Source organism: Eleginops maclovinus, chromosome 20, assembly GCF_036324505.1.
Source record: "Eleginops maclovinus isolate JMC-PN-2008 ecotype Puerto Natales chromosome 20, JC_Emac_rtc_rv5, whole genome shotgun sequence".
Lineage (NCBI taxonomy): Eukaryota > Metazoa > Chordata > Actinopteri > Perciformes > Eleginopidae > Eleginops > Eleginops maclovinus.
The window spans coordinates 19,912,077-20,056,255 of NC_086368.1; the positions used below are offsets into that span (position 1 = coordinate 19,912,077).

General features: G+C 42.3%; 5 protein-coding genes across 10 annotated transcripts; 1 reads left to right on the forward strand and 4 right to left on the reverse strand.

Annotated features, from left to right (window-relative positions):
* Positions 1 to 9,321: 9,321 nt before the first annotated feature.
* Positions 9,322 to 19,214, reverse strand: dyrk3 (dual specificity tyrosine phosphorylation regulated kinase 3). Of its 3 annotated transcripts, none has more exons than XM_063910879.1 (6): positions 18,405 to 19,214; positions 16,263 to 16,372; positions 13,233 to 13,438; positions 12,789 to 13,095; positions 12,190 to 12,606; positions 9,322 to 12,102 (listed from the first exon to the last, which is right to left on the reverse strand). In XM_063910879.1, exons 1-6 carry the CDS (start codon positions 18,445 to 18,447, stop codon positions 11,371 to 11,373), a joined length of 1,815 nt encoding a protein of 604 aa, XP_063766949.1. In that variant the 5' UTR covers positions 18,448 to 19,214; the 3' UTR covers positions 9,322 to 11,370. The 3 variants fall into 3 exon arrangements, with proteins under 3 accessions (XP_063766949.1, XP_063766948.1, XP_063766947.1); XM_063910878.1 differs by having other exon boundaries at positions 12,789 to 13,143; XM_063910877.1 differs by having other exon boundaries at positions 12,789 to 13,146.
* A 2,543-nt stretch (positions 19,215 to 21,757) lies between these two features.
* On the reverse strand, positions 21,758 to 49,728 carry rassf5 (Ras association domain family member 5). 2 transcript variants are annotated; one of them, XM_063910088.1, is made up of 6 exons: positions 48,792 to 49,728; positions 35,976 to 36,100; positions 26,807 to 26,920; positions 25,438 to 25,768; positions 24,682 to 24,797; positions 21,758 to 24,119 (listed from the first exon to the last, which is right to left on the reverse strand). In XM_063910088.1, the coding sequence occupies exons 1-6, from the start codon at positions 49,624 to 49,626 to the stop codon at positions 23,976 to 23,978; spliced, it is 1,665 nt and encodes a 554-aa protein (XP_063766158.1). In that variant the 5' UTR covers positions 49,627 to 49,728; the 3' UTR covers positions 21,758 to 23,975. The 2 variants fall into 2 exon arrangements, with proteins under 2 accessions (XP_063766158.1, XP_063766159.1); XM_063910089.1 differs by lacking the exon at positions 48,792 to 49,728 and adding an exon at positions 43,217 to 44,282.
* Positions 49,729 to 51,516: 1,788 nt separating this feature from the next.
* ikbke (inhibitor of nuclear factor kappa B kinase subunit epsilon) lies at positions 51,517 to 61,030 on the reverse strand. The gene is made up of 21 exons (XM_063910086.1): positions 60,707 to 61,030; positions 59,215 to 59,314; positions 58,872 to 59,009; positions 58,547 to 58,676; positions 58,290 to 58,471; positions 56,898 to 57,058; positions 56,391 to 56,501; positions 56,105 to 56,284; positions 55,380 to 55,576; positions 54,984 to 55,042; positions 54,762 to 54,853; positions 54,534 to 54,635; positions 54,178 to 54,235; positions 53,783 to 53,895; positions 53,418 to 53,494; positions 53,297 to 53,336; positions 53,108 to 53,209; positions 52,270 to 52,366; positions 52,054 to 52,145; positions 51,903 to 51,974; positions 51,517 to 51,802 (listed from the first exon to the last, which is right to left on the reverse strand). Exons 2-21 carry the CDS (start codon positions 59,311 to 59,313, stop codon positions 51,748 to 51,750), a joined length of 2,157 nt encoding a protein of 718 aa, XP_063766156.1. The 5' UTR covers position 59,314; positions 60,707 to 61,030; the 3' UTR covers positions 51,517 to 51,747.
* A 981-nt stretch (positions 61,031 to 62,011) lies between these two features.
* srgap2 (SLIT-ROBO Rho GTPase activating protein 2) lies at positions 62,012 to 113,629 on the reverse strand. Of its 3 annotated transcripts, none has more exons than XM_063910867.1 (23): positions 113,134 to 113,629; positions 86,446 to 86,638; positions 81,551 to 81,713; positions 78,388 to 78,450; positions 76,494 to 76,697; positions 75,960 to 76,088; positions 74,945 to 75,166; positions 74,327 to 74,428; positions 74,019 to 74,216; positions 73,840 to 73,924; positions 73,004 to 73,031; positions 72,662 to 72,692; positions 71,898 to 71,958; positions 71,191 to 71,268; positions 70,950 to 71,084; positions 70,746 to 70,851; positions 69,014 to 69,238; positions 67,755 to 67,834; positions 67,139 to 67,319; positions 66,641 to 66,778; positions 66,276 to 66,492; positions 65,112 to 65,222; positions 62,012 to 65,025 (listed from the first exon to the last, which is right to left on the reverse strand). In XM_063910867.1, the coding sequence occupies exons 1-23, from the start codon at positions 113,198 to 113,200 to the stop codon at positions 64,465 to 64,467; spliced, it is 3,378 nt and encodes a 1,125-aa protein (XP_063766937.1). In that variant the 5' UTR covers positions 113,201 to 113,629; the 3' UTR covers positions 62,012 to 64,464. The 3 variants fall into 3 exon arrangements, with proteins under 3 accessions (XP_063766937.1, XP_063766936.1, XP_063766938.1); XM_063910866.1 differs by having other exon boundaries at positions 67,139 to 67,337; XM_063910868.1 differs by lacking the exon at positions 113,134 to 113,629 and adding an exon at positions 87,645 to 87,811 and having other exon boundaries at positions 67,139 to 67,337.
* Positions 113,630 to 114,501: 872 nt separating this feature from the next.
* fam72a (family with sequence similarity 72 member A) lies at positions 114,502 to 118,750 on the forward strand. The gene is made up of 4 exons (XM_063911501.1): positions 114,502 to 115,059; positions 115,298 to 115,375; positions 116,124 to 116,248; positions 116,336 to 118,750. The coding sequence occupies exons 1-4, from the start codon at positions 114,908 to 114,910 to the stop codon at positions 116,428 to 116,430; spliced, it is 450 nt and encodes a 149-aa protein (XP_063767571.1). The 5' UTR covers positions 114,502 to 114,907; the 3' UTR covers positions 116,431 to 118,750.
* Positions 118,751 to 144,179: the final 25,429 nt, after the last annotated feature.

Here is a 144,179-nt window from a genome sequence, read left to right on the forward strand (position 1 = left end):
AAGGGAACATTCTGGGTGAGATGCAACAAGTGAAATGTGAATAGAAATCTAGGACACATTGAAAATGTATTTAAAACTTTAGTACGGAATCATGAGTTATGACCTGCTCATTCTTTTCTTTTCAAGGTGAGTGGGAAAACAAATTGTTGCCCTCACGTTTTAGTCACATGGATATTCCTGTCCTCCCTCTTGCCCCCAAAATAAGCAAGAGATCCCATGATGATAGGAGATGATAATTCAGCCTGCTTTTGTTGATAGCTCATATTCTGGTCTATACTCTTCTGTGAAGAATTCCGTAATTCCATCACCCTAACAAACAACCTTTCACCCACACTCTTTTACACTCCTCGTCTTGTCTATTTTCTCACATTTGCCCGTATAGACAGATCTGGTTCTCCTGACGCGTTGACGCGGGGCGCCAAGATGCTCCATTCCTCCTTCACAGAGAGAGTGTAGTTTTCAAGGCTTTGGCACAAGGCTGACCTCCCCACAGACACAACAGTGTCATGCTGCTTTTTCTCTCTTTGTGATTTACTCAAGGCCACTGACACAGTCTCAGAGAAAAGAATAAAAGTCATGCTCACACACTCGCACAAGCACTTGAATCTGTCTGTTCAGGCACCCGAGCTGACACAAACACAAGTCCTGCCTGAGGGCGGCCATGATGTCCAAGAATATCATGGGGCCTATAAGGGGCCTTTCATAAATATATTTATAATGAATAGTTACACTGTCAATATGAGTTTATTGTTGTGTGTGTGTGTGTGTGTGTGTGTGTGTGTGTGTGTGTGTGTGTGTGTGTGTGTGTGTGTGTGTGTGTGTGTGTGTGTGTGTGTGTGTGTGTGTGTGTGTGTGTGTGGGTGTGTGTGTGTGTGTAAAATGAGTTTACATAATGCTGCTGTGTTTGTCTTTGACAGTCATAAAGGTCACACTGGAGGTTTATTTTTATATATTCAGTTCAAGTCAGCTTCCTGTGTCTGTGAGAAGAGAACAGACAGCCTGTAATCACGGCTGTCTGTTCGCCTCTCTGTCCAATCCTTCATTTCTGATAAGGTTCCTGCCGTAATGTCATTTTTTAGCTGACTCTACTATTCATACTACAGCCAGCCACCAGTCAGCTTAGATAAGATCTTGTTTTTGTAGAAACACAAGGTGGCATTTCCGTTTTAATGAAACAAACAGGATATAAACTTTTAGTTTTGTCAATTATTAGGCAGATTGTGTTGTCTATGGACACCGTCAGGCCAAATGAGGTAACGGCTGCCAGCTGTAGCTTCATATTTATCAGTCAAATATAAGAATTTAATCAGTCTTCATGTTTTACTCTATGCACGAAAGTGTATTTCCAAATAAATCTAACCATTTCTTTAAAAAAGATACTAGGAGCGCCCTAGAAATACAAGAAATTGGCAGTCATGATCTTGCACGGAAGAAACGTCCAGAAGCACAGGGAGCATACTATGTATCCCCATGCTGTACAATGGGGGAATTTGATCAAAATGAAAGGTTAATATCCCCCAAAAATATTTATATATAATTATGCATTTTCCCTATATGCTTCAAGCGTTAGCTTCCCATCTTTTTTTTATCCGTGTCTGTCTGTCTCCCCCCTATTGCGAGGCCCTTGTAATCCAATAATCCATCTTAATCCAAACTGAGATTACGTGAGGTGAAAGAGCCACTTTGTGCATGAGATTATCCTCCAATTTAAATCACTCCTACACTTTATGATGGTGTATGCACACATGTGCACGTTTTTAAGTATGTGCGTGCACGTGTTAAATTATTTGCATGTTTGTATAGTTGGGGGCGGAGGGTGTTTAGTTGGCTGGTCTTTCTGTAATGAGCAGCTGTTCCTGCATCCCCCACTCAGTTCTTTATCCCTTCTCTCTGTTCTGTGTATTGGAAGAGGTCAGTGTAGTGCTCTTTAATCCTGCCGGTCTTATCCCCATCACCTTATACACTCAGCCTACTGCCCCACTGCCAGTGCATGTCTGATTGCCTTGCTTCAGCACAGACTCCACTCCTCTGCTTACCTGCCTTGAAACAACTGTAACACAGCCACACCTGACATTCCTCTAACATAACAGCACACTCACTCTGCTCCTACCAGTGTCCTATGATTAAAACCAGACAACCTATATAGGACCCTTTTAGATAACTCGCTTTAATCATCGTCCTCTCTTGTCTCGTCAGTCATCACAAAGCTGAGAGAAATCCGCTGTGAATTACTATTGGACGGACGGTCTTGTGTCCCTAGAGTCCCATGCGGTTGCACTATTTTTAAGCTGCCCAGCTGGCACTACCACCCTGCCACTCCCCCCCCTCCCCTCTGCAGCCACAGATGCACACTCCAACCTAGATGTGTATGCATGTGCAGGGCCGGTACGACGGTCCTCTGCCTCCACTATGCCCTTGTACGGTTGTCTGACCCACAGACCAGCATGTCCCAGTGGTGTAGATTTCCATTCCTGGAGCTCATTCCTCAAACATATATTTCCCTCAGCCAATATCATGTCCCGTCCAAGCCTCATGCCAGCTAGCTGTCCTACTCCTGACATACATATATACAGAATGTCCACGTGGATATGCAGCATTCACACACCTGTTCACTATGAGATGTGAACCTGTGCCATTTTCAAATAAGGGACACAAATACATGTCATTATGCCCCCTCAGTCTGTACTGCCTATACAGTATAGGAATAATACTGCGCTGCCTGCCTCACGTTTTAAGTGTACATTACATCAACTGACTGGATTAGTAACTTTAAGCCCTGAACCCTTGACCTCCGGACTTAACATAGAGGATGGACTACCACTGTTCAATCCGGCCGTCCTCCCACTGTTTGGTTTTTTGTTCATCTGTGTGTGTCTGTTTAAGTTTAAACACAATTTCGACTCTGACCTTGAATTGTGTGCACCATGCAACCCACATGGCCCTTCTGATCCATGAGTACACATCCATGACACCCAGGCACAAATGGGTATGTTAAACGTAAAGTTCAAATGTTTGGAAATAGTGTTTTACAAATGACTGAATCATCAGTCAGTGTATTTACCGTCAGTAGCTAGCAGTCAGGCACACCCCAAGTTTGGAGAAACAGACAGAAATCCTGTCATAGAAGCAAAGCCTATATATTGCTGAGGACAGGGGAAGCAGCAAAATGTATTTTAGCCACCTAAAATAAAGACCCACCTTAAAAAAAAGGAATATTAGTTTAAGTGTATAGACATTTTTTTCATACATTACCTTTCAGTCATACCATAGCACTTTCTGTCAGGGAAATTAAGCTATGCTCTCTTCAACACCTCGCAGTTTACAAAGTTGCTTGACTTCCGCTTCCTCAGTCATTTTTTTAGTTTGTGTTATCTTGTGACTTTAGTTAAGATTTGAGTAGGGATTTAACAGAAGATAATGTTAGGCTTTAATTTCCTCAGAGGCAGGCAATATGTTTTCCTGTTTTTCAGTTTGATGGCATCATCAGATATTCTGATGGCAGTTTCAAAATGTTTCTGCATGTAACCTTCTGATTAATATTGCAATGTTTTATAAAGCAGCCAGTTTCCCTCTCAACATGAAGCTCCAGGTCTTAATATAGCACAGTTCCTGTGTTCAGCCAGTAGTGAAACATAAACATTAATGCAGTGCAGAATGACTGAATTATTGATGCCCAGCTGATGGGCTGTGTTCAAACACTTCCTCAGTCTCCCTCAGAGTATGTGCAGTTGAAAAGGACAGATAAAGGAAAAGGGGAATCCACCATGCAAAGTAGGCTTTGTCTTCCCAAGGAAAATGTCCTCTCTTCTCTGCAGGTCAAAGTGTTTTCTGTCAGAAGCAGACGGAAACTGGCTCTCCACACTATGGAAATAGCTCTTAGGATGACAATTCACCCAGCAGCTGCTCTAAAGAAGAAAGAGCGATGGATGAGAAAAAGAGGGCATTTCATGAAGCCACCTCTCCACCCCCACACACAAACTATATGATAGATAGATAAATAAATATAGATAACCGCTTGTTACACTACTCGTGGTTGGTCCGGTCCTAAAAACACATACTATGTAGTATGGTACAACATTTAAATGGAGCTTCTGTCTTTTGTGACAAAGTAATGCAGTGTGTCAAACTCGATTTACTGTAATCGGCATTAAATTGATTTACAAGTATCCATTGGTGAAGAAGTATGAAAGCATTCAAAGTATTCAAAGAACAGATGACCTGACTGGAGCATACTAAATTGTTGTTCTTGTAAAGCAGAGCATGGACATTTCACAGAATTTGTTGTTCTCCTTGAATAAGACACCTATTGCATGTTGTACTTGGAAAACAGTTCCAGCAAGAGTATCAACAAGATGAAGCATGTGACAGAAACTGATGATGCGGTATTTCCCTACGCATCAGTGAGCTTGTGTCATATACACACACACACACACACACACACACACACACACACACACACACACACACACACAACATAAATGTGTTCTTTAAGCTTGTCCATTTTTTTCTTCAAGCATTTCCCCGGGATTACAAATGCCCCGAAACTGAGTGAATTATGTTTCAAGGTTCCTGAATGTCAGTATTGTCCTGGGCCCTGAGACTAACCATAAATATCACATTTACACAGCAACAGACAGGTTGTGACAACAGCGTACCGCCAGCAGGGCCCTGACCATCAGAACCTCTCTTGGTAGTGTGGGGGTGGACGTATACAGATAATAACATGTAGAGAAAAGAGTATCATAGAGTGAACTGCGCCTTTATAACGCCCTTTACTCCAAAGTTTTTGTTTTTCTGCACCACTGGGATGTAGCACAGTAGGATCTGTTGTTAATTGTATCTGATAGTTGGTGTGTTCACTCATCTGTTTTCATCTTGTTTTTGTATTGTTGCTGCTGTTGTGTTTTATTGTATGTAAATCATTTTATACAGGTTATTTTTAGAAAGTGCTCCACAAATTAATATAAACATTACGCATTAAGAAGGTCAAGATGGCTGGATGCAGTATAGTATGATGTTTATGCGTGCAAAAAAGCAGATATAGTCATTGGTTATTATGAAGTATACAATCCCAATAATACCTCTGAACTGCATGTTTTATGATAAATATATTCATCCGCATCCCTATTTTATAGGTGTAGTGAGTGAAAGAAGAGCAGACTGTGGAAAATAACCGCCGCAGAGATTTTAAGTAGGTGGGTTATCAGATATTGCGAAATAGAAGCTTTGATGTGTCCTTGGAGCTTCTTCCCAGAGTGTTGCTAAGCAGACCTGCTACCTTCAGGCTATAAGAGAGTTGGGGAGACACAACCATAAAAACAGATGAAACCTTATCACATACAAACACTCGGACATATAGAGAAGCAGACGGACAGACAGTGAGATTCATCTCTGTAGACAGGGGATGACTCATTTTCTATTCCAGGCCCAACTGTGACCCAGCCAGGTCATGTAAACAAGACTGAAAACCTAAATATGGGGGATTGCATATGCAGGCGAATACAGTAACCACTGACGTGCAGATTATGTTTCCACCAGTAAAATGAAGTTAAAGGTCCCAACTAAATGCAACAAAAAACCAGAGGCAGCGCTACTCACAGATCCTCCACGCTGTAGTCTGTGTGGAATGTAGATTACTGGGTTGGGTGGGCATTTGACCCTGGAGCACTACCCCACCTCTCCCAACGATCTGCATCTGTTCGGCCTGTGTAGACATGTGCTCAGCTGTGCATTTGTATGTACGACTAGTATGCTCTCAGCTCTGAGTGTGTCATTGTGTGCGTATGAGCAAGGAACAGTAGGCTGGATTCTGCTTTTGTGCATGTGGGGACATGTGTTGTCTCTCTTTCTGTGTGTGTTGGGGTGGGTTTGCAGGGTGGGGGGAGTAATGTGGCATTCTCCTGCTGCTGCCATCCCCAAGCCAAACGACACGCATAGCTCTGGTGTGTGTCTGCACTCTGTGACCCAGGACTGTGTGTGTTTATAGTTCTGTGTGAGAGACCTTTTTTGTCCCTTTCAATATCAAGCATGAAAAGTATTGTATAAATGGAGGAGGGAAGTAAAGAGGATCCTGCGTTGGATTGCTGTGGAGCGGTGAATCACTGTTCTGGTTGAAGTTTTGGGTCCAGACAGCACGATTTCCTCTGTTGGATCACGACAGCGCTCACAATGGCATCCAACAAACCACATAAAGAATGTTTTATAATGTGCAAATATGTGAATAAACAGAACACCATATAATAATAGGCAGTGGCAGCCCTCAGGGAAATCCTTCAAGGTTTGGTCATTCTGAAATGACTGCTAAATACAGGTTGGGTCTCCTGTCACATTAAATCTACTGGAAGAACAAAGGGAAGTACAAATTTAAAGTTTGCATTTTCTGTACTTTCAGAGCAAAATATACCTTAACACACCGTATCTAAAACTGAATCAGTAACAATTCTGCAAACTTAAGAATAAAGCTTCTGTTTTAGTTTGGTTCCATAAAAGAAGCTTGCACAAAACAAAACAAAAGGTAGACTTGCTTAAAAAAAAAAAGGTCAGTTAGTTACCAGCTGCGTAAGTGTCTGACTTGTTTAGACAATGTGCGCCTGTGTGTGTGTGTGTGTGTGTGTGTGTGTGTGTGTGTGTGTGAGAGAATTTTAATCATAGCATTTACTGTATATGTCTGTGTGTCACTTTGATAGCAACATGCAGTTGCAAAACTTTACAGGTGTGTTGTTAAGAAATTATTCAGTCTGAAGTTGGATTTTGTCCAAGCAAGCGGGACAGAAGTAGGGGGACAAGAAGTAGGGGGACAGGAAGCAGGGAAGAGGAAACTGCCCCCCCCCACTATATATCTTTGGCCCAATTTGGAGTTTTCAACAGGTGTAATCTCTTTAGTTTCACAGTTTATGGACCAATATTAAACTCACAATCAAAGCCAAAATAAGAAAAATGTACATCCAGCAGATTATCAAATATAAAAAGTATTTAATTGTAAGTTTGGTTTGCAGTAATTACATTTAATCATGTTTCCTTATTTACCTCTGTTGACTCTACTCACTAAAGCAAATCTGCATAGTTTTATCTGCAAGTATGTGAGAATAAAGATTGCCCCTCAAATTAAACGTGAAGAGATCAAGTGTATTAATAACAGTGGACTGCTAGTATGGATAGTAGTATGGATTTAATCCCATTGTATCACAGGTATCCACATGCCAACATCAACAAGGACATAGAGAGAAGTTTACACTTTGAGCCTCACGTGATGCAACAAGCAGGTCAGGATTTCTTAACCTTGGTGGTAATCAGAGAGCTGTCAACAGTCCACACTCACAACAAGAAATCCTGCTGCGGCTTCACATGGTCTGAAGGCTTAGGATCATCCTCACAGAAACGAGAGAGGGAATACAGCATCTAGCGTGTGTGATTCACAGAATAGAAGTCAGTGTGCCAAGGGGATGGGAGCTTCAGACCATATGCTCAGAAGGTGAGGGGATTGGAGTCTAATGGGATTGATCTAATCTGCTTTTACATTAATAGAAAGAGGAAGGAGGAAGAGAGAAACAATCATTTAGATTTCAATAACTTTCTGTTATGTTATGCAGTTAGTAAAATAAGTGTAACTGAAGAGGAGAATCACCATTGATCTCATCAAAACAGGGTTGTTTCTGTCTCCACTCTTACATTCTCTGTGTTTGTTCGTGCCATCTGATCACATAATCATTTGATTAATCCCTAACACCTTCCTGTTGATGGAAAGAATGAGCCACAACAAGACGGTAACAATACCCACGTCATTTTAGCCTGAAGCAACCTTGCTCCTTTTAAGATCAGCTGGCATTAGTTCAAACTTCTCCAAAACATACTCAGCCAGCCTCTCACCAAACACCAGCACGTCTTCTTCCGAAGGCGATGTTGCTCAACTGGTTCCTCCTCCTCCTCCTCCTCCTGTTACGCGTGTACCTGACTTTTTCCTACCTCAGGGCACCAGCCTGTAAGTGTAAACACGCATGAATCATCAGCGTTTCAGATGATCACTTTACCGTCATTACCAGGTAGTCGTCAATCTTATCCCACTCTTTCCTTCACAGAAGAACTTGTGATGGTGTTGTGCATCTGTTCTGTTAACCCTACAGATGGGACACAGGACAGACTGGGTGGTATGAGAGGCGGGAGCATCATAAGGAGGTGTAACACAGTTACACCCCACTTATAGATTCAAAATAACCTTGGAACAGGTTAACATGGCTGTAATTGTGAAAAATGTCCATACAATTTTCTCTAGGTCCAAGGTGATGTCTTTAAATCCGTTGTTATGAATGTCTTGTTTTGAAACCCGCATATTCAGTTTAACATGATATAAAACAGGAAAGAAAAGCAAGAAATCTCCATATTTCATTCTTAAAAGGTTTTCTTTCATTTTTTCATTACTTTAACAATAAAAGTATTATCAGAAAGGTTGGCATAAGCTTACTGCCAACTTATCATGACAGACTCCTTTCATGCGTCACAGCAGGGAAGAAGCAGCTGCAGCTATAAATTAACAATAGCAATTATTTTCAACACAAGCTCATTATCTCCCTGTAAACAAACCTGTGCATGTCATAAATTGTATTAGCTGCAGCTGTGTCTACCCTGCTCCGACAACACCAACCACAAACTGATGTTATGTCATATGTTATATTTCCCCATTTAGATGTTTTACATTCTTAAAAAGCAAATGCGGCCTTTGACCTAACCTAGACACACTCACAGTCTTCACTTATGTATATATATATATATATAAAACCCACTTTGTTCAGTTTATTCTGTGTTCTTCTTGACTTTCACAGTAGTGTGTAATAACAAGTGGGTGTCAGTATCACATGCTGCCTCTGAGTTGTGTCACAGGCCGCTGACTCAGAGTCCCCAGTGTTCAGTGAATCGGTAATCTAATCACAGACAGAAATCCAGCGTACTTTATGGTGATTCACTGTACCGACTGAACCGGGGGACATCTGGAGACACTCTTGTTTAAACAGCACAGGCCACAGGTGTCGCATAGCAATGAACAACACCGTAACTGCTGGTAACAAGAGCGTCAGGTTAGGTGACAAATGAGGAATGATCCCGACTGATGTCTCGTTTCATGTATTGTCACGTTATCTCAAATCAAAGGTTTCCTCAGAACTGAGCTTCAAGATCTTTTGAATTCTTATTTGGCCCTCTGTGTACAGCACATACTGGATTTGGCCAAACTTAAAGAAGGAATGTTTGTGTCACCCTTCATGGAATCTAGGTCGTTTTTATAATATAATATGCGTTTCCCATACCAGAAATCACCCCAGAGCAGCACAATTCAGTTAATAATCATTTTTATTTTCTTTAGAAAAAGAAACTATCACAACTTCATTTGGTTACTGTACAGTTTCTCTTCTCATAGTCACTCATTCTGATAACAGTTTGTGATTTCATGCTGGAACACCAAACACCCTCCTACTAACGCACACCACTAGTTACAACATGACAGTATACTTTCCTCTTTTTCCGCATTTTAAATCCTGTGATATTTTGGACTGAATAGCAAATAGAAATCACTTCTATAAAAAAAAAAATTTTAAAAACTGAGACAGAGACAGTAGAAATCTCTGACAGATTCACTGAGGAAACGAGGGACAAGAGAAGGAACTCTTTGAGCGGTGTGGTCCATACAACGTGCACCTGACAAACTGCATTTTGGAGAGCACCATGGTTCACTGTATGTGTGAGTTTAAGAGGTTCCCTGCCCTACATGAGACAAGAGAGAGAGAGAGAGAGAGAGAGAGAGAGAGAGTCAGTCGGTGGGGGGTGGGGAGAGTATCTAGGTCAGATTGCGGAGCATGCAGACCCCCTTTGCAGACACACTCATGTACACATTCTCTCGCTCTCTGAGGACATGCATGCATGTTCATCCACAGCTCGGACAGAACACTGTAAATCGAACACAGTTAATATAAGATTATGGGATGTATCAAGTATGTCTCCCTGAGAAACACTTCTTTCTTCAGTACCATAAAAACCCTCCGTCACTAGCCCGTCAACCCTTCTACACCTCGTCCTGAAATAAAAACATTTTGGCTCATATATATATATATATATATGTTTTTAAAACATACCGCTCTTCCTTTTTTTCTTGCAATTGAAAGCACCTCTTGTTCCAGTAGGATTAGTGCACCACTGCCAATGATCCCAGCAGCCAATAAGGGGGCATGGGCTTGTGACATTCAAACAACTTTTAACTTTCCACAGCCAACTTTCCACCCCGCAGGTGTATATGTGTAAGGACTTGCATCTCTCCTTCTCTATATATATATATATATATATATAAATATATATATACACACCGGTTTATTGGAGCCAGCCTCGCATGGCAGGCTCAGTTTGTGAAGTACCGAGTGTGATGGTGACACCTTTGTGACAGTTTGAGTTCGAGTGGAGCTACTGTCCTCCCCACCACCCCTCTTTACACGCAAATGGGGGGAGGAGGAGGAGGGGGGCTGTAAATAGGTTGTCCGACGGCCTCTCGACAACTCCCACATAAGCACCACGGAGCTAAAGCACACACTAACGTCACATATTGAGCTGACACTCAAGCACCAGGGACCGGGAAAAGTAGGAGGGAGCACAATTAGCAAAGACAAAGAAGTGAAGACTTATTGCTAAAAAATGACTTCCTAATTCTTCCCCACATAATGCCAGTCCCTCTTTACTGGTGTAAAGGCATTTATTGGATATTTAAGGGGGGATTTGTGACCGTGTGTGTGCAGGGGCTCGAACATTAGCACATGATTATGTTCTTCTGTTAAATCACGTTGGATCAAACACATCTTTGCTTGCTAATAACTCTAGTGTGATAAGAGTAATCTCTGTAGCCCTTTTCAAGTTTCACTCATATGAACGCTCTCCCAAGAAAGGGATGGCATCCTCTGAGAGTTAAGAAAGAGTGTGAAGTGAGGCAAGTGACAGTGCAGGTGTGCTTCAGTGTGTTTTTACTAAAAACACACCATCACGTGAGAACACACGCAGGTTAAAAACATTTGCTCATTAATGAAGTCGTCCACTCACACGAGGAAGTTTTTAAAAAGCGTTATCTAAAAATCAAACCTCATCAGGCTGTATAGAGCAATTCCACAGCCGCTCAAGAAAATCCTCTGTATAAAAACATCTGTGAGTGTTCCATTTATTGTCTCTCGCTCTGCTCAGCTAATATTAAAAACCAGGAACTGGGGTGTCGACACCTCTCAGTAGAAAACAAACAAAAGAACAACCAAACGAGTTTTAAAAACCTAGCCTCCATGTCCTCCGGTGCTCTGCCTCCTCCTGAGGAGTGCAGAGGTGGAGAAGAGAGGAGATTACAGCGCTCTCTCTCTAAGAGACAAGTTTGGGTAGGACCGTGCGAAGAGGTATGGTCTCTCCTGAGTCCCCCATCATGTGGCCCCGCAGTTTGTTATTGGCAGCTGTCGTGCCTAAGCCAGGCCCCCCTTTGGCCAGGATAGAAGGGAAAGAGGTGCTGTGGTGCTCGGGAAGCCGTTTCATTGTTGCCCCTTGGCTCTTCTCGGTCCCTGGAAGGGGCTTGGGTAGGCGGCGATACAGCCAAGGGTGTCTGAGGGCCTGGCTAGGAGTGAGCCGTGACGAGGGGTCCCAGTCCAAACACTTCTTTATGAAGTCAGTAAAGGTGGGGTCCTCGCAGCCCTTGAGCGCGGCACTCCACTCCTTGCTACCTGGGGGGCCTCTCATCTTACCGCGGCGAGAGCGAGACCCTGTGAGCACGGTGGCGCCTGTAGGCAGGGTGTTGGCTCCACAGTAACGAGGGTGGCCCTTGGAGTTGATGAAGTTCTTTGCCCGTTTGGCCTGCTCGACCACCTTCTGCGGGGGCATGCCCAGCAGCTCCATGACACAGGCCAGCTGGTCGCCTTCGTCCTCACCGGGGAACAGCGGGTAGCCGGTCAGCAGCTCAGCCAGGATGCAGCCGAAGCTCCACATGTCGATAGGAAGGCCGTAGCGCGACCCGAGGATCACCTCCGGAGCGCGGTAGAAACGAGACTGGATGTAGGTGTACACTCGCTGGTGTTCGAAACAGCTGGAACCAAAGTCAATCACCTGGAGGAGACAAGAGAGGAGAGGGTCAATGCAGTGAACCCGTTACCGCTCTACAGAGGCCGCACTCGAGTGTGCTGTGAGTCTCACCTTGATGCCGCTGCGGCCCTGCTGCTTCAGCAGGATGTTCTCCGGCTTGAGGTCACAGTGAATGATTCTATGCCGGTTCAGGGCCTCCAGGCACTGCAAAATGGAGTGTGCAAACTTCCTGACCAGCGGCAAACTGAAGCCCTGGAATTTGTTGCGCTTAATGAGCTCATACAGGTTCATGCTCAGCAGCTCGAAGGTCATGCAGATGTGGTTGCGGAAGGTGAAGTTTTCGAGCATGTGCACCACATTCATGGTGCCGTTGCGATCCTGCTTGCGCAGATGCTCCAGGATGCGGATCTCCTCCTGCGCCTGCCGGTGGAAGCGCTTTTCGTTGCGCACCATTTTCAGAGCCAGGTGCTGCTGCAGTTTGTGGTCGTACACCTTCGCCACCTGGCCGAAGCTTCCCTTACCGATGATCTGAGCAGAGCCCGAGAACGAAACAGTGTGATTATGACAGCCTAAACACTTGACACACTGAAGAAAACCAAACATCACAATATTTTGTAACAAATACAATTACCTACTTTATTGTAGGCTTTACCACTGATGCTGTCACCAAATATTATCATCAATAATCATCTGCAGGAAGATTTCAATACCTTGAGGAACTCGTAGCGGTATGCCAGGTGGTCATGGGCGACATTAATGTAGCCGCCCTGCTCATCGTCGTAGCCACAGTTGTTGTTGCCGCCAGCGACGGCAGGCCTCTTCTTGGCATTGGGTCCCACGAAGTAGATGTCTGGGTAGGAGTGGATCTCCGCCTGCTCCAGGGTGGTCAGCTGAGATCGGTACAGTCTCAGAGCCTGGTCGGGGGTGAGGGGGCCGCACAGCTTCCCGCTGTTCCCTCCTCCACTTCCGACGCCGTGCGTGCCGGAGGATTCACTGGAGCCCTTACTGGATTCAGTGCTGCGGCAAGCAAGCATGACAGAAACATGCTGTGAAGGGGGGTTCCTCCTGCTTGTGAATGTGTTTTCGGCAACTTTAGAATACTTCACTACAGTGTTTTTAAGTTATCGTGGCGTGTGCTTGTGTGCGTTTCTCACCTGTCTACACTGTGCTCCTTGGACAGGCTGGAGACCGGGGCGGGTTTACTGGGCGTCTGTCCCGTGGTCCCACTGTTCAGAGGGGCTGCTGTTGTTATGGCGTTGACCTTCCGATTGTTGGTGGAGTCTTCATACAGGTACTTGACCTTCAGCTGGCCACCTCGCACGCTGACCTGTTCCCTCATTACAGTCTTGTTACTGACAACCTGTGAGAGGAAGAAGACACAAACCATTGATAAAAAGGGTAGGAGCAGGGTGTAAAACGTGCATTATGTTTCCTATATATTGACTGACTGATTTGTTACACGGTTTAAATAAATACAAATAATCTAAAACTAAGAAATCAGAATTAGCTAGTGAGCAATAGAGGTTTCGTTTGATAAGATCCTTAATATCCACCGCTCACCACAGAGCAGTGAGTCATGTGCAGAGCTACAGAATGCAGCAGGTGAACCAGCGCAACTGGATTTAGATCCAGTCTGGCAACAAATTAAAATGCAGGCCCACCCCACCTGAACCCATGCAACATGCGTTCCCCTTTGTTTTGATTGCCAGCTGTTGGGTAAAAGGTATTGCTATCTTTCAGCTAGTGTTCTTATAATCATATAGGCTAAGTTGTTGGGGTTCAATATGCCGGCACGACACACAAACAGGAAGTTCCAATTTCAGCGACAGGGATTTGATCTTCATCTGATCTAAACAATCACAAACACTGTCATCTATTTCTGAACAAATGTGCAGACAAACTTTTAAAAGTGCTGATTCCACTGTTGCCTAATACAACTGTAAGGTCAGAAAAGTTTCAGGAACGCTCGAGTGCCTTGCCCTTGCTTTAGGTTTCAGCAACCCCAGGAATTCATTCCTCCTCACTCTCTGCGTCTCCCTCCCTTCCCTCTCTTACCAGCGGAAAGAGCCCTCCACAAGATTATGGAGCTCAAGGGAAATGACAGTCATTAAAGTTAGATTATACTCTTAAACTGTAGAAGCAGTGTGGATGTTAATAAGACACGCCGACATAAACCCGGCGTGGCCTTCCTATATACAGACACATATTGACTGAGTGTGTCTAGCTGTCTCTCTTTCACGAGCTGCTGTATTTAACGTCAGCTCAGTTTCACCCGTTTGAGGGACTATAGATTTTTGGCCTAATGTTTTCTCTTCTTAAATAGCTATGCTTCCCTGTGGAGCTTCTGGCTGCGGCTCGTACACACAGCTGAGCAGCTCTGTGGCTGAAACAGTGTCCCCCGATTAACACAACAAGGAAATGTACATTAAAAGTAGGTGTTGACATGTTCCACTGAAAGAGGACTCAGCCTCGGAGTGTGTTTGTGTTGTATGATTGGGTCCTAAAATAGAGGTGGTATGCAGGATGGGTTTCCATACATGTAACCATAGAGTCTCAACTCATTACAACGGCCCTGCTGTTGACCCAGGGTCCGGTGCAGCTGTTGTCCCAAAGCTGTACTACTAACATAGTAAATGTCATCGATCGAGCCCACTCACCCCGCCACAAAGGCTGGCCTTAAAAATCAAAGCTCTCAGCACGTGGAGCACTAACTGTGATGGATTATGGATTGGGAATGGGCAAGGGTCGCCATTAGAAAAACATTTTTTAAAGTGATGGAAATGACAACCACTCGGGGAGCGAAAATCTTCTTTAAACACCAACGAATACCAAGTCCTTTCTGAGCAAATCTGCAACAGATGGAGAAGGGCTAATCTCTTTTTCTGAGAGAGAAACACCTAAGTACGCTTTTCTCCTCTCAAGCACACAGTCTGAGCGTTGCACAACCCGGCATATCAGCAAATCGTGGTCAAAGAGAGATATGAATTGGGTCATAGACATAACAAAACTGATTAATGTCACATTATGACCCAGAACTAAGCACTAATACACTTTCTTGTAATCATTCTTGCCTTACAAAGAACAGGGAAGTTCATTACTTTAATAGAGCATGAGGCAAAACGCTGAACTGGGGGCGGATAATACCTCAGAGAGCGTGACAGAAAATACAAAGGACGAAGGACAGGGCTAAAGAGAAACTAGGACTAACCTATGCACAAGCAACACTGATGGGGGGGGGGGGATTACATGAGATAGTGGAAGGGGAGGGGGGAGAATGTGGATTGTGGATTTTGTTTGTGGGTCACATTTTCAAGCCCAATAAATCTTAACAATATATCAAACCAGCCATTTTTCCCCCCTCTGCTGGTGTGGGGGGCGGTGAAGTATCATTGTTTGTGCATTTTCTTCCAAAGGGGCTTTTCAGAGGCAAACAAAGCTCAAAGATACCCCACCAGGACAATTCTAATTTAATGTCGTAAGCGTTGATGCCATTTAACCACTAATTGTTTTCAGTTACACAAAAAAGTAAACTAACCAATATTTACTGATTAGCAATGAAAGTCATTTATATTTAACTACATGTGAAGTCTATGGAAATCTATGACCTACATTCTATCAATAACTGGTACTGATAACTCTGTAATTATGCACAGCTACACTGCATTTCACACTGGTTCTTCTGTCAGGACTTTTCTCCGAGCTAATGCAACATTCAGTATGCACTGTGTCTCTATCAGTGAACTGAAAAATGCACATTCAAACTACAAAAGTTCCCAAGACTGGCAACTGCTGTTGATCACATTAACTTTGGCTAGAGACACAAAATGGCCTCTGCACTTCAACTGATCCGACATGCTCAAGCAAAAATTGTACTCTGTAACAACACAGACTCTCGTTTCCCATCGGGCAGTGAATCAATATTGATGACACTATTCTCTTGAAAGGTATTAACACGTGACTGAATTACACAGGTTGCAGGTAGCAGATAAGACCTGAGATAAGCCTGCAAATCAAGGTTGCAGGGAGAAGGAGGAGGGTTGTAAATGTGATGAATGGAAACAGGGCTGAGAGGGGAATATATCTCAGAGGAACAGGATGTCTGGAGACAGAGTGTGCTCCGGCACAGGAAATACAGATTTGCTGGCTTTGTGCATACGCATGTGTGTTTGTGTGTGTGCACTTACTGTGTGTTTGGGCATGGGGGGCAGCCCAGACGGACTGTTTGTATCTGCGTCGTCTTTAAGGATGTGGTCTGTCCTCATGTACGAGTCATAGAGACCATCACCATGGCGTGCTGAAGGAACAGAGAGGGACAAATAAGTCAGCATGATAATGTGAAATCATCAAATCTGCAACGGAGACACACTCAGGGATAAAGGCTGACGTTCTGAGGCGACGCCTATGGAAAATAATCTAATCTGACACAGAGGTGGACAATTCCTTGCTCATGCAAACCAAGCAAAGTCCCATTAATTATTTGATTACGTAACCTGCCATTACCAATGAGTACTTTGAGACTGAATCAATTCATTTGCATACATCCAGTGAGCTAACCTCAGCAGGAGAGCCCCACACTGCTCCTCTCTGCAGACCAGTGGGGATGCACATTGCCTGCCACAAAAACAAACCCACGTTTTTGGTGAAAAGCAGCCATTATTAGCAGATGCATCCATTGTATCTATTGTGTCAAATACATTGTATCCAAAGCCAGAGCTCCGACCTGACCAGCTTAGATAGGGCTTATGGTCCGAGATCGCTAGCGCTGCAAGTGGTATTATTGGCCTAATGGGAGTAACAGATGCCTCTATGACGACAGCATCTTTCCGCCTGTTCATTCAGACCAAGTCATGTAGTGCACACACCAGGTGTGCTCAGAAATAGAGCCCATATGGATGGATGCTGGTGCTTGTCATTCGATAGTGTCCGCTCACCTCTGTGGCACTGAGCCAAACACCTTTATGTGAGATGGCACAGAGTAGATGGATATATGGGGGGAGGAGGAGGAATCCAGGTACTCAAATGACAAACCTCCACCAGCCGGCTGTTCATCATCTCAACAGTCCTGTAGTCCTACAAGTTGCCACTGCACAGCACATAAAAACCTCTAATGGCTTGAAATAAGGATAAGCAGCATGTTAGCCTAAGCCAATTATCGAGCTATTGTGTTTGGTTAGCTCATTAGCAAACAGCCCAAAACTGTTGCAGGTCTGAAGTTTTCTCTGACTAGCCCGAGAGGGTTGTAACCATGTGCAGGTGCATCAAAGCCTGTGTCCCCTGCGTGAGCTCACAAATAGGCCAGGGTAGGGACAGTTTATACCTGCTGCCTAGAAACAGATGCGTTAGACTTGCACAGCACAGTAAACAGCGGCATTAGAGCTCCACGCACAATATAAAAAAGGCAAGAACAGGCCTCATTAGCCCTTTTCAAACTCCCAATTACCCAGTGGGGGTCTGCACTTTCTGTAAAGCATCTGACTTTGTTTTCCAAGCAAACTTTCTCAGGGGGGGAGCTCAAACTTCTATGTCCCCCAACATCCAGTTTACTGCTGCAGCTGGCTCTACACATTGTGAAAATAAACCCTTCTGCACAGCAAAGGCTAGCAAACAAGGTTCGAGCAAACAGACATATAGCAGATCATGTGTCATACAACGTGGGAGTGGTGGGGTTAAGGCATAGCTTTTTGTCTCCTCCTCCTCTTCCTTGTGTCCTGGACAAAGTGTCTCTTTGCAGACAATGCGTCCAATGTACACTTTCTGGAAAGCAATGTCACACAGTGTTCTTACTTTTTTTTTTAGAATGCAAACTTAAACATTGCCACAAACATAAACAAACCACAGAAAGAATAGGCCAGTGCCCATATAGGCTACATATAAACAATAACAGCTATGACGGCTGTGGTACAAATTCCAAAACAGTGGTTTAAAGAAGTGGCCAATAAATCAAGGCTTATCAAACACTGATAAACACATAAATTGCTTACGAGCAAGGTGTAAGAACAAGACGGAGCTTCCTGGGCTTTCTTCCAAAACATTCACAGACAGAAGTCTCGTGGTCAATATCAAAAGCAAAAGAAAACATGTTTACAACCGAAGACTTGTGAAAGGCCCTCAAAATCTGTCCGTTCTCTGCACACACAATGACACGACGTGCCACTTAAACCCACTCAAAGGTTAATAAACTCAATAAAAAACATTTTAGGGACATGTTATTTTGTAAATTTAGAGTGATGCAGCTTGTCTTTGTTCCACATTACAGCCGAATCTGCATTTAACAACAATTAGAGACAAATACATTTCAAATACTGCAACATTTGTATTGTAGTTACCTGTTGTTATTGGGCCCTCTGGTTTCCTGCTTATTATCATCATAATTGCAATACAAATCTGATGCCAGCATCCGAAGCGAATGAAAAATCCAAATAAAAAAGGGAAAAACAAAGATTCACGTAGCAAACTTTTCTAACAGCGTCTGTTACTCTGCTTCACTGTCGTGTTTGCTGACACTTAAAGAGCCCTACCAGCACCAACTCAAGTTATTCTCTCCTTTGGGATTAGCTAGCTGTTTTCTTGGCTCCAACTGTAATTTAACATCGTTTAATTAAACCACAGAGTTTTGTCTTCAGCGTGCTGGCTAACATTAGCTGCAGTTTGAAAACCCTGAGCAGGCGGTGGGGGTCGTTTCCCTCTGCTAGCTAGCCCGCTAGCTCGCAAAGCCACACAAACACCCGTCTGCCGGAGAGCCGCTCCCTCTGGTAAAAATAGTTTGAGTCCAACTACTGCAGCTCGGTGGTCTGACCCGTGTGCCCCTCGCCTTTCTCTGTCGGTACAAGGTGTCGATCAAGAGCACCATTCCCGTGCTTATTCCCGGTTAGCTGACTTTGTAGTGAGCTAGCTGCGGAGCTACCACTCGGTGAACCCCCACGATTTTGTCCTCCTTCGGGACAGCTTGGGGCCGCTCGTCTTCGGGGGATTGCTAGCCAGAGTAGGCTAGCTGTACTATAAGCCCCATGTTAACCGCAGACAAACCCGGAGCATCACCTTCGCAGAATCACCTGTACTCAGCGCAATAACGCGGCGGTGTTTAATCCTTCTTCTCCGCGGTAGGAGTATCTTATTCGACGCAGCTGTGTGTTGTTGCTAAGGGCGTCTTCAGTGCGCCCAGAGTCAGCAGGCAAACTGAGGGAGGAGCGGGGCGGGGCGGGGCTTAGCGAGTACCACAGCCCGCAGGAGGGCGCCCCGCGGCGGACACATTGATCTCTGCACACCGGCAAATTTGCTCTATTAAAATATACTCAATATTACAAACATGGGCAGTTCTAACCGTTCTGAATGGCCTATGTTGAAACTATTTGGGATAGTGTTGCAGTGTGTGCTGTAACTCCTGCCAAACATTTGGTCATGTGTTCTGTTTTAAAATATTTTAATTTAATACAAATAGGAAGTTATTACCACAAATGCTGTAACTGAAACAAATACTAATTCTGTTTTTGTATGTTTTTTTGTGCAGTATCATTTTAAAACTGAACTAAAAATATAGTAGTAATCCAAGTCAAAACATTAATACAAAAATAAAACATCTTTAATGTTGATAAATGTGCATAAAACGTTTTGAAGAAATGATAATAAGCATTTGTTCTTCAGATATAAATCTTGAAAAGTCATTATTATTTATAAACACAAGCAAAGAAGTATGCGTTAAACTTAATAGTTTGTTTGTACACTCATTTTGGTCCAACTTGCATATAACTTTCCCTAAAGGTCAGAGGTCAAATAATGCATGAGAGACAAACCCCAAATCACAAGTAGAATATAAAATGTTGTTCTTAATAATGGCTAACAGCTCCTCTTTAAATCTGAGTTCAACCACTACATTCATTTATTTCGACTTATAAATTAACTCTCTACAAAGTGCGACCTTTTGTATGAATTAATATGTACCAGATCCTTTTACAGATGCATGTTTGACAATCACGGGCAAGTAGAATAGAGTGGAGTTGGTCTTTTCATCAATCTTCAAATCCAAAGAAAAGTAGGTTCTGGTTATGACATTTTGGATTGAGTGATGCTCTTTGGGGTCTCGGTCAGACAACACCTGGAATTTTAAGACGTCAGCTTGGCCACTGTGATTGGTATTTTATAACCCATATACCTTGTTGATAAACAGAAAACAGATGCATTGACAAACCATTAGTTGCAGACCAAGGGCTATGAAGACCTTTCCTCAGGTCCACAGTGCTTCTGGTCATGGAAAGCTGAACTGTGGACTGAAATTGGAGAAGGCATGGAGATCCATACAGAGCTGGATATAGCTAGAGGCAGGGCAGAGGACAGACGGAGTGAGACTGGGCAAGCATGAGAAGGGGAATAGGCTAAATTCAGACAGTGATACATGCTTGGCAGAGGGTGATGCTAATCTTAGCTCTTTCTCAGAGGTGAGAAGAGGGGTCTGTCTATATTTGCTGCCATAAATAAGCATACTGACACAGTTTTAGGTGGCCCTCTGGGCAGCAGCCAACTCTTAAGGCCAGCTTGGCCGTGCTGATTATTCTTGGATGGTGGTGTATAGAGAGAGTAGGGTGACAATGCCTATAAATTGATCGGCTTATTGCATTTTCCTCTCAAATGGGTTCAAGGTGTAAGTGTGTAAATGAAGAGGCACTCTAATCACAGCCGGTGAATTTACAACCCCAGCAAGAGATGGGACCAGGTGCAAAGCTACCTATAGGTCCTTGTGGGGGTAAGGGAGGCTTTATTTGGTCCCAGAGCCTGTGACAGACACTGACACCAGCAGGTTTATTGGTCTAACACCTTTTGAATGCCCTTTGAATGAAAACAGACCATATCAGGTAAAGTATTGTGTAAAACAGTGAGTGTCACTACAACACCTCAAGGTTTTATCATGTCAAGCATATCAGAACACATAAAAACCTAATCGCACACGTTTATACACAGACAGTTTACATTTTGCATGTTAAAATAGATTAGAGCAGGGACTGCCACCTGTTGGTGATTAAAAAGCAATGCAGCTGGCTTCTGGTGAAGAAAAACCAGATGAAAAGCTCAGCACTTTCTACTTAGGGCATGTCTGGACATCACATTTGGCTGAAAGAGATTAACCATCTACCAATGCATTTAGTGTCTCTGTTATGAGATGTGAAATTATCCGTACATATAATCCTCAGGCACTTAATGAAATGAAATATGCTGTCTACAAAATGAACATGATGTGCATATAATTTAAGTAATACGTCAAATTGTTTTTTCCCTTTTCATAAACTCTTACTTCATTGGTTGGAATTCAGTTTGTAGCTCTAAGAAACAGATCAGCATGAAGAAGGGCAACAAGTTTGAGTTCTCTTTCTTTTTGTTGTAACCCAACCCTGTCCTTAAGAACTAAGAGAAATGCATTTTCAATTAAAGTACTGAAGTGGTAACTCTTCTGGATTCATTCTAGGATTTCACCCTGTAGTTTACCACTTTCAAAAACATTTATGTGATGTGATAAAGGTCTACATGATTGGAGTTTTCCTCAAGTAAGGGCTGAAGACCCATACACAGGGAACCATATTGGGCCTCATGATGAAGAAACCGACTTAACATGCAAAGGAGATTTGTTTAAAACTTTGCATGGCCTTCAGTGAAACCACGCTGAAGCCAGAGGAATTAGGACATGAGAACATTTCAATAAAGGGATGACCTTTTTATTTAATTGTGATATTCTGTACAGTTCTACTGCTATATTTATACACACTTATTCAAATAAAACAAAATAAATTGCAAAAAAAGCATTAAGTCTCAACATCCCTTGACACAATATCATATGGATGAGGTGGACCATGAAATAAATAACTTGCACCCAGCCACACAGAGGGGTTTGGTTGGAAAGACAAATGTGGGGAAGGGAAAGAAAATAAATGTCACACACCCCCCAAGAAACAGATTTGCACTCATGCAAAAGCACCCACACTAACACTCAGGCACCTGTGTGCTTAAGCACACCTTACATAGATCCACAGGGGGCTCGAAAACAAAAGGCACTGCCAGCAGGAACAGCTTGGAGCTTCGGGTGGCGTTAACAAAAAAAAGAACAAGTCTACTGAGAAACATGTGCTTATGGACGGGCCACATTTATCAATGATTTTACAGTATTAAATGACAGAAATGAAAAAAAGTGAGGGAGTGTTGGAAATGTTTATAGTAAATAACCTTTGGTTTAATGTATTCATTTTATGGTAGATGCACGCCAAATATCTGTATCATTTTTACATCACATGTGCACTTGATAAGTGAGGCCCAATGAGGAAGCAATGGTGACACAGACACTCATTATAAGACATGATTCACATTATCCTTACTGCCCGAGATGAGCACACACACACACACACACACACACACACACACACACACACACACACACGCAATCACACACAAACCAGTAGGAATGATACCAAAAAAATATTAATATTTACCGTAATAACAACAAAGTTAAACCTTTTCACTCTTTTTCCAGTGTCTACATTATACATATGCATTGCAAACACATCATTGGTACATCATAGCCATTGTCATGAACTCTAAATATGTTTTGTTTCTTTTTTGAGTAAATGTTAGTGGAGGTTAAAAAGAAAAGGGAGGCAGAAATGCATGCCCAGCCCTAGAGTCGTGGGCCTTTCAGTGACTGCATCTAAATGTGCAAAAACAGAAGCTGGTTTAATCTTTTTACATACACCACCTCCCGAATGTCTCTCTTCCCTTTCACATCCTCCCAATAGATTTCTCCCTCTACGCTTTGGTGTAAAATAAATCTTCTCTCATTCAAATGCAACCCATAAACGAACAGTGTAAAATCACTTTTACAATAAAGTGTAAAATCATCTGTAAAGGTTTGTGGATTTCCTCGCTCAGCGTTCATGCAGGGGTTGATGGATCAGGATTTAGGGATGGAAAATGATATCACAGTTATCATCTGATAAGTGTTTGGGCTTGTGTGTGAGGAGGGGATTGGTAACTAGGTCGGATGGATTTCTGATTCTGTTAAAGAAGAAAAATAAACTCATTGAATATTTTTTTTTAAATGAGATTAAGACAAAGAGGGATAAAGGTTGAATTCTGTTTCCTTCCTTCTTTAGGTTTTCTCTTTGCTCAACGCATGCTCCCTGAGAAAAATCAAAGAAAGATCCCGCCTTCTTATAACTTTCTATTCCTTCTGGTTCTCGCATCCAAAGCCAAACACAGCCTATTGCCTCCAGGCCTTACCGTCAACAACTCCCTCACACGTCTTGTACTCAAAAATATACACCTGATGATAACCCTATACATCAATTCCAATAAAATAAAAAGAAGACACAGTATGATTGTCTTTCCATCAAAGAAAACATGCCTTCTGTGTGCAGGAGGATGAGCTGAGAGAGACTCATGCATAAGTAACACTTGCAGTAGCAGTAGCAGCAGCAGCAGCAGTAGCAGAACGAGAGGGGACCTTTTAAAAACATCACTGATTCATAAACAGCCCCAAACGAGGTCTCAAGCAAGAGTTTAAGGTGAACTGTTGATGGGATCTTTCTGTGTGTGTGTGTCCTTGGCAACACTGCTTGTCCAATCAGAAAGTGGACCACACAACCTGTTTCCTTTCACTTTGCTTTCCCACCCACGATGCTCTCCTCAGGGAGGGGATGTGTGGACGGTGGGGGGGCTTGAATGCGTCCTGAGAAAGGGTATGCATCAGTGTGTGGATGTGCTGTATGTTTGGGTGCATGGGTTGGAGGGTGACGACAAGTTGAACTCCGGCTACCGTCTGGGAATAGATCAGGTGTTTTGAGGGGGGGGGGGGGGGGGGGTCAGCGTTCAAAGGGTCAGTCTCTCCCTGGGTTGAGGTCGTAAGGTAGCAGGTGAAGGGTTCAGGGGTCATGTTGTTGTAGGGCTTGTTGTAGTTTCTTTCGGTAAGCGATGTATTTCTGCTTCACTGCCCGCACACGCTCCGCCTCCTCTTTCTCCAGGATTACCAGGAAGTTTTGAAGCTCAGGGAGGGAGAACCCATACCACTGTAAGAGAACAACAGAAACTTATATACCATGGCAGAACGTTTTTACTCATAGCTTTCTATGAATCTCTATCAAAAAGTAAGCCTCTATGATTCCCCTTTAATGTAACATAATAAAAAATACAATGCCAAGCCAAGAAATGTCTGCCTCTACACCATGAGTGTGTGTATTGACCAGACATTTGGAATAGTGAAATAAATGTATTATTTTGAGGATTACAACCCAAAGGGGAGTCTATTTTGTTTCTTTGTGTATGTGTGTAGGTATACAAATGTATGTGTGTATGTATGCTGTGTGTCGTACTTACTTTCATTTGTTTTTATTCTCAATCTTATTTCTTATTATTTGATGTTATTTTCCTCAATTCTTTATTTTCTCAACTTTAGTATAATATTTATTTCTCAAAAAAAAGAAATCCACATTTTAGGAATGCAAATATGGACGATATTAAGTTAAAAAAAGCATGTGGTGTGTGTGTGTGTGTGTGTGTGTGTGTGTGTGTGTGTGTGTGTGTGTGTGTGTGTGTGTGTGTGTGTGTGTGTGTGTGTGTGTGTTTTCTCACCTCCACATCTCCAGTCTCATTTTCCTTAAGGACAAAGCTGAGCTGCACCGGGTTGGGTCCTGCAATCAGCCTCAGAAGAAGAGGACACTCACACAGAGGAAGCTTCTGGAACAGATCTGAACGGGACAAAGTTCACAAGGAAAAATATTAATTAGTGCTGTCAGTTAGATTTGATTTCTGCAAACGAGCTAGTGATGTTGTGTCTACGAACAATGTAATTCTTACGAAGACTCTTTTTATGTTTGTATAAAAATTACACTTCTTTTCATGGACCAACACCAATTATACTTGTATGAATTAGTATGGACCTTTTGCACAAAGTATTACAAATGTTCTTATGGGAAGTGTTTTCCAGATAATTGTGTATCTATCTTATTTTATAACCCTTAATATTAGGTGTTGAGTTCAGAGGTTGAGGCTAAAGGCACTGTATTTACAAACACATTTCCCTCCGATGGTTATGTTCAAAATACAACATGTACAGAAGAAGCAGAGGGATATGGCGCCACCTTGTGTAATGTAAAGATTTTTGACATTTGATCAATACCAGTAAATAAGAGCTTTAAAACCGTTCACCCAAATTAAACTTTATTGACTTTATTTAAATTAGATCCAAATCTAAGTCCTGTGATTTTTTTGGAGAATGACCTGGTAAGATCCCACTGAAAAAAAAATATGAACCTGTCGGTAAAGCACAGTGCCATAAAAACCAGCTCTATTCACAGAGATAGCATCCACCAGGTGTCCTCTCCTCACCCTGTCCATCGTGGTGCGTCTGCTTGTACAGTGCAAACTTGCGGGGATTATCCAACACCATGAACTTCTTCAGCAGGCCCTGGATGACCTCACTGGTGGTGGTCAGAGACCTGATGTGGAGCTGCTTCACACAGTCGCTTGGTAGGTAGAAGGATGTTCTCTTTTCGCTTTGCCCACAGTCTGTCCCTTCCTGGCCCTCTGACGGTTGAGTGCGACCCCCCGCCTGCCTGGACGCTCCCTCTGAGTCCGCCACATCTACACAGGGGACTGTGACCGGTCGACTGAGCCTCAGGTGGACCTTAATGAAGCCTGTGTAGGATCCGTCTGAAGCCTGCAACGCACAAAGAGGAAGATGAAGTGAGAAAAGAGTGGAGGCACAATATAGTGTTGATATGTGCACTACAGCAAGACTGGAAATCATTTCATGTGGTTCTTAAAAACATTTTGGGAAATATAGTTATTCAGTTTTTGTGGGGAAGGTTAGATGAGAAGGTGTAAACCAATCTCATGCCAGTACTAGCTTAGCATAAAGATTGTAAACAGGGCTGGAGGCAGAAAGCTAATCTGTAAATATAAACTAACACATCTAACAAACCATGATATGTGGTTTTGATTCACAAGCTTCTGAGGGGCTGGTGGGACGATTTGGCACGAGTCTTCTCATATGACTCTTAGCTAAATATCAGTGCTGTACGCAGACACCGTGACATTACCTGTTGGTTTGAGAAATAAGGTTTTAAAGCATTGGGTTTGATATTTTGGCCATCGCTATCTTGGTTAGTTGGAAACAGAAGTGACACTTGTGGGTGGAGCATTCTTTCATGAACTGAAAACACTGTGTGAAGGGGTTCACACCAAAACCAGACAATGACATTGTTGGGCCCTGGTAATCACAAGTTATCCTTGCTTTATAGTGTGTTTTAATCTAAATGGGCCAAACGTTTACAAAATGGATACCATACTGTAGTAAAGAAGACTTAAAACTAGCAATTAAATACATAAAGTTACGTTTACAATGTTTATAGAGAATCAATTAAAATATGTATTTTCTCATAGAATTCAACAGAATCAGACTTTTTTTGCATCTGGTGTAGTCAACAACAAAATATTATTTATTCTCATGTAGGCCTCGCACTTCTGATGCACAGCATTTAAAGGGGAACATTATAATCATAGACCATACCACATACAGTATCTCTAATCTCCTCCTCTTGTGTTTGTTTCCCCTACTCTTGCATAACCTTATGGCCCAGCACAGTTTCCTTTTTCTATTCATCAGAGGAAAGTGAGGAAGTTATAAACTTAGTGTCATTGTTAGTTTGACCTTATACATACAGTACACAATCTACAAAAAGTATTGGGAACTTACCAGTTTCATGCCATTTTCAGAGTCTTGAGCGTTATACTCCTCTATCCTTTTCTTCACCTCCTCTTCTGGCAGGTCCTTTGTTCCTCTCGTTTCTTCCTCCTTTGCTTGCTTCTGCTGTGAGGCAAAGAGAGAAGGGTCAGTATTCAAATATTATGTTATGTTAATGTTAGTTTTTATTTAATCTGAACCAGCAGATGGTGCTGCTTCATTAAGTTCTTTATGAAAGCCTTTCTCAAGTTGATGAATAGATATCTGAAATCACCAGAATCCAGAGAAACCATCTCAGTTACTAGGTTGGAAACATAACCTAGGCCGGTTCCTACACTACTTGTGAAAACACCTCCCTCTCATGTCCTCCATCTTTATCAGCTGCATCTCTGACTGACGTTGATGGTTGACACTATTTCTTCCTCCTCAGTGTGGTTGCACAACTCTGCGGCTCTACACGGGGACAGGAAATGTGAATCGAGCGAATCTCGCATTCAGCTTCACAGCAGGAGAATATTGAGAGCACAGCTTCCCCCTTACTCTTACACATTTCCCTGTGACTAGGAATGAGAAAAGGAGAGCAAGAGACAGAGAGATGGAGGGAGGGAAGAAGCTATGAAAGAAGGGAGGTGGGGAGGCAGAGAAAGAAAGGGTTGAGGACTGATGAAAGAGCGGCTACTGAGCCAGCCTTAGCAACACAGAGTTTGACTGGGTTATTTATAGTACAGAGGGATGCATCCTCTCTATCTCACAATGTTCTTTTTTTCCCTTCTCTTGTACGTTTGCATTTTCTGGGCCAGAGAGAGTGAGACTGTGTGTGTGTGTGTGTGTGTGTGTGTGTGTGTGTGTGTGTGTGTGTGTGTGTGTGTGTGTGTGTGTGTGTGTGTGTGTGTGTGTGTGTGTGTGTGTGTGTGTGTGTGTGTGTGTGTGTGTGTGTGTGTGCGTGTGTGTGTGTGTGTTTGAGAGAGAGAATGCAGGGCAGCAATCTGTAGGGGAGTCCTCGGGTTGTGATGAAGTCACTGTTTCCTTCAACACAGATGCAGTGTGTAAGTGCGCGAGTGTGTCTCTGTGAGTGCTCACCTTGTGGTAATAATCAACACACACACACAGCACGAGTGTAGCTGAGCTCATACTGGCAGACATTCAGCATAAGAGGTGAAAACAATGTAACATTAAAAATGTCAAGGCTGACGATTGGAGATAGGTGCCATGACAGCATGTGTGTGTGTGTGTGTGTGTGTGTGTGTGTGTGTGTGTGTGTGTGTGTGTGTGTGTGTGTGTGTGTGTGTGTGTGTGTGTCCGTCTGAGTGTGAATAGGAACAGGGGGACTTTGATTTTGCCTACCACATAGCGTTTTGTTGTTGCTTTTATCTCTTCCACATTATTATCAGCCGCTCCTATGTCATCATGGTGCTCTATCCTAGTAATTGCAATTAAATAACAGAGTAAGCAGTGATGTAGCTCACAGCATGTCACAAATTCAATGTCTAGAACCCCTTTTAATTAGGACACAAATACGTGAAAATATAGATGAGTATTCACACTCCTGGTATTGTATCTTTACAGAGTCATGAATATAATATGATAAAAATGCACACAAGAATCCGAGGGAAACAGAGGAGTTGATTTGTTTACTCGATCCCTCCCAGTCTCAGGCAACAAAGTGAATTTGAAGGAATTCCTGTGTTTGTGTGCAAGTTTCTAAATGCCCTGCCCTCCGGGTCTGCATACCAGTGAGAGTGGTTAGGGGACAATAGAGCAGTTTCCCGCCCCTGAGAGTTCCACAAAGTCCTCGGACTTCTTGTTAGACCAGGTCACAAGGAAGCCAATAACCAGCAAGACACATAAACAAAGAGAGATGTAAAACCAGCAAAGCATCGATAATGTGTTATAGAAGCACCTTGGTTAATTAATGAAAAGATGTGACAAGGGAGTAATTTACATTCCCATGGTACATCTTTGATTCCAAAGATCTATTGTTAAAAACAACCAATACTTATACTCCAAACTATCAGGTTTTTCTGCAATAAGCGCACAAACGAGGCTGGTCACAGAACATCCAGGCAAACAACCTCATCACACAAGTAGTCAAATGTTTTCTCTTAACTGAAAGAAAAGGAAAACAAAAGGCAACCAACAGGCCTCTGGTAAAGTGTCCGCTGAGTAATTTGAGGAAATTACCTGATAATAACAATATTACAGGTGACAGGTCCAGGCCAGTTAATCCAGTTTAATGACAGATGTAAAGCAGCTTAAGTATGTAAGATATCTAGGACTGTTACATAAGGGTCACACACACTCGCACACACACAAACATGCCATGCAGACACACACACACACACACACACACACTCAGGGGGACATGAGCAAGTGTTGATGCTGTCACTCTGATCAGATCAGACAAGAGAGGTCATGACTCGCAGCAAATAGCCAGCATTAAACCGTGCCGAAACCTGGCTATGTGTCCACCGGCTTTTTGTGAACTTGAACAAACTCTTGGCTGCAAACCTCCAAGTGTGTGTTAGTGTGTGTGTGCAGGATTGACATCATGATCTTCAGGTAAGACTAGACTCTGGGATCTATTACAACCGGCTAAGATTGAGGACATGGCAAACACTCGCAAACAAAACACACACCGATGGATGTTCACACACATACTTTAGCAAAATTGAAAATGCTCTGACACTTTGCTTATTTAAAAATGAGTAAACCATAATATATTGTTTTTTTTATTGTCATTGTAAAATAAACTTGTGCTATCAACACACTGAGAATACAAGCAAAATACTGAAAGCAGCAGAAAGGCAGAACTGAGTCTTCGTACCTGATTATATATCACAAGTGATACTGTTGGCATGATATTAAACATTAATCCTATATTATTCTCATATCATGCAATCCTTTGATGCTTTTTCTGGTCGTTACTGTGCTAATTTAAGCTCTTTTTAAAGCTTTGTAATGTTTGTAATCTACCATCTGAAGTAAAAATCATAAATCATTTTCATTTAAAATGTAGTTGGGTGTAGGTGTAGCTGTGACAAAAACACACTGCACACTGTTTCCTACCAATGTTACGTGATGTGTGCAGTAAAAGAGATTCTGCATACATGTACACTGTAAATTTGTATGTGAACATGCCTTTTATATTTTATATAACAGTGATATAACTCCTTCATTCACATTCACTACATTAAGAAGAAGAAGAAGAAGAAGACATACTTTATTAATCCCTTACAGGGAAATTGCTTTCTCTACTCTGTTGTGACACACATTAAACACACAGAGGATATATATGCACAAACACAGAGGAAATACATGCACACACAACCACATGCAGAGGAGAGGTGGCAGAGCAGAGAGGCAGCCAGGTACCCGGCGCCAAGGGAGCAGATAGAGGTTAGGTGCCTTGCTCAAGGGCACCTCGGCAGTGGCCTAGGAGGAGAACTGGCACCTCTCCAGCTACCAGCTCTTACTGACTGAGCCACTGCCGCCCCAATTAAAAAGCAAAGCAGGACAAACTGAACAGTCCCCCTTCTCAACTCACACACACACACACACACACACACACACACACACACACACACACACACACACACACACACACACACACACACACACACACACACACACACACACACACACACACACACACACACAAACACACACATTAAAGCTGGCTGGCTAAACTGGAGCAAAAGGCTCGGCTCTGGAAATAATTCATAAAGAAAAGAAGGTCTGAGCTCCCCTTCCACTGTTTTGATGAACTTAAGGATCTCCCTGTGTGTGTTTGGGTATGGAAATGCATGCATGCATGGAAGACGACTTAACACAGTGGCATATTTAGAATTCTTTATAAACAAAATATATAATTATGTCTCTAGGCCACACCATTTTCATCACCCTTTCAAAAACAGGACCCTTACACTGCATGGCTACTCTGAATGCATCCCTTCCTATGGTATTTCTCTGTGCTGGTATAGTTACTGTTATGTCAAATCATTTTTCTTTGGTTGCGTGTTGCCGGAGGAATCAGGCACCATCAGCTGGCAGCTTCTGCGCCGGCAGCCTAGACAAGCTAACCCCAATACCCTCGCGGCAGCAACCCTAACTCCACACACTGACAACACAGCTGGTCAATTATTCAGGGATTATACCTTCTCCAAGTCAGACACCAAAGGCACTGCCAGGAAGGGGACAGCAGGAAGAGGGCTGAGCGGGTTTTACATAAATGCAAATGTCTGTGTAGCTTAACAAATGTGTATCTCCAGGTTGGTTTTGCATGCTATCTGTCACTCTTTTCACCTGCTCTGCATCCTGGGACAAGCAGCACCCTGCAGTGTGATCAACACTGTGTGACAGGTTCTCACAGAATGTGTGAGGTGTCACAATGTACAGTAGAACAAAAACAGATTACAGGAAGTGTGTGCCAACAAAACTCACAAGTTGCTATGGTAACAAGGAAAATGGTTTGCTACAGTTAAGTAGTTGCCCCGAACATGCATACACACATTCACAGATCTAGTGCAAAAGCGCCAGCTTTGTTTCTATGGGAAACCTCTCCCACGTAATGAAGAGCGAAGGCCTCTATGGAATCTGTAGGTTAACGTCATTATCTCAGTTTCTCCGTTAAAACACCGCACACACACATTATCTCTGTGACTCTAAATCTATGTTATCCAATCCCATGATAAATGAGCTGCCAAAAGGCATCAAGGCCGGCAAATCAATGGTTCACAACAGAGGTCTGTCAGTAACATCTTCCTACACTCTCACACACCTACAGGCCTGCTTAAGAGTGCACACACACCACTACTTCCTCTAAACACTTCTGCTTTCTGGTAGCATGTTTTTGATATAAATGGCCATTTGGTTCCCAGTCTAGCTGAAACAGTCGTCATCTGATTTTGTCTCACACTCACAGTTTCATCTATCAGAGTGCTGCCCTGATTCTGTACCTTAGCTGCATGCTTGGACTTGGGGAAGAATGAGGTCTTGGCTGTGAAGAAAGAGAAGTCTTCGCTCTCGTCATCCTGGCTGCAGTACCCACTGCTCATGCTGTTACTGCTGGTCATGGAGGGGGTCAGCACTGCATTGACAGTCATGGAGAGGTCCAGAGATTGGCCCCCGGCACCGGTTCAGCACGTTGACAGTTTGAGGAAGTGCTTGTTGATTGCGAAAACACAGCAGTGACGTGACACTTAGCCACGATCAGAGTCCACACGCTTCTAACTGTCCTTTCCACATCCAGAAAAAGTCAGTGTCCTCCGCTGATGCATCCAGGAGAGTTTAAGTCCCGCCTGTGAGGGCGAGACAGGTGAACTTGGCTCAGATTCGTCGCTTTGCGTGCCACCAGAGAGGGGACCAGGAAATCCGAGAGCGAGACTTGTCACTTCCTCCTGACGCGATTGTGTGTGCTCTGACGCCAGTGTCACAAACAGACCATAGAGTATATGCACCTGGTCATATGCAGCTGAACATGCAGAAACTCATACACAGTGTGTAACCATCTCTGACACACACACACATATCTAGGTGTGTGCTGGGGTCATGGAGTCAGCTTACAGGTTGGTCTCAAGTTCTGCTCACCTGAGAGCCCCTGTCATACCAGCAAACCGATGCTCATAGAGGCATGCATGCAATACCACATCCTGCTCTCCTGTGTCTCTGAAAGCCCGGCTGTGAGGAAACAAAGAGCGGTTCAATTCAACTCCGATATTTATGTGCTTGAGCATCCATCCATTCCCAATCCGGAGTAAACAGCAGCAGAAGATCTCTTGGCTGCAGCAACAAGACGTCCACAGACCCCGAGCTACCTCCTCTCTTCTCATACGTTGCTTTGGCAATAATACCAGAGAGGCAGATGCCTCCCACTCATCCTCTCTCTTTTCTTCCTCTCTCGCTCTCTACCTCTCCTCTCGTCTCCTCGCCTTACTCTTTCTGCCTGTCTTTGCGCCCGTTGCTCCCTCACTCTAGCAGCCTCGCTCAACCATTTGTGGTCGAGTGTTATCAGCCAGCATGCACCCTCCCCCTTCTCCCTCTACTCTCTCTCTCTCTCTCTTCCTGCAAGTGACTGCACCCTGCAGAGCATGGCCATTTCCTCTTACAGAGAGAAAGAGGCATGGGTATGTAGAAAGAGAAATGCTGATGAGTGAGAGATATGATGCCTCACAGCTCCTGTTTTGCATATGTGAGAGCAGCAGTGACAGGCCGCAGCAGAGAGGCTGCATGGGGAAGATGGCTGCTTTTCTGGTGATATTTCGCAGCAGGATGCAACGCTTTATGAGAAGCCATATCAACCACTGTTAGCATGTGGCTTTTATGATGGACACAGATTTAATCAGGGTAATTGTATAACATTTTCAGGGGATAGGTGCTGTCAGGGAACAGAACAGAACTTCCACCGCTAGCTACTTTGTGGAGGGAAGGGCTCTCAGTGGTGAAGGTGAGATTAAGGAAATAATGAATGATTGCCCTCAGGATAGAGATTACGTTGACTTCTAACCTCACACTGACCCTGTAATCTGCCCTCTGACTCTGGCACTGACCCCTTTGTCACAAAGCAGATAATGCCCCCTGTCACTGCCGAGATTGATGCCTCAACTGTATGCACCTGCTGTTGTATGATATTAAAATCTACTCAGACATGATTAAAGGTAAACCTATATGGCAGTGGAGGGCTGCAGCATGGAGGGGCTTTCCGCCCTTTCATCGGGTGTCTGTCTGTCAGGTTTGAGGCAGCCGAAAAATGATTCCCTGCGGTTTTTCGACTCGCTTCCATCAGTGTAATCACTATAGGAGCAGACAGCATGAAGGGGGTGGGACACACACACACACACACACACACACACACACACACACACACACACACACACACACACACACACACACACACACACACACACACACACACACACACACACACACATGCATGCAGACTGAACAAGACATGGCTTTAGGATGAAACCAGGTCAGTTTGCTGCGTGTTTGTGTTACTGTATGTGCTTATAAGGAGGTAAAAGGGGATCAATTTCTGCTGATGCACACACAAAAAGGGTCTTAAAGATGGAGGGGACATAAAACACAACCACACACGCTCATACACATAGAGCTGCAGCTATAAAACAGAGCAAGAGGAGAGAAAGAGGAGAAAGAGGACTGCAGGAAATGAACTGTCATATCTCCTCTTGTCTGCAGTACTGGAACATAACACAACTGCAGAGAGAGAGAGGCCTTAGTCACAGAGTTCACATAACTCCGAGACATAAATCACTAACGCTCACTTAAATCTGACTTTCAGCTCATTATATTTAACCACACAGTTATTACACTCAGAAAGAACAAGTGGCAGTTAAGCTAGAAAATACAATACACAAATGATATGCCATAGTTTTGATGCAGTAGATGTGGAATATTGTAATAAAATGTGCAACGTTTAGATAAATGGCCTCCTGAAAAAGATGCTGCTAGTAAAATGCATTTGGTACCCAATTTATCCGCCTGCTTGCTTGCTCCACTTCTTGCCGTTTCCATCAATGTGTTAAAGAGCAGAATTATTGCGTGTATTTGTTCACGGAGTACTACCTGGCACACTACCAGGGTCTTATTTTGCGTTATCTGCCCCCTAAGCATGGAGTGGCTGCCAACATTCTGCTGAAGGCCTGTGGGGTTATCCAGCTTTTCCCGTGCATGTTATGTGTGTGTGTGTGTGTGTGTGTGTGTGTGTGTGTGTGTGTGTGTGTGTGTGTGTGTGTGTGTGTGTGTGTGTGTGTGTGTGTGTGTGTGAACTTCATTGTGTGGGTGAGTGAGGATAGGATGCCAAGAGCAGCATGCACCCTCCCACTCTCTCAGGTTCCTGTACACACAACTCACGTGCTTACACAAGAGAGGGTAAAAGACTATTTTGAGGATGAATCTTACATCACTGCAATACATAATTACTGTATCATGTGGCTTGTATTGTATGAGAGGATATGAAAGAATTAAATATTCAGAATTTAAATATGTAGTTCTCTAACGCATTGGGGTCTCTCAATCAAAAAATAAAGGAGACAGAGTTTGGGAGTCATGAAGTAACTTTGGATCATTAAGAGTGCAGTCTGTTCTTTGTGGTCAGGAATACATCAGTCTGAGGTTTTTACCTGGAGCAAAATTATCTGCAGATGTTTCCTCCTCTGCAAAAAAAAAAAAAAAAAAGAATGGTAGAAAACGTAATACAATTCGGAATCAAGCAGTTTTGCTTAAAAATCTCTGTTTTTCCATAGCTGCTTGGAATTCCACTACATCCTTGGGTGCTGTGGGAGGAGCTAATGCTAACGTTGGCTCAGCTTGTTTCTCTGATAACTTCAGACCCAAACATCCAATGATTAAAGCCTTTCATCTGGTGGAATTATATAGTTAACATGACAAAGACCATTTTAACTATAAGTGTATTTCAAAACTAGCAAACAACTACAATGCTAATAAAGGCGGAAAGGGAAAACAACGCCATTACAAGCGTCCAAATGAAATAGACCGTTAGCATAAATAAAATGAAGGATTTTTCTTGGTTTGAAGATTGTTGGAAACATTTGCGATAATGCAAGATCACAACTCATCAACATGTATAACATAGCTGTTACCTTTTTAAGACATGTATAACTGGAGATGTTATTATATCTTTAACTAGTGGAAGACTAAATATATTCCACAAACATAACATCTGAGAATAGATTTAGCAAAACACAGCTATGCCATGTTGAAGTTCCCTGCAGAGAACAGCGATTGACCTAATTAGTGTGCATTCTTATTAGAGAAGCTGATTGAAAAAAATTAATTCTACAGAATAGGGTAGATAAAAAGACTCCAAGAGGAGGATAAGGAGGAGACTGAGAGCAGGTGAAGGAGGGAGCAGATTCTGTGCTGGGAACATTCTGTGACCAAAAAAAGGAAATGAGCGAATATATAAATTCACAAGTAGACAACCGGGGAGGAGAAGGGACAGCATGTTGTGAAAGAGGAGGATGGTTATGTAAGAGTGTAGGCTTGGAGAGATGCTGCAGAATGAACTCTGCCATTACTCAATGTTGACTCATGAGTTCAGCACATTTGAAATGAATGTGTTTGCCTTTCTAAGTGCCTCTTAAAATGCCACATATAGGCCATGTTATCTGACACGTTTTCTTTTTAATATAAAAATGCACACCCTATACTGAGGGGCCGCGGAGGAGCAGCGCCTTCTGGGGGATGGAGTTTCTTCTTCTCTGTCCTTCCGGTTGCAGTCCAGCTGTACTCGGCTCTCACACTCCAGATGACAGGTGTAGCTACAGTCTGAGAAACACAAAAACATACCATCAGTGAAAAGAGCACAAACAGTAGGATACAACCAAATTATAATGAATAAAACGTTACTAATCATTGACCTAACACTGTTATCAATATGCCTCTGGTACTTCATGTTGGAGAGTGTATTGCTAATTCGTTACAGGTGAATTTGAAATGGAGTTTTAATCAAACAGGTACAGTCATAGAAATTCTCCCTTTACGGAGAATTTGCTCTATCTAGTGGCCAATGCCAGACTCACATATACAAGCTACCAGACTGCTGAGCGACCACGCATCAACAAAACAAACCCAAATACACCTTTGTGTGTAGACTGAGACCTGCATGCACAAGACTTAATGTTATAAGTTGTAACATTAGCAAAATAATAACCGTATGATAACAACACCTTTAAGATTCACGTTTACACATCGAATTCACCCAACAGATGGCAGTAGTAGTCTTCTGGTGTTCAGACAATATATAATGGATAAACTGCACAAGGTCCAGCTATAAAATAAGGTGAAAAAATACATACAATAATAAAGTGATACTTTATGCAACCAGCAGAGCAGCTTTTGAGCGCTCAACTCCCATCTTACTGCTCAGCAAGAAAAGAATAGATTTAGGTGCTTCCCCGAAAATTTCCTGAAATAGTCCACTAGCTGTTCTTTAATCTTTCGCCGGTCCCACATGTGACAGCCCCGACTTTATTGCGGCCAGAGGCATTCCCACTGAGATGCATAGCCTCACATCTGGCTTCTCCGCTGTTGGTGAGATAATCCATGCTAATGAAAGGGACATTTTTTCAAAACCACATGAGCAGAGAGTGAACAGTTAAACTCCGAGTGATTTCGGACACAGCCTATGACTCAGTCAGATCCTTTTTGTCGACCTCACGCAGGGACGCTCCTTGAATTTAACTTAGGCTATTTAGCTTTGATAAAAACATACAAATATTTCAACCATGTTCTGTTTTAGAGGCAGATGATTGATTATTTTCTTCAGAACAACACATTGTTTTCTGTTGCTCCTCTTCATGGCTGCCGTCAGCGCTGAATGAAAGAACTGAGATCAGCCCGGTGGTTTTTCTGTCTACTGATATTAGCTGCTCTGTCTGTGTCCTGCGGAGAGAGGGACACCACTGAGTCTCGCACATTCAGCATCAGCAACGTAACCACGGCAACAAGCTTCTTGATGACCACCGTAAAAAGGGAACAGCTCAGCTTACATAAGGTCACCATTGAACGGCCGTGTGTAGAGGGTTTTCTGTTATGTAGTAGCAAAACAATTCACTTTATCCTTGGGATTCAGGTATTTTCCAAATATCTTGTTTGGGAACAACGCTTCATCTACTGCCATGTTAAACCTGTAGTAAACCTGATTATAGAAGCAGCAACACGGAGGATAAAGTAAAGGGAGACATGACAGGGCGTATTGACAGGAGGAATGTGTGTAGCAAAGAGGAAAGTTCAGATAGAGGATGCTTTGCTCGGTACAGTTTGGAGGTCAGTGCGTTGAGAGAGGGAGATAGACGTAAGTATGTGTGTGAGACAGAGACCGGTTGGCAGTGAGCGACAGAGAGTGAGAGGGAAGGGCTGCAATGCCTCGCTGACAGGAGGGATGTGATGAGGAAAGTATAAAGTTCAGATAAGGGATGCTCTGCTCATGACAGTTTAGAGGTCAGTGAAGTAAGAGAGAAAGAAAGGAAGCACAGTGGAGGGGAAGAGAGAAACTCCTTTCCTGTCCTGCTTTCCTTTATTTACTCCATCCACCCTCACTCTGGATCACAAACTGTGCCTCTACTTCAATATCTTGAAATATTATAATATAGCCTATGGGAGATAAGCTTCCTTACTTTGATGCAGAGAGAAACATTGGGAAAGAGCTAGCCTCCCAATATGTTAAGGTCTCAAAATACATCTTTATGATGGATATCAAATAGATAATACCAAATAGGAATTTAAAAGAGATAGTATGTTGATTTTTCACCCTTTGACAGACCAAAGCTAACTGTTTCAAGTCTTTGTGCTAAGCTAAGCTAGCCAGCTGCTGGCAGGTCCGTTTTTGCCTGAACCAAAATGGTGCTGTAATAGTTATTAAGCTTATTTCACAAAATGTCAAACTTGTTTTAAAAGATGCCCTGTTTTGTGGCCAGTAAAAACTCCCTTTGTTGTCATTCTCAACACTCCAATCAGCGTTTGTCTTGAGCGGTTGTTACATAGAGAGAATTTAGCCCTCTGTCTTACTCCTGATAATTGATTTAGAAGACAGGAATTACTGCAGGGCGTGCTGCACGGAAAATGGGCGGAACCCCGCTCCACACCGACAGTGAGATACACCTATGTCAGCAAGTCACGGTCCACCTAGGATCCAGATTATTCCCACACTGATAAAACAAACTGCCTGTCTCACCCACACACACATACACTGTATGCACAGACAAGAAAATTGACAGTTGAACCCAGTCCGACCCGATTCTCTATACCACAAACAAACACATAAATAAACAGACATTTGTGGCAATGATTTTAAGAAAGCGCAGTGTTTGTTTTGCTGACATCCTTGTGAAAATATGTTTCACACCCTTAAAGCCTTATGGTTAAGATAAAAGTTAAATGAAGTTATAGAATAAAGTTTACTTGTTACAATAAAGGTACAAGGTTCTGGACTAACCTAAATATAAGCAGCTCAGAAGTTTTCTTTGTATGTATACGATGTTGACGTGTGCAGGCCTATAGCATTATGCTGTCCCTCCTTAAGATGCTGTACATCACATTTATGAGTGCTAATGAGCTGTTTATAAATCTGCAGCAGTAGTTCTGTAACCCAGAAGGACTCTGAAGGTTATGCAGGCTTGCTGACACTGACATAATCAAAGAGAAGCAGGAGGGAGATGAATGTGAAAAGAGAAAGCAAGAGCGTCAGCAAAAAGGGCAATTTCTCTTATGTGACTTTCTTTGGTAGTTGAATTCCTGACACACAAATTCTCTGTTAGACTATGTTTGTACTTCCAGGGGTTTTCCTTGTTGCTCTTCTATGGAAAGTACGCAACTATGCGGATAGGCCGGTTCTGCTTTCTTATATTTTTAAGAGAAGTTGTGTTTAAGTCAACTGATAGGAATTCCACTAGAGGCTTTGTAGAAGAACCACTGCTGTTGGATTTTGCACAAGAAGAAGTCGTCCAGTCCTGCTACCTTCCTATCCTAACGCCAGATCACAACACACACAAATCAACATTAAAACAGAACATAATGAGAATAAATGTTTTGGTGTAGTTCATATATTAACCACAAAGACACTTCTTTCTTTCGAATAAGACTGGAAACTACTTTGTACTTTTTAATATTTACTTTGATTCTTTATAGTCTGTACTGAACCAGGAAGAGTAGCCCTGCTGTCTTCTCCCTTTGAGTGAAAAGTGCTTTACACATTAACTTCAAGAACATGTCCCAACAGACTCTTTTTGAGTATTTATGAATTGTGATTGTTTTATTATCATCAAATGTATCCCTACATATTTTTTTACAGGTTTGAACTATATGTTTTGTAAATTCTACATGTGGCTGTTATGTAAGCAAGTATGCCTCAGGAAAAGATACTTGATCTCAGTGTGACATTTCCTGGTTGAATAGCGCTATTATAAAGAAGTAGACACTTTGGCGACGCTACTGAACGGGTACGAACACCTGCATGCTGCACCGAGTGATGACTGTAATGAAGTTGAGCCATAAACACTCATCAGCATGTGGTCCTCCCGCACAAATACCAGAGTCTCGATTCTGTGTTTTCTCAACAAAAGAAGGGCCGTGGTGTTATGTGTCTCCACGGTAGACCGGCTTCGCTTGTTCCTCTGCAGCAGGAGGATCGTGTACAGACTCCCTCTTTGTCTCTCAGGCCATCATTCCAGTCCGACTACTTTTAAAATGACAACGCCCCCAGACAGAGCTGGACAATGATGCAGACGGATGGAGATGGAAAGAGAGAGAGTGCTCGGAAGCTCCATCAGTGCAGTGGAAAGTAATGAAGGAGCCTTAATGTGGAGTATGTAAAGATCTATATGTTGTGGCTGTGTTAACTTCCACTGCTGCACTTGGGTCAATAACTGCGAAGGGGAGGAAGGAAAAGGAGGCGCTTTGATAGCAGAGTGTAAAATGACAATATTGTTCTAAAATAAGAGCGAAAATTTCGACAGTTTTCTTTCCGTCTCCTAGAATCTATCTTGTTGTCACTCCCCCCCTTATTATTCTCATTTCTGCACCATCCCCTCTAACGTCTTAAAAGAGAGGGGATATGGGTGGTTGTTGTTTTTGTGGGAGACAGTGGGTGTGGGACAGACATGGGAGGGTAAAGACTCAGATTAGCAGTGTTTCTCCGGTCATGGAGGATGTCTGTACGGCTCCAGATAGAGACATTGGGAGGGAGGGGATGAATAGGGGTAAGATAGCTATAAGGCAGTGTCGATGATATTAACACGGTCTGTAATGTACCTAAAGGGGGCTCTGCGGGTCTTAGGCGGGAATTAAGAGCAGCTTTGGGGGGCTTTAGCCAGTCTGATCCCATCACAGCTCATTTGAAGCAGTTATCCATGTTCTCCTACTGTGAGGCTCACACACTATATACTAATACTGTTAATCATTATCAAAATAGCAAAATAGCACACTCAATGAGCTCCCAGGATGCTCCCACTCCATATGCTGACCCACCAGTATAAATCTCTGCTAAGCTAAATAAAGTCTGCCCCAGATCCCCTCTGACATCTGTGAGTATTTGTGCAAAAACAAAAATGTCATATTTGATTTGACTGACATTCTTTATCTTCATCAACCCTGCACCTCTGTCTTCCCTTCGATTAATTCCTCCATCTGTTGAGCCACATACCCTCTTTGAATTAAACAAACAAGAGAAGATTCAATGTTTTTTCTTAATCTATTCACTCAAATGAATGTTTCCTTTTATATCATTTCTTAGCTAGTGGGTTTGGGGGATTTGATGTTATAAATAGGTCTGTCAATAATTTGAATTACGTTATTGATTTATTGAACAATAAATGGACATTACCTCGATATTGACCTTGTGTTTACATGCATGTCATGTTTACAAAAGTATGTCATCAGTCTTTAAGCCAACATGATGCCAGAATAAAAAACAGGGTTAGCCATCCCATTATAAGACTTGTGTTGTCTTGAATGTCTGAATATTAATTGTAAATAACAAATGAAACTCTCTTTAAAATAACACATTTGCATGAAATGGCCTTAATATGGCAATCATACATTTTATCATAGTGGAACCCCACTCAATACGGACTGTTGAGATCTTGTAACGGCAATGTGCAATATAGACACTTTTCTTGAAATTCTGTGCAATAATCACCCTCATCATCAGCATTTTTATAATGTCTCAACAGCTCACATTACATACTGTATGTCACTAAGTTCTGAAGTTGCTGCTCATCATTTATTTAGCCATGGATGTGAACACACATACTTTATTCTAGTATAACTTATATGTCCGCTTTTCTATATACTAATATGTTAGCTTATTCTGTGTTATTACGTTCCTTTTTTAACCTGCTATGCCACTTTTGCTGTGATAAATGTAAATGTCCCCGCTGTGGGACAAATAAAGAATGTCGTATTCTGATTCTGATTATTGCTATTATTTCTGGGACAATGTTCTGGCCCATGATGGCAACACAGAATCTCTGTAAAAAGGCTTTTAAGACCAAGCCGAGACAATGGCATAATCAGGTTTATCAGACTCTTGAAAGCTACCCCAGAGCCACACAATACATCACACAACAGTTTTCACGGACTGAGTGATGAGTAAACTGACATTTACGTGTAAAATCAGTGGAGTGCCCCAGAATGATTTATTTCCTTGTGAAAACGATCACCCAATATCATAGCACTTTGAATTCCCCAAGTCATTTCTGTATTTGTAGTTCTTGAGAGAATTCGAACATTTCCAGACTGCATTGTTCATGATTGTGATGTAGACAGAGGATAATAATAGATAGAAGAAGCATAAAAACAGGAACTGAGGAATCCGGTTTGGGCCAGTTAAGAATTAACAACTAGGTTTCCCTGCAGGGAGCACCATCTAAAAATACCCATTATACGTCTGCGGTAACTCGTCCTGTTGATGCTGTTTCCGGAGCTTTTGAGGCTGCAGCATGACGTCACTCAGGTGACCCATTGATGAGCATCTCGCTGAGTCATATTTGGTCAGGGTCTTATCAGGATTACACAGGAGGAAACACACACATGCGCACTAACACATACGCACATACAAAAAAGAGCTGAAGTAACATCTTTTGTCGGCTGAAAATGAATCAATAATTCTGCAGCACCCAGCCATTTTTCACTCTACCACTTTTTACTCATGCCACACTGTGTGCTAATGTCACATCATGTATTCTTCACCCTCTAAAAAAAACTGCATTTGCCGGTCCTGTATTTGGAGAAAACATGGGAAAAATCGATACCTTGCAGCCTCCAGCAGGCTCTCCCTAGTATCAAATTCCTGCTAGAAATATGAAAGTCAATATGTTAATCCATTTACAGAGGATCTTCTCGACAGATTGTGAAATTGTCTTTTCAGCTTGTGTGCGTGTTGGTGTGAAGCAAAGAGTAAACTGCAGATGCTATAAAGCTTTCATTTGACCTGTTAACTGGACTATTCTGCCCTTTACAACCCGGTCTGCAGCCTGTGTCCTCACTGATCACACACAATCTTACTCTCACATGGACGCTATGTGTTTTTACACAAAAGCGAGTGAAATAGATCAGCAGATAGAGAGAAAGGAAGGGGGGGGGGTATAGAGAAAGAGTAACAGCTTTCAGTTAACAGATAGACAGGTTGATGCACACAATACCCACATATTTTGGCCCACAGCCGATCTTTGAGGCCAACCCTGCTCAACTTGTCTACTCATCATGTTTCCCTTTTTTCCAAAATACTGACCCCTATCAACAGCAGCCTCTGGATTCCATTTACAACTTTTAAATCCCAGTTTTTACCACTTGTGCCACAGATCAAGGATACATAATTTATTAATCTTACCCCTTGTGGGATTAATAAAATTTGTCTTCTTCCTCTGCACACTCTCGGGTCCGTACCTGAGGTGGTGAGCAGAGATCCGTTAGATGATGAGCGTCGGAGGATCCTCAGGCTGTCACTCCAGGAGCGAGACTTGGGCAGCCTCTTTAGCAGCCGCCCTAGCCGGCGGGACACCTGTCCGAAGCAGGCACTTCCAACTTCCCCCTCAGAATCGCCCCTGACCTCATCCAGACGCAGGGACACCTGGCCCAGTAACATTCTGCCCACCCCGACGCCTTCAACTCCCTCTGACCCGACCCCCTGCTCCGCCTCCTGGCCAGGGACGAGAGGTGCTATCTGTGCCATGGATGGCGCATGGTGACACCATCCGGCAGGCACCGTCCTGTGCGCGTAACCCTCGCTGATCCGACTGTCCTGCGCCCGGCCGCCCCTTTGAGGACTGCCCCAGCGCCAGCCCCCCCAGTTCCCCCCTCTGCCATCCCAGCGCAGCCACTCTGCCACCGGTGCCACGCTCCGTATAAACAGCCCCCTCTCCACTCGCTCTGCCACCCCTCCAACTGGACTCCCCACACACACCCTAATGCCCTCAACTTGCCTCACACTTTTCCCCCTCTCGTCTGCACCTCCCTCACACCTCAGCGTGCGGACATGAGCCCCAAATCTCTGCTGTACCACTTGTTCCTCTCTATCATCTCTCTGTTATCAATGCACCCTCATCCTCTCTCCCCTCTTTCTCTCTCCCTCTCTCCACTGCAGCACCCACACACACACTCTGCAGCAACAAACAGCCAGCTTAAAGAGACAGACACCCGCTCAAAATCCTCGCTTCTCTACCCCCTGCCTCGTCGCTTTCCAGCAACAGGAGCCTTTATCCTTTCCGATTCCTCAGTGATGGACTGTTCAAACTCCGTTCAGTAGCGAATACAAGGGTGGGATCTCCATACAGCAGGGCAGAAACATCACAGACCACTGCAGAGGAAGTTATTGACGCGCCTCCTCTCTTCTCCCTCTCCTTGGTGTGAAACCCTACAGCGCTGGATGAGGAGAAGTGAGTCAGCCCTCCTGTCTAACCCCTCAACAGCGACATGTCTTGTCAGTAAGAAAGCATCACCTCCAGTGAGTGTGCATGTGTGCTGGTGAGTGTGGGTTGAGGTGATGCGCAGTCCGTAGGTTATTAATATGCACTGTGAAATAGAAAAAGAGACAGAGAGCTACTGGGAGTTCAAATGCCCTAGTTACATACTTTCAAAAAGAAAGAGTTTGTGAGGAACATGATGTGCTCCCCAGCTTCACTCAAAAGCATATGACATAATCACGAGCATCGTCATATGAAGGTTGTGCTCTGATCTAATGCCACAGTTTCTTTTAAATGCATGACTGAGTATGCATTATGCTTTTATTTTAAAGTGAAAATTCCTCACAGAAATCCCTCTTAAGAATGTCCTTGTCCTGTCCTGTCTGCCCTCTTCCTCTGCAGTCCTCCGATCACTACCCACCAAGGGCGACCTAAATATAGCCTGGCTGAAAATCCCCACTGTTCTGTCATACATACTGCTTAGCAGCGATGCACGGTGAGGAGAGCACAAAACAACATGCAGGTCTATCTGACAAAACAACAACAAAAACCCATGTTGTGTCTATTTTTATCAAGGTCAAATAATGCTAAGTGGTGGGCGACCTGACTTTTTCCTCGAGAAAGGAAAACTGAACAAAGAGGTGATTCTGGAGTTATGTGATGTGTAAAAGAAGTATGATGTAGCAATTTGATGAACATCAATTCAATAGCGAGATTCAATGCAGCCTTGTATTGAGCTTATGTTTGTTTTTGTAACATATGAGCTCTGAAGGAATGTATTGAAGTCTAGTTAAAACTATATCCATCAAGGAAGTGGCAGCAGTGGTATGCTGGGACAAGAAGGTTATGAGGCATTGAACACAACCTTCCTCCTATGTTTACTTCCTCAACTGTGAATGGAGCTGAGAGAAGACCAATGTCCTAAGACAAGCTCTGTATTGTGTAGACCCTAGGAAGGGGTAAAATAAAAAATATAGTTTAAGGAAGATGTAGAGGAATGCCATTGGGCATAAAGAATGCACTGGGTAGGGTCACTGTTAAGGTATGTGGGAAATGTGTGTGTGTGTGTGTGTGTGTGTGTGTGTGTATGTGTATGTGTATGTGTATGTGTATGTGTGTGTGTGTGTGTGTGTGTGTGTGTGTGTGTGTGTGTGTGTGTGTGTGTGTGTGTGTGTGTGTGTGTGTGTGTGTGTGTGTGTGTGAGCAAGTGGGGCTTTCTGGTTGCCAGGTGTCAACATCAGTATCCCTCCTTGTCTCTGCAGTGGCCAGCACATGACCTCCCATGTGCTGGTGTAAAGTTGCCACTCTGCTTGCAAATTGTCAATCACAAGTATTTCACAAGTGTTTGCTGTTGTTGTTGTGAAATCCTGTTTTTAGTAGCTCTGATCTCTGGGGCATTCACCTCTTCGTACAGTGCTCTGACACAAGGAGCAGAGATGAGCAGGCTCTCTTTCAGAATTAATAAACTAAAGGACACAGATGGATTGAGAATGCAAAATTCACAGCAAGCCATCAAATAATCGGAATATAATGACACATAAACATTTGAGGTGTTTATAAGGTGTTTGTTTACAATAACCACACCTACTATGGAGCATTTATAACTGTTACATTTGATAAAAAAGAATAACTTAGATATAGCATAGATATTAATTACCCTTTCAACATGTAAAAATCATTCAGGTAGGTTTATTTGCTGCATGTATTTACAAACACCAAAAATGTCCTCCAATTTGCATACATCTATATATTGTTGTGTGTAAAGCAACAATTGACCATCTGTTGCCTGTGCTACTCCAATGAGGTTTGAATGACAAGCATGTAAGTGTACATACAGTTAGCATGTGTTTTTTCATGACAGACAAACAAACCCCAGCGTGCCACAACAGCATGGTTCCCTGGAAGCTTTAATTAAATATTAATCTGACGTCTGACTCTGTCTGCCGGTCTGTAATCCCGACCTCTCCATCCCTCCAGAGATCTAATCTCAGGCAGGAGACACCCAGAGCTGGGATTAAGGAGGCTGCCACTGGCCTCACTCACTCCCTCACTTCCTGCCTCCTCCCTGCCTTCCCTGTCATAACAGATGACGAATCAAATCACGTTAACACAGATGAACATCGGCCACTGAGACGATACTACCAAATGTACAGATTTTAATAACTTGAACACAATGGACTTATCTGATATTCTTATACAAAAAACTGTCATTATATTAAACATTTCTTTTATGTATTATTCTGTGCACATAAAAAAAGTGATTTCGTTACAAAGAGGAGAATATCAGTAGAGTGAAAGTGCCCAAAAATATCAGATTAGTGTCAGTAAAGCCGACATACAGTATAGGGGTTATAGATGTCTAGATCATCATTTATCAGACATGTTTGCATCATTATGGTATGCCCCATTAATGCCTGACACCACATATGGCTCTAATCTCTGTGTGTATTTATGCATATATAGTGTGGGGGGTTGCGTTACAGCATGCTACAAATCACTGTCTGATCTAACCCCCATGAGGAGCATTAAAGTTGTTTTTTTAAAGCACAAACTCAGACTAAGGCTAGCAGTAAGAATGAATTCAGAGGATCACACAACAACAGAGCATGATGGGACTGGAATTCTGGCTGGATTGACAGATTTCACTGTCGGCAAGGCCACATCACAACGATCCCTGCAAGCACTCCACTGTCCCAAGGGGGAACGAGCTGCATTACTGTTTCTATAAGCTTCATATGCAACAAAGCCAGCGCAGTTACAGGGACGGTGATAAATTAAAGACAGACAGAGGGAGCGAGGCATACAACAAGACAAAGGGACTGAATGATGGTTGTTTATGGTTGCAAGGCCTCCGTCTCTCACTCCCTGTCATTTGCTGGGTGTAGTTAAAACAGAGCATGACTGCATGTGCGTGCGTGTGTTGTTTCTATTCTGGCAGTTTTGGTTGACACAAAAATACCCTGAAATTCCTACATTTGTATTGCATGTCATGAATGCACTGGTGACCCCCCCGTGACTGTACACTGCATTTACCTCTGATGTTTCAGAGTAAAAGGTCGCAGCTGTTGGCAGGAGAAAGCTAGAATGAATTAGCTTGGTCCATAAAGACAGACTAGTGGAGACAAAAAGTTCTTGGGTTGTCAAGAAACTCATGACTGTGGATGTGTGAGTTTCTCAGGGTATGTGTGTGTGAATAGTGCTCCAGTAATCTCTGCTCCCGCTCCACTGAGCTCTTGCTGATAGCACACTAAATCAGACAGCTCTGCAGTGCTCGACCAACCCCTCGCTCTTTTCCTCTATCCCTCACTCACATTGGCTCTTTTTCTTCCCCATCGCTCCTGTTCTCGCTCTGCGTCTCTCCTCATTCCAGTCACCCGGCCTCCCTCCACCTCTCCTCTGACTATTCCCACTATTTTTGACTTCTCTGTTTCCAACTACTTGTAATTCTTTCCCATCCCTTTTTTCCCTTCACTTCTTAAAACCCTCCCTTCAATTGCTTTATCTCACAATGTTCTGCAGCAGCAGCCTCACAGTGACAAAGCGCTGCTGACAACATGCCAAGTCAGCAGCCGCATGCACTCACACACACCCATTCACAGCATGCATGTACAGTATGTAAGGAAAAGCCAACACACACACACACACACACACACACACACACACACACACACACACACACACACACACACACACACACACACACACACACACAGGAAGGTGTGGTTGTGTGTAAAAGTGTACACTCTATCCGGATTAAATATACAGTATATCTGCCAGGTCAAATTGGCTTGGCCCAAGCTGTCTGCGTCCCAGAACTGTGCAGGTAGGAGTGTTCTCCTCTCAGCAGTACAGTAAATTATACAGTCAGGTATGTGAAATGATACAACAGGAACAATACATTTAAAACATTTTGGTTTGTCCTTAAATACGCAATCAACTGCTACTACAGTGTCCCTATAACATACAAACCTCCTGGTATAAACACATTCTAATCAGATTCAAACGCATCATTTCATCCACACTTACAATTAAGTGTAAGCTTTTCCAAAATGTCCATTTTATTTTTGGATCCAGCCCAATGCACCACTATTAATTATACTATCTGTACCTCGCTCTTTGAGCTGAGGCAGCAAATCCCAGAGTTAGAGCTCTGGAAGGACAAGATAATGGGATTTCCATGGAAGATGTTTGGCTGCCTCTATGGATTTTGGAAATGTCCTTCCTTTTTATACTGGTTCAGTCACAAAGGCACATGCACAACCACCAATGTGAAAGACTTAAGCACTTGGCTATTTGTGCCCTTCATAGAATAATCCAATATTGAACCAGAAATAACATACAGGCCAGAACTTCAAAACCTCCATCATTTTTCTAAAAAAGTATTTATGTTTCATTCCAGGAGAATAGATTAAACTGAGCATCACACAACTGAAAAAAGTGTGCACTTTTAAAGAGTGCTCAGTGGCAATGGGTAACCATTATCACTTCATTCCAATAGGCATGCAGAAGAAACATTCACATGACAGATGAAAACATTATTTGGAGTCCTCACTACTTACTTTCACACTTGAGGGCTTGCGAAGTGATCTGGCGGCTACAGGCGTCACACCAGTCCTGCTTGCAGGGCTTGGACTCAAACCGGTGCCCTTCGCCTTTCTCAGTCCTCACCCGAGGGTCCACTCCCCGGGGAAAGATGGACCAGGCCTCTCTGCGGGGAACCTCGGTGCGGGCCAGCCTGACAACTCCCGTCTTGCCCTGTGTGAGCCGCTCCAGAGAGAGACTGCCGCTGAGCCCTGGTGCCGGCCCGGGGGACGAGATGCTCTGCTGTCCGCTGTCTCTGCTCCAGCTGTCCCGTCTCCCGTCTGCCGTAACCCGGTGCCGGTGCAAGCCTTTGTGTCCGTTCGTGTCCGCTCCGCCTGGCATGACATTGATGCCCGACCTCTTGAGAGAAGACCCCCTCCGACCACCTGTGTTACGGTTTGAGTCACAGTCGGTGTTGCTGTTGCAATCAATGTTGACATTCCCGTTTTGACTTCCGTGAAGCCCGGCTGCGGTGCGGCTGCCCATGCTGCCCTCCTCTCTGTCCTGGTCCGGGCTACGTGGCGCAGCAGGGCCGGCAGGAGCTCCGCATCCTTCCCCGCGAAGCGGTCCTTCTTTCAAAGCCGTTGTTCCTGCCGGTCCCGGAGACAGGGGATGAGTTCCCAGTTGTCCTTCAGTAGTGGCCGCCCCGCAGTCTCCGCCGTTGCTAGAGCTCTTCCTGAACATCATCTTCTCCCAGGAAGATTTCCTCGGCAGGGTGAATTTCTTCCTGGCTCCGGCCAGTTTGAAGAGCAGCGGTTCCGAGTCCAGTGTGTGTGGACCCGGGTGCTGCCCCACCACACTCACAGACGCCATTATCCCGTTCCCCTGTATTGCTTGTGTGTTGGCTGTTTGGTGTGTGTGTATAGTTGTGAGTGGTTTTACTCCGTGCCCGGAATGTAAACTCAACTCACGCCGCGACAGATTGTAGTAATGACGCAAGGGACCTGCGCGCTCCCCTTTCGTCTGCAGGGGGCGCGCACTAATCCCTGGTTCATACTGTGGGTTTGATTTACCATTACTCGATGAATTATTTAACACTAATTTAATGGATACACTTATCTTAACCTCCTGAAGATTCGTTATTTTTACAGTTTTACCACATTGGCACAAGGTATTTACTCTAAATGTAATCATAAATGTTATAATCTTATGGAGCGACCTGTATGGAATAGAATGGAAAAAGATGCCAAAACCTCAAATGGAGACTTTGTGGAGTGATACTAGAGACTGGATTAAGAGGTATGACATAAAAAACATAATAATAATAAATGCTGATTTCGTTTTACTAAAAATGTTTTATGGAAAGATATTGAAGAGCATTGTTTTACACAAACTACATTTTAAATTGTAAAATCAGTTATTATATGAAGAGTTAACAGAAGAGTTAACATTTTATACACAACAAATAATTAATTAAATTGACGTGTAAGTATGAAACTGGACTGATTTTTAAGTGGGCCTATAGCTTGTTTTTAGTATCGCCTTGATGTGGAGAAGTCAGGTGATGAAAACACAAAGTAAGATTTGTTTGTGTAGGCTAGTAGCAGGAAAGTTGTCAAAGTTTCCACTTTGCCAAGAGCACGTCATATGAGCTGCATGAAACCACTAGAAAGTTCTGCGACTCCCCTTAGCTTAACCTAAAAAGCCCCTGGCCAGAGGACACCCACATCCCTCCCACGCAGACTGAGCAGAGAACTTTATATTTCATTCTTGTACTTTGCTGTGTCACAACAGCCCCCTTTTGTGTTTTGCTAGAGACCTTATATTTTCTCGGCTTAGCTTATCTCATCAAATGAATTGTGAAAGGTAGTTGAACTGTAAATGATACTGTTGTCACACAGGACCTTATTTAATTTTTGACATTGCCACTGTAAACTCACAAGAGGGAACTTGAAATGATTTTACTTTCAATTTTCAGCCTGCATTGCTTCATCACGTGAGATAACATTCTTTCTACATACAGAATACAAATAACAAACATGAGTTTTAAAATATGACTAAAAAGGTTTAGAAATTAATTTAAAATGTATTTTTCGATTTGTGTACATCAGCTGTGACCCCTTTAGAAACAAATAACACACACTGGGACTTCCCCACCATTTGACCCACACTGCTTATGTCATTTCATTCTCTTAATTTGCTGTGCTGGACTTTGTATACTTCCGTTTAAAATGTGGTGAGTGTAGAGTTTCCCTGGTTTTGTTTCTTCTCTTTTACACTGAAACCTACGTTAAAATATAAAATAATAACTTATAAGAAACATCAACATAAAAAGAGACAAATGTCAGAATAAAAATACAGTGCTGAGTGCTTGAAATGGTGGCCACCAATGACGTAATAAGTCACATGAAACCATTTGAATGATCAACCATTATAAAGACAGCACACATCTCAAGCCTTCAAAGTACAGAAACAGAGATATGGTGTCAGTCTGGGTAAAACACTTCTCCAGATCCTGCAGTGCTTCTTCTGAGGGACAAAGAAGAAACACGGCCTTAGAAAAGTACTCTATTAGCTGACTTTGCATTCACTTTGCTTTATCCTGATGGCCCATCGCTGTGTTAGCCTATTAAAAATACAAAAACACTAAATGCATTAATGAGGTTTGTATTGAGCTGCTGTACTCATTTGCCAGCCACACACACACACACATAAACACAACCCCACACACACACTAAAAACCCATCAGTGGCATTTCCTCCTCCTCCTCCTCCATTCTGTGCATCTTATCTCTAAATTGAGATTCACATTTTGATCGATTGTCTTCGCCTGCTTCCTGTCCATACAGAATGACCTTGAAAGAAAAATCAATGCATTGTCCATAACTGTTGATGAGTGGGAGTTTATATGCAGTGTTTGCCAGAGTGTGTGTGTGTATGTGTGTGTGTGCGTGTGCATGTGTGTGTGTTTGTGAATTAAGATGAGGCACTTTTGTCACAGAGTAGAAGGTCTGGCCAAGCTCGACTCTGCAGGGTTCACTGCTCCCAGACTGTAGGAGAAGACAAATAGAAACCATCAACATCATCCTTCCTCACTTGGGGTATATGGGGCTGTGAGTTTCCATAGAGAAAGGATGTTGCTCAACTCACCTCTCAATAATGCTGTTGTTGTGATGTAGCTCCCTTACCAAAATCTCCATTTCATGCTTTAGATGGTGCATGCTAGAAAAAGAAGGAAGATATTTCATTAGGGCAAGCGTCTCAATCTTGCAAGCACACACACACTCACAAAATCACACACCTATTGACCATCTGGTTCTTGTCTCTAGGTGCAACTTCAGGCTGTGGTCCTGTCCCCATGGACTGCAGAGTGGAAAGGATTCTGTCCAGAACCTGAGGAGGACAGATGAGACAATCACTAACACGACCACTGAACTAATAATGATAAACATCAGATAACCATTTTGTTTTATGTTACAATATTTGATATTAATTGCACAGAACGTGAAATGCTGACCTTATTTTGCCGCTGCTCACTCATCTCCAGGTCTGCCAACAAGCCAGTGGAGAAAGAGCCAAAGTCCTGGAGTCGGGTATGCATTTCCAGCAACACACTGCAAATACAGAAGAGTCACTTCATTGAGCCAAAGTCACCATCCTTGCAACAGGTTAAAGGTCAAAGCAGAGGAGAAATCCAATGTAAAGGTATTTTGTAGTGTAAATGTGTTAGTGTAGAAGATGTGTTGATAGATAATCTGGATGATAAATACAAATATCCTTTCTAAACAAAGGAGAAAAACTAAAAAAGGTCAATCAGTTGAGTGCAGATCTCTGCCAGGCATCCCTCCTCCTCCCCCTGAACAAAGAAGAGTTGGATGTCCGTCAATCGTCCCTTTCACGTCCCTTACAGTCAAGGTGGCAGCAAAGATTACACAAATGTGCTTTTATCCATCACGCTTTGTACCTTCCTTTAGAGCATTGTAATGTTACGAGTGTCAAATTCATCTGCAGATGCTCCAGTTCAAAATAAGACCAAATCTTTCTTTGTGTCAGTTTGGATTGCTTTATCTGAATAAAATAAAAAAGTACATTTTGTCCTTTATAATGTTAGTATCACTTCCAAAACAGGTGTAGTGTGAAGATTTACAATGAAGACTACCAATTTACGCAGTCAGAAGAAATTAGGAATAGCAAAGCCCTACTGTCCTTATCTTCATATGGGCCTCTACCAAATGTGGCTATGTTTGTCTAGTAAACACTTGTGTCATTGGTAATAAAAAGTTGTAGTGGTTGTGAGCTGAAATGTATCTGCTGATTGTTTGGAGTGTGAAATTGACCCAAGAGTCGGCTCTGACCTGCTCCATGTCCTCGTTGAGGCCAACAGCTCTTTGTATCTCTGTACGCAGTCGTCTCTAAAGAGAGATTTCACTCGCTTAATGTGGGCCGACAGGTGCAGTCTGGGACGGAAGAGTGACAAGTAGATTACAGGAGAGCTCAGAATAACATCCTTCACAGGTAGGGTGAGCCGGACACCACATACTTACTTCTCAAACTTGTGGATTTGCTCGTCGTTGTACGCCAACTCTGTGGTGAGATACAGAAAACAGTAAGGTGAACATGTACAAAAAGAGAAATAAAGTATATCCCAAAAATGTCACCACATACTGCCAGTCATTCTGTCTTTGCGGTAATGCTGATAAATTGCCATTATCTTCTGCAGCAGCATCTCCATCTTCTGACAGCTGTGAGAGGCAAGAGGTTAAAGGTCAAACACCACAAACCCATGAGGCCACTGTAAGGCATTGTGCCTGCTCCCCCGAGCTCACACAAATGTTTTTAATGGTACAATTTACAAAAAAGAAAAAAATATTCTGCTTTTTATGGTTAACTTTTGCAATAATCACACAGGTAAATTAACATATTGTTTTAAATACAAAAGAAAAAAACTGTGAGTGAATAGCCATGGCATTAAAAGGAAGTGCCAAATGAAAACAGATTTTAGTTTTAGTTGCTTGGCAATGTGGGAGTACCTCTTGTCACTGGCCAGCGTCTCTGCTAACTTGGCCTGTTCGATCTGCAGATGGTCCAGTCGGCTCTGAAACTCTTGGATACCGCCCGTGTAAATAGGCAGGTGCTCACGGACCTGGAGAAACGGCAACCACAGAAACAACAAATCACAAATCTGCCACAAAATGAATAGTATACAGGAGTTTCCATTTAGAGCGTTCCAAATAAAAGTGATTGGAGTCCAGTAATGTGCCACTTCAGTCTTCCCAGTCCTATTAAATAGTGAGGTTATCTATCACTACAAATGATGTGCAATCCTCCATTATATGTTGATTAATAAAGGAGTAATGGCATAACAAAAGGGGGAAAAAACACATCAGCCAGTAAAGCTGTGATACTTCTTCCTGACGGTACTTACCAGATGCAGCTTTTGCCTGCCGTCAGCTGAACCCTGGTTTTCAGCATCATAATGGCCTCTTAGAAAAACAAAGACACAATGGATATGGGGGGAGAGTGGGAGAAAAATAAGGAGGTTGTAGGTTGATATAGAATATGTGATTTGTCAATATATGACACCTATCAGAATCTACAACATGATAGCAGTTAGTAATACAGAGTAGTCTGACACCTACATCACAATGACTAGTTATATTTGCCTCTGCTGCTTTGTATCATAAAACATGTCATTTAAACACAAAGATGGACATTTCAACCCTCTAAGTGAGAGATCTCAGATGTATTTTACTTGCTCAACAGGTGTGGAGATAGACTCACAGTGTGCGAGTCCTGTGTTCTACATTGAGACAGGACTGCAGTCTGACGGTAATCATGGCGATACTGTGCATTGCTTCTTCACACTCCCTGCGCAGCCTCATCCTGAGAAACAGTGAGAGAGGAGGAAAAAATAGACGTGAGAAGAGCTTGATAAGGGTCATTACAGACAGCCAGTACATAACCTCAATGGCACATCAACCAGTGCATTAATGCGAGTGAGTGTCTCACATGTAGCTGTAGTATCCTTGCAGCAGCAGCTCTTGGTGCGTGTGCAGCAGCTTTACTATCCTCAGATACTGGTGGATCATTCCCACCATTACCTACAGAGAAGGGAAGGAGTAGAGGAGATCATAAATATTGTGTTGGATGCTTTTATTACATAAAATACAAATGTAAAGGAGCAGGAAGTTAGGCATTAGGATGGCAAATACAACAATGAAGCAGCAGTACCTTAGAGAAATTGTAGTCTGCCAAAACGTCAAACCTGGATGGGATGATTGGAGTCTCGGCTACAGAGCGGAGAATAAAAGCACACCAGAACAAATACATGACATATGGAATCACTGTAATATATGTCTGTGCCTGGGCTTGCACAAAGTATATGTGATAACTTTTTTTTTCAACCAACATTCATCTTTTGAAATATAATTTCTCCATATCTGGGATTGGCATTCACATAAATGTTACTAAACACATTTTGCATAAAACAGATCATTCACAAAGATGTGTGTGTGCTGCTGGAATACTCTTCGTATCAAAACTCTTTAATATCTCCCCTGGGGGATATCAGAGAATAAAGAAGAGGAACGCAGAGGCTTGAAAAAAACGTATCCTTTGTTGTCTCACGTTCTCTGACCGGCAGGCTGGTGTTCGCTTCAGGCCCGTAGCTGAGCAGGATGAGGGGCCGGGTAGGTGTAGTAGGCGGAAGGTTGACCACCTTCATGCTGCCCTCCAGAGGGAGGTCGTGACCCAGGTACAGCAGATGTTGCAGCTGAACTGCGATACCAGTCTGAGCCGCCACTTCCTCAAAGAATACAGACACCCTGAGAGGACCGAGGTGAGAGGGAGCATTATTTTCAAGTATTGTAGTAAACTCATAATCCTGCATTTTTACAAATATGAAGATGACCGTAACTTTTGACCAAAGAGCAATAATTTGAACATCCCACATCGCACTACCTCATCTATATCGATCCTTAAAGCCTGACCTGCTTTTGTACTCATTAAACAAAAACACCAAATGAACAGTGAAGCACATTTTTAAAAGGACTTGCATAGCTCTGCAGCTACAATCTTTGTGCAGCCTTGAAAATAAAGACCTGTAGCACCAATTACACCACCACCATTATTACCACTTTGAAGTTGGGACTAAATATTGAAGAAAATCAGCCGTTTGATACTTTAGTTTTGAATAAATAATATGACATTAGCAAGTTGTGGCATCCTTGTAATCTTTCCCATTTGATTTGTAGTGAAGTCTTCTACAAGGTAAACAGTCCTGTGAACTGTGGACTGATTCATATGTGTTTGATCAGAATAAGGTGTGTGAAGATACGCCTGTGCAGTCTTACGTGCTGTAGTGGTGTATGTACACACAATGTGCCATGGCCTGTTGCAGAGAGAAGAGGTGAACTGGCTGCCGCTGCAGGATGTCTGTGGTGGCTTTGAAGAACTGCTCAAAACCCCAACACCTGTCCTGGTCAGCCTCCACTATACCTGCGAGTACTGGAACCAGCTGTGCCGTCAGACCCCTACACACAGAGAGGGAGAGAAAGAGGTCAATGAAGACAAAGTAAGCAGAGTGTTCTCATTAAAGAGTGAGATGCATAAGTAAAAGCTCTTGATTTGGTGACATACTGTGAGAGCTGGCAGCTGTGAGGGAGGTGGTAGCCCCACTCTATTGGCCCGCCATCCATTCTCTGTACTCCAGCTATTGCTCCTGTTGGCTTCTCTGTAGTTATTTTGAACCTACAAAACAAAACACACAAGTAATGCTGAAGGGTCATCGATAGATGTTCATGTTCTTTCAGGTATCCCAGGATTCCTGAAGAAACAACAGCAGATCATCTTTTTTAATAAGCGGCAAACTAAGCGTTTGGAACAAATAAAATGGTTGCTGGGATCTTATTTAGACTATAAAAAAATATCAGTTACTGGTTTCATGGTGGTGCTCTTCTCAATATGTATCTTGGCTGGTGGAAAAGGAGCATTAGATAAGTTGTTAAAGACCAAACTAAATCACATAATGTCCAAATCATATGTTTTAAAAAACATGTAATAGAAAACTGGCAATAGAATTAAAAGGTAGAGTAGAGTGTGTGTGGTCTGTGATTTACTTTTGATACATCTAGTGTACTGACTTACATGGTGGGCTTGTTCCTGCGGGGTCCTCCATATGGTGTGAAGGGAAGACTCCCAGTGGCAGCATGGTAAAATGTCACACCAATACTCCACAGGTCTACGCTCACGCCATAGGACTTCTGATGAGGCTTACGCAGCACAGCACGTTCATACATGTCTGGGTGCTACGCAGTAAGAAGAGAAGTACAAGCACGTCAAATGTTGATACAAGTTCATCTAGTGTATTATTTAAGTGTCAAGTTAATGCAGTGTTCTGCCTTTACATGTATTCTATCCACAATTTAGTAGCAGGCACAATTGTATCAGTGCTTTTATGAATGGCTTTACACCCATTTGTCCACTAGAGTGCTACCAAGTCAATACAGTCACTATCACACCTTATTGACACATGATAATGTTCACATTAAGCTAGGAGGGGATTTAAATGTAATGGTAGAGATCGTAACAAATCAAATACAACACATAGATATTCAGTATTTAGAAGGATGGCCATCATTATATGGAGAAATGGGGCTTTTTTTAGCAGTAAAATTAACATGATTTTATTGGAAACGTGATTTCCTATAAGCAAAAAGCGAGACTATAAAAAGAAAAAACCTAACAATTTTATACTGATTGCATCCTTGAGGAATTGAATTACTAACTATACATATATTATCTTTTCACGATAACAAGCTATTACTACAACAGTAAAAGAGATGCTGTTTCTGCAACCAGACCTCTGAGAAAAACCGCACTGAATGATCTTTATACATATAGTTATTTATATGTATACAGTTTTTGGATAGATGCAAAAATCTTGACCCAAACACACACTGGATTTTGTTTTTATCCTGGGCTTTAGGTGTGGTGACTTCCTCAGCAATCGTCCCCTCCACTGAGGCAGTAAAAGACATGTCTGTTAATAACAAACTGAATAACATCTGCCCAACTCTTAAAGGCAAAATTAATGAAATATGAGTGGAACTTATGATATACGAGAACTCTGAACACCACATGGTGAAGAAAAAATACAAAAACACAACTGCTGCGACATCAAGGGGTTTAGGAAAATGTCATGTCTTGTGGGCTGTTCAGGGTGTATGAAAAACATGTAAAAGAACTTCAAAAAAATGTGGTTTTCTTGATCTGAGACTGAAATAGGCCAACATTTCTGTCAAACGATTTTCCCACATTCTGAAAGACCTTTTAACCTATCACTTATATCGTCAATGTAATTAATTGTTACTATATTCTGTACATTTTCTATTTGAGTGAATTTAAAAATATTTATTTTGAGCATTGTGCAGCATAGACGGAGGCATGAGCTCATCCATTTTCTCAAAGTTAGGCTTAATATGACCACATAGCACTGAACATAGGATAACTAAGTTTATTATGTGATTGTAATCTTACCAGATATTCTTCAGTCCCATAAATAGACACAAACTTCTCATCATCTTCCAGCTCTCTTGCTGCTCCAAAGTCTGTCAGCTTGTAAATCGACTTGCCGTCCTCCCCAACCTGCCGCATGATGTTGCCTGGCTTAATGTCCCGGTGTACCACCCCCTTTTCCCGCAGGTGGTTCATCCCCTGCACTGAAGAAAGGAAAGGGAGGAACACTTCAGTTTAAATGTATGAAATTATTTAGAATCAGAGAGATATATACCCACCTACACACTGCAAAACTGTGAGGAACTCTGTTTCAGGCAGGCCAAAGGCGTTTTCTGACTCCTCAAGCAGGCTGAGCAGACTTCCTCCAGAACAATACTCCATCACCAGCACCTTCTGTTTCGAGGGCAGCTGGAGAAAGAGATAGTGAGGGAAAGACAGACAAAGAGACACAGAGAGAAGACAGCTGAATTTCCTTTTACATTGTAAATATAAGGAAAACTTAATTCACCAGGGGTACGAAATGCCTTCCTTATCCCATGTTCTAATTTCATTTGCAACAAAACTGCAGCCCTGGATCTGTTTTCCTCCACACAGTAGCCTTACCTCTTCCACAGCGAACAGCCTGACAATATTGCTGTGGTTAAGCTTCCTCAGCATCTCAAACTCTCTCATCTGGACCTCATGGGGACGGTTGTAGCTCACCATGTTAAACACCTTGACTGCCACCAGCTCACCAGATTTCTGCACACAGACACACACAATCCTGTTACTTCAGTTAGGCACGTCACGACACCATAACAGACCGGCAAAGACATCAGCACTGCAACCACAACCTTTACTTATCGCACATCCTGCTGCTGTTTTAGGCCGATAAGTAGGCTGAAACAACTTGACGGTGTACCTTAGGATTAAAAAATTAAAAAACATTCACAGTGACTGTGGCTACCTTGTTGCGTGCCTTGAAAACACTGGCAGTAGCTCCTTGGCCAAGGACGTCCTGTAAAGACCACAGGTAGTTTGTGGTACTGGCCGTCATCCCCGACATGCTGGGAGTATAAGACAGAGACAGTGTTGTTTAAAATATTAACAGAGACAAGAACTAATTGTCTTTGCATTCTTAGGGTGATAAAACCCTTAAAAATGTATTATTGTTAAATCCAGAACAAAGTATCCACATACTATCTGTTAATAAGCTTAGTGGGTAAGCATAACAATACATTTTCAAATAAATCACAAGTCTAAGTTATCACAGACACACTAACTTCCTCACCTTAAAGATATATTAACAGGCATCCAGTGGTGGAGGAAGTATTCAGGTAACACCTAACTTTAAAAATACTCTGCTATCTAAAAGTCAAGCATTTAAAATACAACTTAACAGAGAAAAGCCTCATTGTATTTCTATTAGAGATGTTAACAGTTAACCAAGGGTTGAGCAAGTATTCAGGTATTACCAAACTTTACAAATACTTTGCCATGTGAAAGTCACGCATTTACAATCAAGCATGAATTAGCATTAGAATAAACCAAAAGTTACGTCACATAATCTTAATCCATAGTAATACATCATATTACAATTTGACTGTATCTACAAAGTATCAAGTAACTAATAAATATGACGTTTATTCATTTAAGGAAAAGTAGCTATACTACTACAGTATAAAATACTCAGTGACAAGAAAAAATCCTGCATTCAGAATCGTACTTAGGTAAAGGTATAAAAGTGTTAGCAACAAATACTTCAAGTAATAATAGTACAAGTAATCATTTCCTGGCCATTTTTAAGCACCAGATTTATTTGAATTATTTTTGATCTATTTATTGTTGCATAACTTTGTTCATCACTTCAATGTTGCACTTGGTAAAAATGAGAGGTTATTTTAATGACTTCATACACTTCTTAACCTATACAAATATATTATAATATGTGTCGATTAAAAAGTAACTAGTAACTAAATGTGTTTAAGAGTAAAAGGTACATTTTTCTACACTATGTAATAGTGTAAAAGTATAAAGTAGCATAAAAGGAAAGTAAGGAGTACCTCAATTGTATACCTATGTCCACTACTTAAGTATATTTACTTAGTTACATTACAACTGTAATGTTAGTGATAAGTATATTTACTTCTGCAATGTAGTGTGTAAGTTTGGAAGGGCTTAACGCGGAAATACTTAGTTCAAATTCCTCAGTTGTAGAGTAGGCTACTTGAATACTATACATTTTACAGCTGCAGGTAACTTCAGTTAGCTAGTTACAGTATGCTCTGATTACTTTTGTTAGTTAACAGAAAGCCAGCTCACGTTAGTTGTCTGTGTATTTAACAACAATTCAGTAATAACTCATTCTTTTGGAAATACATACGCTGGTAATAATTGAGCTGTTCAGACAACTATTGTGCAAGTTCACTTAAAACATGTTAGCAGCATTGTTAGCTTACCTAAACAGCTGCCGCAGTTGCCTGTGCAGTAACCTGATCTCGGTAAATCTGAGTCGCCAATTTCATCTACCAGCATAAACCTTTCCGTGGAATGTGGCGTCAAAATAAACGCGAGTCTTGTAAAAATCCGATCAAACTGGTCGGTCGTACGTACGGTAAATCCAATTTGCTTGACAAACAAAACACGCCTACATATGTAACTTTTTCCGTAATGTGACATCCTGCTGACTGAGCAGGTACGGTTTAGAGGACCTGCAGCTGAAGAGTTTCCTGTTATTTCCTTCTTACGTTGATCTAAAGGGTTCATCAGATCCCTCAAAGTCTGGCAGCAGTTGTGAATGATTTAGGAAGTGCGGACTTCACACCGGATACCTCTATTCATAATGGTGGCGGAAATAAAGTGCAGAGTTGAAAGTTTCGTCCTCAGTCTGATCTTCCTTGACAGTCAATGAGAGATTATAATGAGCAAAATGTTTAAAAATGTCTTTCTTTGGGACATTATTTATAAGGCGTAAAGTATAATTGTTTTCTCAACCTGAGACAATGTTTTTGCCCGAGAAAAGAGAGGTAAGACAGGGCAGCTATAAGATACATGTTGTACACTTCCATGTTACAGGGAAACGTTGGACTTTCCACCGTACTATATTTATACTTATCTGACAGACAGACAGCACATTTTGTTGAGCCTGTGATGACTATTTGGAGTTCATCCCCTTTGTGCACTCAGTTTTATCAATCTGCAAATGTGATTTAATAGGTAAAGTTACCATGAGTGCTGTCCTCAGTTTGTTTGTGTGTCACTTCTTTCCTGAGAGGCTTTGCATGTAGATGTTCTGTTAGAGGGGAGCTCCACCAAGTTCAGCTTACTGAACATGAAGGCGTACTACAAGTATGTCTTCCAAAAGTATGAAATAAAAAACCCATATGATGTCATTAGGGCTATCATTTATTGACCCTTGTTTCGTTTTTGTTTTAAAGATGGCTCATAACAATATTCCAAATGTATGTAAAGGCAATGCTAGACGATTTGAGTACCCCTTCTACCTCTGCTTTGTTTGAAGTTGCACAGCTTTTATTTCCATTTTTTCCAATAGGAATCCTTCAGTTTGTGCTTCATTTGTTTTTTCTTGCTGTACATTCTTCATCTCTATCATCATGCTTTATAATTACTGCACCAAATTGGGACAGGCAGATTGTATTGTATATCAGTATATCTATGACTAGTTGTATTAATGTTTTTAATGGAAGATTTTCTGAAATCAAATGTTTCATCTTTATTTGTAACAGACATCAAAGATTCAAAACTCTTTATAGCAAGCAATGTTTATTAAAAAACAGATCTAATACAAGAACTACACATAGAATTATATAAGGCCTATTTGATTAAACTACTATTGCTATTACTGTACAATATTGTACCAAAAAAGAGTGTACCTCTGTAATGTACAACATTGTATATACAAAGTACATCTGAACACAGGATTCTCCAGTAATACAGAGACAACTATAAATAGATTTGACATTACAGTCATTTTTTTAGTTCTGCTGTTTTCAAATGGACACAAAAATGCATATTTAACAATATTCAATTCTGACAAATCATCCCCACACAGTTAGTCCACACGCAAGCCAAGTTGTTCAAGTGCACCATGATTGATTTTAAGATCGAAGAGGGTCCCAGCTCCCCATAACGGAAAGCCGGGACAAAACACAGCAACCAACCACATGCATATATGTATGTGTGAGAGCGTGTGTGCTGATAGGGCAAACACACACTGTCACATTCCCTCCAGTTGTTCTGATGAGGTAAGAGCAACACAAATACACCAGGTATTACACGAACAGTATACAGAGATACAAAATAAACCTTAACAAGTATAATTCATTACCTGGTAGAGGGCATACACAAATGCAGTATGTGCTGTATTTCTGGGAGAAGGGGAACAGGCGTGATAGAGGGGAATTTGTGGTAAAATGAGATCAATACTGTTTCAAGAAAAGGCATTATGTTTAGCCATTTGTCCAAGTCAAGTTTACAAAATGATCATCATCATCAGATGTAATTTGGCAAAAGGTACATTTTAGCAGATAATATATTTATATAAAAAACAATTTTTGGATTCTGATCTTCTTTTCCTAATTCTGGCAGCCAAGACAACCTTTTTTTTTTTCCAGTCACATGTACATAATGATTATTGTTTTAGGACTAAAGCTGCTGGTACTCCATAATATGGGAGAAGCATTTTTTAGACAGATGCTGTTGGGAGGCATCCATTTGTAATGGGTGAGGCAAGGGGTGGGAGGTGAGGTGCATACATACTAATACACATCCACGCATGCTCACATAGGCACACACCCAGACAGATACACAGTTCAACATTTTTTTTTCATTACAGATTCTGAGCATTAATTAACAACTGGAAACAAAAAAGTCATAACAAAAACAAAACATTTTCTGCTTAAGAGCCAATTGGATGAGGTGGTTGGTTGTGCTTCTATGTAAAAACACACTCAAGAGGATCCTCAGCTCCATGCTTCCAGTTATCATCATGATTAATTAAAACATACATACACACCATTATAATAATATAACCCTTTTTACTGTTAAGTATATAGTTAAAGGAGCAAGCTGTGATTTTGTTTGAAGTCATCCCGTGGCTGGTACTGCTGATATATAAGCTGCCAGCTCGCCATAGTGGCTGCTCTCTATGGCCCCAGCATGCAAGGTAAACCTGAAAGGCGTTTTTAGCTGCCACAAAACACCAACACACACACATTTGGAGGGAATGTGTGTGTATGTGTACAGTCCAACATTATCTATAAAAATGCTGTGTTTCAGTGGTCCCCTACACACATCATAGAGCTGCAGGAGAGAAGCAGCGTAATGCCTCAAACTACCAGCTTTTATCATCTGTATTGCTATATGTGTATTTAGAATTACTAGTGGCCATGTCAGGCTTTGGAGAACACGGCTCCTGTTGTGACAAGTACTGAACAGTAATTTTAAAAAAAAGAGAAAATCACCAACATATCAAACACTTGAGGAAGAGATAAAATAAACCCCTGGATCACACGACTTACACTGATATTTGGCCCAGTTTTCTTTCCTTTCATCATCTCAAAAGACCACCTTCATCTCCAGTCTTCCACTTCTGAAGCAGCAGGTCAGTGTGTTTGATTTCTACACAGAGCGAGAGCTTAGCATTTCACAGTCTATTCTCGGGAATCAAACGCTCCCTTCCAGTCCGCTAGTCATGGGTCAATAAAAAGAAAAGAAAAAATGTCTTTACAAAAATCTAACAGTGCTTTTTGTTCCTCACTTAGATCTGTATGTAAAGGCAAGTTACACTCCTGCACGCCCACTCAAACACAATTCTCAAACATCACAAACTAGTGTATGTAATCTGTAGGTGTCCGTCCTGAGTCCTGTTCCCTTGTGAATAATGTTTTAAATCCAGTGATGCCTGGGATCTCTGCGATGGCAAAAGAAGTGTCTTTTTTTTCTCGTATTAACACCCTCTGATAGTTGACCTGCAGTAAGCAGAGCTGCCAGGAAACGGTTGAAAAAATTCTTGACACTCAAAGGGAACAAGGCGTTTTAGAAACTCCCCTGGACACCAGGAAGTGAATGCTACACATGAGTAGTGGGTTAGGTCTTGTGTCAATCAAATGAAGTGCTTTCTGCATCTGCTTGTAGAAGAACTGTAAGAAATCTAGGAGTTTGTAAGATTCATTATCATGGGTCGGATTGGGATGTCCTAAGCTGGGCAGGATTTGTCATTAGACTGGGGTGAAGGTGGAGGAGGAGGGGTGTGAGGGAGCGAGTGGCTTGTAAGTGGAGGAGGAGGAGTAGGGGGCACAGTGGAGGTTGGGGAACCCATGGCTGGACTGCCGCTTCCACTCTTTGGGAACACCACCGGCTTGGGCCTTGTTGCTGGAGGGCGCAGCTCTCTGAAGGAAGGTACAGATGAGGAGAGGGAGGAAGAGGAGAGAGAGGGGGAGGTGGCAGAGGGCAGGGGGCTCCGCGGCTGGCTCTTGGCCGGGCGGAAGGAGGAGGGCACGTCGCTAGCGGAGGAGGCGCTGCGCTGTAGCGGGTGTGCATGTGAGGAAGCCCCCTCACTGTCCCGTAACAGACGGGAGTGAAGTGGACTGGAGGGCTCCGAGGCTCCTCCTCCTCCCCCTCCTCCTCCTCCACACACACCTTTCAGCTGCTCCAGGGTGTCCAGCACCACGTCCGGTGCGTGTGTATGTTTCGAGGTGCTCTGCCTCTCCAATTTACTGAGCTCACTCAGCGCTGAGGTCATCGTAGCCTCAATGTCCTGAGACAGACAGGAAAATAAATATTACCTTGTGCATTCAAACACCCAACGTAACAGCTGTGGATGAAAGTAATCCGAAGCGGTACCTGTGAGCTGTGCTCCACCTGGGCGAAGACCTCAGGGTCCAGCGGTCTGTGGTTGCTGAAGCTCTTGGAGCGGCCTGCTGAAGAAGTCTTGCGTAGCTGTGGACTCTCCACCTAAAATGTTCATAATGTCCACAATTAGAGGCTTACCAAAATTAAAAAGGTACATTCACTACGATGACATAACCTTGAATTTTTTTAAGGGAAAGAGACAATAATTGATGAATTATGTTTAACAGCATAACTGTATGAAAAATCATCTAACACAATTTGTACAGTTTAATCCTGGTGTGATTAAACCAGTCATATGCTTTCTATTTCATAACAACAAACTCAGAAGAGGTGAAAAAGGTAACATAATGGAAAACCAACCCCTGTAGCGGGTCTCGGGGTATCAAAAACCTCTGAAGCTGTCCAGGAAATAATTTTGCTAAAATATTACTGAATTTCTAGAATCTTTCTTTTAAAATATAAGCAACTCTCTTTTTTACTTGGCTGCGATATGACATCTTTAGAGAGATGCGGAGTTGCGGATGACTTGGCTCAGGTCAGAAGCAAAGAGTCTGTCCTTGAAATGTGTGGAGACAAAGGTAAAGAAGCTTCTGCCACTCAAGTGAAGGCCTTGATTGCTAAAGTGCACTCTGCCGGTAGAGCAGGTGGATTTACATGGTGAAATGGATCTTGCCGCACTCCAAGATAGTGACAAAATCACTTGTCGATCCCCTCTACAAAGCACACCACGAAGGGGAACAGGCCTAAGATTGTCAGAGCAACTGCTTTTGTACCATATGCCACCATGCTGAGAAAAGGCGCTTCCGTGGAGTGTTCAGGTGGTGGATGACCACTCAAGCTGACAGCCACAGTTAAAGGCTGACCAGTGTCACCGACACACACACTGGAAGGCTTGGAGGACTGTCACTCGAACAATAACAGGTAAATAACAACTCTGGTCAAAAAGTTATTGAGTCAATGGAAAAGATCAATAAATGCTTTGATGTAATGAGTCATTTATGACACAGGGGGGTGCTGTTTACCGTGAAGAGATGAGAGGAAAACAAAGTTCTTGTTAAGAATTCAAAGTAACACAGGGCGAGTAATTGATCTACAAATAGTCCTTTTTGGAATGAAGGGTTTCTTTCATGTGTTGAAGGAAAGCTATAACATTACCTTGGTCTTGAGAGAGGAATGACGAGTGACTGAGTTGAGGATGCTGTGAGCGCTGACAGGTCGTTTGTCTCCGCTCTCTTTCACCAGAGCCCCACCAACAGGGAGGGAAGCGGTTCTCACCCCTCCTCCCCCTCCGCTGGGTCCTGGACTCGTACTTTCGCTCTCTGAGCCCCGGAACGATCTACGGATGCTGCCGGACTCCGGACGTTTCCTCAACCTGAATGATACAAATATTTTAATCATATTTCTTTTCCAAAAACAACAGCAAAAAAATAAAATAAATCTCATGGTTCTTACTTTCACATTAGTCATTTAAATTCTGGTGAAAATGATAGTTTATATACTATGAATAGTCTGCGACTCACTTGTTAAGGTTGGCCAGGTAGATGTCGGCCACATGAGCTCCAGTAGGAGAGGCAGCGCTGACTCTCGTAGAAACTCTCTCCTCCAGCAGCTCCTTGCTGTCCATATCAGGCTTTGGACTTCCCCTGCCCCCGTCAGGCCTGACACAATCAAATGGTCGTTTATAATTAATTACTTATGACTCATATCCAGACAGACTACAGGAAATGCTGCAAGGAAACACAAGTAATGATCAAAACTGTTCTGTAAAAACTGTACTAAATGAATAATGAACACTGATCAATTATTTTGTAACCTGTTTTACCTTAAATGAAGGAAACGGAAACCCAAAGTTTGTTATCCTGTGTACAAATCACTAAATTGTTGTCTAATAAACTCGATTACTTTTTACTCACTCGCTGTCAGTTTTGGGAGCTATGAACTCAGTTGTACACAATAGTTGCATGCATGTACAAAAGGACTCCCTAGCCATAAAGAACTCGGACTGAAACAAATCTTACGTGTCTTGCACCACAATGTACTGATGCGGCACCAATCCCACCACTCCGTTATGTCGCCCCTCCCACCAGTCATCAGAGGCCCGCTGGTAGAGAAGCAGAGACGCGCCCTTCTTGAACGACAGCTCCCGACTAGTCCGGCCGGAGTAGTCAAACCGAGCGATGGCTTCGAATGCGTCAGACTCTGAAATGGCCAAGGAGCCTGAGATTCAGAGAGGGGTGGACAGACACAGGGCGTGGACAGAGAAGCAGGAGGCAGCAACAAATGGGGAGAGAAAAGAGAGGTGGAAGAGAAGGGGAGCCAGATTAGTGCATAGCAGATTAGTGCAGCTGTATTTAGTGACTCCACAAATGTTAAAAGTAACAAAGCAGCATCATAAAAGTGTTACTGGGAGAAAGATGTGAGCTGGTTTAAAAGGTTAGAGCCATAACTGGTGAGCAAAGCAGGATGAGATTTCATAAACTGGTGCAAAAGGTACATTATGTACAGTATATAAACTACATGTATTGCTGTGTGTGTGTATATGTGTGTGTGTGTGTGTGTGTGTGTGTGTGTGTGTGTGTGTGTGTGTGTGTGTGTGTGTGTGTGTGTGTATGTGTGTGTGTGTGTTACACGCACCATCCTCGCTGTTGTGGCTGACAGAGACTGTGTCAGGCGCAGGTTCTTCCACAAGGGGGGGCTCACAGTGTGGACTATCACTGAGGGAGGAAACAGAGAGCAGACGCGTTAGAAAATACAGAAGTCTCAGACGGACAACATGTGTTGATGACTCACAGCCTGACCTCATACTCCTCTTTATAATCACAAGACCTTATACAGCATGAACCACTGTGTAATGTCGAGATTATAGACAGGTTGCAAACCTCTACACTCCTTGAAGTAATATTGTTCATTTAAAATGTGCTGTCTTTCTTTGCTTGAATTTGAAGCTCTACAAGACCTAGAGCTGATTTAAGGTGCATGCAAGGCCACAGGCAGGATTTTACTGAGGTCCTGAGTCTAAGGCAAAAGGCACTCTTCATTCTCCCACAGAAAGCAAACTTATCAGGAAAAATAATGGCTTCCAATATATGTGAATATATATTTGCTATTATATATTTTCTGTAATTTTTACCTCTAAATATACTACTATGGATGTAGAGTTATCAACGTACTGTACAAAAATAAATGTGTTTGGGAATTCATTTTATTGTTGTTCACTGCAAGGAGTAAAATTCCATTAGAAAAATTGCAATTGCTTTATTTATTTCTCTTGTTGTCTTGAATGTTGTCAAATTCTGCTTTACTGAATCTATATTGAGTCTGAAATCAACCAATCAAATACCCTGTGTATGTCTGTTTTTTTTGTCAATGTGGACCTTCGCTCAAAGGCCAAAAATTCCTATTGATCAAGGGGCGTAAATGCAAGCTATGTGGCGATACAGCCAAGCCCTGTCAGTGTCACAATGTTTTTCTGTATACACTCTCTGCAGTACAGACTGAGCGCTGCTCTTCCAGCATGTCTAACAGCCTGAACCACCGCAATCACTGGCAGTGATCATAATAACTGGTGCGGAGGCCTGTCATCAGTGTCAAATTGACCCTTGTATGCATTGCGGTGTGTGTGAGTGTGTGTATGCTGATGTGGTCAGGCGGTACTTAAGCCTCATGTATGATGGAGGGTAAGCTGATCCTTGGGGGGGGGCCCTCCCTGGCCCTGAGTGGAGCAGACAAGCTGAGCTCCCCCATCACTCCACGACAGCCCCTAAATCAACAACCTGCCCTCCCCTCCTTTTTCTTGCCTCATCATCATCCTCAACTCCGCTCTAGTTAGACAATACTGGAAGGACATTCCTTGGCTTCCTTAAAGTCTAAGCAATTCAACTTCCTGTCCTCACCAGAAGTCATCTCCAGCTCCAGGGACGCTATAAATGGCGCCCTGCAATTCTGGCGGCCCGGGGAAGATGGTGTCGTGGTGGATGATGATAGTTTTGATGAGCTCGTTGACGTGAGCTTGGCAGGAGACCTGGTCGTTGCCCTCGGGCACGGACATCAGGGTGGGGCCGAAGCAGATGGCCAGGTTGTAGGGGTCCATCATGTTGTCCTCACTGTACTGGGATAGGCTGGGAGGAAAGGGGGAAAGAGTCATTACCTCATCTATACTTCTTTAACATATACTATAAACAAAACCCACTGTGCACACAAACAACCATGACATGTCATCTATAGCCTACATCTGCCTCCTGCTTGTGCATGAGCTATGAAGGCATATGTTGAATTGCACAAGGTCAAACAGTAAACAGTACCTTAGCCTGCTTCAATATATCACTTCATTTTGAGGCTCTGATGATGTGTGTGTGTGTGTGTGTGTGTGTGTGTGTGTGTGTGTGTGTGTGTGTGTGTGTGTGTGTGTGTGTGTGTGTGTGTGTGTGTGTGTGTGTGTGTGTGTGTGTGTGTGTGTGTTTCAGTATGTGGGAAGAAGCAGGAGCATTGTGGTGACTGTAAATCACTTGTGGAAAAGAAGAAGCTCCCCTTCTGTCTCTGTTTAGTTTACCCAGGAGTCTCAAATTTCAGATCTCCCACATCCATTTTCTTTTTGTCTTTCACTCCCTTTGCTATCTCCCTACTTCTGAAAGGCTCAGTTGTTGTTTTTCAAAGATGGATGTGATGGTGTGGAATTTATGTTTCTATTTGTTTGTTTTAAAATCTAATTTGATGTTATTTGGTAATGGCAAACATTCAAAACATTCTGCATCAAATAAAGTACTACTTTTGGTTTATAATCTATTAGATACATTACACTTTTTATATATACATAGCACCTTTCAAAAAAAAAAGAAATGAATGAAAATCAGGCAATTACAACAGTAAAACTGAAAAGAAAATACCCAGAAGGAAATTTAACATATTAACTATGACATAAGCCCTCCCAAGCTCCTATTGAATCCATAAAAGTCAGACGAGGAAGGTCTTTGTTTAAATTGGCTGAGGCTTTTTGGTGGAGTTTGTCTACGTCATTTTAAAGAGCCTGGGTTTGTGGCTTTTGTGAGCCCATTGAGACTGCATGTGGTATACAAATAAACTGGAGGGGAATTCCTTGAGTAATGAATAGGCAGAACTATCTTTTGCACTTAGAACTTTTATTAGGGACTTGATTTCCCCAAAAAGGTTAAAGGATGTTTAGATTTTTTGTGAGAAAGCCAAGAGAATGCCTTTTACCTCATTGTGGTGTTTATAAAACTATTGAGTGTCTATGTATGGAAATGTTCTGAATATTCTGAAATTTAAATACAAAAAAATTACTTTAGATCCCTTGAAGATAAACAATAACTTCTAAATGTTTTATAACATTCTGTAAGGCTTTGAGTATCTATTTAATAAGGAAGCCCAAGCTTGTTTTCTTGATACTCCTCAGATTTCAAAAGATTTTAATACCTAACAAGAAGCCCACTTGGCATTAAACAAATTGACAGAGTCAATTGAAGCTTTAAAGGCCAGCCAAACAGCTTGACGAGATCGGATACTGTACATACTGTTTTGCCTTTAGAGGTAAATTACATTACAGTCATAACGTAGAACAAAAGTCTGTCTTAATTCAGTATCAGTGTGTTTGTGTGTCCTGCTACTCACTGGTTAAGGAAGGCGAACAGGTATCTCATAATGATGAGGGTTTTGCTCGGCAGAGATTTCAGAACTTTCTTAACGTGGATTGCTCGCTCCTGGAGGCTCTCCATCGCTGGAAAATAACACAACCGCAAGACCCAGAAGATTACTCACACAATCAAGCATATAAACACACACTCACACAAACAGACACAAGGAGGAGAGACTTACAGACACAGGATATGAGGTCATGGAAGACTTCCTTGGGGAAGAGGGCATGATCCAGTCCTCTGAAGTAGAGCTTCAGGACGCCAGCGATTGAGTCCATGTCGTGGTCATTCTGGTCCCCTGCCAGCGGGTCCTCACCTATATCCGGGCAAAAAGACAGAGCGAGCAGGAAGTGGACGAGAAAATAAATAAAAGCAGTGTTTGTTTTTAAATGCTCAGGTTTCCTGCTGGATGATAGTCTTACCTCTCTCAAAAGCATTCTTGATGTCATTGACTTCCACCTGAGAGCCTGACACTCTGAATATGCCCTCATGCTGCAGACCTACATAGACAGGTACACATTGTATATTAGAGGATACATATAGGATTGCATAACATCCAGAATATTAAAATAAAACGTGACAGACGAGGTGAAGAAACCAAAGACAAAGGACATCCCTTCTAATAGAAAAAAAACTATTAATAATGACAACAAGAAGCTATTAAAACGAGAAAAAAAACTAACCAATCCAACAAAAAAAGAAAAATACAGGGGGAAACAAACAAGAAAAACATAATTAAAGTGTGATCATTTTGTTTCATGTGTTGCTGATATTGAGCTCTTTGGAATTTCAAACCTGTACAGAGGCATATCTACGGGAGAACTTGCCATATGTTATTTAGTAAAAAAGGAAGATGAAGATAAATAACCCATCTAGATTTAAATTAATCCAGCATTGTAAATGTCTTTATACAATGTTGCTAAGTGGTAAAAAAAAAAGGCAAGAACATGTTTTAACTTAATATCTGAAAATGTGTTCTTGCCTTTTATGATGGCCTTGTTAGAGTTAGAAAAAGTTCCCACTTTAATTTGTTCCAGAACCAATCAGACTTAATTTAACAATGCGACCAATCAGTGCACAGCAAAAAGCTGATGCTAAACCCATCACTTGACTGGAGAATTTCACTCACCATGGCGACTGATGAAGCGGATGCAGCTCTCCACCATCAGAGGAATGACTTCTCCAGACTCCTGCAACAGGAGGAGGGGAGTTACTCCACAAAGAGGAACACAGGGCAGGAGGCCGGTGTGGACATAAAACAGCACACATCTTGTCAGGTGGATTTCCGCACACACGTCTGCACATGCACATGCATCGTTGCACACGTTTATGTGTGTGTAGGGGGGAAGGATGGTGGGCACATTACCCAGCTGTTGCTAGGAGACGGAGCTTTTTCCTTTTCCCTTTGTTTGTTTGGGGTTTACGGAAATCTCCTGGAGGTAAGGCTAAGGAAGGTATTTTGGCTGATATATGTTCCTACTGTTATGTGAATCCCAGTGTGGTTTTAATATGTTTTGAAAACCTGACTTTATTTGACATAAAAAATCATTGATTTCTCTGTTAAGTAAGAGATGGTGACCAAAAAACAAGCTACCCATAAGGGGGAGCCACAAACAAGAGGTTCACCAATGGAGCAGTTGCTTTTGATCACTGATGTGTTTTTTTTTCAAAATGCACAACAGTACACCAACAGCAGTGATACATGTCGGAATATTGAGGTATATTATCAGAGGTTTGCAACAATAACCAAAGTAGTGTCAACATCTAGATGCCCGTTCACGCTGTGGGCGGAGAATACTGTGAGAAACATGCAGCTCGGGTTAATCACAAAGTTACCGCGAGAGCCTGACAGTCGCTCAAAAACAAAGACGCACCGTTATGAAATATAATTACCTGCTTCCGTACCGCCGAATTTCTCCGTCCGCTACACAGAGGGAGAGAAAGAAATGTCACTCTGTCATTATATCTCCGGAAGAAAGTCTATTTTTACTCTGTTAACTCTGTATTTGTATACACAGACACATGTGTTGAAATTATCCTTACAGAGTGACAGGGAAAATAATACCCCTGGCTGCCAAGAAATCCAGCTTAAATGCTTTTACAGTATATGCAAGTGTGTATGTGTGTGTGTGTGTGTGCGTGTGCGTGTGCGTGTAGGTGTGTGTGTGTGTGTGTGTGTGTGTGTGTGTGTGTGTGTGTGTGTGTGAGCATATTTCCTTTCTCTACCACACCTACCTGGCAAGGCAACAGTCAGTCTTCTGACCTAAAGGAGCAAGAAACAGGAAGAGGGGGAGGGAGAAAGAGATACAGATTTATAGTAGAAGCAGGTGACATAAGGAAACCGCTTCTGATGGACAGAAAACAAACTTTCCCACTAAGGTCACACACACACACACACACACACACACACACACACACACACACACACACACACACACACACACACACACACACACACACACACACACACACACACACACACACACACACACACACACACACACACACACACACACACACACACACACACACACACACACACACACACACACACACACACCGTTTTGAAGAGGTTATCCTGTAAGGTTGTGGACATGCACAACTAGCAGAGGAACCCCCCACACTTAAAACCGCAGCTGCATCCCCATATGGTCACTGTCACTGTGACCTTTACCTAACACACACACACACACACACACACACACACACACACACACACACACACACACACACACACACACACACACACACACACACACACACACACACACACACACACACACACACACACACACACACACACACACACACACACACACACACACACACACACACACACACACACACAGCTTGGTATTATTAAATATATTAACCATACTCTGCTTCCCTGCATGAGGCCTGATCTGTCACATTTAACCATCATGTCTCTGATCTGCCCCCTATTCCGCCTCAGGGCACCAAGCCTTTCCCTGAATCCATCTCCTCCAACTGGGGGGGCCTCCAAGTACCCAACACACTTACACAAGACACATGGACAATGTCTAATAGCTATGAAGGACAGCTCCACTCACTCTCTCCCATGGTCTTGTCGATGAGGTCATGCTTGGCCTCCAGCTTTGTGATCAGGCTCCTGCCTTCCAGAAACTCCTTCAGCTTCTACAACACACACACAAGACACACACTCAGGGGTTTTAGATTATGCTCTTCATATATAAACTGCACAAATGTGTCAGACATATCTAGCTCTGACCGTGAAGTAAAACTGCTCTGTCTCCTGCTGATTGGCCCGTCGCTTTGCCAGACTGGGCTTGCTGAGATATGATTCGCTGAAAGTGGATTTGACCGACTCCATGCTGTTGCTGTGGTGGAAGCATTCGGATACATCGTAGTCCTCCACTGTCACCATGTCTTGGATGGTGGACAGAGTAGCCTCCATGGTTTTCTTCACCTGATGGGCAGTAAAGAAGAGACAAAGAGATGAAGGCTGTGATTAACACACGAGACAGCCGCGAAGGGGTGAAAGTTGAATTATTAATATTAAGCAGAAAGATGTCTCACCTCTTCATTCTCAATCTTGAGTGTGGAGAGGCGGGACTGCAGCTGCTGACACCTCTGGAGCAGCTCACTTTCCAGCGGCTGCTGTGCGCACACCACTCCCATCTAAAAACACATACACACACATAAAGAACACAGATTAAAGAAAGACGGCAAACAACTTGAGATTACAGCATCACAAAAACAATCCTTTCACTGTGCAGCCTTAAAGGGAAACCCCAAAATCTAAAATACATATTGTAGATTATAAAAGCACGTTTCTGTCAGCTTGGTGATGCAATTGGTGAAGGTAGAGAGTTCTTTAATGAAACTGCACTGATTATTCCGCACATACTGTAGGTCATGGTTTCTTCAAAGGGACATTGCTGTGGAGATCAAATATGTTTTCACACTATTTGTTCCATTATATAAAAGATAAAGGCAAACATCTCTATGGCTAATATCTTCAACACTTGGCAACTCGCAACAACAATTTTAGATTTTCATTGATACATAGCAATACAGATGAAATGAAAATAATAACGTTTGATTGTGGGTGAACTATCTCTTAGGTATTCAATCAGAACTACTTATCACAAAAAAAATACCCTCCTAATAGTGATTCAAGGACCACAGCTTTACCGTGTCTCCCATGTGGGACTGGAAGTCGAAGCGAGCTGGGGGGCAGAAAACATTGTTGTAGGTCTCCATCAGTTTCTGTTTGTCCCCGTTGGCCTCCAAACTCTCTGCAGCTCCCTCCAGTGTCTCCATGCCGGAGTGCTTGGATGTCTCTACGTTCTGTTCTGCCGACAGGTAAGTCCTCAGGGCACGGTGCAGGCTGGCATGGTAGCCCAGGTCACAGCACTGAAACAGAACACACAGAATATAGATTACATAGCTGCAGCAGATCCACCCGAGCAACTTCAAGTGGAAACAGTAATGTTTATATCTGCACAAATCTTTGACAAGGAGAGCTTTTTTTGAGAAAGTAACAAAGTCTTGGACGACTTCAAATTTGCTGCAAACACATTTAAGAGAGCTACCTAAACCTTAATTCACAACAAATCTTTAATCATGTCTTGCTTTTACGTGTACATTTTTTAAGGAGTTTCTTTTGTATCTCACTCCTTTTAACTTTCTGGAGATGACTGTAGCAAATTAGCATCCACAATAAACTATATTATATATTTGTCCCTATCAAATAAACCATAATTAAATAGACAAAAGGATTGCATATCACAAATGGCATGCAAATACTCTGTAAAAGACATGTGCACAACACCACTCTGTTGCAAGGGTTGTTGGGAAAGAGACAAAGAAGAGGAAACATGCAACGAGGGCGACTGGTCTACTGCCTTCATTAGGAGCATTGAAGCTAATGTGAAGAGACTGACCAAGGGGCCACCATCGGCTAGAGCACGCGCACACACACACACACACACACACACACACACACACACACACACACACACACACACACACACACACACACACACACACACACACACACACACACACACACACACACACACACACACACACACACACACACACACACACACACACACACACACACACACACACACACACACACACACACACACACACACACAACGTTAGCTGCTCCCACAGAGTAACATGGTGTGTTTATACTCACGTCAATGATGTCGGAGAGGTCGTGGATGTAATATTTGAAGACACAGCTGTTGGTGGCCTCGAGAGCCAGCAGGTATTCATTCCTGGCCTTGATGGCCTTCAGCTTGTTCTCTGTGTACTTAGCTTGCCTCTGATAAAAGAGAAAGAGAGAAAGAGAAAGAGAAAGAGAAAGAGAGAGAGAGAGAGAGAGAGAGAGAGAGAGAGAGAGAGAAAGACGGTAGAAAAAGGGGAAAATAGATTGGAGATAATACAAAAAATACAAAAAGAATGAGGGTAATGATAAGTAAAGAGAGGGAAAGAAAGAAGAGGGATAACAGGTGTGAGAATGAAAAGCCTCAGTATTGATTTGGGATAATAGGAAGTGGAGAATCATGTTGCTGTGACAGGCCCCTGGCTGTAGTGAACAAGGTTAGCAATAAGCCAGTCATGCACTCATAAATCTTTCATGAGGCACACGTCGTAAGTCAGAGTGACAACAGGTGGAGCACTCTGGAACAGATCCCCCCCCCCCCCCGGAAGATGCGGCTCCCCTCACCTTCTCCTTCATTTTCTCAATTTTCTTGACACTGGAGCGCCTGACGGGCTTCTCGTCTGTCTTGATGCTGGCCAAGGTGTCAGGGGAACGCGGGGTCTGTCGGTCGGAGCGTCCCATCTGCTTCTCCTCCTGCTTCTCTGCATCCTTCAGCTTGGACTCGGCATTGATGCTGTCAGTGTTGTACATGTGGTATGTCTTCATCACCTGGGAAGGAACAAGTGTTGAGATTTGCAAGGACAGGAAAGAGTGTGTTTTCCCCAATGTGTGTCTTACTTTGTTTTCCGGCTCTGGACCAAAATGCAAAATGAGAATAGTGGAGCATTGGGGCTAAATACAAAAACAGCACAATATACAGACGCAATTTTTCGTCTTTCTAAAGGTAATAAAGCAAATGAGTCGCATAACCAGCCCCATTCAATGCACTACACAGCTACGCTTGGACATGGTGGCAAGATTTTAACTTGGAGATTTAAACTGAAGTGAAGTGTGTGTGTGTGTGTGTGCGCACTGTCAGCCTTATTCAAGCGACCACCACCAGAGCCATCATTAAGCTGCTCTAACCCCGCCACAACACTGCAGACAAAAACTCTATCGAGTCTATGAGTAAGCATGTGAGCATATGCACATCACTAAAACCAGATCTATTTCTATCTCTTACTATAATTACAGCATGAGAGCTGCTATTATGGGCCAGGCTGAAATGCAGCTACGGTACACAGTGGCTTGCTGCTCAGAGATGTGCTGTGAGAGGAAACGTTGCACACACACACACACACGTACACACACGTACACACACAGTATTTTTGGCAGTACTGTTGACATATGTGAGCAGAAGCTATGAAACCCCTGACAGCGTGAGAAGACCCAAACAACAGACAGTTATGATGTCTAAACTATCAATGATTAATTCAGACAGTATAATTATTATAAATTGTAATGATGAGCACCACAGAGTCTAACAGAAACCTGAGTATACAGAACAGACTCTCAACCTGCTTTGCCCGCAGGCCACTTTTGCTTAAAAAAGGAAGAAGACCACGGACCGGTTTATAAAAAAACATTGATAATATCTAATAGATAAAATATATAAACATTCAAATGCCATTGCAATCACTTTTGAAATTCCTAATTATTTGTTTTATTAACTGAGATAGTAACTTCACTAATTTAATTGTATAAACTTACCTTTGCAGTACGGGGACATTTTTTTAAACAATCTCTATTAGTGTATTTAGTAGCTTTTCTGATCCATTGGGCAGCTGATTTTCATTTAAAGTACAAAATAAATTACCATTGTGAATGCTAACATTTGTTTATTAGCCCAAAGCACAGACCATAGCTGAGACTAACAGGGAATGGTGTTAGCTCATAAACCAAATGACGGCACCAACTGAAAATGTAAAAAATAAAAATATATTTTTTACACCAAGGTGTAAATGCGTGCTTTTTTCTGTGTGGTATTGTTTGGTCGAACTACTGGTGGGGCTACAGAAAAAGTCAGGGTCTCAACATCATTTGGCTTCATCCTCCTAAATGTTCATCAGGTAGCTATTATATGAGATATTTTAATCCTGACCAAAGTGGTAAACAAAACAAACAACAGCTCTTCGCTGGCCCAGCCACTGGTTTAACCAGAATCCATAAATCTTTATAAGGTTGTAGCCAAATTGTATTTTTTATCTCCAGACAGTGTTTTTGTATAGTCTATGAGTTTAGGTTAAGCTTATGTTATACATTGTACCTTTGTTTTTTGAAATGTGCTCTTGAATAACCTTATCATCCCTGTAAATTAAAGACTGCTAAACCTCACTGCAACTGCAACACTCTCCACATTGAGGCACATTATGAGATGCAAAATACATATTGTGATTGCAAAGTCAGTGTTTCTTCTTACCGTGTAAAGCTCATTGAGAACTTTCATCAGGTCCTCTTGCAGTTGTACACCAACCTCTTTGCTCTGAAAGGATAGAGAGAAAAAGACAGAATAAAATATCTACTTCTACACAGTCATCTCTCTGCCAACTAATGACATCCATCCCTCATGTGGCCAAACAACTGCCGCATCATCAATCAAGACTAGATTTTCTGGCTAAATGAGAATGGAGCAGTCTCTAGTCCAGACAGATGAGCAAGGCAGTCATGGACTTGATGGAGGTGGACTCTCAGGAGGAATTTAAAGATACTGATCTTTACACATTGGCAGGGAGGAGACAGAGAGGTCAAAAGGACAACGAAGCCAAAAGACAGAGGGTAGGATGAAGGAGTTGCAAAAGATAAAAAAAACAGACAAAACAGGGAGGACAGGGAGTAATTCAGGCACTACCATTCTCCAGACATAAGTGCCGGTAGCCACTAGTGACTGATGACTTCCCGGCAACCCACAGATCAGAACACTAAATATGGTGTACATATTCACACTTGGTTTTAACAATGACACAATGGTAAAAAAAAATAGAAACATATGTGTGTACACACAGATTCAAATACTGCACAGACATTTGAACTGTTTGTGAAAGTCAGAATATAATACTGATATTTCTGACATTTTAGCAGGCTAAGTTAAGTCCTGAGTAGTGCCCAAGCAAATTAAAAGAAAGCAGAATACGTTTTTCCTTAGAAAGGTTTATTTTTTACAATATACTTTGTTGGCTGATGCTAGGCCAGGAAAAGAGAAAAAGAATGCTAAAAGAAAAACTATTCTGAAAACCAATTCTGTGCGGTTTTTTTTTCTTCATGAAATACATCGTAGAATGTAGTGTCACATCTTTGTTTCACAATTGTAAAGCTACAGTTATTAATCTTACTTAGTTTTCCATTATCAAGATAAGGATGTTCATGGAAAATATTAAAGCTGCAAGAATAAACACAAAATAAAAGTTACTTGTAGTTGCTTTAACTTGAAAACAGACAGGTAAGAGAGCAGGGGGACATAAAGAACGGGAAGATAGAAAAAAATGAAGAGGAATGCAGAATGAAAGCAAGAACTGATTTCCCCAGTGCATGCAGATCATCTGTCTCCTCTTGGAAGAGGGCACAGAAGGGCACTTTAGTGGGAGTTGAGAGATGAGCCGGTAAAAAAGAAGTTAAGGGTTGTAAGGTGAGAGAACTCTCATAAAGTATGGTTGGCAAGTACATGTGAGTGCCTTTAAATGTATAGGCAGGATTAGGGCGAAAAATAAAACTAAACTTATATTAATTCAAGTATTTGTGAAAATTACGGAATGCAGGAAGGTCAGGAACGATAATGGAGGTTGTCGGGCCCACTTCTTTAAAGTGCTGTGGTAGGATCTAGGTTACAAACAGTCATACCACAGACAGTAAAAAAGCAATGAGCCCTCCTATCTATCAACTGTGGATCTCAACCTTTGACATTCTCCTCTTTCCTGTGGTTGTCTGGCTGTCTCGGCAAGAATGGCGGCAGAAGCTAGTAGCTACCACGCTCTGTTAGCAGCTGATGTCCTTGTTCCTGTGTACTCGTTAATACAGTTTGACTCATTAATTCTTCCTCGCCTTCAGTGATGAGGTCTCGTAAACAGTCCCGCTGTGATAACAGTATCACTGCTTTCCACACAGGCTGAGATGAACGTGATGACTTTTCTAGCACGGGTTGTGGTGTGCGCCTCCATGAGTTGTGTGTACTGTGCGTGTCATGGCCTCTGGCACTACTGGTATTTATGCCACTGACTGGAAATGTTATAAATGAACTAATTATCTACTTAATTAGCATCAGAGCATTCTCTGTGTGTTTGAGTGCAGCCTGGTTATGACCCAGACATGACGAAAGCAACCTTCGTGCCAAAGAACAAGCAGCATAAAATAAAAATAGAAATCAATGCCCATGACTCGACCAAGAAAAAATGATTCTGGTGTTTTAGATGAGGGTGGAGATTTGAGTGTGCATTTTCTCATGGCCTGCAACAGACTGTAACTGTAGTTCAAAGACAACCTATCCTGTAGAAAATCAGCACATTCCAGGCACAGACTGCTTCACTTTGCCTCTCACATAAACACACACACACATACTTATCTGTCTATATCTTGCTGAACTTGGGAGGCCTGCAACTGATTACAGTTTTCTCTTACACCCCATTTACAGTCCTCCTTACCTTGTAATTAACCCATAATATCAAACCTAAACCCAGTTTGATGTTAAGATGGGTCTTGAATTTGATATTTATTTAAATAGTCATACATTTACAAAGGCATCTTACTTCCTAAACGTCCATTTTCCCTCATTTATACATTAAGATGTTTAAGCAAGGGGGCATCATAAAATACACTTCATTTATACTGGATTTTTGCCTGAAACACCTATCCTTATTTTTCAGCTCCATGCACTGATCCTTTGAAAAGCGAATGAACCAAAATACCTTCACCTTGTAAAATATCACCAATCTGAAAGTCGCAAACAACGATGCATAAAAATGAAGACAAGAAAAATTAATTCTTTACACGAAACTGAGTTCCTATTTGACAAAAGACTTGCTCTGAAACCCTGCTGTTGAAACTACAGTACATAAGGGGTATAAAGCACATACTGTACACACACATTTCTGCAGTGTGAGGCTTTAACCCTCTGAGCTTGTGTATCTGGTCTAATGTGTTCAGCCTGGAGGTGAACAATTGTCTCCCAGGGGAAGACTCAGCCTTGGTATTTACTCTACAAGGTCACAGTAAGCTCTGATCTCAAGAGAAATCTCTTTCTCCCCTCTTTCTGTTCTCCATCTTCCCCTCTCATGTAGACCCCCTCCCCATGGTCAATCTCCCTCAGGTCCCTCTTGGTTCTGTTCTTCCTCTTAACCTCCTTTTTTCTCACCATCACCCTGCCTTATCTCCTTTCTCACAGACTATCAAGGCAAAGATCAGAGGAGACAAGAATGAGGCTACTGTATGAAACACAGACAACATAAACTCTCCTGGCCTGAGGTTCAGCTGAGTTGCTGTCAGTGAATAAATCAGTCAAGACAGAAAACAGATGCTCGAGATGTAAAAGGACAGGGCAAAAACATGACATGGATTCAGCACATTGGGCCAACTTTTTTTTGAGTGTGTGTTACCTTCTTAAAGAGGCGTCCTGAGTCCTCGCTGATCTGCGCAAAGCGGGGGATGATGTTGTTGAGGTAGAGGTCGGACAGTGTGGCGTGGTCACGGCTCTCCCTCTTCACCTGAAGCAGCAGCAGGTTCCAGCAGTTCACAGGGGATAAGATGCTGTGCTCCTTCCTGCACACAGAGAAACAGAAGTCATAAAATGTATCCAAATAACTCCAAGCATCTTTTTTAGATCAATGACTAACATTAAGTCTCTCTGATCTTCTAATTTCCCCTGTTCATCATACTGATAGATGTGCACACAGGCCGATGTCTCTACATACTTGTAGAGACAAGAATACTGTGTACATTAGCACACTTTTCACACACTTTACTCTAAAGAGGGGGACAGGCATAGGGATAAAAGACAGAGACGGAGAGAATGCCCAGACACACACACAGCCCAAACAGGGGATTCAGCCAGGGTACAAAGCTCAGCAGGACCGGGTAAGACTCCCCCACAAGCACAGCTGCCACAGAAAGGAAAAAGGAAGAAAAATAAAAGAGACAGATTTAAAGACGAAGGATTTCACTAGCAGTCTAATAGCTGGATACTGTTGCATTGTCTTTGACTTCAAGGGGCCATAAAGTTATTACACAAATGCAACCCTGTCAACAGCCAGCTTGCATAACAACACAACCTCTTTGTGTGTGTGTGTGTGTGGGGGGGGGGGTGTGTGTGTGTGTGTGTGTGTGTGTACAGTATGTGTTATGGATGATCCATGGATGATCTAGTGGGTAAAATGGATTATGAGTGAGTGTAAGTGGATGAAAGAAGGTATTTGTGCCGTTAAGAGCAGCTTTAATGCATAGAAAACAAAAAGCTGTAAGGCATTTACATCACACACGCACACACAGATGGGGTCAGGAAAAGTAGAACAAGTGACCCAAGCATCCATAAGGTCAGACAGACAGAGAAAGTCTTTGACCGAGGGGTATAGAGAGTGGGGGTTTTGTCTGTGGTGAGGTGTGTGTGTGTGCGTGTGCGTGTGCGTGTGCGTGTGTGTGTGTGTGTGTGTGTGTGTGTGTGTGTGTGTGTGTGCGTGCGTGTGTGGGAAAGCAGGGCCTGATGATGACAGTGATGTGATACGCTGGTACTGGCTGTCTCTGGGCATATGGTTAAATGACGGTAATAACAACAGTGATTTCATGAACAATAGGGGAAATAATGCACATTACAAAGCCCAAAAAGGAACTCTCCTCAAACTGTATGCTAATTTTGAACAACAGTCATGTGGCACATGTGTTTGTCTCAATTTCTGCATCAACTTCTCTCTGCTGTCTGCGTCCTTTCCTGTCCGTCTGTCCTCACAAGTTGCAAAACCTTTTTTTCCATCCAAAAAAACAGGGCCCCGGTTCCTCTATTTACTCAAGCAACTCCATGTGACATGTCACCCTCGGCCCACCAGTGAGTGCCATGGTAATGGCACTGCAGCAACAAGGTAAAATATCACCCACTGTAACTCTCTGTGAACCCCCACTATCAGAAGGTAAACATTAAAATGTCACCGGCCCTCTGAAGGTCACGTGATCACATTTAGGAACAGAGTCCATCCTCAGGTCAGGTGCTGCCAGCGACTCACAGTGAAGGGAAAATGCTAAATGGTCATTTATAGTCAAGATCAAAAGGAATAGCATCACACAGGGCATCGCTGCCGGCGGGTTTTTTCTTCAACTGACACAAATCAAACCGTTAAGTAAAAATTTGGACTAACTGCTCTGTCGAGGAAGTAGATACACTTGCTGTTTGAACAAGACTTTAAGGATTTCTTTTGACAAAAGGGTGCATAAAATAACTTGTCCGGCTGGTACCATTAGAACTGCTATCTGATTTTGTTCTCTTCAAATGTTTGGTTTTTTAAAGCACTGTTTTTGTAGATGTGTTTCACTTACTGATGAGAAATAAAAGACTTGAAATACAGAAATAAACGTTTTTGTTTTTTTAAGAAACAGCTGGGAAAAGTTTTTAAAAGGGTTGGGTAAAATATCATGGCTATACTGATATCATGAGACTTTTTAAATTTGTATATTATTTGTATTTACTCACTTCAGTCTTTATATCGACAATATTAATGTTAAAATGTCATTGTGAAAAACTATTATGAAAAATATCATTAGTCAACCCCAATAAAGTAGATATTTGGTGAAAAATATTATGATATTTGGATTCCTCCATATTGCCCAGCCCTAGTTTGTAAAACTAGCGTTAGCTGATTTTGGGGCTTTCAAAATCTTGTTTGCTAGCTCTTTGCAGGAGTAAAAGCTGTGCTACATTAGTACTGAGAATATTTATAAAACAGATGCAAAACAGTCCACGTGTGGCCATAGAAACATTTGATCTTAAGAATCAAAACTCAAAACTCACATTGAAGTAATATGTCGCTGTTGCCAGGGGGTGTGAATGGGGCTGAAGCGTATTAACGGTGAAACTGGCCTAATATTTAGCATAAGGACAGGCTTTGAATCAGTGTGCGACTTGTGAGGGCTTCTCCATGTGACCAATCAGCCTTTCAGCCCCAGGGCACACACGCAGACATGCACACATAAACAGACACACACAAGAACACACAATACGGTTAAACCGTGTAACCCCCCCCACCAATGCTGTACGCAGTTGGCCAAATAGCCGGAATACCAGGGGTCTCCACAGGATCAACACAAGCACACAACCCTCACACCCCACATTGCTTGGAGCACCATCAACGCTTGGCTGTAGAAACAGCTCAAGCACACACAAACCTACGTTCAGACACACATACACACATAACTGGAAAATAGCTGGAATTCCAGCGTGGCACTCGGACGGAGCAGCAGCAGATGGAGACTGTTAAATAGACAGATGTTGGATGTAGAGAAAAGCAGAAGGACAGTGGGAAGGTGCAAGAAGAGAAATTAAAAGTTATGATTGAACATGTGTCAGTCAATGAATGGATTTTTTATTTCCTTATGACATATTGACAGGCTGGGACATAAAGCAGCAGCAGTGGCTGACCTGATCAACAACATATTTAATTCTCTGTCCTTTGCCATCCCTTTTATATTGCTCCATTTCCCTCCCCCAATACGCAACACAGGGACACACACTCTGCAACTGTCTCAGTATTGATCTGAGCTGGAGGGTGTGTGTGTAGGGGGGGGGGGGGTGTCTCTCAGTAGGAATTTGGTTTCGTTTAGAGGCCCTATCGATCCCTTCCAGTCTGTGCCTGCGTGAGAGAGCATGCATGTGGGTTTGCCCCCAGCTGAGATATTAATGTCTCTGGAAAAGTCCCCGATGCATGAGAAATGAGAACGACATAAGTGCGGGGGAAAAAGGGGAAGGTGACTGTAGAGGAGGTTGTGGTGAACAGGAAGCCAGAGAAAGAAAGAAGAGGCTGCTAGCACTTCCTCAACCGCAAAGAGCAAACAAAAACACCTATAACACTGCTAAAGCGAAATCAAATGCTAAATAAAGAAAAAAAGTTTTGTCCGATTGTTGTCTCGAAAACATATTGGGTAATTTATTTTAATGAAAAGGCAATGAAACAAATGCTATGCCTTCGCAATGTTGCTGCTGCACAATTACTGATTCCTAATTGTGTTCATTGTTGGATTAATTGACGTCAAGGCTTGTAAGCGACAAACAACCAAAATGATTTGTTTTAATCGCTGTGCACATTAGACAAATAGTAATAATACATGTGTGAGATAAATGTTGTTTTTGTCCCAATAAAATGCTTTGATTTGTCTTTTTATACATTAAACTCGAGTTTAGGGGTCAAACCCACTTTTTTAAAGAGTACACTTTAAATACACAGCTGTTGAATCAATCCTTACGCATGTGGTGCAGCTAGCAGTGGGTTGATTGAAAAAGATACACAGTAATGCTTTAATGATGTATTAATTCGACTGCAGTTGTTTTACACAGCTGTAGCGATTACGGGTGTATTTTCTCCTCTGTATTTGAGGTACTAGCTATTTCCACATCACATGCTAAAAGACAGAAGGGAAAACAGAATGCAATAAGCTTAATGTAAAGTATCCCCTGCCTCCATGCTTAATATCCATTAAATGTGTGTGTGTGTGTGTGTGTGTGTGTGTGTGTGTGTGTGTGTGTGTGTGTGTGTGTGTGTGTGTGTGTGTGTGTGTGTGTGTGTGTGTGTGTGTGTGTGTGAGGTATATGATTAGCTGGCAGTTCAGTGAATCCTGCCCCACAGCGAAACAGACCGCTCCCTCCCACCAAAAACGGGCAGATAAATTATACAAGAACACACCATGCTGCTAAAGCTGATGAGCTCGAGTGTGTGTTTTGATGGAGTTAGAGAGAGAGAGTTGGAGAGAGAAAGAGACCAAAAGGAAAGAGAGAGAAAGATCGACCTTATTAGGTGTGGAGAGAATCCCTGTTTGGGCAAGGTTACACAAACAGCAAGACACTGCAAAATACTCAGAGCACAAAATCGCCACCTGGCCATTTCTGGCAAAAATGTACGCGCGCGCGCACACACACACACACACACACACACACACACACACACACACACACACACACACACACACACACACACACACACACACACACACACACACACACTTAATGAGTTTAGAAGGGAGCAGTCTAATGAAATGTTCAAGCTATGAATCAGTTGGGGTTGTATCACATCAAACTGGGAAGCAGTGAGCGATGCAACTAGGTACTTTCCAAGATTGTTACCCATCTTTATTTCTCTTTTCTCAGGGAGGAAGTCACTAACCTTAAAGGCGCTTGAACTCTTTAGAGAGCTAAATCCTCGAACGGGATGTTACAGTTCTTGAAATTAAGTCTTGAGTCATCAATCAAACACCCTGTTGCCCAGTGTGGTGGGGTTATGTGTGTGTGAGTGTCCCTTACTTGAGTAGATGGTCCTTGGTGCTGCGGGTCTTGGTGAGGAACCTCTCGGCCAGCTTCTCGAGGTTGCGGCTGTAGTCCACCTCGATCTCGGCCTTCTTCCTGAAGAAGTCCTGCAGGTCCTGCAGCAGCTGCACCCTCAGCTCACACTGCTGATCCAGACACTTGAGCTGCTCCACCAGCTGGGCGCGGATCTCTGTTGGGGTGATAGAGAGTCAGAGATGAGTTTTAAACGCCCTGGTTAACCTATTTTTTCCAACCGCAATCAACACATTCAGGCAGTAAAAAGGATAGCATACACAGACAGTGGTTTTTAAATCAAAGGCCACTTTTCTCAAAAAAATTGAAAACTACATGCAATTATCCATACAGCTGGGGATCCAGCTGCTTACATTACTGTTGAAAACACAGTGATATCACTAAGATACGTGCCATAACAATGTGTAAGATAGAATTTAAAGTCTTAAAAGCTGATGTGGATGAAGCCCAGCTCCACTGTAACACCTGGCAGAGTCCTGACACATCAGCCTGCAGTCTTGGCTGAAATCCACTCCCTGCTTAAAGGACAGACTGCTGTGCATGTGTGTACATCATCATTTACACACATGTGTGTGTGCTTGTGATATCCTCTTCCACACAGAGATCTCCAGAGGCATATATCCCAGCTTATCGCATTTTATTTTCCTCCCTCCATCATGATGCTCTTTCAGTCCGGCCTCAAATTAATTGAGTGCAGTCACACACTTATTAAGTATATTCAATCACTGGCTGCAAAAAACTCCTTTGGTGAGTTCTGCCCACTGCAGTTATAGACTGGGACACGAAGCAACATGTGCGCACACACACACACACACACACACACACACACACACACACACACACACACACACACACACACACACACACACACACACACACACACACACACACACACACACACACACACACACACACACACACACACACACACACACACACACACACACACACACACACACACACACACACACACACACACACACACACTGATGGTGATAAGCTGGATCAGTGCTGACAGCTGACAGATTAATGCTATGCTCTCATAGCTGCCTGCCAATGCTAGGTAGGCTGCACAGGCATCCTTTTAAAGATTTGAAAACACACACATTTAAATCGCCAGCCTGTGCAGCTGTATTATGGCTTGTCTGTCAAAGCTGTCCTACCTTTACAACGCTGGCTGTAGAGAAAGCGGACGGTTTTGGCTTCCATCCTGTCTTCGCTGCAGTATAGACCCCTCTCACATACACACTAATTCAACCACACACACTCACAGGCAGGCAGACTGTCAGCCGTCCATCCGCCCGGCTGACAGCGACTGATGCTGCCTTTGTGTTTAACAGCTGAGAGAGCAGTTTCTCATTACCACAAAGAGAAGTGGGATATCTAAATGTGTCTGTGGCCACCCCGCTCCTCCCCCTGTCTCCCCACTTCTCCCTCCCTCTCTCTCATAAACACAGACCTAAACATTGTGCCACTAGCCAGCGCTGTGTCCACTCACAGTCATTCTTTTCTGATTAAAAGGCCACAACAGAGGAATTTTATGGCATTATGGCACAAACACTTGCAGACGTAACAAATAAATACACAGTGTGTGCTAATGACCTGGTGTGGATTTTTGCTTTGACAACATGCGTAACCGTCTCGTGGTGTGTCTGTGTGTTATGTATGTAATTTCCTCATTGCACAGTGCTGTCAATAATGGGAATTGAGTCAGTGTTCCGCCTCTCAAGGCTGCAACATAAAAAAACCCAGAATGGGGCCTTGTAATTAACACAAAAAAACACACCACAAGAACAAGAAAGTGTTCCTATCCACGAGGAGAAAGAAACCATACGGTGATCAATGGGGGGTCAGCTTGAAGGGTTACAGGAGAAATGGATAAGAAATATGACATCAGTGACCCCGATGTTTAATGGTAAAATGATGCCAACACGGAGGCCTTGCACTGTGCCCTGAAACCCCTCTAAGGCCCCGAACAGTCACGTTAGCATGAAGAGTGGTTCTGGCCGCATGCTCCATTTATAAAATATATGGCTCACCCCAAAGCTAGCCCTGAGCTCTCCACATAACCCATGGCTTGTTGATACTGGCTGTTCAACTGGATTTCCCTGAAGGATCTTAAAAAGGAATCGTTATCCATCTTGACGCTGTTATCATCAAACAAGAGAGGAGTGTTTGCTGTACCAAGCTCCCCGTCTCTCAGCTAAGAGGGGAGACATGCCTTCAGAAAAAGATCGATGCGGGTCTTGCGGCCTCATCCCTCCTGTAAAGGTCTTCATCCCCATATCCAGTAAGAAGTGGGATTTGAACTGGAATGAGCGCCCCCCACTCCCTCCAGACAGCACGGTCACATTTTCCAGGCAGATGAGAGCAGGTCTTGTAACCATCTCTGGGATTCTAATTTACTGATGCTTTCCTTTCTCTTTTTTTGATTCCTTCCTCCTCCTACTCTTCCACCTCCTCCACTGTCTGTAGTGCTGAGGGCTGTCTGGCTCTGTCTGAGTATTGTCCATTAAATTTGTTCACCAGTCCCACCAACATCACAGTCCGAGTCAAAACTTCTCTGCAAAAAGGAGACGAGGCTGAACCTTTGACGCGGCTCTTCCTCTCTGTGGGATTTTTATTTCCATGTACAACCTTGCAGTTGTCGAGGTATAGAAGGTAAAATCAGAGTACACCAAAATTCCCATGGTTACTCCACTCTGGGTGGCAAACTTTACTAGTCAACATCTGCCATTTTTCACATGTACAGAAACTGATCAAGCTGACAAAGCTTTAAAACAAGACCAGGAATCTCCGCCTGTTGCATATTTGTTTAGTTTAATGTTACTTCCCCACTGTAGAGACACATATATAATACATTAATTTACACATGTGTCACGTAAGACAATTTATGGCCATATTTCAACAACTCGTATTGTATGGATCGCTGTTGATTCAAATGGGTTTTTTTTCAAGGTCTTTAATTTTTTCCCTCCTGTTATTGGACCCTAGTCACATGAGCCACCTGTTGGATGGTTTTGGCCCTCAGTGTAGGTTGCGGGGGTGGCATCATGTAATTTAGTTTGTGAATGTACACCCTCCATATGTCTGGCTCTCTATGAGGTAACATGTCAGAATGAAATGGCCGAAATCTCTCTCAAACAATTCCTCCAAAAATCTGCCCCTCCTCATCATCCATTATTGATCAGTTTGTTTTCTCTGACCCAGAAAAAGGAAGATGAAATGGGAGAGAGATGATGGATGGAGACAGCGTAACCACACTACAATAACATTTCCCTCGCTGTCAACGCCTGCTGTTCATTTTGTTTGTGTGCAGACATGTTGCTGCATACAAATGCGAGGCTGGATCCCCAGAAGGAAACACAACTATAAATGGAAATAAAGATCCTGCCAAAAAGCAAAGCAACCAGTCATATTTGGGCAAGCACAGTATGAAGTCATGTCTTCCCTGCAACCGTATTTTTTATAGCTCAAGTTTTGCAGCAAACACACCACCAGCTGTAGCCTGTTTGGTTGAATTGATGGCGACCCTGGATGCTGCTTTGATCTGGCCTAGATACAGGAGCCACACTTACTGCTGCTAGCACTCATTATACCTGAAAACACCCTGGGCTATGGGCACTGACACACACACACACACACACACACACACAGACACAGACACAGACACAGACACAGACACAGACACAGACACAGACACAGACACAGACACAGACACACACACACACACACACACACACACACACACACACACACACACACACACACACACACACACACACACACACACACACACACACACACACACACACACAGATGTGACACCGTGAGTCCAAGCTGTCATTCTGAGCTGTTTTGACGGCAGCTCTCCAGCCAGCTTGAATGCCCCACCCTAGATCTGTCTTCCTCCATTACCGGACACAAACACACATGCATACTGTTCATACACTTTCACACACACATGGCAACAGATTAACAAGCAGACGTGATGAGTGTTCCAGACAAGGCTTGAATTGGTAGGGGAGGAAGGGCGCTTGAGGTACAAACAACAGCACAATGACAAACAGATCTTTTAGCATATTTCTGTTGTTTAGTTCACACAACACGTCTTAAGCCATGATTTTCCACTCAATTTTTGCAGATTCTAACCATGATACCTTGCTGAATACAACAACCTGATGAATGACACTAACGACAAAAACATTGAATGTTTTGTGTTCCCATATTACAGAATTACTTCGGTGAGACCAGTGCTGTTACAATGGACATAGTAATTTAAAAACCAGTGATATGAGGCTCAAGTTGTATAAAAGAGAATAATGCTTTAAACACAAGGCTCTCTGCCAGCACTGATTTGCCTACAACCTGTGCCAGGTAATCAGTGATCACAGCTGTTACTCAAAACCGCACACACTCAAATCTTAACTAGTTCCAACCAAGACGATATACTGTAGCTACCGGCGAGGTGGAGTATTACCCATTCTGATTGTGCTTGGCTGTGTGTGCGCGTAACTGCGTTTATGCAGTAAGGCCTGGTCTTTGTTGCTCCGGGGGCTGATACTGCAGTACAGAGCGAACGGGGAGAGGAGGGGGAGGTAATGGTTTTGAGTTGTACCACTGTGAGCTCATACTATTGTCCTCAGAAGAATGAAAGGAGCAGAAAGAAAAAGAGAAAGAAAAGAAAGCTGTGTAGTGGGTGAGTAAAGGGGGGGGGGGGGCACTGCGTCACTGTGAATAATATGTCCATTCATCCCTGTACTCACAGGAAGAGAGGACAGAGAGACAGGAAGTCAGTAGGACCAGTTCATTGCCAGCAGGGAGCACACAGGAGGGAAGGGTCGTACTAAAACAACTAGAGGAAGCATGAGTGTGTGTGTGTGTGTGTGTGTGTGTGTGTGTGTGTGTGTGTGTGTGTGTGTGTGTGTGTGTGTGTGTGTGTGTGTGTGTGTGTGTGTGTGTGTGTGAGTGTGTGTGTGAGTGTCTGTGAGTAGCAGGATGGGGGGTTGGACTGAGGTGTGTGTGTCTGTTTCTTCAAATGAAAGGACCTGAAGAAAAACAGGCAGCTGCGTAGTTCACCAATGTAAACCTCCGAACCTACAGCCAGGCAGGAAAAGAGGGGAAAGAGACTGAGCCAGCGAAACTGGGCCAGGGGTGTGTGTGTGTGTGAGTGAGTGTGTGTCTGTGTGTGTCCGTGTGTGTCAGAATCGATAGCATGGCTATGGGACGTGATTTTCATGCAGTTGAATTGAGAAGGTAGTCTGAAGCTTCACGTTGCAGGTAGTATTTCCTAATAAGATTCAGCAGGGAGGAATCTATTAGTTCCAGACATGCCTGCCTAATACTGCTTCCACACACACACACACACACACACACACACACACACACACACACACACACACACACACACACACACACACACACACACACACACACACACACACACACACACACACACACACACACACACACACACACACACACACACACACACACACACACACACACACACACACACACACACACACACACACACAGAGCAGGGGAGTAGAGGAAAAGATAGAATTACAGTACAGTAAGTGTTGGAGGGAAAACTATTGCAGGAATGGAAAGATTCCAGCCAATGTCTTTTCCTTGGGTTTGGACTTTCCTCTGAAAACAAACACACACACACACACACACACACACACACACACACACACACACACACACACACACACACACTAAAGCTCATATAGGCATTTCCTCTCTCACCCAGAGCTTGAAACTTTTAGGAAAAGCAGTGTTGTCTCAAAGAGGCACGTTAACGAGTTTAGTGACTTTAGGACATGGAAAACCCTGCTGAAGCCAAACCATGGCAGAGCTGCAGAGTGAGTCAGAGGAGAGGAGAGAGATGTAAGAACTACTCAGTTTGAGCATAAATAAGTCAAGAACAGGATAATTCAGGGAAGAAGTGATTGGTCCCCATTAGTACATTTCACTTCTGGATCCAACTTTATGATGGAGAACAAAATACTGCAGGATGTTTTTATCCAGGGAAGAAAGCAAGCCTCTGACCTCTCAGTTTTTAGTTTACATAGACACACATACACACAAACTTTCTTTGCACCAATTGAACTGCTGATGACACAGGAAACATACAAATGGGTTATGAAAATAGGGCTCACTGAAATAAATGTCCAAAATCTGAGCTTTCATAAAATATTTCCCAGCAGCATTCGCTAACATCCTGTTAATAATGAATGAGCAAAGTTTGAAGAATAAGGAACAGGCCTCCTGAAAGGAGCACTTGGTGTTAGATTACTGGAACAGCTTCCCCTGGCTATTCCAAACCGGGTAACAAAACCCGCCAACCGACACCTCCTAAATCTCACTAATTAACACATTTGTATAATCCATAAAGAAACCAATGTGAAAACACTAATGTGTGGTTTTATGGAGGATTATGAGCTGGAATATGTATTGGCTGGTGCACTGACTTCCTGAAGTCTCAATTAGGACAGTTATTAGCGTGGCAGTGATGTAGTGGTGTGTGGAAATCACCTTAACTTGTCCATTTTGTACCCTTTATGGTGAGGAAGCAGAAAGAAAGGGCTGACAGGGGGTAGTGGAGGAGTTAGTGTAGGGGGTAGTACTCAGCGGGGGTGAATTCCTCTCCCCTTCTCCTCAAATCAGGAAGTCATTAACCCTTTACTAGCTGGTGAGATGCTTCATCTCCATCTGGGGAGACACAGCAACAGGAAAGAGAGGATACCTTGTGGAAGATGATAGTTGTGTGTGTTAATTCATCTGTGGGCCACAGTATGAGCCATGTGGGCTCTCGTCAGGGTTCCTTGCACACTGGGAGCTGGGAGCAGAGTTCGGGGGTCAGGGGTCACAAAGCCTCCGGAGGGAGTCAGTATCCCACATCAAGCAACTGGTGGAAAACACCTACAACAATAGAGCCATCTAACATTTCATCTAATGTTAAAGTAGTTCAGGCTAATCCTGCTGCCTGACTTTCACTGCTGGCGTTAATATGATCAATATTTCTCCATGAGAATATTCTGTCCTTTGATTGCAACACCAGCAGCCCTTTCAAACCATCTCATGCTCCGATTCCTCTCCTGTGATTGCAGAGGGGTTGCATGGTTAGGGATTGGGTTAGTTTGGAGCTCCATGAATAATGAAAAAGGCTGCTTATCAAAAGTTAACTAGCTCCTCACCCATTTACAGGCCCTGCCTGCTCTACTAACCCAGACTGGAAAAGGCTCTGACAGAGAGAGAGAGATTGTGTGTGTGTGTGTGTGTGCGAGTGCGAGTGCGAGTGCGAGTGCGAGTGCGAGTGCGAGTGCGAGTGCGAGTGTGTGTGTGTGTGTGTGTGTGTGTGTGTGTGAAGGGGTATGTCTAACTGTGGATAAATGAGATTGAAATTATATTAGGGCTGCAACCAATAATACTGTTTTCAATTTATCTGTCAAATATGTTAAGATTAATTGTTTTGTAGTTTAGTCCGGAGCTGGAACAATAAGTAGATGAATCAGCAACTGTTTCGATAAACAACAAGTCTTTTTTCAAGAAGAAATGCTTCACATTCCCTGTATTCTGCTAAGAACTAGCTGTTTTTTCTTTGAATTGTGTGACAGTAATCTCAAAGTATTGGAGGGCAAGCAAGCAATTTGAAGACATTTCAGTTTTGGTTTTGGGGAATACCTCTAAGAGTTGATAGACAACAATGAACTAGAGTTATCAAGATAATAAAAACTATAATTTGCAGCCCTAGATTACTCTATCAATTAAAATAAATACAAAACCAAGCAAATGTCTTTACAATAAAGGAGTGACTTTGCACCAATATAATGGAACACAGCATCAAATCCTCACACTAGGTGGAAGATGCATTTAGGCTTTTCATATTACTTACCAGTAAACCGATTATCAAAAGTGTTAACTAATGGCTTCAGAACTAAATGAGGTTAGCCACCATCTCACAATTCATCAATTCGCATGATGTGAGACAGGCCTCAAGGCTCATTTCCGTGTGTGTGGTTCATCCTAGAAGGGTACTATCCACCTGGTGTCAACTCTATTTCCTGTCTCTGCTGGACACAGCCATCTGGGCCTCAGTCTGTTCCAATAGCCTTCATTGGCGACTTTCTCCCTCCCATCTCACTCGCGCTCTCCCGCACACACACATGCTGCGCCATAGGGATGAAAACCATGACAGTACATTGACCTACACCATCTGTCTGAGGAGGTATGGATAGGTATCAGACAAAAAAACAGACCAGCAGGAGAGACAATATTAAGCTGTCCCAATGTGTGTGTGTGTGTGTGTGTGTGTGTGTGTGTGTGTGTGTGTGTGTGTGTGTGTGTGTGTGTGTGTGTGTGTGTGTGTGTGATGTCTTTCCAGTGTTTCCAAATGACCAGCGCAGAACACCCCCCTTAATCAGCTTAGCAGCCAGTCGGGGGATTTGACTAATCCACAACACAAGCATGGGAGGGAACCCGCTGAGTGTGTGTCTGTCTGTGCGAGTGGTCTGCCTGTGAGTGTGTGTACCCAATCTTGGACACACTTTCTCTCTCTCTCAGCATCCAACATTATAAGAATCATCAAAAACAATTCCTCTAAACAGCGATGGCTGGGCGTGGGACCTTTTTCATGTGGAGACACGTCATGGCATGGTTCCATCACCAGGTTTATTCTCCCCTTTATTAGCAGGTTAACACTTGTCATAATTCCATTAAATGATTGACAGCGTGTATTGACTCCCTAGTTCAAGATTAATAGTTCAGTCGTTTCCTCTATTTATTTTTTTAACTCGTCTGTCAGATTTGGTCCAGTCAGCACCGATGACTCATGGGGACCTTGAAGCTTTTATGTGCAAGTGCGCATGCATGTAAAAGGGCCCCCCTGGGGAAAGCATCAGCCCTATGAGGCTGAACAGTGAATAATAGTCTCCCTCTGCCACCTAATAGTGGTGCTATCAGCCTGCGTCACACTGCAAACTGTAGCACACACACGCAAAAACCCCGGTGGGAAAAAGATGCATTATACTAAACATGTGTACGTGACTGGTGTGTATGCAGCAATCTCTTATCGCTGCCTTCCTAGAGACATCAATGGGATGCCGAAAATGGCCGTAGGAAAAAATGTTAGAGATGGAGATAGAGTGAGAGTGGAGAGGGCGGGCAGAGTTAAAGGCTGTATCTGCTGATGGCTGCCGATCCTTATCTGCGTGCCAGTGGAAGGCAGCGAGGCTGAGGGGAAAAGAGCAGGGGAATAATGTTCCATCAGACAAAGAGGTGAGACCGAGAACAGCAGTCGATAACATGAGATACTATCATCGCATCCACCTTCAGGTCACATCATCACTGTCTCCAGCTGCAGCTACAACCTTCATCCCCAGACACAGGAGGGGAGAGAGGGGCTTTATGGGGAACAACATGGAAGGAGTGGCAGGCACATGCAGACATCCCATTCAATATACAGCCTGTGTGTGTACAAGTGTGTACATCTTGTTTTGTAAATCTTGATCTTCTCACAACTTTATATTTCTTATTATCTGCCGCCACCATTAGCATGAAGACGGTAATTGTAGCATTATTAGTTAATCGGTTAGTTAATCAGCAGGACAAGTAACAATTTAGATTTTTTGCTTAAATTGTACAGACAGGAAATCTCAAAATGTCATCTCAAATTTGGGGCTTTAGCTCATTTTCTTACTTCATCTCACATCAATGTAAAATATTATCTGAAACTGTCTAGGCTCAACAATTCAATAATTAACTAAACATGTTAATAGGTTTAATTAAACACTTATTGTTATTGGTTGCAGCCCTAGACTGTATCATCATAGAACACTCCTAAACACACTGATTTGCAAACCACTGTGCAGGTATATGTTGTACAATAAAGCCATGAAAGCTAAGGTTATACGAAGGTAAAAGCTCTAGATCATTATCAGGGAACAGCGTGTGAGTCAGAGAGCTACAGTGCTTGGCTCTGATCCCTTCATCACTGAAAGCAAAAAAAAGCTGAATCAGGATCAGCCTATGCAGCAACTACAATCACCCCCCCCCCCCGCCCCGCTTCCCTTTCCTGCATCCATTTCACCCTTCTCTCCCAACCCGCTGCTCCTGATGTATAACTCATTCTCACGCCTGCTAATGTGTGCGTGTGTGTGTGTGCACACCGTGGAGAAGTGGCCTCGCTGTGTAATGACTCCTGCAGAGGCAACGGCTTCAGAGAGTCGGCAGTGACAGGCTGGCCAATGAAATATGGCCACCATTTCAACCAGGCGGCAGTCTGTCACAAGAAGCGCTTGCAGACACCAAGCCTGGGTTAAGTGATGAACAGCTACGATGTCTGTGTGAGAACATAATTGCCCCACCCTACCTGTGCCTCACCCCATGGAGAATGTAGCATTGCGGTATACATCATCGCTGAGAAACGGGGGTTAATAAAGCCGTGAGAAAGATGTTTTCACTACTCATTGATTTCTTTTCTCACCGGGATGATCAAATTCAGCAAGCAAGTCAAGTTCTTCATCACTTGCGTTCCCACATTTGTCTTATTGGTGCAGAGACATGGAGAGTAGAAAAAGAGAGAGAGAGAGAGGGAGAAAGTGGGCCAATCTGCATGAAGAAGCTCCCAGGGAGGAGGACAACTCAACACCTCAGCACAACAAACCACCGCAGCAGAATTCTGAAGGGACTCAAGCTTAGAAGCAGACTCTTTTTGCTCCCCCCTCTGTTTCTCTGCAGCATTGTTCGGTCTTTAGATATCTTACATTTAGTTTCATAACAACAAAACAACTTTGCTCTCTAGAGGACAACCAACAAGAACTAAAATGAACAGAGCTGTTCTTACTATGATCTTTTTTCGTGTAGTGCCATTTACACTCGGCATCCGTGTACAAGGGTTGTCCCATAACGAAAAGTGGGTTGCATTATCACCAAGGACTTACAAATGAAACTTTTTGTAGACAGAAAATAAAAGACTTGTTCAACTGGTTAAATTTGTTGGTCATTTTGTATTACTAGGCTTAAGTTTCCTTTACTTTCAAATACTAAGACTGTGTACTTCATCTTCAGAAAGAGTGGTCTTAAGCTGTGTAGATCCCATTTAACTGCTCAATGTGATCACAGTAATCCTCAGACCAGACTAGTGATTACTTGAGGAAGTGTCTTAGCCTATTGGTGTTGCTCTATACCAGACTAATATATAGTAAGTACACAGGCTGATCCACATGCCTGCAAATGTGACACAGATAATCATGGGGCATCATAAATGAGACAGGAGATAAGCTGCATAATATACAAGTGCGAATCCTGGGGTTAAAGGGGTCTAAATGAGGACCAAGGTCACTACTTACAGGTTAAAGTCCACTTTCTATTCAGACACTATTTCTATTAAAGATTAGCCCTTCAATGAATATATTGGGCTTCTAGACAAAGTAGAACAATTTGATCATAGAAAATGCATAAGACTTTTCGGGCGGCTTATAAAGAGAGTGAACAGATTCAAATAAATCACCGTCTGCATGCTAGTTAGACAAACTCATGGCATACTCAGGTGTTTTGTTTTGCAATTAAATAATATATAAAGTATAAATTGTTTACCTAAGATAACGATGGGTCCATTTTCAAATAGAGCAGACTTTGTTCCCAACACTCAAAGGCGCACAATGATGCTAATGCAGCAGCTGGCTGAGAAGTGGGGTTTAAATTAGAGCACGATGGTGTTCCTCTAACAGGATGAGCTGCAGCACAGAGATACTATTAAACTTTACGAGACTAACAGACGCAGATTAGCCATGGACTCGGAAGCCTGAAATCATTCAAAAACAAAGCTTAAAGTCCTGATCAGCGTAGAGGAACACATGGCACCGTGACAAATTCCTCACGTATCACAGAGTAAAAAAAGAAAGGTACCAGAACATTGCAACTGGATTAGGTTTTCTCTTTTCTGAGCTGCTTTTAAATTATCTCTTTTGTACAGGTGTATTAATTTGTAAGTGAGCTTATGCCGATCACTGGAGCAGCAGAGCCTTCTGTAAGGCCGATGTGTGATTTAGTGCACACTCAATTAATTTTGGGGTGTATGAGAGTAAACTAATCTCCCCCGCAGGGCAAAGCAGGGTCAGTTTGAACCCACAGCCCAATTAAAACTCTGTGTATGTATACCTTAGCATTACAGGCTGCATGATTCCGCAATGCAGATCACAACAAAAAAAGCCTGGGGCCAATCCTGCCAGTACTTGGAAAGTGAAAACTGGAAAAACAACAGTAAAGTCAGAGTCACAGTAACCGTCTTTTCCCAGAATTATTACAGCTTAAATCAGAGTAACAGGATGTGTTTGTAAACCAATGCAGGGAGAGGAAAGTACACCTGAGGTCAGCCTGAGGACATCCTGATACAATGAACACAGCCTTTGTGCTGGTAAAAACACACATAGGCTACACGCTTGTTTTGCTTTCTCACACATAACTGCCTACTTAGCAAGCGTTGTATTCCACCCACATGGTTTTCCATACAGCTCAAATATCAGCATTTCATGGATTGTAACACTGTAAGCACTTCACAGTCTGAAATTTTACCACAGTCAGCTTCAGACACACTGAGCTGTGGTCATCGCTGCAGCCTGACCTGCCATTGCTAACTTCAGAGCTGCTCATGTTATTGTTGTGAAAACCATGTTGGTGAAATAGGGAGCGCTGCGGAACAGAGCTGCATCAAGCCGAATGCAAAGTGATCTATTTTTTATGATCCTGACTTAAATATAGTAGAAGCATAATGTCTTTGAGGCGACCAACTCCGCAGTGCAATTATAATCAGTGGTGTTGTGCCAACTTTGCCGTTTACCTCCTACGCATAGAAACAGAAGAAAAGTGTTACTGTGTTGATTGATTTATAGCTGTTAAATCCTGCCTCAAGAAGAAGTACAACCTGCTGAGAAGTGTTTTTTTGGCATCTGATAAGCCTCCAAACTCTTAACTGGATTATTCAAACTGGACTTCCTGGTTTTTATATGATCTTTTCATCGGTACAGGTAGCTACAGGCCGACACCCACGTAGTCTTTTGCAATTATTTTATGTGGTGCTGTTGGTTTAAACAGTCTACATGAGTATGTAATGTGATCTCCGTTTAAACTACCCTTTTACAGCAAGCAAACATACATGGAATGTACCAAAGCAAGACGCTATTTAGAAAGTAGCTTCTCTCAAGATCACTTTGACCTCGCTGAGGAGGAAGGTCAATGATGAGGCAAACTTCTGGATGTCACTGTTGTTAATTCCTACTGTTCAAGCCTTTCTCTCTCAGATCTTCTCGCCCTTTGACACCATGAGAGCCCGGCGTCTTGCAAGCGTCAGACACATAATGGAAAACAAAGTTATCTGTACTCAGGAATGGACAGCCCTGATACCACGAGAATACACCTCACGAAAAGAAGAGAGCAATCACAGGGTCGGTGGTTTTACACCGCGTGTGGTTTATTTTGTGTGTTATGTGTGTGTGTGTCAAAGAGGGGACAGGTCAGATTCAACACAATGGAGTGCTGCAGCGTGGGCGGCCACACCCTTTCCCTCCTATAGCTCCCCTCTGGCCCCTCAAAACTGCCTTGACAAGATTTAAAAAGAGAAGGCAGAAAGGATAAGGGAGTGGAGACAGAGGAATGAAATCCCTGATATGTCAAAAAACAAACCCAGAGTATAGAAAAACAAAAATAGACACAAATGAATGCAAGAAAAAGTAAGAGGTTTGACATATTTTCAGCTCTAGTTGAGGAAACATGACAGAGAATGGAGAGAGACTGGGGGAGGAGGGGTAGGAGAAACAAAATGGGGGCATAAAAAAGGACTAACAGGAGACTAGAGGAATCTAGAGGGAGGAGAGGCGAGAAAAAGCCGCACTTTCTGTAGCATTGTGTTCTGCAATGTGTTGCTAAATTATTGATGCTGCCTCACAGTTGAAGGGCGAGAAGAGGGAGCACTTTCACACAGAGTAATCTCTGCATCGTAAACAAGCACACTCACATATGCAGAGTGGCCGAGCTGTGGAAAATATATGCGACAATCTTCCCTCTTGACGGCAGAATTGAGTGTCTGTGGCTGGCAAGGAAGAGAAGAGGTCAAAGGTCACCGCAGACCAGAGGGAGACATGTGGCCCACACCTGTTCTGAACTCAACCCCGGTGGACTCACATAGGCAGATTGTCAGGACGCAGTCACAAGGTAAAGCAAGAGAGCCTGGAGTGCCATTTTTAGTTTCACAATTCTCTCTAACTTGTCAGACTACAAAGAGCACTCTCCTTGCTTTCCTTTATCCCTTCCCTGCCCGTGTTTTCCTCCCTCCCTGGCTGGCTCTTCTTATCCACAGAGGAAGCCTGTTTGATCTACAGAGTCCTGCTGCTCTAACTCTCCAGCTCCCAGACATCAGGCATACACTCGTCTCTCTCTCTCTGTCTCTCTCTCTCACACACACTCACTGAATGAGGGAGCTCACTCTTTTGCTTTCTATGCTCCCACTATTTCATAAAAGGGGGAATCACAGACCCTCCCTGTCTCTCCAGCTTGCTAGAAATCACACATATTCTCCCTGTTGTACCAAAGACAACCAAATAATTCATGAATTCAAAATGGCCTCGATGCTGAAGAGGCTGTGCTGAGGCCAGCTGTGCTGTGTGCATATGGAGCACGTAGAATGTGAGCAATGACAGCGATGTATTTCACTCAGAGGACAGTGACTGTCATTGTCATCGCCAGTCAGAGTGGGACACAATGGGGAGGGATACAGCCAGGGACGTGACTCACACATACTGTAAGCCTTCCTGGCCATTATCAGCAACAAAGATGCTGAAAACAATGGGCATTAAGTTTCAATGTGGTGTGTGGAGATACAATAGCAGCTTTAATAGAGGATGGTTAAATGCCAAAACAGGGTGGAAAGTTGTTGTTTTTACTGGAATTCAATGTGATTTTTGAAATCCCGTTGACTAAAGTTTGTTTTATTTAACTAAGTTTCAACAATCTTTTAAAATAAACTGATTTACGATGAGTGCCAGTTGCAAAAATAAAGCATGGCCATGTTAATGTAACCAGGAAAAAGTTGCGCAAAACTAATATATTTGGTCTGTTCTTGTATTAAGTTATAATTCTTCTGCCTAAACATTTATTTTAATGCTATTCTTGGCTCAACGTCTTTAGCAATAAACACTCAATGCAATAGCAATCTGTTATTTTCTATTGTTATTGATCCAGCAGTGGGACTCTCCTCCACATTCCTCTGAGGGAATACCATCAGCACATGACAAGAGCCCCACTCACACTCAGCCACTTAGCCCAGCCTCCCACTGCAACCTTTCCAAACAGAGAATGCCTGTGTGTATGTGCATATGTGTCAGAGACAGCAACCTTTAACATGCAACGCTGCCCTCAAACAGAAAGAAATCACAGAGAGAGGCAGTGGGAGAGGCAAGATTTGAGGACAAGAGTGATGGGGGGCACCAGAACATGCTTGTGTCAGATGGCTATGCCACACATGTGATGAAGTGATTGATGAGAAGGCTCTTTGTGCTAAAGGGTATTCCCCTCTTTACCCTTTATTCTTCTCCTTTTATTATTGACCTTCCAACACCCCAATACTCAGAAATCATCTCTGTTTATTTCCAAGAAAAACCACTTGGTCTTACACAACTTTCAGCTCCACACAGGTCTAGGCTACTTCCAACAAAGACTGTGACAGGGTGTCTGTAATCTATATGGAAAGCACCCATCAACTCCAGACCAACCCCTGTCCCACATGGGCCACTGCACAACAGGAATGAGTTTGTGTGTGCATGTATGGAGAGGGATGTTCCCATTTCCACTCTGTTTGAAGCACATGGACTGAGTCGGAATGTGTAGGGGGGAGGGAGGCAGCAGAGGGAGGGTGAGGGGAGAGGCTAAGGCGGTAATCTGAGAGGGGTATCCCAGAGCTCAGGCTAGCACATGGTCTTTAGTCCACTATGGGCCCGGCACACAGGGAGAGGTACACTGACAAAAAATACTTTCAAATCATGGGCCTGAAGAAAAACACTACAAGGCCTGGAAGAAATTGTATCACAATGTACCAATTCATGGTCCTTAGATAAAGACATTCAATTAAGCATTGCTACAGGTGTTCATAAAAGTATTAAATATATTAAATACCCGTTTCTTAATGTACCCTTAACAAAGCAGATTAAGTTCATTTCTACAGTAGGCTAAATATCCAGTTAAATCTATATGAGTATGCTGTAGCACTGTGCATGTGTGAAAACATTGAGTGTTGTTTGTGGTCTACTTATTTATGAGATATTCCAGAAATGTCTCAACACACATTACTGCAATGTGTTTTCAGTGAAGAGGGAATGCCTCTGGGGTTTTCATTAGGTGATCAGTAAGTCTTGCTCAATTAAAATACTTTGACTATGACCATTTTTAGCACTTTTTCTGGGAACGCCATGTAACACTACTTGGGGTTTTGGCTCCAGTAGTTAATCATTTACATCACTGCAGCTTCTTAGCCTTTTAAAACATTTTGACACATTGCAATCTGTTGATATGCTTTCTGCTCTGGATTCAAATATTGGATCTACAGATGTTTCATGATGGCGGTTCCTTCCAACCTACCTGCTTCACTATGGTATTCCCATATGGAGGTTATGTCACATAATTGCAACCCAAGTTCCGTAGACTGGTGGGTTAAATGTGCCATGCAGTAGTAGCAAAACAAAAAATCTAAACACCATAAATGTTTTTCGGACATGACAGGTTCAGAAACACAATATTCCACAGCCTCGGGACAAACTTAAACATGCATGAGTGAAGAGCACATATCAGCATGTTTCTCACACACTGTTTCCCCCTGGCCACGCTCAGCGAGAGGCAGAATAAGAGAAGAGTCTACTAACAGGCGCCTGAAAACCAGAGAGATAAATATCAGGCCTGAGGTATGTGCTGCTGCTGCCTCTATAGCTGAAACACTTCGTCTGCTGCAGGTAAACCACATTTTCTGGGTGGGTTAATCCACACCAGGCATGGCACCAGCACTGAAATATGTAATAGTCCAACTCACACACGCACAAATGCATTCAGGCAGGCAATTACACTCATACAACCACACCCTGCAGCATGTACTGATATGAGCGTGGAGATGATGCACGTCTGATCAGGCGCTTAATCATATTTGACCACATTCTTATGTAACTTCTAGTTTGCACTGCTAACAGTATTTCAAATCTGCAAATGTGGTTCCTTGCACATCACTATTTTACATATTTAAATAGTTCCTACAAAGATATTTTTCAGTTTCACTTCTGTCCACAGACTCCCACACTGTTCTCATTTCTCCCTGTGGCTCTCTCACAATATCAAAACATCCGTTTACAAACTCTCACAAATCTTGCGCAGTATAATACAAGTCTCATTTAGCCAGTGGTATGCTCACTATTTCCCAAACACATGCATTTCAGCTAAAAATCCAGACTGTTTTGGACTAGGAGTGTTTTGAATATCAAGGTTTTTATATAGTTTTGCTGTTGTTAAACGCGGCCCCCATTTTCTTCAAATCATAAATTAATAAATAAGAATTCAAAGTAACACTTGTTGAATAATTCATATACAAATTTTAACTTTTGCACAGCACCAGACACATGTTCAACTTCAGCTGGGTGGATTGTTCTTGTGGAGGACTGTCTATAACCTGTTCGGATCCACAACAGATGCAGGTTAACCTCATGCCGCTGTGTGAACGGCATGAGTGAACACAGCTACACAGATGCAGCACCGTTTCCTTGTTTGAACACAGCAGGGGCCTCCTATCACGAGCTGTCCCACATAGATGAGGTAAAAAAAAATGGAAGAGGAAGTCTGATCTCATCTACTTCCTGCATGCTGCAACGTAATCAGCCAACAGTGCCCTCAATGTAACCTCAAGCTAGGGTCAACATATTAGCAGAACACACACCTACACAGCGTCCGCACAGCAGCCACGCTGTTTAACTGATGTGTGTGATTGTGTGTGGATGTAGTGCATCTGGTTTGAGTGGGAAGTGAGGGGGCCTGAAGCAGGGAGTGAAGGGCTGACACTCCCTGTTTTCAAGATCAGAGAGCAGATGATGCTCCTATCAAGCATGTGTGTGTTGACTGAGGGAAAGAAAACTACAGTATTCCCACAATGAGAGCAGGTTTAAAGTAAAGCTAGGACACAGCACTTTAAACAAGCCTCTCTGTTAGCCTGTGAATGTGCGGAAACAAATACTGGGTGAGAGAATGGCTAGAAAACACAGCTTTGACAAGAGGAACTAAAAAAGAACTGGTGCATCCACATAGCAACCAGGGGGAAGAACACTGTGTCCTCACCCGCATTCAGGCAGAAGAAAGGAGTTAAGAGAGTGAGAGGCTGTATGTGTGTGTGTGTGTGTGTGTGTGTGTGTGTGTGTGTGTGTGTGTGTGTGTGTGTGTGTGTGTGTGTGTGTGTGTTAGCGATGCAGATTCAGCTGAGAAGAAGTGATGAATGGCTTCATTAAAACGGCATTAGCAGAGGTGTGAACCTCAATGCCGAGTGCCAACGTGCAGTGATTGCCCAGTTCCAACAGACGCACAAACACACACACACACACACACACACACACACACACACACACACACACACACACACACACACACACACACACACACACACACACACACACACACACACACACACACACACACACACACACACACACACACACACACACACACACACACACACACACACACACACACACACACACACACACACACACACACACACAACTGAAATTCTTGATACCAGCAGTGAATCCCACCCTCTTTCAGCTTTAGTAGCTACAGTGTTTGATGTTGATGCAAGTTTGAGATGCAACCTAAGGCTTTCATAAATATCAAGCTTAAAGCATCAATGGCAAGCAATATTATTTTCAAGAAACAACCAAAACAATTTAGATTTTCCTTTAATCAAACTGTGCTACCCTTCATCTCACAGAGACCCCCGAGCCTGAGGGAGATGAGGAAACTGCACTGACACCATGAGAAGAAACAAAGTGATGAAAATAAATAAATAAAAGGAGTGCAAATAAAGGACAGGAATGAAAAAGCAATAAAACAAAAATGTGAAAGACTATGGTTCAAAATCCAAGTGTGTGTGTGTGTGTGTGTGTGTGTGTGTGTGTGTGTGTGTGTGTGTGTGTGTGTGTGTGTGTGTAACCTGATTAGCCAGACCCCACAGGGTAGACAAATCTACATTATTTTTTTCTCATTTTCCCTCTGCTCCTCCCAAACCCAGAAAAATGGGGGCAATTCAGTAACCCTAGCAACCAACTCTGCCTACGTGCTGAGAGAAGCTGCTGATGGAGGGGGGAAGGAGAAAGAGAGACGGGTGTGAGGAGTAAAAAAAGGCTAGTACAAGTGCATACTGTACTCACAGACATATTGAACAGTCTAGTAGCAGTTCCCTCCTCTATTACACCTCAAAAATTCTCTTTTATTCAGGCCTTCTCTTGCACATTTCCCAGATCCCTCCTCCTCCTTCTTTTACTCTTTCTCCCCCCTTTCCTCCCTTTCCCCTCCTTGGTCAGGCTCCTGGCTTTTTCTTCTCCGGCCACGTATGAGGGCTGTTCAAACCAAACACAACCTGTTTCCTCTGGCGTCCCCCGGGAGCATTATCCAACCTTTCTACTGTTGTGTTTTCTCTCCTTCTCTCTGCCTCCCTCCTATTTATTTGAAGCTGGATGTCTGCTCTCCTATTGATTGTTTTACAGAGGATATGAGTGGGCTTTGTCTCTGCCCGGGTCGACTTTAAATATAGATCCCTCTGTTCTTTAACACACACTAAACTGATTGTTGTGAGTCAGTGTCCGGTATGAGCTGCTCAAGCATGCACAGACAATATGTGTGTGTGTGTGTGTGTGTGTGTGTGTGTGTGTGTGTGTGTGTGTGTGTGTCACATATGCTGGAATCATAAAGTGATGATTTTGCTTTAAGCTGCCATGGGAGGCGTATCGAAGGTGTGTGTGTGTGTGTGTGTGTGTGTGTGTGTGTGTGTGTGTGTGTGTGTGTGTGTGTGTGTGTGTGTGTGTCACATCTCATCACAACTGACAAACATCATGAGAGGAAAGGAGTGAGACAGAAAAATAGAGGGGGGAGAATGAAGGAGTGAGAAAAACAGAGAGTTTGAGCTGAAGACCGGCAGCTCTTTCCACAATGGTGTGATTGTTCGTTGGATGTAGGCTGACAGAAAGAAAAAGATTGAAAAGGAGGGAGAGGGAGTTTGGGATTGACAGACAGAGTGTGTGAGTGAGGGGGAAGGCCAGAGCACGGCTCTGCTTTTTACATTTTTACACGCTCTCACCGGTTGCTCTGCTGTTGCCGCGTGCGTGTGTCACACAAAGAATAAATTAGAATGAGGCACCCTAACAGGGGTCAAGGCCCCTATATAAACTATGGCTTCAGGTCACACACACATTCACACATAGGCTAGGGGAATGTGGACATATATACTTTGAAACTGAAACAATTAGGAAATGAATTGGCTTAATTTTTGATAAGCAATTTGATAATGCCGTTCCAGCTTATCATATTATATTTTATTATTTTCACCATTCTAGAAAATGTAATATATTGCTTATTTTTGACTGATTTCTTACATTTTACGGACAATGTAATAAGTGAAATAAGCAATATTCCACAATTTATAAGAATGAAAATGAACATTTGTTGTAACTGTTTAAAAATATTTGTGCCTTTAATAGCACTGCTTCTATAAACCGGATTTAAAGGTGTTCATATGTTTACATAATTAAGTACAATTTATTGTACAATCATTGAAGGGATGTCAATAGAATTTTTGGAAAAGTATAATATCACAGAATAAAATGATTCATAAATACATATTATAATAAGAGATTGTATCTGTCTTGCTCAACTACATCAGGTCACAGAAACCAATTTTGTGGAATGTTGCAGTTGACTTTATGCAAAACCTGAAAAGAGGGAGAGGATATATTCAGCCAATCCCAACATGCCTCAGTGTTAAAGGCCTCAAGGAAATGTTGCGTTAGGAGTACCAATCAGGACAGATGAAGCATCTGTTGCCCAATCAGAGCATCTGGAACATCTGGCACCAATGAAAAGCAGCTGAACTCTGACCTTACCCACTTCACCGGCTGTTCTCCATCCCTCTCAAATCATTCCCTTATCTCTCGACTCTGGCGAGATGCTTGTTGTTTTACAGGCTGGATGTTGTTGTACACCTGTACAGGTTCATCTGCTTATTATGGTGATAGCATGCAACCCTCTTTTATCTCAGCTATCACCTGTAACATATGGGCAGCAGGGATGGGTTTGACATTTTAATCCAAAAACCACTTGCTGAGTTGTACGCATCTCTGTTTATGTATATGTGTGCACTAAGGGAGGCCATCTCAGCACTTACAGCGTTGTTAAATGTGACGTTGTGTGTTTTCTTGCAGGTGCCGCAGCAGGCTAGTAGTATTTCACATCGAATACTGAAAAATTAGGAAGGAGATACGTAGAAGGGAACAGAAAATCAATGAGTGTTTTCAGCCACGTCATGTCTGGTACTGACACTGCACAAGGTGTTCCTACTGTACGTACACACACACACACACACACACACACACACACACACACACACACACACACACACACACACACACACACACACACACACACACACACACACACACACACACACACACACACACACACACACACACACACACACACACACACACACACACACACACACACACACACACACACACAAAATTGATGGTGGGACACCCAGTGTGGAGTACATTGTTCTATTGAGGAATAAAGGACTTTCACTACAAATCCTCAGACACTGACCACAGTAGCATAGTGTGTGTGTGTGTGTGTGTGTGTGTGTGTGTGTGTGTGTGTGTGTGTGTGTGTGTGTGTGTGTGTGTGTGTGTGTGTGTGTGTGTGTGTGTGTGTGTGTGTGTGTGTTATGTGAAAGGCAGTTGATATCATTTGCCAAGGCACAAAGCCGTGGGCCCAAGCAGGAAGCTCCACTCACACTCCTGTGCAAGCTGTTTGTGTTGGCGCCTTAATCCTAAACCTCACACAAACATCCTTCCTGGATGATTTATTTTAAGCTTGGTTACATTTTTAATTCAACTCACAAAAATACAAACACACAGATGCAAGATTCCCCCTCCTCCTTTTCATTTCCCCCCCAACACACAGTCCGGTGATTGACTTGTGGTTGGTAAGTGCACCACTGGACTCACTCAATGCAGCCCTAATTGACAATGGGTTGTTAAGAAGAACACACACACAGAGCTCTAAAACAACCACTAATTGATTACCCTATTAGCTTAAAGATGTCTACTTACATCCTTCCACCCTTATGTGACGTTTGCTGATGTGAAGGCAACTGCAACAAAGTGGTCAGTGTTACAATAACAACCGTGCTTCCCTCAGTTTGTCATTCATCTATTCCTTTGCTGCCTCTTACCCTTTCATAGTTCATAAATTGGTCACTGTAATTTATGTCAGATGACCCCACTGCAGTATCCCTGTTCCTCATAAATCAACCACTACGTACACATAAACAGAAATAGTCACACGCAATCCTGCCTGCTGACAAACATCTTGCTGCGTCACAACCTTTCCTATTGTGTGCTAGAGAAAGCAGCAATTTATGCTAAATCATGTTTCTCTGGCTGACTTGTAAACAGGCATCTTCGTAACCTACATGTAGGGTGACACACCATTTCAGTTAATGGACACATGGAGTTGTCCATCTTTAGGGACAACAGGTCCTATCTGCAGAGTTTGAATGAGAAAAGCAGTGTGGGAAATGATATTAGCCTACATCTGTTTGGAAATACAGCCTGTTTGTGTGCAAGTAATGAGTACAAAAAACAATAAAAGTTATTTACCACATCATCAGATTAGTTGGCCACACATACCTCTCTGTATCTCTCCAAAAAACATAATAAACGGTGGCAGCAATGTAGTTATTTGCAAAGGCAGCCACTTTTTAACATTCCCATATGTGTGAAGCTGTGACAGATGCTGAAGCACCGAGCCAAAATGTACTTGAAAAATGAAACATCTGTCAAATGTTTTTAAAGACTCAGCTGCACTCCCTAATTTTCCTCTAAAATGTTTCCCATTGCCTGATTTAAAGCCTTCCATTTAAATATCATGGCGCGCTTGCTGGCGGGTAAACAAGGGATGGTGATAGCTGGATGATGTGCCTGAGTGGATCATGCACTGCACCCTGTAATAGAGACAGACCTCAAAGTCTTTCACAAAGCAAAGTAGCTTTCTGGTTTCAATTCCGAATAAGTGCTCTGAACTACGAGTGGTAGGTGATAAGCACTTTCTTTAACTCCATTTCAGCGCTGTGTTTAACTGTTTTCATCTGTGTAAGAACATTCCTATCCCCCTTTAAATGCGCCGTACCCACTTTCTCTAGCTATATATCCCTTTTTTCAACGCTGGATTCCTTTTTCTCTCCTTTTCTGCATCACAGTCACTTGCACACACACCCTCTCTCGCACACACCCTCTTCCTGAGCACTAGGAACATTCCTTGCATCAGCCAGAATCCCATATTAGAGAATCAGCACTCTGCCTGAACAAAAACAGGCTGGGAAAAAGATGGTGGTGTTCAAGTATTTATGTGCAGGTGTGTGTGTACAATATTCACGAGAGCACATGTCAACCGGTGAGATGACAGTGTCAATGACATCTGCCTACTTAAGGTGTTTGCTTGACAACAAAGAGATTCATTAGAGGCCGACTTGTGTCAGGAGTGCCGCCAGTATGTTTGAGTCTGTGTAGCATGAATGGCATGTAGGAACATACCGAAAAATGAATGCAGTTAGATCTTGCTACAGTATGAGAGCGCCACACCAATCAATGTTCAATCAATGTCCAAACTGGAGCTGCATCCTCCAAACAAAATGCTCAATTATGGTAGTTAATATGCCAGGGATAGAGGGAGGTCATGCAAATAATCAGGATCAATGCATTCATCAAGATTGAGTGCATATACAACATGCTTCTTCTCTTCTGCTGCAGAGGAGTAAAAATGTAAGCCAAGGGAGGATTTACATGAATTTCCCTCATGATGCTGCAGTGTGAAAAAGCCTATTTGTGTCGCCTGATCAGAGCCATATCGGTTTGATTTCCAATAAAGGTGCACTGAAATAGGTTTAATGAAGTTCAGGAATGCTGTATAATCAAAGGAATAATACACCAAAAGTCACAAACATCAAATAGCCTGATAGCTCCTCCTCTACTTCATCTAGAGACTCCTTTTTACACCTTTGACAACTGACCTTTTGAAGAACTGTGAAACAAGACAGACATGTGTTTGCAAATATTGGAAGACAGACATGTGCCGTGTAGGTGCTTTACTGCTTGATACCCTTCATTAGAGAATATCTAACAGCAGTTTGCAGGGTAATGACAGACTGTCTGAGGCTGGGAATGTCACAGCAGACACACACACAGCACCTGGAGACGCCTCTACGTGGTTTATCCTTTCATCTGTTCATTCCAGATAGGGATAAGACAAATATGTGGACAAACACATGGTGGACAGTGAGGTGGCTCAACACAGCTGTTCGCCAGGGAGCAGTGAAGTAACTGACAGCAGGAGTCGATGCAGAGGGTCGATGGACAAACATTAAGTCCACAAGCTGACAAATACAGCAGACAGCCCTCACAATGCAGCACAAGCAGAAGGCCTTTACACGGGCTGCCAAGCATAAACAGCGCTCTACCGGGACAACGGCACTAATGTCACTGCGGTGACAGCTAAAGGTGTCTGCAGTAAAGCAGGTAAAACAAGGGGAAGCGTTTAACACAGAGCTCAGTCAAGTTACCCTGGATTAGTATGGTATTAAGTGTAACTTACATGTTTACTTTTAAGACCAAAACCCAACACTTAGAGTAGCCCAGACCCCATTTTGACTAGAGAAGTTCTTGCCTTGATGTCTGACAGAAGTTTCCTTATCAAGTGACAAAATAAAAGGTTGGACTTGGAGGGATTGGTGAAATATAACAAATTAAGATGTCACATGGGTCAGAATAGGATCTTTGGATTTGATAGGTATGGCATTGACATAAATTATAGGATGCAGCTTTTGCACTCATCAGATCTGAGCTCATTTTGACCACCCATAATTATTTTTGGATGAATGGCATTCACCCCTCAATTTACAGAAGTGTTGTGACGTTTTGGTGGCTACAGACTTTACTAACACACTTAATGTTTGTTTTTCTTTAAATGTGTGACCCATCTGTTTATAAGCACCAGAAATTCCAGTTTCCCAACATAGCAATTTGAGATAACACACTCCACTACCGCTTTGTTTGCTGCTTTATCCTGCAAAAGTTGAAGGGGGCAGTAGCTCTACAAAAGCATAGGAGGGCTGTAAGGTAGGATGTTGAAAACAAGGCTTTAAAAAGGACCTGAGAAGCGGTTGTGATTAGGAAGGTGGTAGCCCATTGTATCTGGTGATCTTGCTCAGCAGCAACAGTGGAAACAAGCTGTCCATGAGGAGAGTGATATCCTGTCCTCCCTCTTCCACATCCCTCTCCCTCCCCTTCCTGCAACCTCTGTGCTTCCCCCTCCACTAACCTGAATTTATAGATCCGATAAGCCATCACAGTATTTGACTGACACTGCCTAGCTATATACAGTTTGCCTGCCTGACAACAGAAACACACACACACACACACACACACACACACACACACACACACACACACACACACACACACACACACACACACACACACACACACACACACACACACACACACACACACACACACACACACACACACACACACACACACACACAAATCAGTAAACAGCTATCTAAACGCCCCTTTCTAACCACCACAATCTGCTCTCCCACCCCTGCTGCTCTCATGTCCTTGATCGTGGGCAGGGACGACACCAATGAACTGGGATCAATGGACAAGCTTCAGCACAAATGGATCATTTAATCGCAAACTGTTAAAAGCCGTGCACACACAATCACAGAGATTTGCAGAATGAACGGTCGGCAGTTCACACCAGCAGCACAGACACGCAGGAGACACAGGGGAGAGAAAACGCCCTGCCTTGTTCCATGTCGAAACCCCAGCCCTTTGGGTACTCTGCACAACACACACACACACACACACACACACACACACATACCACCTTCACATCCGCTTTCCTTAAGAGACCACATAGAGAACACATCTGGACAACAACACTGATTTCTAAGCGGGATTTTTGCTTGTCTTTGTTGGCCATCTGTGTGAGGCGAGCGGTCACACGCTTGAAGACACGCTGATCATCATGTTCTAGTTATGTTCGCAATTGTTGATGCATTATGGATCTTCCACGTCCGCATATTGACATTAGTGTCCATAAATGGTTGGTGAAATACAACGCAATTGGTCCCCTGATTTACGCCTGATAGGAAGTGGTTGAGGGTACAGAAAAACCATGTATCAGCCAAGTCAAGGAAAAACACATCATTCAGTAAGAAAACACATGCTTAACAGCATATTGCTTAAGCGTGGGATAAATATTAACACGTGGAAAGCTTTAAAAAAGTTTTACCTTTAACTTGAGTTTCATATTCGGCCACTATCTCCTTTTCCTTTCGGAATTTCGCCGGAGACGTCATGGCTGAGTTCAAACCGCTTGCCCCCTCGTAGCGAATTCAATTTTGTCTCAATCAGTCAAGAAAAGTAGCCTTTAACGGGATGAATACCTCTCTTGGATAGGGTTTAAGAACAAAAAGAAAAAACAGATGAGAGATTGCAGCTCCTCAGTGTACCCGCGGATCTGTATTGTCTCCCTGCCTCTGTTCACTCCGGCGCATTGTGAGTTTGGCGCTGCTGCTGCTCTATGTTCCCATCCACCGCCGCGCCTCGCCGCCTCCTCAAAAAACCGGTTGTGGTGCAAACAACTTCAAGTGAAAGGAGATTCATTCCCTTTTTGAGAAGCCAACAGTGGTAGTATGTCAGTCACCGCTTCAAAAAGTTTGTTTTATATATTTGCCATTATTTGTCTCGTGGCTGTCTGTCCGCCTGTCTAAACTAAACTGCTCTCCTCTCCCCCCTCCTGAAGTGAGCGAGAGGAGGAACCGAGGGGAGATGGAGGGGCTGGCTGCTCAGTGCGCAGGACAGGCAGGGATGCACACATGGATATTAACCATTCGGGTACATAAAAGAAACGTATTGCAGGCAATCTTAATCTCAAGTGCTTGTAACAAGTCCCATTGACATGTGTTTTGTTTGACAAGGTGATTTGATACATAACAAGCAATATGTTGCATGGTAGGGGTATTGTAGGCTATTCCAGGGTGTGTAAATTGAGCAAAAATAGTTTAATGGCCACTTTATATATGGTTTCAGTAACCTTATGGTGGCTGATAGGAGGCATTATGTGTCTTGCATGTGTCATAATGCAGAATTTAAATTTGTGTTACGTTAACAGAACAGCAAATAATCTTTATGCTTTAGTGTTAGCCTTAAGAAAGCTTTCCCAAACGCTTGCAGATATGTGTCCACTGATAATCATTTGACATAATGGGAATGCATTAACCTGGTTTTGTGATTCGACAGCGAGAATTGTTAATACAAAACGGTGTATTAAAAAATGTCTGTTTTAAATGTAACCATCCTCCTGCAAGTAAGTACATTAACTTTGTTTTACACATACGACAGAGCCCCGCCGTTCTTTATGGGATAGTGATGCTTCCTACACCGTGATTGGCGAAGCCAAATCTGAATGACATAGAAGCACACTAATCGACTTTCAGCATTTTAAAGATGGGCGTTTCAACTCTAAATTATAACCAATGATATTCAGATGTTGTAATAAGGTTGGCCAATGGCATCGGTTACTATGGAGTTAGGCCAATCAGAGTCAGATGTAGGGTCTTTTAAAGATAGTTTCCGGAAGTGCCGTTAAATACCAGGAAGTTGTAAACAAAGCTGACAGCTATTTGGTTAGCTGCTACTATATTCGAATGGATGCTGAGCCAGTCGTCTAAAACAGACTGGATATTTACCGATATTGTGCATTTATCAATAATACAGCTAACCACTTTGTTTTAAATATATTTAGTTTCCAGTGTTTATGTATTTTCTCGCGTTGCTAAACAACCTGACGTTAGCTGCCTTCCGTTTTTCTCGTTAGGAAAAGGCTAACGTTTGCACAAGGACGTCAGTGCTAGGTTAAAGCCTTCGAACGTAACGTCAAATTGAGTATACATATCCCGAACTAATAGTGAGTAACAGCACTCCTCGATTCTTGTTTTTCTGCTGCATTTGCTTTCTGGGGGACAGAAAGAGCGAGAGAGTTCGTCCATTTTGGCAGGACAACAATGTCTACATCCAACGCTAATTTCAAAAACAAGTGTGTGAGCCAGGTGAACTGCATATTCTGTGAAAGTCTGCTCTGCACAAGAGGCATGAAAGCTGTGCTTCTTGCAGACACTGAGGTTGAGCTTTTTTCGACTGATATTCCTCCCAATAGGTAAGTGCTAGTCCAGCTAGCATAACTGCTGGCCTTTGTTTATGTCTATTGTTGTTGTGACTTGAAACAACCTGTAACAAACTGATATCTAACTGATCATTTGGTGTTAATGGGTACACAGCATTGACACGAAACTCTAGTTTATGGAGTTTGTTGAATGAACATGTTCATTTATTGTGGGTTTTACCCTTTTATGGCTATGTTTTTTTTTTTCTCATTGCACGCACCCTCCCCCAAGAACTGTTGATTTTGTGGCCAGCTGCTACTCTACTGAAAGCTGCAAATGCAAACTGAGAGACATCGCATGTCTCAAGTGGTATGTAAATCTTTTCAATAGCCTACAGTGTTTGCTTAAGAATGCCATCTGTTATTGGAGGTTTGATAAGAAGCACAGCAAGCTGGTCTGCCCATGTAGCTGATTATTTTATAAGATACACATGTATAGCTGCATCAACTCATTATTGATAATCCTCTTGATTATTAAGTTGTGCTATTAAATGTAAACAACAGTGAATCATCTCATTTACAATGTTCTTATGTATTGTCTTGTCTGGCAAACAGTCTTAAATCCAGAGTTATTCAAATTACAAGGATGTAATCTGAAAAAAGCAGCTATTTTATCATAGTTAATGAGCTAAAACCAGATAATATGTAGTGTTTCTACTTGAATGTAATCTAAATATTTGGCCATAATTTTCTATAGATGATGACGGAACAACTGATTTTCTGTTATTGAGCCAATTAATTTGTAATTCAGGGAAATGTAATCTGTAATCACTTAATTTCATGCAATACAAAAGTAACATTTTCAGCTTTAAACACCTGTAGTTAAGGTGAAATTTGGCATTTATTCCTGATTGTGACCTAAAGTACAGTTTAGTGCTACAGTGACGTGTTATTCGCTCCGTTGTATCTCCAATCCTTTGTTGTTGTTCTACACAGGACAAAAACAAACATCTCTTAGATAATAGACACCCGTTACTGGAGTAAGCACTTTTCAAAAATGCCCTCAGTAAATTGCTGACATGCGTTTCTTCTTTATTCTCTCTCCCTCCCTCTGCCAGTGGTAATGTTGTGGGATATCATGTTGTTGCTCCCTGTAAACCCTGCCTGCTCTCCTGTAACAACGGCCATTTCTGGATGTTCAACAGTGATGCTGTATCTACTCTCAACAGACTGGATGCAACAGGTTAATATACGCTCTATTTAAAAGACTGGAATTCTTCTTCTCTGTTCAGTGTGTTTCATAAGCCTTTTCACCGTCTAATGCCTGCAGGTCTAAATCTGCTCCTGTGGGGAGACCTTCCTGAACTGGATGACAGTGAGAATGAAGAATCAGAAAGCCCATCAGAGGAGGAGTGTATTAGGTAGGGAGGGAAATGGACAATGTGAGACACATGGTACGCCAACGTTTGAGGTGGCGCTAAGGGTGGACAAACCGTGCTTCATATAAGAGAGAAAATACATGTTTCAAAGGGTTATTTAATATCTAATGAAATCAGACAGAAAAGAGCCGTTGAAGTGCTTTGAATTCATTAAAGACTCAAACCAAGGTGCACAATTGGCCACACCCCAATCAGTGATGTCACAGCAGGTGTTTTGCCTTTGACAGCTGATGGAAAAAACACCTGCTGTGACATCACTGATTTGGATTTGGACAGAAACACAACTTGTTCCAAACAGCACAAGTTTTTGGCCCAGTGTAATTTACTGTTGAATTTCACTTTACCATTCCTTTCCTGATCCCTTTACACTGTTAAAAGCACACAATGTCACACAAGCTCTTTACTCCCTTTCCTCTTCTCTGAACATCTGCATGGGCTACTATCACACATGTGGCTGAAGTATAAAATGACAGACACTAGATTTCTTAATCTAGTGCATTCTACTTTTCATCTCAGTCTCCCCTGAGCTCATGATTTTGATCGAACTCATCAGATGTTTGGGGTGTACTTTGATAGGGCATTGGAACTTTTTAGCAAATGCTGTGCTTTTTGCTTTCTGATGACGAAACCACTATTCGCCTACCTTCAGTTTAATGGCAGTTATAATCTGTACATTGAATATGCTGTGATACGCAAAAACTCCCATAAGAGTTATGTCTTAAGGCTTGTATTCTCTTCGTGTGGCTGGGTGCTGTCTGAAAGCTGGGGTGCTTTCGGAATCCTCGATATTGGAGAAATAGCACAATGATTGAATGATACATGTACAGAATACACACATATATATATATATTGAGTTTAGGTTACCTCACGATCTGACGTTCTATCAGTGATACATTTTGATATGCTAATACAGTGTTTGTAACACAATTGACAGCAGCAGTGTGAGTCTGACTGTAGCAGTATCCAATACTAACATACTAACTTATGCAGAGGATGAGCTTCCACATAGACCTGGAGCCGCTGGATTTTAAAGTTTATTTTGGTAAGAGGTCAAAAAACACGCTCCTAAATAAATGATATAAACTGGAATGGGAGCTGACGAAGGTGCAAGACTCCATAAGTATCCATGTGGATCATAAGCAAAATGACAACATGAGTTCTGAATGGATTTCAGTGTCTTTTGTGACATTACAGTTCAGTTTCATGTAGCAGAATAGTTGTAGCACCTGAGAAAAAGAAAAGTAAACTCCAAAGAATCATGGAACATTTCATATCAAGCCGACAGACTGCTTCCCCTTTAAATAATAGTTGAATGTCATTTTTGGCCAGCTTGTTGAATTGCATTTCAAAATTTTAAGAGATCTGTTGTGAAGTTAACCCTATATATTGTATTGGCCTTACTGATGCTGTGATTGCTGTTACTGAACCTTTGTTAATCTGTGAACTCGAGGTTGATGCTGTATGTTAGTCCTTTGTCACCAGCTCAGTCTGTTGTGAAAGACACAAGCTTCAACATCCCACAGTCACAAGGGACTTTACTCAAATCAGTCCTTTTTTGGCAGTGCCATCCTTCTGCTCTTGTTATTGTTTCACTGCTGTGCCCTGCTGATACTCTGATGCTGTCTTAAAGTAACAGTCCTCCTGTGAGTGAATAGGATTTGCCTGCAATGCGGGCAAACATATAATTATACTTCTTACCTGAAGGAAATGGATATAGGTAATTTTTTAACTGTAATTGGCCTCTGTGTTTATCTATGCTATTTAGCTGTGGAAAAATACAGAGAAATGTTGTCCAGATTTTCACATCCTTCACTTTAAAGTAACTGACCGTCTGATACACTTGCACACCAAATACTGTTTATGTGGTAAACTGATAGGATACAGTTAATCAGCTCCATATTTATTAAATCAACAAACCAAATATCTATAACCACATACTTCCTTTTTTTGTTTACAATCTTTGTTTACAAATGCCTTGGTACAGTACTTATGTTTCGGTTCAGGTATTTGTTTTTTCATTTGTGATGTATTGCTTTGTTTTGTATGTTTTTTTAAAGGTTAGATGTGTACAGTTTTACCTCAAGAAGGTATCACTTGCGAGCTTCCTCTGGCTAGGACAATTGTCATGATAATCATTAAAAACATTATTTAAATTGCTGTTACTGACGTGAATACATTTTATTAACATGCCCTGCTGAGAAATGTATATTTTGGAATTGCACTGAAACTGCATTGGTAGTTTAACATGATTTGTTGTTTTGTATGCTTGTTAAATTAATAAACTTTTTTTTTCAAAATATCTTAAACTCCCTGTAGTTTTGTTGTCTCTTTTTATATTTAGCCTCCATGTTAGCTTCTACCCCATATCTGCTGCTTCTCCTTTACTCAACAGAAAAATGATGCCCATACACTGCTATGTATGGATCCAGTTATATGAATTGGAGAAATCGCTTAACATTACTGTTGTAAAAAGGTTTTTTCTGGATGTAGTGGATGTAATGTTTTACATTTCAACTGTATGAAACACACGAATCAGAAACAATGTACAGTGGGGCAAAAAAGTATTTAGTCAGCCACCAATTGTGCAAGTTCTCCCATTTAAAAAGATGAGAGAGGCCTGTAATTTGTATCATAGGTAAACCTCAACTATGAGAGACAGAATGAGATTTTAAAAATCCAGGAAATCACATTGTCTGATTTTTAAAGAATTTATTTCAAATTATTGTGGAAAATAAGTATTTGGTCAATAACAAAAGTTCATCTCAATACTTTGTTATATACCCTTTGTTGGCAATGACAGAGGTCAAACGTTTTCTGTAAGTCTTCACAAGGTTTTCACACACTGTTGCTGGTATTTTGGCCCATTCCTCCATGCAGATCTCCTCTAAAGCAGTGATGTTTTGGGGCTGTCGCTGGGCAACACAGACTTTCAACTCCCTCCAAAGATTTTCTATGGGGTTGAGATCTGGAGACTGGCTAGGCCACTCCAGGACCTTGAAATGCTTCTTACGAAACCACTCCTTCGTGTCCCTGGCGGTGTGTTTGGGATCATTGTCATGCTGAAAGACCCAGCCACGCTTCATCTTCAGTGCCCTTGCTGATGGAAGGAGGTTTTCACTCAAACTCTCACGATACATGGCCCCATTCATTCTTTCCTTTACACGGATCAGTCGTCCTGGTCCCTTTGCAGAAAAACAGCCCCAAAGCCTGATGTTTCCACCCCCATGCTTCACAGTAGGTATGGTGTTCTTTGGATGCAACTATGCATTCTTTCTCCTCCAAACACGACGAGTTGAGTTTTTACCAAAAAGTTCTATTTTGGTTTCATCTGACCATAGGACATTCTCCCAATCCTCTTCTGGATCATCCAAATGCCCTCTAGCAAACTTCAGATGGGCCTGGACATGTACTGGCTTAAGCAGGGGGACACGTCTGGAACTGCAGGATTTAAGTCCCTGGCAGCATAGTGTGTTACTGATGGTAGCCTCTGTTACTTTGGTCCCAGCTCTCTGCAGGTCATTCACTAGGTCCCCCCGTGTGGTTCTGGGATTTTTGCTCACCGTTCTTGTGATCATTTTGACCCCACGGGGTGAGATCTTGCGTGGAGCCCCAGATCGAGGGGGATTAGCAGTGGTCTTGCATGTCTTCCATTTTCTAATAATTGCTCCCACAGTTGATTTCTTCACACCAAGCTGCTTACCTATTGCAGATTCAGTTTTCCCAGCCTGGTGCAGGTCTACAATTTTGTCTCTGGTCTCCTTTGACAGCTCTTTGGTCTTGGCCATAGTGGAGTTTGGAGTATGACTGTTTGAGGTTGTGGACAGGTGTCTTTTATACTGATAACGAGTTCAAAAAGGTGCCATTAATACAGGTAACGAGTGGAGGACAGAGGAGCCTCTTAAAGAAGAAGTTACAGGTCTGTGAGAGCCAGAAATCTTGCTTGTTTGTAGGTGACCAAATACTTATTTTACCGAGGAATTGACCAATTAATTCATTAAAAATCCTACAATGGGATTTCCTGGATTTTCTTTTCTCATTCTGTCTCTCATAGTTGAGGTATACCTATGATAAAAATTACAGGCCTCTCTCATCTTTTTAAATGAGAGAACTTGCACAATTGGTGGCTGACTAAATACTTTTTTGCCCCACTGTATGTAAAACATACTTTGCATTTTAGAAATGAATATATCTATATTATTTTTATACATATAACTTGAGTTGACTTGACCTTTCCGAGAACCAGCACGTTATCGTGGTGGAGAGGTTTGTGTGCCCCGATGAACCTGGGGGCTGTGTTGTCTGGAACCTTCTGTTCCTGGTAGGGTCTCCCATGGCAAATTGGTCTCGGGTAAGGGGCCAGACTAAGATTGGTTCAAAAAGACTTCATGAATAACACAATTGGAAGCGAGGATACCCGGCCCGGAGGAAGCCCGGGGTCCCCTTCTGGAGCCAGGCCCAGAAGGAGGACTCGTCAGCGAGCGTCTGGTGGCCGGGCTTGCCACGGAGCCCGGCCGGGCACAGCCCGAAAAAGCAACATGGGCAACACCTCCGCTTCTCCGTCCCGCGGGCCCACCACCTACGGGAAACAACGATGGGGTCGGGTGCGCTGCCAGAAGGGTGGCAGTGAAAGCAGAGGGTCTCGACAGACCAGACTCAGGCGACAGAAGTTGGCTTTGGGGACGTGGAATGTAATGGTTCGGGCACCTAGTGAGGATGCCACCTGGGCGCCTCCCTAGGGAGGTGTTCCAGGCACGTCCAGCTGGGAAGAGACCGAGGGGTAGACCTAGGACCAGGTGGAGGGATTATATCTCTTCGCTGGCCTGGGAGCGCCTTGAAATCCCCCAGTCAGAGCTGGTTGATGTGGCCAGGGAAAGGAAAGTTTGGGGCTCTCTGCTGGAGCTGTTACCTCCGCGACCCTGACGGAAAAGCGGGAGAAGATGGAACTTGAGTTGGAATCAATCCTACAGGGCCACATATATTATTCTACACAAAACCATTATAATGAGTTCAGTCTATACTTTATGTAACTGTGAAGAAATACCGGTAGTAGACACAATGAACACACATGCAAAGGAGTATTCAAATTTTGATTGAGAATTTGAATATCAACGTTATGAATAAAGCCTTGAAACTTTTAACAATTTTGTACAGACCTGCTTATTCTGTCACGTTCAACATCATTGACATCTGACCCTGAATTTGCTCTTGTGTACTTGTTACAGACGACTGCCAAGACAGTTTTTCCGCCAAGAAGACATATTAACCTAACATGTATCCTTCTCAAAAATTCAAGATTTAAACATTCAAAGGCTTTATTGTCATATGCACAGTAGCTAAAGTGTAGTTATGGCAATGAAAAACTTAAGTCCCAGGCTCCTCCATCAAAGCAACGGGAATATACAGTGGGGCAAAAAAGTATTTAGTTAGCCACCAATTGTGCAAGTTCTCCCATTTAAAAAGATGAGAGAGGCCTGTAATTTTTATCATAGGTATACCTCAACTATGAGAGACAGAATGGGGGAAACAATCCAGGAAATCACATTGTAGGATTTTTAATGAATTAATTGGTCAATTCCTCGGTAAAATAAGTATTTGGTCACCTACAAACAAGCAAGATTTCTGGCTCTCACAGACCTGTAACTTCTTCTTTAAGAGGCTCCTCTGTCCTCCACTCGTTACCTGTATTAATGGCACCTTTTTGAACTCGTTATCAGTATAAAAGACACCTGTCCACAACCTCAAACAGTCATACTCCAAACTCCACTATGGCCAAGACCAAAGAGCTGTCAAAGGAGACCAGAGACAACATTGTAGACCTGCACCAGGCTGGGAAAACTGAATCTGCAATAGGTAAGCAGCTTGGTGTGAAGAAATCAACTGTGGGAGCAATTATTAGAAAATGGAAGACATACAAGACCACTGCTAATCTCCCTCCATCTGGGGCTCCACGCAAGATCTCACCCTGTGGGGTCAAAATGATCACAAGAACGGAGAGCAAAAATCCCAGAACCACACGGGGGGACCTAGTGAATGACCTGCAGAGAGCTGGGACCAAAGTAACACAGGCTACCATCAGTAACACACTACGCCGCCAGGGACTTAAATCCTGCAGTTCCAGATGTGTCCCCCTGCTTAAGCCAGTACATGTCCAAGCCCGTCTGAAGTTTGCTAGAGGGCATTTGGATGATCCAGAAGAGGATTGGGAGAATGTCATATGGTCAGATGAAACCAAAATAGAACTTTTTGGTAAAAACTCAACTCGTCGTGTTTGGAGGAGAAAGAATGCAGAGTTGCATCCAAAGAACACCATACCTACTGTGAAGCATGGGGGGTGGAAACATCATGCTTTGGGGCTGTTTTTCTGCAAAGGGACCAGGACGACTGATCCATGTAAAGGAAAGAATGAATGGGGCCATGAATCGTGAGATTTTGAGTGAAAACCTCCTTCCATCAGCAAGGGCACTGAAGATGAAGCGTGGCTGGGTCTTTCAGCATGACAATGATCCCAAACACACCGCCAGGCCAACGAAGGAGTGGCTTCGTAAGAAGCATTTCAAGGTCCTGGAGTGGCCTAGCTAGTCTCCAGATCTCAACCCCATAGAAAATCTTTGGAGGGAGTTGAAAGTCTGTGTTGCCCAGCGACAGCCCCAAAACATCACTGCTTTAGAGGAGATCTGCATGGAGGAATGGGCCAAAATACCAGCAACAGTGTGTGAAAACCTTGTGAAGACTTACAGAAAACGTTTGACCTCTGTCATTGCCAACAAAGGGTATATAACAAAGTATTGAGATGAACTTTTGTTATTGACCAAATACTTATTTTCCACAATCATTTGAAATAAATTCATTAAAAATCCTACAATGTGATTTCCTGGATTTGTTTTTCTCATAGTTGAGGTATACCTATGATAAAAATAACAGGCCTCTCTCATCTTTTTAAATGAGAGAACTTGCACAATTGGTGGCTGACTAAATACTTTTTTGCCCCACTGTATAACATAACATTAAAAAAAACCCAATAAAAATAGCGAAAGAAATAACAGAATAGAAATAAAATAGGGCATGAGGATTACAGATTACAGGTTACAATTTTGGCATGAGGAGATAGTCAGCCAGGAAAGACAAAACAAAGGTTAGAAAAAAAAAGTACTTGAACTTGGATATGGGTCAGACATGGGGAAAGCAATAGGTCTTCTTATCAGTAATTTGTGATAAAAAAACGAAAGGCTATCTTGATCTTTGTCCTGTGCATTGTTAGGTGCTGAACCACATGTGCACCAACAAAGTGAATCCTTTTATTGAAAAAAATGAATCTGACTGAAGTTCAGTTCATAGGTTTTTTTCATACTTCCTTCGCAAGAATTCTCTGCTGCTGTTAGGACATGTACAGGGAAATTGAGGTAGTGAAAAAGCATAAAACAAATAGTTGTGGTTTGCTTCGTTTTCACATGTAATCATAGCATTCACCCAAATGACAAATCACGCCCGCAACACATCAGCTCCACATTTGTGTTTTATGTTACTGTACACTGCCTCATGAGCTGAATCAGCCTGTTGTTTCATTAACTCCCTAAAGATTAAAGTCACTTTGCGTCAACATGGGTCACTCCTATAACAATCTTTGATATTGAATGTATGTTTAGCAGGGTGTTGTTGAATGTGTGCATGGTAGCGTTCCCTACACAAAAATATATATATATTTAATTTATTTTGCTGCCTCTGCCCCAGTGAAAGCGTTGCTAGTTTATCAGGTAGAAACTTATCTTACTGAAGAACATGCTAATACAAGTCCAACAGATTATATTCTGTCACACCAACACCCAAGTACAGGAAAAAAAAACAAGAAAAGGCTTCAGGATATTCTAGCCGGTTAATGTCAACAAAATATGGCATGATGAATAATCTGTTCTTTTCAAACAACCCATGCACAAAACTTGGATCAGCTCAGTCAGTGTGGAAAGTAAGTATGGCCTGGAAGACAACTAGGGCGGCAGTGGCTCAGTCAGTAGGGGCTTGGTCTTGGGACCGAAGGGTTGCCGGTTCACGTCCCAATCGGATCAAAACATTTTTTTTAAATAATGGAGTGAGCTGGTACCTGGAGAGGTGCCAGTTCTCCTCCTAGGCCACTGCCGAGGTGCCCTTGAGCAAGGCACCTAACCTCTATCTGCTCCCTTGGCGGGTACCTGGCTGCCTCTCTGCTCTGCCACCTCTCCTCTGCATGTGGTTGTGTGTGCATGTATTTCCTCTGTGTGTTTAATGTGTGTCAACACAACAGAGTAGAGAAAGCAATTACCCGGTAAGGGATTAATAACGTATGTCTTCTTCTTCTTGTTCTTGTTCTGAAGGTGAACAGAAATAATAGTTCAGAGCCACTGTGTACTTGGTGGAACTGCCAACTTCTGGACACCCCAAGAGTTAACTGACTATGTTTTTTGTTTGAATGTTTATGTAGAGAGGAGGTATTTTTCATATGTATATATTTTTGTATCATAAGTTATTTATTTATTTCCCCTATGCTTCTAATACATATTCAAAGGAAACAACCAAAAAGTGGAACTTCCAGGTTTGATTGCAATTCATAGATCTGTACATCCTGGGACAATAAGACCCTTTAGAGGCACATTGGAAGATGGCCATCACTGGTTTATCACAGGGATGTAACACACTTTCTATTTTATTTTGAATTGTCCTGTTTTTAAGCCTAATCTTTTGATTGCTTTCCATGATAGAAAAAATGCCTTAATGTTATTGGTGTAAAACAGGAACCCTGAGCTGAGCAGGAAGCTAATGTGGCAGCAGTTTGAGCTGTGTGAATGGTGGATAGGTGTTTTGCACACAGCAGCTACAAGAGGCAGGTGTGCAACTGTTTTACATGAACAACTGCCAGGTGAGTATAGACACAGAGTGAGGACGTGATGTCCTCTAGTTGGGAACAGCTACAAGGAGGCATGGCTCTATTTAGCATCATTATTTTTAAAGGACTGAATGCACACAAAATCATGATCTTACATAGAAATAGTCCTTTTTACTGGCAGCTTTCTGACATGTGGGGAAACGCAAATGACATTAATGATGACCCTGTTCCATTTAAATGCAGCGTGAAATTCAATTAATGTTATTCATTATACCTTTTCCTGTTATGGCATGACTTTAGTGAAAAAATGCCTCGACCACTCAAAAGGCAAGTGCCTCAGGAAAAGGTCCAATAAAGAGCATATTAATTAATGAAAAAACACTCAAGTATAGTCTAATTACAAACATTATTTCAAATCTTTCCAAACAAAAATATAACCATTTTTTTCTGTTCTGTGCAAATACTTACTCATTCACTTCTGAGATGTCAGTCACAACTGATTCACAACATTAAAAGAAAGGTCATATCTGTCGTTTTGGTATATGGGAACATATCGGAGTTAAAATACCATGACATTTTGTTAGATGGATGGTTAAAAAGAAGCTCTGCTTGAAATACATTAGATTACAGCACTGCTATAAGGTGTTATTTGACCTGCCCTCCCAGGTCAAAAGAAAAGTTAGTATTTATCAAGTGGTTATCAATCAAGCATAAAATAAAGACTTATTATAATTCCCTGAAAGTGGACAATCACAAAGTGCACTCAGGCGCACTCTGTTGGATGTATGGTGCAATAACATTATTTATACATACTCCACTACAGTGCATGTTCAATTTTTGATAAATTGAAAACATCACAGGTACGACACAATATTGAACACATAAAGCCCTACCACCAAGAGTTTCTTCTAGTAGGGTAGTCGTGTACTTGTAATTACTGCTAACATCTTCTAGGTTGGCTTTTAATGTCTAGTTATTTCACATCCCACCTGCCCCTTTTCAATGATACAGGTGTTGCTGAAACTGGGAGTCTTCCAGGTGAGCTTAAAGATCAGTCACCTCCTCCATCAGATGGTGTTTGGCTTTCAGCTCCTGGGGTTTCACTTTAGGCCATTCCTGGCGTTTCTGTGTCCCCACACAGTTGTTGGTGTTTACTCTTCCACCACCCTGCTTTTTGTTATGATGTTGTCAATGCTATATTTTTTTGCCTGACAACTCTGGTTGCTGCTTGCATCGTGGCTTATAAATATCTGGGTGAGATACTGAACCTCCGTGCTTTATGCTCTATCTGACATATCCAAATAGAGCAAGAACAAACATTGATTGTTGTCTTCCAACATGAACTTAATTACCTACATGAAGGTTAACTGAATACAAAACAACTAAAGCAGCTTTGAAATCTATAAGGTAATGTATTTATTGTTAGTAAAACATTTCCTGTGTTATACAAAATAAAAGGCTAATAGAAGCTTTTTTTTAATCATTCATCTTTTCTATCTCAATTCTCAATTACCAGTTGATCTCCCCTTATTTTAGTAATGTAGCCTGTCATTCCTTACAGTTAAAACGCACACCACAGATCACGCCAATTGTCGAGGTAATAGAACATTTTATAGACTTGATAGACTCTTGGTTTGACAAATAATAAATACATTATTTGAACTAAAAATGAATGAACTATTTTAAATCAGTGCTGCACTAAATGTAGATTAAATGAGAGTTAAATTAGTTTGCTTGGACAAAAACAAAACGTACACACAAATACACAATTGAGAGACTTGAGTTGCTCATTTTCTCTCCAACAAGATCTCAGTAGAATTGTTTTAATGTATGCATGTATGTCTGTATTGAGCAATGAGAGGTCTCTCTTCACATAACATTACATCCACACTTTAGTGCTACCTTTAATTTAATTTAAATTGATATTTTTCGCATGTATTTGTGTGAATCCTCCTCTCAGATATTAAGTAAGGGAGACACCTTTAAATACGGGTGGGTTTTCCACATTCAGCCTTTGTAGTCACTATGGTACAGTCAGGGCCACTTACTCAGTGGTGATCTGTAAAGAAAGAAAGATGTTCTGATATATTTATGATTAAATAAGAGGAATTAAATCACGCCAAACATTAATTTTCCTGTGATTCAAGCCACAGTGATTTTGGTGAAAACTAGTTGTTTTGGTTACATGTGACCAAACATCTTGGTCTCCTGCTCAAAATGATGAAGAGGGACCTTGAGATCATTAAAAAAACGTACTGTATGTCCACATTATGTCCTTCAGATGAAAATAATAAAATGAAAATGAGATTACAGCCAAGAACTATTGCTAAGGCACTGCTCCTAGTACTAGGATGGGTTAAATGCAGAGGACCAATTTCACTGTGTGTGCTCTGCTGTGTGCATGTATGTGACTAATAAAGAGGGTTTCATCCTCCGATTCTATCTGGTGATGAGTCAATATCCAAAAGTAAATATAGAGTACAGCTTAGATTCATTTATGATATATGAACATCACAGTAGCATTAGTGTTATAACATGCATTTATGTACAACACGTCTACAGGCTTTCTATAAATAAAAGAATGAAACAAATCCACAGAGACATCCAAGAAAGAAATACTTCAGTGATATCCACAAACATTAATCCACAGATGCAACCATAAACATTTCCAAATAATGCACGCCGGTACATTTACATGTGAGATGATCGGTGTTCTTTTAGGTATGATTTAAACCCCTTTTAAAATAATACAATTGTGCTCTTTTATACAGTATTGCATAGTCTAGCTCTTTTAACTGAGGACACTGATTATCCAATTGAGGTTTTGCCTAATGCAAACACTGCTGGTGTCTTAAACTCACATTAAGAAAAAGTGTCTAATCGTTGGACGATCTATTAATTTAGGTGTTATTTATTTTAATATTAATGACTCACAGATGAAACATAAGAAACGTATGTGTTTTAAAGTTCATAATTATAAAAGACCAACAAAAACCAATGATACAGGAAAACCAAAGTAAAGTCTTTTTCTGGTGTTCTTGTGGCCTATTAATGATTGTTCTTTTGCTCATTGAGCAACATTAAGAATTGTCCTTGGCTCTAAACATAATAGGAGGCAACTTTTTTTTACCAGTATTGCATGATGAAAACAGCTTGAAAAATGCTTTGTTTTATTTGAATAAGAGTCCAGGGAAGTTGCACAGCCATCATTACTTTGCCTTCCTGACACTAGATGGTGGAGTTGTACCATTAATTGAGACTACCATCAGACGGTCTGGGTAGAATAACAGCTACGTCCTCAGTGTGAAAGAAACACACAAAATAAAGATGAACTTCAATACAATGATAGAATTGCTTGTTTATATTTTCTGTCACTTATAGAAGCGTGATTATTTCCGGAATGACAGAAAAGCCTTAAAGTAAAACACCTGTTTTTGTTTTTACTACTAACTAAAATAAAAACACAAAAAGAGATGCTTTACACTGTGCATTTTCCATCCTATAAGCTTATGGTATAGAGAGGTTAGTCATTTTACAAAGATTTAAGTACTTTCAATTCGCATAAATAATTTTGCATTGAAATTCTCCATGTAGATGCCATTATTATACTTGCTAGGACAAATGAAGAAGATTTCCATCAAATTAGCGGTCACCTTGATCATCAGAATATCTTATACATCTTATAAGAGGTTCATAAAAGCTCTGCAGTCTGTCATGGTCATCTCCTGATAATAGACCTAAAAGGCTAATGTCCAGCTTTGCCTGATTATGCATATTAATGACACCTCAAGAATTCATCACAAAAACCTTTCTTCAGTGGGTGAGGAGGGCAAACGGTAATAAATGGTTGAATTTATTCACTTTGGGAATAATTCCTTTATTAATCAGGAGAGGAAACTTTCCAGAGACCGGTCCACCAGGCTGTCCTTGAGTTCTTAAATAATTCTACTAAATCAATCGAATATGATCACTAAACCACAAAAAAACCTATCCTTTAGGAACTAATCAGCCCATAAGCTTGAGAACATTAGCTTTATAATTAAGAAAAACAATTGCTTTACTATGCATAGTCTAGGGAAACAGAACTGCAGGTGCGACTCGCAACAGCAGGTTTTTAACAACCGAGCTGTCTACTGGCCCAGCATTAGACTCTGAGGCAAGCTGCACTGGGCTTTTGTTGAAGTGCTCAAGATAACACAAAGAAAACTTCAAACAGGCTTCTTATTGTGCTCTATTCTTCTGGGCAAGCTGATTACAGTTAAGGATAAAAGTTGTTCCCATACAGTAAACTAATGCGGGGAATCAGAGAGCACTAATTAAGTCATGGGGGATCCGAGGCGGTCGGCATGGATGTGTTCCCCAACGCCCCGACCATGGGGGTTTAGAGGGAACTTTACAGCCCAACAGCATTCAGCATCAAACGTGTTTATTCTCAGCCGAATGTCCGGTTGAGGCATGAACCGCTGGATCTGCAAAGCCACATGGGAATAAAAAGCAAAAGCTGCAGCTTCTTAGCCTGAGTGCTGATAGGCTTGAGTATTCTCCCTTTTTCCTCCCTCCAGCTCACTGCCCCTAGCAAAGCTTAGAAAGTTGCACCAAATACCATCTTTGTCTGGAGAAATCAAAGCCACTGATTGTGTATGACAGCATTTTATAATGTCACAAAAGTTGTGTAAAGTATCTCCATTCAAAGTTTAACCTATAGGCAGATGACAGGTAAACACATGTTAACATAATGAAAGCAAAAGCTAAATTCCAAACCCTGCTGGGTCTTAACCTCTTGATTTAACCTTAATATTTCTGGAGACCATGAACAGACAAATCTGATTTAAGTTTAACTGGGTCATATTTTCCTTGATGCAATGAGAATCAGGAAGCTAGAAAGAATCTTTGGACTTATAATATCCACTGTACAATCAAGCGAATTGTTGAACTATGAAAAAGTGTTTTATGTCAGTGTCAGCGTGTCAGATTTTCAAATGCAAACGAATGTCAACTTAACAGAACTGACATTACAAACTATGCTAAGGTGGAGATGTTTCATATTTTGCAATCAAAGATCTGAATAGAAGCATCATCACAATTGTCTGCTCTGTGACCTCAGAGGAAACTGAAGAGACTGAATACGTAAAATTGTTTTTATTGGTGTATGTGATTATGTGCGTGTACATGTGTGTGATTGTGTCTTTGCATCAGTACATCTTTATAATGTCACATCACTGACTAGACACACACACACACACACACACACACACACACACACACACACACACACACACACACACACACACACACACACACACTGAGTTTAAAGTGTGTGGCCTTTCTTTCGTTTTTCTTTTCATGTTTTTGGTTTTGTAATGTGTCCTTGTGTTAGCCTGGCCTTTCTATGCTTTTTTATTTCTTGCATGCATTATTCTTAAATATTTCCTCTGCCAGCTTTATATTCCAGCCTGGCACATCTTCTATATATTTGAACTGATATGAATTCCTGTGAAAGCCTCCCCTTTCAGGATTCATCCAACATTAATTCCTGCATGAAAAAACATATTGAAACACACTTGTACACATGCTGCTGCTTTTTTTTCTTCAAACACTGTTTATCTGATTAAATTCCACAGTCTTTGTTTTATTAATGAGACATGTTCAACTTCAGATGTATTCTTTGTGCATCCGAAATCAAATTATGTATAAATGAACAGCTTCTGGAGCGTGGTAAAGTCAGCTGGGAGAGTAATACAATCTGTTTAAACAAAATGTTGCTGTGTTTTCTTTTCTTTTTTTTTTTACAAGTGTAGTGATGTCTTGTAAGATTTAGTTTTGTTGTGTTGTTCAAACACACGTATTTGCAGACACGTGCTTTTTTTTTAGTACCTTTTCTCGTTATTGGGAGGGCCTGTCCTACTGCTTGTAGCCACCTGCAAATTACAATTTAGTACTCCAAGAGTTAAGACTGTGTTCTTTCAGCCCATTGTGTGTGTGTTTGGTATGTGTGTTTACGTGTGTTTGCGAGTGTGTGTGTGTTTCGGGGGAGGGGTAGAGAGAGTCTGGCAGAAAACCTTTAATCCGGGTGCTGTCAGGCCCAAACCCGGCTTGACGTCCCATTGATGTGGAACAGAACAAAACACAGGGCCCCTTGCTAAGCTCCCACTAGCTCACTCACCCGCGCACACACACACACACACACACACACACACACACACACACACACACACACACACACACACACACACACACACACACACACACACACACACACACACACACACACACACACACACACACACACACACACATACACTGGGCCCCTCTCTAAAGCCCCTAGCCTGGGCCCCTGCTCCCTAACTGGGAAGGGCATTCCTCAGCCTATACACTGGCGTGTGCATATACACTAACTCACTCACTCTATGCCTTCCCTGCCTCACACACACACACGCACACACCTTAACTCTTTAAGTGCTGTGTTGTAATTAGCAGGTGGCGAGAGTATGAAGGTCGGCCTCTCACTCCTATAGGGTATGTGTCCCTTCAACACAGCGTCTTGTGTTCAACACAGACAGACAGACAGACAGACAGACAGACAGACAGACAGACAGACAGACAGACAGACAGACACACACACACACACACACACACACACACACACTCACACACACACACACGCACATTTATCATCCGTTTGTGAGATGCTTGGATACAGTTAACAGGAGCCAGATGCTCCAGTGTGTGTTAGCAGTAATGAAAGTGTGTATCCGTGGTGACCACAAACAATTATTATTGTCCTGCTGTTTGGACAGCTCCTGGCCCATATCCTCTCTGTTTACTATTAGCTTAAAGAAAGAGAAACAGAAAGGAGACAGAAAGCAGAGAGGGAAAGAGTGCTGCAGATGCATGTCTGAGCGGATACAAAAAGTGACTGATATTATAATAAACCTGTGTGTGAGCTAATGGTCCTGAGCTGATATTAAAGTTGATTTGAATGTTGTTCATTCGGTTGCCAGGAGGTGGCAGTGTGGGCAGCAGTTAGTCCTGCAATAGCTCAAACTTTGACCCAATGTTGGCCTTGAGGTTGAAGCATTTTGGTTCATCAGTTCAGTTCAAGCCTGTCCCTCTAGAACTAAGGTGGTCCTGAGTGGTCTTAAGTTTGAAGTGGCTGCCACAGGTTATCACTCTGCAGCCCAACACTTAAAATAACTCAGAGGACATAAGGGAGCTGAACACCTACTGCATGGAAACCATTCCTCCCACTCACACCTACATGGTCAGCTCGTTTTCCTCTTCACCTTCTCCAGGACTAAACTCGCCCCTCGGTTTCCGCTGTTAAATTACAGAGATTTCTATTCCCCTGCACTGGAATTTTGCCGCTTCCGTTTTGGATTGTCAAAACTCAGAGTGAGCCGTTTGTTTGGTCCGGGCTGCGGTCCAGAGGGGTCTGAGCCAGTCCCAACCAAAATGTTTTTATTGACGGGCGAAAGCAGTCGGGCCGACAGCACCGATTGGCTGTAATTGGTCGGCAAGTCAGTGGTGTGTTTGAACTACCCTATGTAAAGTGGCAGCCTTTAAAAAGCACACACACATACGCCCTCCCCTGTTTCTCCCCTCCCGCCGCTTTAAGAGAAGCCAGATGGGCCACGGGGAAGCAATCACCCCTCTATTTGTCTTGGTGCTGATCAGGTTAGTGAAGTGTTCTCAGGCCTGGCCAAGAGACTACACACTGCTGCCTGTTGTCCGTGAAGCTCACTGCGCTGCACTGATCCCGCCAACAGACTCGATCACAACGTGCTGGGACAGTACAATAAGTGGAGAGAAATGCTCTAAATGAGCATTAAAAAGCAGAGGTCGTTCGTTTTGGTGTGTTGCAGATACAATACTGGGCCCAGTTAAACACCAGACCTACTGTAGTTCTAAGTAGCTGACTGAGCTAATGTATAAATATGAGGGTCAGCAAGGAGAGCTGGTAGCTAACATCTTTCATTTGTTGATATGGACACCACCATTTAGGGCTGGGTCAATGGATGGGAGGTGTGGAGGCAGCAGCTTGTGTGTGGAGAACATTCCATTCATTGAACACACAGATGGTTTGGTTTATAGCAATGAAATGAGCACCAGACACAGAGCAGTGACAGCGAACGAAAGCCTCAATGAAGCACGCACACACACATATACACGTAGCCCTGACTGCACGGGTTAATGGAGTGACGGAATCCAGAAGGAATTTACTCAAGGACTCAGGGAGTGAACTATTAGGTAGCCTCTAAACTGCCCTGCTGAAACTCCAAGAGCCCTGCTCGGTTTTCTCACATTGTGATGCTTCTACAGCTTATCAACAAGGCCATGACATGAACAAGGATGAAAGAGTGAGATGTGAGACAGCATGATCAAAAAGAGAAAAAGATGGATCAATGAGGAAGATGCAGAAGCCAAAAGACGGCGGAGCAGGACCATCAGGGAGTCTCCTTGGTGGTGAAACCTGATCCCCCCCAGACTTGCTCAACCTCTGATTGGCTGGCCCTCCTATGAACCCTGACCTTTGGCTTTGTCTGGGGCTTGTGACCTTGAGTGAAGTACAGGCAGAGTGTTGCGTCTCCTCCCAGACTCTCGTATGTGCTCTTTCTCCGATCTCTCTCCCCTGGCCCATTCGTCTCGAGCGAGAGAGGGTCGGTGGGGAGGAGATGGAGAGCAGAAATGTCAGCGAGACATTAAACAGAGTGCGTCTGTGTGTGCTCTCATAGTCCAACCTGTCTGATTTCCCTCTCCTCCACCCCCCACTCCTTCCTCCTCCTCCTCACATCTCTTCTATATACGCTTCTCCACGGAGCAATAAATTCATCCTCTCTTTACCAAATCTTCACATCTCTTTGTCTTTTTTGCTCCATCAACACCCTTATCATTTTTTCTACAGATCCTTTCTTCCTCCATTTGAACTCATATGGTTTATTACGGCCCGTGTCAAGACCAGAACCAACAGTGGGCCAAATAAAACGGTTGTATTTTAGTATTGTTTGGCAAGATACTGGGGCTTAAAGGGGAAATACCAGCCGTAAAAAAAAGTTGCAGAGTGTTTATGTGGCCTTGCATGAGTTAATCAGCCAACATGAATACTTATAAATAAATAAAACGATAAATCAACAAAGCAAGACAGTGTCATAACAGTAAGATTGATTATGAGCAAATAAGAAAAAAGGTTTAGGAGAAAACCTTGCCTCCAAAGGAGTTTAAAGGAATAGTTCAACATTTTGGGAAATGTTTATTTAATTTCTTTCTGAGGTAGATAGCTACCACTCTGATAGTAAATATAAAGCTTAGCACAAACAGACTCGAAATAAAGGGAAACAGCTTTGGCTCTGTCTAAAAGTCATGTTATGCCAAATAAGCGCATCATTATAATTTTATGTCTAATTGTTTAATCCATATAAAAGTATTAAAACGCTTGGCACATTTTGGTTTTACTAGTGGTTAAAAGCTGGACTATTTCTTGGCTGGGAACATTGACTTCCTGGAGTCTTGTCGCACTGTGAGTTTGCAAGGCAAATAGTGGAGTCTATGGTGATTGCTTCATCGCTGTGCAGACATTACTGTGGTATTGATCTCCTGTGTGTTACACAAAAAATTGAAATTATTTCTTTATTTCTTTATCGCAGAAATTGACCAGTCCTTATACTAGACATTTGTGTGTGCTACTACATAGTTGTGGCAGAAACTACTTCTTACCGATATTTCTAATTGACAATTGTCAATAAGAGCTTGTGTCTTTTTTTGTTGTCAATGTGTAAATGTGCATGGAAAAACATCCTTTGCACATGGATTGATCATCTCCTCTCCTCTCCTCCCCATCCTCTCCTCTCCTCTCTCTCCTCTCCTCTCCTCTCCTCTCCTCTCCTCTCCTCTCCTCACCTCTCACACCTGCATGTAGAGTTGGCAGATCCACACAGAGGTTTCTCTGTGCTGTCCCAGTACAGTACATGACAGGAGAGCTCCACAGAGTGGTGTTTATTTTATTGGATGTTTATTTCGCTCTGTAAAACACGCCACTCAGGGACCTTGTGGAGCGATGTACTCAAACCAATTTCTCTCTCCCTCTCCTCTCTCTCCTCCAGTATAAACAATGTGTACATTGGGAGTGTTGCCTTCACTTGTCTGTGTAGAAGTGTAATCCATCCAGTCAGACACTGTAAATAACATCTCTACATGTTTATAAATACTGCCCAACCACTCTAATGAATTTATGGTAATGCCTTGTTCTACTGCTTCTGCTGTGTATACGAGTGTGTGTGTGTGTGTGTGTGTGTGTGTGTGTGTGTGTGTGTGTGTGTGTGTGTGTGTGTGTGTGTGTATGTTGCTTATGTGTGTAAGGTGTGAGTCTGCATGTATTACTCTGCAAAGGAATACTGTCTGATATGTCCAATGTGCCACAGTATGACAATCCATTAGCAGACCAACCCTGTTTTACATTTACCCCACTTCAATTAAACACAGCAAGATCTGATCTCTTAATAAAGCAGAATTTGGTTTTGACTTTGATGATTTTTTTAAACACATGGCAGAAACAGTCACCGCCAGCTGGAATGTTAAACATTATTAAACTTGCCATTTACTTGTTGGAGTCTTATTTCACCATGTTAGTTTGCAATTTCCAGTGTTGGTAATAGTTAGTTTATTATTTTGTATTTTAGAATGCATAAGGGTTCCAGCTTAAACTGCTGTCTTTTTTTCCTTTAGTTTTGATGTTTTGTTTAGCTTTGACAGCTACGTACCCATAAGCTTGTCCCATTTAACAAACAACTTCAAATCCCATCAGATTTGTTTTGTAAAGCTATTTATCCCAAGTCATGTACATTTAATGCAGCATGTATGCAACTGTACAGTGGTGTGAAGTTTAGTTTAATTTCTCTATGATTGGAGCACTGAGAGAAGGGGCAGACTTTTCAATAGGTTCATTGGTCATCACTTCGAACATATATTATGGTGTAAGTAAGCAACTTACACTAACTTACTTACTTAAAGTTAGCCGGTTGTTTTGTTCACAACTCCTTTCTACTATATCTCTTAGAGGCAAAATACATCAGGTTGTTATTGTGTTTAATTTCAGATGAAAAGGGGATTTTCTTGAAAAGTGTGCTACAGCGCCCCCTTCTGGTTTGAAACACAGAGTCAAAGAGGTGATAAATTAAATGTCAAAGGTCAGCCGTGACGCGGCAGCCTCTACTGAGGGAAAGATTATGTAAGCCTCCTTTTAATAAAAAAAAACAAAAACAAAAAAAACGGAGTAAAATGCGGTGTCACTGGAAACAGTAGACTGTGAGTTTAGAGGCCTGAAAACAAAGTTAACAATAGCGTCAAACAGGTGGAGGAGCTTGTTTCCCCTTGTAGCTAATGATATTAGCTGAGGAGTTTTAGTAAGTGTAAGCTAGGTTGTTTGCCAACCGCCATTAAAATATAAGAAGTGTAAGCTAGCAGCACATGGACATCTGTCAACAAACATATTACCATCAGTGCTGCGCATGCATTGGGACTTTATGGATAATTCATCTCGACCAAAGAAATGAAAATACACTTGGACGTCAAAAACGTGAGTCAAAAACATCCTCTCTGTTTGTCTGTCTGTCTGTCTGAGTTTGCCTTTCTGCTTGCTGTTTAAATGCATTTCTGTTGCTCTTTGTTTATTAGTTTTGAAAAAAAGCTTCCAGGTCCTATTTTCCAGCCTTTTGTCTGCATGGACATAGTTGTTGGATTTCGTGCTATTTTGTTTAATATATTAGTCGACATCATGCTAATAATAATCTTTGTGTCTGATGTGGCACACATCAGACACAAAGACAAAGACAAAGACAATTACTGCTCAGTTAATTACTGAGGATTAAAAAATATACAGTGTTTTACATAAATATTTTAATATAGGATCATTTTAGTTCTGATCAATGCGTCAGTTTAAAATGTTACTGGACAAGAAGGGCATACCTGTTGTTTGTAAATGTTAGTGCTCTTTCCATTTTAGACTAAAACGTTTATAAAAAGGTTTTTAACTGAAAGTTCTTAGTTGATTTGAAAATGTAATTTGTTCAATGGCTTTTATATCATGTGAAGCATGATATTTGGTATGGATTTGGAGTCACTTTGTCACAGTCCTTGGTTGCTATTTTGCTAGACTTTTGAGTATTTCTTTTATTATATATTATAATGTTTTTGTGCTGTGAGCAATGAGCTAGAAGACACTTGGCTGCTGGCCTTGTAGGCTGATTTGTTCATATGTTTGGATAAATTGTGTAAGTCATGTATTTTATACATGCAATTGATGTAAACCTTTACATTTGTGTTTATTTATTTATTTTTATTGTTAAATTATCTTTAACATTTTTAGTACTGATCTGTTTCTGTAGGCTTACTCTCAGAAAATAAGATTTGTGGTACTAAAATATTTGCATGATGTGAGAATAAACACAAATGGTGTGTAAGTCATATAATATGTGCATTGTTTATTTTGGGTTTTTGGGTAGGCCTACACCTAGATAAAATAAAAGTATTCAAAAACACATTTCCTGCAATTAAATCCTACCTAATGAGGTTATAATGCTCTGCTTTTTAGTTACAGTTTCAGAGGGCTGTGGATTTATTTAAATGGTTACGGTTAAGGCTATTTTGGAGGCTTTTATTTGTGGTGTCGTTACTGTAAACTATGTTGCATCAAACTGAGCAGTGTTTGTAATGTTATGTCCAGAGTCTCCAGACCATATCCTGGAAGACTGAAATATAATTATCTGTCAGTATAATGACATTTTATTTAATAGCACCTCAAACTACTGCCTTAAAATGGCCAACAATTTCGACCAACACCTTACTTTAATAGTAAAAAGAAGAAACATTATAACCTTCATGAAGGCAGGATTATTTAAAAGGCCCTTGCATCAGACTGTCAGTCTAACCTAGCTAGCTAGTTTTTAATAAACTGGTAGTTGTCATTTAATAAAACAGGACATCCTATGTTTTTTAAGGATACAGCTGAAGCATCACAGACTGAATAACAATATGCAATACACACACACACACACACACACACACACACACACACACACACACACACACACACACACACACACACACACCATAATGGAGATGGACGGCACTCATTTCCTCAAACGTAATCTAACGCGTGTATGTACTGGTGTGCTGCTTAAACCGAGAATGTCGGTTTGCTATTCAATGATTCTTTATGCTTGTTACATGTGTTTTGTTGATTTGATTATTTTGTGTGTGTGTGTGTGTGTGTGTGTGTGTGTGTGTGTGTGTGTGTGTGTGTGTGTGTGTGTGTGTGTGTGTCCTTTGCTCTCCGACTAAGCCATCATGGCTCCCCCCTCATCATGCCCGACAGGTGTTATTACATTGAAATGAGAGCAGTGATGTATGCATCTGTAATGTGGACCTGTCCTCTTCTGCTTGATGGAATCTGACGCCTCTCATTATCATGACGCGTTTGAGAAAAGAACAAAGTACCGACTCTTTGCCTGAAGTGCTGCTCATAAGGCATTATGAAGCGTCGTAAGCACATTTTATGAAGGCATTGACGAAAAGTGACACGTCCCATTTTAAAAAATCTTTCAAAGGGCTAACAAATCCAGTGTCAGTTCTGTTTAGTTTCTGTTGCAATGTGGATTCAGGATAATAAAGTACCTGAGCAGAGTCAAATGATTGTGACAGAATAATGCCTTTTATTCAGATTTGACTAATAAAACAGTGTCACCAGCTACTCATATAAACACTATCCTTTATAAAAGAAGAGAGCAGTCAAATGTATTGCAGAGTTATGAATGGTATTTGTGAAAATAATCGAACACCCCATAATAGAAAACAACCGCTACTCCTCTGCTCTTCTTCTCGTCATAGAGAAATAACTTGTCTACTTCACTCGGGCTGCTAATAAAGAATTATCTTACAATTTGAACAGTAATTCGGCAATAAAACTCTTGATGAAATGTCTATCCCAGTTTTTCAAAGTGAAGTTATTAATGTGTTGATTCGTCAATCCAAAACCCACATTGTTTTGCTTTAATATGATATAAAACACTGGAAAAGCAGGAAATTCTCATCATGGACAACCTGAAAACAGAAATGTCTGCTGTTTCTGTGTTAAGAATTAGTCTCTAAGTTATGATTAATTGATTATCAAAATAGTGTCCAATTATTTTGATGTTGTTTCACTAATATTTGCATCTCTACATTAAACCCAAACCTGGTTTGCTCAAATCTGATCCAAATGTTTAGAAATGCAATCTGATTCTGCAAAAACACACATATTTTATAATACTGTTGACTATATTAGTAGCGTTTTGACTGGCAAACAGATTTTCTTTGCATCCCACCTTGAGGACAACTTCTTATTCAGTTCACATGTCATGGTGACTGATTTGTAAAAAAACACAAAGCCCTCTCTTGTGTCCTCCTTTTGTAGGTGATTAATAAGCTTTTGATTTGGTATTATCCTATCCAGTGGTTGTTGTGCCACAGAGACCCCGAAGAATAAGAAGATTTTCGTTCCTAACAAACTACGGCTGCAGATTTGACTTCTGTGGCACTGTGAACACAAATGAGCACTAATGAAATAAAACATAAAGACTTTCTTTTCTTGCACAAAGAGAAGAAACAAAACGGGGCAAGACAAAAGAAACAAAAAACTGAATATATCCTTTATGCAGAGTAGTGAACATTTTTATCCTGGGGACTTTTGTTGGGGTCAAGGTCACCATCTCTTGCCTACATATCATTTTTAGCCTAAATCGTTTGTTCTTACATTTGTGCTTTCTCTCTTTTTATAAATTCCTTGTGACTGTTACACGCCATTTTGGGGAATTTCAGATAGCTTTTTGACTAGCACATAAAATCAACAGGCAAAGGTTTTGTCTTTAAATATGTCTCTCAAAACGTCATGCAGTTGCTTTTAATCTACCAGTGAATTATGCAGCGCGCAACAGCTCGGCTTTACACTTTATCTTCACTTATCTTTGAACATCTAAACACTTATGATTGCCAAGCCACAGACATGTTGGCCTCTGCCTGAACATCTGTCTCATTCCAATTCAGTCCAACTTTATTCACAGCAAAACAGATGTGATGACTTTGAAGCATTCGCCCGAGCTGCTGAGTAATACAGCGAGTTTATGTGATACAATTATTCGTGATGTGATAGTAAATAGTGTTTGCTCGCTGCTGGGCTTTTATGCTGCACTTTGTGGTTTAGAGGGAACAGGTCAGTCTGGATCGCTCCTGTTGTGGCAGTCTGTCCTGGGATAATGCAAATGTTAGGCTATATATTTAAAGTTTTAAATATTTTTTGGTTACAAGATTTGAATGTATGGATCCAAGCTTTTTTTTTCTTCTGTATTTCCATTTTTTGCATCAATTAAATGTGGATGCGTATCGATTAATTTTGGAAAGAATAGTTCCTGGACAGGTTTACGTTTTGGACACTGTGTGAGGAAGTGCTGCTTTGTCTATACTGCAGTTCCTCCCCAATGTTGGCACAGGAGCGGGGCCCACAAAGCCAGCTCGCCCTGGATAAGAGGCTCATCTGGGTGTTTCCTCTCACAGTACCTGGGAAAGCTCAATGTACTAAACACAGTCTTGACTTACCTATATAGATTAGGGGCGGGTAACATGGCCCTAAAATAATATTATTTCAGGGTCTTTTTCCAACAAAACTGCTTTTAAAAATGTATTCAAGAAAAATTGCATCAAAATACAGTTTGAAATAAGAGCATACATGTATAGTTTGACTTTTTATACAACATAAACCTTGTTTAACTCACACACTCTGCGTTTCTAAAAAAATTAGGCTGGTATTATTGTGCCTTGTGGGGCGACAGTGGCTCAGTCTGTAGGGCCTTGAGACCGAAAGGTCGCTGGTTCGCGTCCCTGAGTGGACTGGTAGCTGGAGAGGTGCTAGTTCTCCTCCTGGGCACTGCCGAGGTGCCCTTGAGCAAGGCACCGAACCCCAAACTGCTCCCTGGCGCCCGTCACGACTGGCTGCCTCTCCAAAAACTAAATTTGTGTGTATTTGTACTGTGTGGTGTATAACAACAAATGCATGTTCAGCTTATATACCGTAATTTCCGGACTATAAGTCGCTACTTTTTGCACAAGCTTTGAACCCTGCGGCTTATAGTCCGGTGCGGCTTTTCTATGGATTTTTCAGGATTTTTGTGATATCGTAAGAGGTTTTGTTTTGGTTTGTTCCGCTGTTGTACGGCACTACTTGGCCTGGCGGAAGGGCATGTGATCAGACACACAGTCACGGGGGAAAAGAGTGGTATGTTGGTCACATGTCCGTCCGCCAGGCAAAGTAGTGCCGTACGAATTAGCGCGTAAAAGAGACTAGATTAGCAAGAGCAAGACGAGTACCGTAATTTCCGGACTATAAGCCGTTACTTTTTGCACAAGCTTTGAACCCTGCGGCTTATAGTCTGGTGCGGCTAATGTATGAACAAACAGATTTCCCCCTAATTTTAGCTTGTGCGGCTAATATTCAGGTGCGCCTTGTAGTCCGGAAAATACGTTACCTGTACTGTGTGTGTAGAAAAAAACTGAATTTCTCCCTAGAGGGATAAATAAAGGTTCATCTTCTCTTTATGCTGTATGAACACATATCAGTAGTTCCATGCAAACACCGATGCATTGTCACAGTTACATTTTTCCTTTAATGCCAATCACACTGCTGAGTTGATCATTTGCTGGTTACTGGCTGCTATACATTTCACTAAGATGACAAGAATTCAACGTACATGTTGCTCATCAGCGTTATATATTTTGTTCTTCTGCTCTTAAGACCTCTCCTACTAAAGATTTATCTTGCACTTTATTTATTCCAAAAGTGTTTGCATCAAAAAACAACCTTGCATTCACAGCAATGTTTTCTGTAATCATGTTTTATGGTCATAGTAGTTAGAAAAAAAGCTGTTTTTTTTATACACTTACTATATCATTTGTGCTCTAGACCTCTTGACATCGCTCCATTTGACTATTTAGGTTTTATGCTGCCTACATTGAAAAAATCCTCAAACCTTTGCTTAAGTGAGTGGCCAATTCTTATTAGACAGAGGATGTCTGCTATGATTACATAATGGCGGCACTCCAGGTAAACATTTCAAGCAACACTGAGTAAAGTTTTCCTGCCGTGTTTATGCCGTCAGTCTGATAGAACATTGTGAGTGCGAGCGTGTTGCTGTGTCTCTCGGAGACGGCTCGGGGTGAATTGCATGAAAGGACAGCTCAAGTGTATTAGCGAATAAAGTATACACATTTTATTACCCTTCATCCCTTTATCTGAGGATGTGAAAGGGTCTATTCACTCGACTGGGCTTATGCAGTGCACGAACAAGCAGCCAGTCCCGCGTGTGCTGGCTCAGTTTGTCCATGTTCGCTCCAACAATTGAGAGGGACAAAGGTGAACCAACTGATTTGTTGCAGTCGCTAAAATAATAGAGCAATTTCTTTCCCTAATGCTCATGGTCTGCTGTTGACTCACACAGACATTGGGGCACACACACACACACACACACACACACACACACACACACACACACACACACACACACACACACACACACACATACATACACACGGCCAGGTCTGTTGAGAACAGGCCGTTCGCTCAAATCGTCCTCAAACAATGAAGTGCTGAACAGATCACATCAATCTCTCTCAAGAGAAATATTAGTTCCCCCCCCCTCCCCCCCCCCCACACATACTGGAGGAGGTTGTGATTTTAGGTACTGCGTTTGAGTGAGTGTATCTGTGGATGTGTGTGACAGTGTGCAGTGGAAAAAAGATACATTTCCAGCTTGTCTCGAATTTAGCTCGAGTCCCCCGCGATGCTGGCGAACACAGTCGGTGAGATTCCACTGCCATGACCGTCCCGCCGAGACATAAAACAACGTCTAACTGGCAACTCGCTGCACATCAATTACACCTTTATTTGTTGGCTGGAGGTTGGGTGGAGGAGGCCTTATTTTCCCAGCAGCTTAAAAAGGGATTTTACAGCAAGAGCAGTGCTGTGTATGATTTATATGTTATTTTAATAGCAGCAGTATCATCCCAAATGTACTTAACAGTGAGTAAATCAGATGTCTTCACCGTTGAATGCCACTTTAAAAGGTAGAAGAAGTTTTTTAAATATGGGAATTAGCTTTTTGAACGAGAGAGGAGCGAACGCTGACTGATAAGACAGGTTTAAGGTTTAAAGAATTTTGTCTTTTTTTTGTCTAGTTTAAGATTTTTTTTCCCCCCAAGTCTTAAGAAAGGCATTCTCTCTCCCCCCCCCCCCCACACTAATCTCTGTATATTAGCTCTCAGGAAGGGAAAGCTCTCTCGGTGTGTTCTGGCTGTTTTAATATCTGTCAGCTTCATCCTGTGCTCCATCCCTCGGCTTCCTCCTCTCTTATTTTGGCTCTCTGTTTCCTCCCGTCTTCATATTTTATCCCTTTGTTTGACTCCTCTGTCCCCGTCTCCGTTCACTCAATCAGTCCTCGTCAGCGGGCGGCGGCGGACAACTGCGTACATGCGGGGGGATGATGGGGTCGACGCCATTTAGTGCGTCGTCTTGGCATTCCTCTTCTCACCCAGTGCTTTTTATCAGAGCAACCCAGGTTTCTTGACACTCCATATAAACACACTGATTACTGTGTGTGTGTGTGTGTGTGTGTGTGTGTGTGTGTGTGTGTGTGTGTGTGTGTGTGTGTGTGTGTGTGTGTGTGTGTGTGTGTGTGTGTGTGTGTGTGTGTGTGTGTGTGTGTGTGTGTGTGTGTGTGTGTGTGTGTGTGTGTGTGTGTGTGTGTGTGTGTGTGTGTGTGTGTGTGTGGTGGCTGATGTGTGCACCTGTGTTTAAGTGTTAACGC

Excerpts from the sequence above, each read along its gene's own strand:
- ikbke (XM_063910086.1), bottom strand. The coding sequence starts at position 59,313 with ATGTCGGGGATGACGGCCAGTACCACAAACTACCTGTGGTCTTTACAG. Across the intron at positions 58,677-58,871 it reads GGCTGTTCGCTGTGGAAGAG|CTGCCCTCGAAACAGAAGGT; the intron begins GTAAGGCTACTG and ends CTCTTTCTCCAG. Across the intron at positions 58,472-58,546 it reads CACAGTTTTGCAGTGTGTAG|TGCAGGGGATGAACCACCTG; the intron begins GTGGGTATATAT and ends TCCTTTCTTCAG.
- fam72a (XM_063911501.1), top strand. The coding sequence starts at position 114,908 with ATGTCTACATCCAACGCTAATTTCAAAAACAAGTGTGTGAGCCAGGTG. Across the intron at positions 115,060-115,297 it reads ACTGATATTCCTCCCAATAG|AACTGTTGATTTTGTGGCCA; the intron begins GTAAGTGCTAGT and ends CCCTCCCCCAAG. Across the intron at positions 115,376-116,123 it reads GACATCGCATGTCTCAAGTG|TGGTAATGTTGTGGGATATC; the intron begins GTATGTAAATCT and ends TCCCTCTGCCAG.
- dyrk3 (XM_063910877.1), bottom strand. The coding sequence starts at position 18,447 with ATGATGATAATAAGCAGGAAACCAGAGGGCCCAATAACAACAG. Across the intron at positions 16,373-18,404 it reads AGAGGGCCCAATAACAACAG|CACGCCATGGTGATGGTCTC; the intron begins GTAACTACAATA and ends CTGTTCCTTCAG. Across the intron at positions 13,147-13,232 it reads AAGGAGCACAGTGTAGACAG|CAGGAGGAACCCCCCTTCAC; the intron begins GTGAGAAACGCA and ends CACATTCACAAG.
- srgap2 (XM_063910866.1), bottom strand. The coding sequence starts at position 113,200 with ATGACGTCTCCGGCGAAATTCCGAAAGGAAAAGGAGATAGTGGCCGAA. Across the intron at positions 74,217-74,326 it reads TCAAGATTGAGAATGAAGAG|GTGAAGAAAACCATGGAGGC; the intron begins GTGAGACATCTT and ends ACTGCCCATCAG. Across the intron at positions 66,779-67,138 it reads TACATTGTGGTGCAAGACAC|GCCTGACGGGGGCAGGGGAA; the intron begins GTAAGATTTGTT and ends TGATTGTGTCAG.
- rassf5 (XM_063910088.1), bottom strand. The coding sequence starts at position 49,626 with ATGGCGTCTGTGAGTGTGGTGGGGCAGCACCCGGGTCCACACACACTG. Across the intron at positions 36,101-48,791 it reads GCAAGCCCTCAAGTGTGAAA|ACTGTAGCTACACCTGTCAT; the intron begins GTAAGTAGTGAG and ends TGTGTTTCTCAG. Across the intron at positions 24,120-24,681 it reads ATGAGACTGGAGATGTGGAG|TGGTATGGGTTCTCCCTCCC; the intron begins GTGAGAAAACAC and ends GTTCTCTTACAG.